This window comes from Bos indicus x Bos taurus, chromosome 3 (genome assembly GCF_003369695.1).
Source record: "Bos indicus x Bos taurus breed Angus x Brahman F1 hybrid chromosome 3, Bos_hybrid_MaternalHap_v2.0, whole genome shotgun sequence".
NCBI classification, from domain to species: domain Eukaryota; kingdom Metazoa; phylum Chordata; class Mammalia; order Artiodactyla; family Bovidae; genus Bos; species Bos indicus x Bos taurus.
This window is the reverse complement of record NC_040078.1, coordinates 43,708,560-43,852,738: the sequence shown is the minus strand read 5'-3', so window position 1 is coordinate 43,852,738 and position 144,179 is coordinate 43,708,560. Positions and strand designations below refer to the sequence as shown.

General features: G+C 38.8%; 1 protein-coding gene and 1 long non-coding RNA gene across 2 annotated transcripts; both read left to right on the top strand.

Annotated features, from left to right (window-relative positions):
* Window positions 1–15,265: 15,265 nt before the first annotated feature.
* Window positions 15,266–27,729, top strand: LOC113889574. The gene is made up of 2 exons (XR_003510291.1): window positions 15,266–15,475; window positions 27,184–27,729. It is a non-coding gene; the product is annotated as an uncharacterized LOC113889574 (long non-coding RNA).
* Window positions 27,730–78,609: 50,880 nt separating this feature from the next.
* Window positions 78,610–138,352, top strand: PALMD (palmdelphin). Its single transcript, XM_027536424.1, has 8 exons — window positions 78,610–78,928; window positions 104,597–104,677; window positions 110,261–110,385; window positions 130,442–130,556; window positions 130,695–130,728; window positions 130,847–130,960; window positions 132,730–133,824; window positions 137,992–138,352. The coding sequence occupies exons 1-8, from the start codon at window positions 78,884–78,886 to the stop codon at window positions 138,033–138,035; spliced, it is 1,653 nt and encodes a 550-aa protein (XP_027392225.1). The 5' UTR covers window positions 78,610–78,883; the 3' UTR covers window positions 138,036–138,352.
* The last annotated feature ends 5,827 nt before the right edge of the window (window positions 138,353–144,179 follow it).

Here is a 144,179-nt window from a genome sequence, read left to right as displayed (position 1 = left end):
AACTGAATGAAAATGAAAATATATCAATATTTGTGGGACACAATTAAAGCAGTGCTGAGTGAGAACTTTATAGCATGAAATGTATGCATTAGAAAAGATAAAAATGTTTCACATCAATAATTTAATCTCCCACTTCGAGAACCTAGAATAAGAGCAAACTGAAAGCAAGCAGAAGGAAAGAAATAATAGATATAAGAAAAGTAATCAACAAAATTAAGAAGAGGAAAACAAAGAGAAAAATCAATGAAACAGTTATTTTTCAATGATCGATAAAATTGACAAACCTCTAGAAAAACTAAAGTAAAAAGAGAAAAGATACAAACTGTAGATGCATGTAATGAAACATAAGACATCACTGTAGACCCTGCAAACACCAAAAAGAAAATGCAAAAATACTATGAATAAGTCTACATATGTAAATTTGTCAAAATAGATGAAGCAGGCCAATTCCTGAAGCTACAACAACTGAACTAATCTGAACTAGATAATTCCAATATCCCCATAACTAATCAGGAATTCAAATTCACAATTGGAAAACTCCCAAAAGAAATCTCAAGGTGCGTGTGGTTTCACTGGAGAGTTTTAACAAACTTAAAAAAAACAATTAATACTGATTCCATATAATCATTATAAAATTCCATATAATGGATTCCATATAATCCATTATAAAAAAGAAAAGAAAACTTAGACCAATATTCCTCATTAACATAGACACATATTCTTAACAAAATAGTATACAATAGAATTCAATCATATATAGAAAGAATTATACACTATGACCAAGTGAGGTTTATCCTAAGAATGCAAGTCTCATTAGATATTTAAAAATCACTCTATATAATCCACCATATTAATAGGCTAAAGAAGTAAAATTATTTGATCTTATCAATTGATGCAGAAAAGACATTGAGAAAAATCAATATTGTTTTCATGATAAAAGGAAACTAGGAATAGAAGGAAAATTCTTCAGTTTGATAAAGAACATCTATTTTTTTTAAAGTCTCTAGCTAATGATGAAAGATTAAATGTACACACTCCCACCATCACCACCAGAACCACCACCTAGATCAGGAACAAAGCAATAATGCCATCTCACCACTGTTCAACCTAGTTCTGGAAGTTCTAGCTAATAAGGAATTTTAAAAGGCATAGACATTGGAAAGGAGAAAAAAAAGTAAAACTGCTCATATTTTCAGATGACGTGACTGTCAATGTAGAAAACTTTAAAGAATCTTCAAAAGAACTTGTAGTAGGGACAGGGGAGCCTGGTGGGCTGCCATCTATGGGGTCGCACAGAGTCGGACACGACTGAAGCGACTTAGCAGCAGCAGCAATACTAATAAGTGGGGCTTCCCTGGTGGCTCAGACAGTAAAGCGTCTGCCTGCAATGTGGGAGACCTGGATTCGATCCCTGGGTAAGGAAGATCCCCTGGAGAAGGAAATGGCAACCCACTCCACTACTCTTGCCTGGAAAATTCCATGTACAGAGGAGCCTGGTAGGCTACAGTCCATGGAATCTCAAAGAGTTAGACACGACTGAGCAACTAAATGGGTTCAGCAAGAACACAAAAAATAAAATAAACATTAATTATATTTCTGTATGAACATACAGACACTGAAATTTAAAATGCAATGCCATTTATATTTGCTCCCCAAATTAAAATACTTAGATATAATTCTAACATCAAGCACAGGACTTATGTGCTGAAAATTATAAGATACTTTCGAAAGAAATGAAAGCTCTAATAAATGGAGAGACATACCATATTCCTAGATTGAAGTGTTCAGTCACTAAGTTGTGTCCAACTGTTTGCAACCCTATGGACTATAGCCCTCCAGGGCCCTCTGTCCATGGAATTCTCCAGGCATGAATACCAGAGTGGGTTGCCACTTCCTCCTCCAGGGGATCTTCATGACCCAGGGATAGAACCTGACACTCACTCCTGCATTTCCTGCACTGGCAGGCAAACTCTACCACTGAGCCAACTGGAAAGCCCATTAATAAGATTGGAAGACAGCATAAAATGGTGTCAGTTCTCCCCAAACTGAGATGTAAAGTTTAATACAATTCTCATCAAACATCCTCAAGATTTCTCATAAACATAGGCAAAATTGTTCTCAAATTTATACAGAAAGGCAAAGAAACTGAATAGCTAAAACAATTTTAAAAAAATTAAGTCTACCTGAAATCAAGACTTACAATATAGCTACAGTGATCAAGACTGTGATATTGTTAGAGGGATAAGCACATAGATCAACGGAACAAAAAGAAAACTCCAAATACGTCCAACTGATTGTTGACAAGGGCACAAAAACAGCTCAGTGCAGAAAAGAATGTCTTTTCAACAACTCCTGCTAACGTGATTGAATAGCCATAGGCAAAAAAAAAAAAAGAAGAAGGAAACAGAGAGAAGGAAGGAGAAAAAGAGGGAGAGATGGAAAGGAGGAGGAGGACAGGAACGAAGAGGAGGAGGAGGAGGAGAAAGAAACTTGACCAAAACCTTCAGTTCAGTTCAGTTCAGTTGCTCAGTCGTGTCCAACTCTTTGCGACCCCATGAACTGCAGCACGCCAGGCCTTCCTGTCCATCACCAACTCCCAGAGTTCACCCAGAGTTCACCCAGACTCACATCCATCGAGTCAGTGATGCCATCCAGCCATCTCATCTTCTGTCGTCCCCTTCTCCTGCCCCCAATCCTTCCCAGCATCAGAGTCTTTTCCAATGAGTCAACTCTTCGCATGAGGTGGCCAAAGTACTGGAGTTTCAGCCTTAGCATCATTCATTCCAAAGAAATGGCAGCCCACTCCAGTATTCTTGCCTGTTGAATACTGTGGATGGAGGAGCCTGGTGGGCTGCTGTCCATAGGGTCTCACAGAGTCAGGCACAACTGAGGCGACTTAGCATGCATGCATGCATTGGAGAAGGAAATGGCAACCCACTCCAGTATTCTTGCCTGGAGAATCCCAGGGACGGAGGAGCCTGGTGGGCTCCCGTCTATGGGGTCGCAAGGAGTTGAACACGACTGAAGCGACTTAGCAGCAGCAGCAGCAGTGCAAAAAAATTGCAAAAACTGTTCTTAAAAAGAAAACATAAAACTATAAAACTTTCAGAAGAGCACATATGAGAAAATCTTCAGAATCTAAGACTAGGCAGAAATATTAGTTCAGTTCAGTCCTTCAGTCGTGTCTGACTCTTTGTGACCCCATAGACTGCAGCACGCCAGACTTCCCTGTCTGTCATCAACTCCCGGAGCTTACTCAATTTCACGTCCATCGAGTCGGTGATGCCATCCAACCATCTCATCCTCTGTCGTCCCCTTCTCTTCCTGCCTTCAATCTTTCCCAGCATCAAGGTCCTCTCCAACGAATCAGTTCTTCCCATCAGGTGGCCAAAGTATTGGAGTTTCAGCTTCAGCATCTGTCCTTCCAATGAATATTCAGGACTGATTTCTTTTAAAATTAACTGGTTAGATCTCCTTGCAAGCCAAGGGACTCTCAAGAATCTTCTCCAACACCACAGTTTGAAAGCATCAGTTCTTCGGCGCTCAGCTTTCTTTATAGTCCAACTCTCACATCCATAACATGACTACTGGAAAAACCATAGATTTGACTAGATGGACCTTTGTTGGCAAAGTAATGTCTCTGCTTTTTAACATGCTGTCTAGTTTGGTCATAGCTTTTTTTTCAAGAAGCAAGCATCTTTTAAGTTCATGGCTGCAGTCACCATCTTCAGTGATTTTGGAACCCCCCAAAATAAAGTCTCTCATTGTTTCCATGTTTCCCCATCTATTTCCCATAAAATGATGGGACCAGATGCCATGATCTTAATTTTCTGAATGTTGAGTTTTAAGCCAATTTTTTCACTATCTTCTTTCACTTTCATCAAGAGGCTCTTTAGTTCCTCTTTGTTTCTGCCATAAGGGTGGTGTCATCTGCATATCTGAGGTTATTGATCTTTTTCCAAGCAATCTTGATTCCAGGTTGCGCTTCATCCAGCCCGGCATTCTGAATGATGTACTCTGCATATAAGTTAAATAATAGATTGACAATATACAGCCTTGATGTACTCCTTTCCCACTTTTGAACCAATTTGTTCTTCCATGTCCAGTTCTAACTATGGCTTCTTGACCTGCATACAGGTGTCTCAGGAGGCAGGTCAGGTGGTCTGGTATTCCCATCTCTTGAAGAATTTTCCACAGTTTGTTGTGATCCACATAGTCAAAGGTTTTAGCATAGTCAATGAAGCAAAAGTAGATGTTTTTCTGGAAATCTCTTGCTTTTTCTATGATCCAGCAGATGTTAGCAATTTGATCTCTGGTTCCTCTGCCTTTTCTAAATCCAGCTTGAACATCTGGAAGTTCTCAGTTCATGTACTGTTGAAGCCTAGCTTGGAGATTTTGAGCATTACTTTGCTAGCATGTGAAATGGGTGCAATTATGCAGTGGTTTGAATATTCTTTGGCACTGCCTTTCTTTGGGATTGGAATGAAAACTGACCTTCTCCAGTCCTGTGGCCCCTGCTGAGTTTTCCAAATTTGTTGACACATTGAGTGCAGCACTTTCACAGCATCATCTTTTAGGATTTGAAACAGCTCAATTGGAATTCCATCACCTTCACTAGCTTTGTTCATAGTGATACTTCAAAGTTCTTAGACTTGATACAAATTGAAAAATTGATAAATTGGGCTTTATTAAAATTTAAACTTTCATTATACTAAATATCTTGTTAATGACAAGCTACAGACTTGGACAAAACACTTGCAAACCACATAACCAATGAAGAACTGGTATCATGACTGACTGGTGTCCAGTAACTAGAATGTGTGAATAATTCTCAAAACTAAACAGAAAAAAAAAATCTAGTTAATAGGCAAAAGACATGAAGTGACATTTCACTGAAGAGGATATACAGATTGCAAAAAAGTGAAAGTCACTCAGTCGTGTCTGACTCTTTGCGACCCCATCGACTATACAGTCCATGGAATTCTCCATGCCAGAATACTGGAGTAGGTAGCCTATCCCATCTCCAGCAGATCTTCCCAACCCAGGAATTGAACTGGAGTTTCCTGCATTGCAGGTGGATTCTTTATCAACTGAGCTATCAGGGAAGCCCCACAGATTGCAAATAAGCACACAAAAAGATGTTTGACGTTATTAGCCATTAGAAAAATGCAAAATAGAAGCACAATGGCATACACTGACACACCTATGAGAATAACTAAAATTAACAACTGTGATAATTCCAGACTCTGATCAAAATACAGAGAAACTGGATCACTCGCACTTTGGTGATGGAAATGTAAATTGGCAAAACCACTCTAGAAAATACTTTATCAGTTTCTTCAAAACTAAAGCAACTAACACAGAGAAATTGCACTCTTAGGCATTTATCTCAGAGAAATGAAGACTTGCATTCACATTAAACCTGTGCATGAATATTTGTAACAGTTTTCTTTGTAACAGCCCAAAACTGGAAATAACACATGGCACTTTATCATTTTATATACTTTGGGCAATTTAGTTATTTATTCCATATCCTTCTCTCCAACTAAAAATTGACATGTTTGAGATTTGAGGTCTTATCCACCTGTGAGAGGTAGTACAGAGTATGAAAGAATGACAACTCTGGAGCCTGATCATGTGGGTCAGATCCTATGCGGCAGCTTACTGTACTTGACAAGTTATTTGATTTCTATGTGTCTTTATTTTCTCACCTATAATAATGATAATAATAAGGCACCTGCCTGCAAAGCACTTGGAACAGTTCCTGGCACATAGTAAGCTCTCACCACATACACTTAGCTTCTGGCACTTGGCTCAGAGCCTGGGAAAGAGTAAGTGCTTTAATAAATGTCTTTTTGACTGAATGAATGAATGATCATCTTCTTGAAATATTTTCTCCACAACTGTTTAAATTGTTGCCCTTTCACTATCACTAGAAATCTAATCAAGGCCCTTATCATGTCTTGTTATACTAATATAACTAATATAATCTAATAAATGAGATAATGTTTAACATATTTAGCCCAATGCCTGACACAAAATAAATACTCAGTAATTATAGCCATGATTAGATCACTACAGAATTGTGACTTCCTTCACAATTCGATTACAGGGAATCATTCTCTATTTATTCTAAGAATACAGTATAAAGTAAACCTATTAGCATAACATTTCAGGCCTTACAATATGACTTTAATCTAGTTTCATGTACCAAAAAGCTGCTCAACCAAATAATAGCTATAATTATATTTACTGTTTTTCTCACTAGATTCTTTTCAATATCCTGTATTCAAATTTCACCAAATTTCTATTTTCTGAAGAAGCCATGACTCTATCTGAAAAGTCTTTTCTCTCATCCTTACCTGACAAGTGTTTTCTTTTTAGTAAAGCTTCCAAACCATCATCGATCTCTATACACCCATCCATCTATCTACACCCCACCCATTGTCTAAAACTTCAAGCATTCATTTATTACTTATATTTATTTGTCCAGAGGCTCATTAACATTTCTTAAGTTGGATTAAGGAAGAGAGGGAAAGTGCTAAAGCCACAAGTTTTCAAAACTCCTGAAAGCTGCACTGGTTCGTTTGGAATGTAAGCATGATAACTGAATGCTATGTACTGCTGCTAAGTCGCTTCAGTCATGTCCGACTCTGTGCGACCCCGTAGACGGCAGCCCACTAGGCTCCTCTATCCCTGGGATTCTCCAGGCAAGAATACTGAAGTGGGTTGTCATTTCCTTCTCCAATGCATGAAAGTGAAAAGTGAAAGTGAAGTCGCTCAGTCGTGCCCGACTCAGCAACTCCATGGACTGCAGCCTACCAGGCTCCTCCGTCCGTGGGATTTTCCAGGCCAGAGTACAGGAGTGGGTTGCCATTGCCTTCTCCAATGAATGCTATGTACAATATATGTTAAAAATGCTTCAGTTTTTTTTTTAATTTTATTTTATTTTTAAACTTTACAATATTGTATTAGTTTTGCCAAATATTGAAATGAATCTGCCACAGGTATACCCGCGTTCCCCATCCTGAACCCTCCACCCTCCTCCCTCCCCTACCCTCCCTCTGGGTCGTCCCAGTGCACCAGCCCCAAGCATCCAGTACCGTGCATCGAACCTGGACTGGCGACTCGTTTCATACATGATATTATACATGTTTCAATGCTATTCTCCCAAATCCCCCCACCCTGTCCCTCTCCCACAGAGTCCATAAGACTGATCTATACATCGGTGTCTCTTTTGCTGTCTCGTACACAGGGTTATTGTTACCATCTTTCTAAATTCCATATATATGCGTTAGTATACTGTATTGGTGTTTTTCTTTCTGGCTTACTTCACTCTGTATAATAGGTTCATTATCAGAGAAATGCAAATCAAAACCACTATGAGGTACCATTTCACGCCAGTCAGAATGGCTGGGATCCATAAGTCTACAAGCAATAAATGCTGGAGAGGGTGTGGAGAAAAGAGAACCTTCTTACACTGTTGGTGGGAATGCAAACTAGTACAGCCACTATGGAGAACAGTGTGGAGATTCCTTAAAAAACTGGAAATAGAACTGCCTTATGATCCAGCAACCCCACTGCTGGGCATACACACTGAGGAAAACCAGAAGGGAAAGAGACACGTGTACCCCAATGTTCATCGCAGCGCTGTTTATAATAGCCAGGACATGGAAGCAACCTAGATGCCCATCAGCAGATGAATGAATAAGAAAGCAGTGGTACATATACACAATGGAGTATTACTCAGCCATTAAAAAGAATACATTTGAATCAGTTCTAATGAGGTGGATGAAACTGGAACCTATTATACAGAGTGAAGTAAGCCAGAAAGAAAAACACCAAGCTTCAGTTTTTAAGAAGTGGGATGCTTACTTTTAAGAGGTCATAAAAAGTTGCCACATGAATCTCCGAGGAAATCCTAACTGTGTGTCTCTAAGGAATGTGTCTAAGCTGAGTGTTACAATGGGTAGCACCATTCTGACCCCTTCTGTTCCTTATTCTCTGCCCCCCACCCATCCAGGAGCCATCCTCTACACCTGGGAGTGCTTGCTGTCCAAAGCTCCCAAACACACACATCTGGGTCCACATTGCCACTGTGTCCTTTCCACCTCTTTTAGCAAGCTTCACTCTTCTCCCCATCAAAAATTCCAATCCCAAGGGTCCTATTCTCATCTATTTTAATTATTAATACCTTGATGACTAACACAACTCACAGTTTTTTCTCTGCATATATCCCTGTCACATCATTTGACCCCTTGAGTATTTTGAGGTAAGTCCTGGTTTGACTTTATAAATTCCAGCCAGGAATTTTACCTCATCCTTCAAGTTACTGCCACCAAATAGACAGTGCCAATGATGAGAATATAAGCTTTAGAGAACACTGAGCCCAACTTTGTATAAACCTGACTTCATTTCGAAAAATAAAACACCAACCTAAAAAGGCATCAATTCATATTCATTACATAATTGAACCAAATAATTCTTAGAGTAAAAAATACCACTCCCAAGGTATATAAATCTACCAAGTATTTTTATTTACTTAATTTTCTGTGTGGTAAAATTTTCTGACAGGATTTTGGCAAATGTTTCTAAATGTTTTTTCCATTGCAATTTTTTCCACACCTTTAATGATCTAGTCCTTTTTTTAATTAAAGATTAGTCTCTGACCAAAATTGGTCAACAAAAGATTAGAATGCTCTTTCCTCAACTGATTTTAACCTTTAATTATTATTTCACATTGACTCCCTATTTTACTGAATCTTGATGTCCCCTTTATTCAGGAAGTTGAAACACAATTGGATTTTAAAATCTGTGTCTTTGTTTTCTCTGTCCTTATATGTTCAATGTTGTATCTGATTATACAAACATATTTTCCAGTTGCAACCTGAGTTAACTCCATAGATTCCCCCACTTCTTAACAAAGAACTTCCAGCCCCAGGCCAATTCCATGTTCCCAAACTCCCACCCTCCCAAGTGGCCCCAAGGCCACTGATCCACAGGTAACCAGGGCTTCTGAGGTGATCTATGGGAGCTCATAAGACAATGCCTCTCTTCTACTTGGGTTAATTTCTAAGGGTTGGAGTACTTAGAGTTGTTTCTCAGACTTCACTGTTTAGAGAAATAGATTTTTCTATTTTTACTTCTGCTCTTTCCTTGTCAAAAGAGAAACACTCCCCTTTTATATTCACAATCATTTTCCTCTTCAGTGTCTAAGCCTTTATGGCTCAACTAAGCATAGGATCTGACTCTTTTTGGTTTTTGAATGACGTTTCCACCCAAACCTGTTCAGCCTGGACAAACAGCTCTGTGAACTGCCCCAGGATCGCATCAGACATCCGCAGTGCCTGAGCCTTAGAAGGAGCAAAGCCCAGGTTCAAGTTAATTCTCCACTAGGGGAATTAAAACTAACTGAAGGAATAGGACAAAAATGGGTTGTATTAGACCCTCTTATAGATTCTTCCAGTTTAGAAGAGAACATCTGAAAATGATAATACCTTAACCCAAAGAAATAAATGCTTTAGAGCAAGACTTGCAACAAGAGGACAACAGGTGAGGAAATATTTTTAGAGATTTCTGTCAAATCTCAGTCTAAACAGGATCACAGAACAGAGGTAGTCTCCTCTCTTGCTCACGCACAGGTTGATTCTGGTTTTTTTGGCTGTGATGGGTCTTTGTTGCTGCACACAGGCCACTCTCTAGTTGTGGTGTGCAGGCTTCTCAATGCAGTGGCTTCTCCCGTTGTACAGCGTGGGCTCTAGAGCACCTGGGCTCAGTAGTCATGGCGCGCAGGTTTTGCTGCTCTGAGGCGTCTGGAATCTTCCTGGACCAGGGATCAAACCCGGGTCTCCTGCATTAGCAGGTGAATTCTTAACCACTGGCCCACCAGGGAAGTCCCCAAAAGATGGCTCTTGATGAGTACTACCAGCCTACCAAATAGCCTCAAGCTCTGAGTCCTGAGTAATCCACACAGTATCCTTTCCTGTCTCCAAGAAACTCAAATATCTGCACTCAGACCTGGCCAACTGCCACCCACAGAGAAAACCTTCACGCAGGTTTATTGTGGGAATTTTCATATCCAAAAACAACTTGACATTTAAGTTCTGCCACTAATTACTCTAACAATCAACCCACTGTTTCCCAGTACCACCTCGAGCTTCTTTCATTTCCATCCAAGCTTTTTTTTTTTTTGAAACAAAAATCTTTTCTCACTTGACTGCCTTTCCCTTCTATCTTCACAGACTTGTGAAAATATTTCCTCTGGATTTATTTTATTTTTGAAGCCAGCTAAGGCTGCTCTCTATCCTACTGTGAGAAGACATCTTCTCAAAGTGTATAGACCGTGGTTGGTCATGCCGCTGTTGCACTGAGCATTTGCTTGAAGTGGAGAGGGGAGAAATGGGGCCTTCGACAGTTACAGAGATTTATACTGGGTTCTTTACAGATGGGAAAGCCTCACAACTTTCTTCTAGGATGAATAGTAGTAACTTCATATTATAGATGGAGAAATAGAGGCACCAAGAGGCAAGTATTATGCTTAAGACCAAGTACAGCTCTTAAGGCACAGAGACTGAGTTTGAGCCCAGGTCTGTCAAACTGTAGCTCCTATTCCTCATTCCCAAAAGCCTCCCATGGATCAAAAAGAGAGTTCCACCAATGGTCCTCCCCACACCAGACAGGGTCCTGCCTTTAAGTTTAGCATTTCATTTCCCAACAGACCTTTTAATGGACATTTCCACATTCATTATGATAGAGGGTGCTTCCCTGGTGGCTCAGGGGTAAAGAATCTGCCTGCTAGTGCAGGACACACAGGTTCGATCCCTGGGTCGGTAAGTTTCCCTGGAGAAGGAAATGGCAAACCCATTCCAGTATTCTCACCTGGAAAATTCCATGGACTGGAGAGCCTGATGGGCTACAGTCTATGGGGTCGCAAAGAGTCGGACACAACTGAGCGACTAAACAACAACGACATGATAGAGGAATATTTCTGCCTTGTCTTTGTCTCTAAATAGATGTCTCCATTATTTGTTTCATTTGTGTGGTTTTTTTATATCACAGAGGTACATGTTATCCTACAAAATATTAATGCATACTTTCTTACAAAGTCCTAGCCTGTTAATGTACTCTGTCTCTCCTGTAGACTACCCATTTGGATGAAATTACTTAGGAATAGTTAGCCAAACTATGGCTGTTAGTAAGATATGAAATTAGACTGAAAGATTTAAATCTGCAGTCTCAAAAATCTTGCTTCTGGTTGATAGAGTTTTTACTTTCTTCAGTTAGTTGTAAAAGTTCCTTGATATAAGATGATTTTAGCATGATTGATTGGGGAAACAATGGTGAGCCTTAAAACCTATAACAGATTGATAAACTGCAATGAATTAGAAAATCAATGTTACTACAAATTGGTAAATACTAGACAGATTAGGTGAAGGTTACATAGAGTCAAATATTTATATAGAACATGCCTAGAATTCTGAGTATTTAACTTTCCTTTTAAAGAAAACTTCCCTGAATTTAGATTTGTGTGGGTAACTTTGCTAAAAAAATTCTACATAAAAATGCTTAACAAGTGAGATCAGCTTAGTCAAATATTTGTGAAAAAATGAAATGTGTATGCAAGAATATAAATCCTTGAGTCAATACCACCAAAAGAAAACACAGCAGCTATGTGTAGATGAATCTGGTTACAATAGTCGACACCACCATCCTGCATATAAAGTGCAAAGTGGCCAAGTTTCTTAATTTGGACAAAATGCATGTCTCCTGCCTTGGCTGGATCCTCATTTAAAAGGCTGAGTTCAAAAGGTAAATAAGATGATATAAATTCATCTTTTCCTTACATTCAGAGCAGATCTGTGGTTTATTAGCATACCCATTCTGTGTAAAAACACTCCAATTTTTTCAAAGTCCTGGTCTTTAGAAAATAGTCAGTCATGTTCACTATACAAAACACTATCTCCTTCTATTGGTATTATACTCATTAGCAGCGTCTTTCACTTGCCACTTATATTATCTTGTACTAATATTTATCTTTCACAACTGATTATTTGCATCTTGTTTTGTTGGTTGTTGTTGTTTAGTCACTAAGTCATGTCTGGCTCTTTGTGACCCTATGGACTGTAGCCTGCCAGGCTCCACTGTCCACGGGATTCTCCAGGCAAGAATACTGCAGTGGGTTGCCATTTCCTTCTCCAGGGGATCTTCCCGACCCAGGGATCCAAACTACATTTCCTGCATTGGCATGTGGATTCTTTACCACTGAGCAACCACAGAAACCCTAATTTGTATTTTCAGTTCAGTTCAGTTCAGTAACTCAGTCGTGTCCGACTCTTTGCGACCCCATGAATCACAGCACACCAGGCCTCCCTGTCCATCACCAACTCCCGGAGTTCATTCAGACTCACGTCCATCGAGTAGGTGATGCCATCCAGCCATCTCATCCTCTGTCGTCCCCTTCTCCTCCTGCCCCCAATCCCTCCGAGCATGAGTCTTTTCCAATGAGTCAGTTCTTTGCATGAGGTAGCCAAAGTACTGGAGTTTCATGTAGCCAATTAGTATGCCAATAATAGACTATATAGTTCTAGGAGCAAAGACTGACCATCTGTCTTTATAGTTTCTACACCTTGTAACATGCTATTATACACACAGTGGGTGTTCCCTGCAGAGCTGCCAACTTACATAGAACTGTAACCAGTGCTATCATCTTCAATAAACATGAAATATTTTCACTAAAATAATCTGCAAATGTGGACAGGTGAATCAGATAAAATTAATTTTTTAGTTCATGTATAGATATCTTTATCAAAATCTGTATGGACCTATAATTGGTGCTGAGAGAGTAATAATTACACAATAAAAATTACACAAAATCTAAGCATAAGTATTAAGAAGAGGTGGCAAGAATACACAAAAGAACTATACAAAAAAGATCCTAGTGACCCAGATAACCATGCTGGTGTAATCACTCACCTAGAGCCAGACATCTTGGATGTGAAGTCAAGTGAGCCTTAGGAAGCACCACTACTAACAAAGCTAGTGGAGGTGGTGGAATTCCAGCTGAGCTATTTGAAATCCTAAAAGATGATGCTGTGAAAGTGCTACACTCAATATGCCAACAAATTTGGAAAACTCAGCAGTGGCCACAGGACTGGAGAAGGTCAGTTTTCATTCCAATCCCAAAGAAAGGCAGTGCCAAAGAATATTCAAAACACTGCATAATTGCACCCATTTTACATGCTAGCAAAGTAATGCTCAAAATCTCCAAGCTAGGCTTCAACAGTACATGAATTGAGAACTTCCAGATGTTCAAGCTGGATTTAGAAAACGCAGAGGAACCAGAGATCAAATTGCTAACATCTGTTGGATCATAGAAAAGCAAAAGAATTCCAGAAAAACATCTACTTCTGCTTCATTGACTATGCTAAAGCTTTGACTGTATGGATTACAACAAACTGTGGAAAATTCTTAAAGAGATGGGAATACCAGACCATCTGACCTGCCTCTTCAGAAATCTGTATGCAGGTCAAGAAGGAACAGTTAGAACTGGACGTGAAACAACAGATTGGTTCAAAAGTGGGAAAGGAGTACATCAAGGCTGTATACTGTCAATCTATTATTTAACTTGTATGCAGAGTACATCATGTAAACGCCGGGCTGGATGAAGCACAACCTGGAATCAAGATTGCTGGAAGAAATATCAATAACCTCTAATATGCAGATGACACCACCATTATGGCAAAAACAAAGAAGAACTAAAGAGCCTCTTGATGAAGGTGAAAGAGGAGAGTGAAAAAGCTGACTTAAAACTCAACATTCAAGAAATGAAGATTATGGCTTCCAGGCCATCACTTCATGGGAAATAGATGGGGAAACAATGGAAACCATAACAGACTTTATTTTCTTGGCCTCCAAAATCACTGCAGATAGTGACTGCAGCCATCAATTAAAAGGCACTTGCTCCTTGAAAGAAAAGCTATGACAAACCTAGACAGCATATTAAAAAGCAGAGACATTACTTTGCAACAAGGGTCCATATAGTCAAACCTATGGTTTTCCAGTAGTCATGGATGGATGTGAGAGTTGAACTATAAAGAAGGCTGAGCACTGAAGAATTGATGCTTTTGAACTGTGATGTTTGAGAAGACTCTTGAGAGTCCCTTGGACTGCAAGGAGATCCAACCAGTTCATCCTAAAGTAAATCAATCCTGAATATTCATTGGAAGGACTGATGCTGAAGCTGAAACTCCAATACTTTGGCCACCTGATGCAAAGAACTGACTCATTGGGAAAGATCCCGATGCTGGGAAAGATTGAAGGCAGGAGGAGAAGGGGCAACAGAGAACGAGATGGTTGGATGGCATCGACTCAATGGACATGAATTTGAGCAAGCTCCAGGAAATGGTGAAGGACAGTGAAGCCTGGCATACTGCAGTCCATGGAGTCACTAAGAGTTGGACACAACTGAGCAACTGAAAAACAACAAAACATAAAATGCAAGAATTATTAAAAATAAAATACTAGAACATGCCTTGAGAGATTGTTAATCATCACTTTACATCAGCGTTAAATGATCTTTTAGCCGTGTTGTGTGTAAACGTAGTGTAAATGCTATAATGTCTACAATTGTTTTAAACTGTTTAATGTATTATACATGTCATTCCTCAGGAACTCTAGCATATTGTTTTAGTTGCAATATTTTGGTACATGTTTGCCCCTCCATAGTTGCCAGATAACTGCAATATAAACTTTTCTAAAGCTTTGAATCTTTCAGGTATTAGTTCATTTGCTACTTTGGCAGAGCTAACAAATGTTCTCTAATTTTATTATCCCATTTCCTTTTGAATGACCAATTCCTCTTATTTTTTTTATTTTTATATTTTGATATAGAAATTCACCTTGAAAAATCCATAAAACAAATATATGATGAGATTGACAAACATTCTGGACCTTACCATGAATTCTGACTTTGGAAGGCAGAGGAGAGGGATAAATACCATATGAGTACAAAAAAACCATGACAAATTAACTGATGATAGTGAAAATTTTCCAGTTTTTTTTTAATGTATCAATCTATAACAATGTAAGATTATAAAAAAAAAAAAAACTTCAAATAAAAGCTGAAAGCCTTCCCCTATCTGTGTCCATTATAAACTTGGACTATATCCAGTCTGGGGAACTTGACCTTTATGTTAACTCAAAGCATGATCTCTAGAGACCAATCCTAAAACAAACATGGTGGACTCCTAAAGACGAACAGGAAATCCAGCGTTTAACCTGGTGATCAAATCCCTGCCCAGGTCTCCAATATTCATTAACCTTGAGTTCAGGCACCACTGCACTAAGAGACATTAGGAAACTTCTGTCCTGCTGGAAATTCTGAGATAAGCCAGAACTGGAAAGAACATTGTGAGAGAACCTAACAGACAACTCTAAAGAAGAAAATCAGCTTTCACAATTGAACTACCAAGCCCAGGTAAGTTGAGATGAGTGACAGCTTTAGCAGAAGAGAAATATCAAGAGAAAATCCCAGTGAGGAGAGGAGTGTAGCATGAGATGGGAAGCAGGAAGTGGAAAAGGGGAGTAAGAAACTAAAAGGACAACAACAGTAACAAAGATCAAATCTGAGAACTTTGTAGGAAACAGGAGGGCAGAGAAACCCATCTCCCTACTTCCAGAAAGCCATTTCTCACCCCGGACTTTTTCACACACATGTGCACACAAACACACACCACACACTCTAAAAAGGTTAGATTACAAAAGAGGGTTGATTACAATAATTTACACTGAGATGCCACAGAAAAGTGGCAGGAAAATATCCTTGCCCTGCCTAGTGAAATGGGGTGGGTGATGGAGGTGGGGTGATCAAGACAAAAGAGGGAAACTCGGAAGGGGAGCTTGTATGTGTACAGGAACTCTGTCAGCATCTTCTTATCTAGCATCTGATTCCCTGACTGGTTGGAATAGTCCCAGAGCACAGTGGTTGCTCAACATCACTGTAAGAAGGAAAGCTGTTGGCTAGCAAGTGAAAATGTCTGTTTCCCACCCCTCCTCCAGTTTAGGTCAAGAGAGATAGACTAATGGATAGAGCTCTCTTTCTAAAGCCTTACTCAGACTTTTAAGCAAATCTTCCAAAGACATTAATGTTGCTACTTTTTGTAGCATAAAAATTAGAACTTATTCCCAATTTATCTTAAATTATTAAATTTTTATTTCAGCATCCTTCTATCTGAGAAACAATGACTCCCAAACTATAGTGTCAATAACCTCCCTCCAAGGAGAGGATGAGGTGTATGAAAAGAGTAAGATGGAAACTTACATTACCATATGTAGAATATAGATAACCAACAGGAATTTGTTGTATGACTCAGAGACCTAAAACAGGGCTCTGAATCAATCTAGAGAGGTGGGATGGTGAGGGAGGTTCAAGAGGGAAGGCACATATGTATACCTATGGCTGATTCATGTTGATGTTTGACAGAAAACAACAAAATTCTGCGAAGCAATTATCCTTGAATTAATAACCCTGTATACGAGACAGCAAAAGAGACACTGATGTATAGAACAGTCTTATGGACTCTGTGGGAGAGGGAGAGGGTGGGAAGATTTGGGAGAATGGCATTGAAACATGTGAAACGTCATGTATGAAACGAGATGCCAGTCCAGGTTCAATGCACGATGCTGGATGCTTGGGGCTGGTGCACTGGGACGACCCAGAGGGATGGTGTGGGGAGGGAGGAGGGAGGAGGGTTCAGGATGGGGAACACATGTATACTAATTAAATAATTTTCTATTAAAGAAAAAAAAAAAGAAAGAGAAAAGAAAAAGAATAGAAAAAGAAAAATAAATAAATAAATAATAAAAAATACTTTTTAAAGAGTAAAAAAATAAATAACCTCCCACCAAAAAAAAAAAAAAAAAAAGTTGATTTTAATCCAAATTAGGCAGAAACTTTCTTGGAGAGTGCAATTAAAGACAAAATACATTACTTTTCGTGAGACAGAGGCTTTCACAACTTCTTCACAGAATTCTGGGCCTTAATGATTATAGAAGATTCGTGAATCAGGCAGTTCATTAAAATCAAATATATGTGGTGTTTCTGTGTGTGTGTGTGTCTATGTATATGTCCAGAAAAAGAGAAATAAATATTGCAAAATGTTAGCAGTTATTGGATCTAGGTGGAAAACGTAAGGATCTTTAATATCCTTTCACCTTTTTGTATGCTTAAAAAATTTATAATGAAATGTTGAGAATTATGCAAACTTATGTGTATAACCTGAGCATTCCCATTCAAATTATCCTATTATACTATAAGTGTTTTTCTGGTACCTTTTTCCACCAAGTATATCATGGCTACTTCTCCATGGCAATAAAGGTATGTGTGCAATATTATTTTCAAAAGTAGTCCATGGCTTTGCTTTAACTTTTTAAGACTAATTCTCAATTACAGATGTTTAGATACTTTGCGTTTGTTGTTATGTTAAATTAATGCTATAGGCGTTTTGCATACACATCTTTACTTGTATGTGATTATTTCCATATACAATCCCTAAAAGTAGAAATACCAGGTCAAAGAATGCACATTTCTTTACATTTTGAGACACTTGCAAGATTACTCTTAATACAATTTGCAGTTATATATTCCCTTCCATGGGCGCCCCTGGTAGCTCAGCTGGTAAAGGACCTGCTGGCAATGCTGGAGACCTGGGTTCGACCCCTGGATTGGGAAGATCCCCTGGAGGAGGGCCTGGCAACCCACTCCAGTATTCTTGCCTGGAGAATCCCATGAACACCGGAGCCTGGCGGGCTACAGTCCGTGGTGTCACAAAGAGTCAGATAGCACAGCATTACCTTCCACAGTGCATGAGTGGGCCCATTTCCTCACAGTCTTGCTGAACATTGGTTACTAATTTTTAAAAGCATTTTCTATTGATAGGATGGTAAGCATTCTTTTAATTTGCTTTTATTTCATCATTGGTGATTTTAAATTTTATTTCATATGATTATTGGCCATTTGTAATTTGTCTTTTGCTTTTCTGCTGGAGTATTCACAATCCCCTTATTGATTTTATAAACCTCTTATATAATTCTCTTTTATAATAAAGCCATGTACTTTTTGTCTTTTAACTTTGTTTATAGTGCTTTCTATATCTCGTGGAGATATTTTTATATAACCAACCTGAATTTTTCTTTGGATTTTGGCTCTAAATGTCACTTTTAGGTAACATCCTTTTCCGTCCCTAGGTTATGAAAATCTTGCCTGTATTTTCTTCCACTATCATTACGCCTTTTTTACATTTAAATGCTAATCTATTTCAACTTTAAATTGACATTAAATAGCCATACTTTTTGTTTTGTTCTGGTTTTCCCCAAACCAAGTAGAATAAGTACTTTTTTTCCCCAACACCATAACTTTCCCAAGTGTCATTCATCAATAACCTCAGGATGATTAATTCTGCATCTTAATTCACTTTCTCTCTACTCCTAAATTGTTTGCCAATCATGGCCATTTGAATTCAGAAAGTACTACTAACACAAATATTCACACAATGATATTTCAGGACATTCATACACATTTCTGAAGTTCTGAAAAATCACTTCAGGGCCACACAAGTTCCCCCAAAGTATCAGCTTTCCTGCCCAGCCACCCCACCAAATCCCATCTTCCAGCCCCTCCACTGATAGGAAATGCACTAAGAGTCTCCACTCATTTAAGAAGTGAGTTAAGTGTTCTTACCCCGAGAATCCCCTGAACAGAGGAGCGTGGTGGGCTACAGTCCATGGGATAGCAAAGAGTCAGACATAACTGAGTGACTAAACATCAACAGCTAAGGAAAAGGTAATATTTTTAGCAGTCTTGAGAGTTTATCAAAGTCTTCAACTCACAGAGGGGCTTTCCTGGTAGCTCAATTAGTAAAGAATCTGCCTGCAGTGTAGGAGACCCAAATTTGACCCTTGGGTCAGGAAGATCCTCTGGAGAAGGAAATGGCAACCCACTTCAGTATTCTTGCCTGGGAAATCTCATGGACAGAGGAGCCTGACAGCCTACTGTCCATGGGATCGCAAAAGTCAAACACAACTTAGTAACTAAATCACCACCAGCTCACAGAGAAGGACGGAATTTTCTCCCAGGCCACTATTTCACTTGCTCTACACATGTGACAAGTCAGAGTGTAGCATTTCCTTAAAAAGACTTCTCAGGTATTCTCTGATCACAGATGTGGAAGACAGGGAAACCTGAACCCAATGGTAAAGGAAAAAAAATCTGTCCAACAGTTGTTATTCATGTTTGTCTATGAAGTTTTCTTCCTCATTGTGAGTGTGGAATCTATGTGTGTGTTTGGCAGAAATGAGATGAAAAGAGACATGTTTCTGTTTCTACAGAATAAAGTAGAAAGTCCTTTCTATTTTTTTCATAAAATGGTTAATGAAGTACTATAGAAAAACAGATTTCCATGAATCAGGCAGAATAAGCTTAACGTGTTTGCTACTTCCAAATCACGTCTCCACTTTCTCTGTCATCTGAAGCCAATAATCACAGCGTTTCACATCAATGAATTTGCTTTCTTTTAAAACCTAACCTTGTTAGGCCTAAGGTTAACACTCTGTGAGTGTTAATCACAACTTTATTTCATCTCTTCCAAGCAGGTCATAACCTGTCCCTCTAAGACTATCACCCTCCCCACCAATTTCTCCAGGGAAATGGGCATCATTCTTGCCTGTGTTGGTCTTTTGTTGTCTTTTTTGCCCAGCCACTGGAATAAGGATGAAGTCATCTAGTTAAACAGGTTCATTTCTTCCCAATCAAGAAAAACCAGCCCAATCCCTTCCATAAGATAGCACTGTAAGCTGTAGCCATTTAGAGATCTACTACTGAGTATGTGACCTATGAGACTGAACCAGAAGGCACTAGAAATGCAGCCCCATTTACTCACCTGTTATTCAATGATGCAAGCAAGTACTAACTTTGTGAAACTTAAGTGCTTACCTTCTACAGTCTATTTGCACTCATGAAGTTCACCATTGGAGGATAGAAAAATTAGCATAAAACAGGATATCTATGATTATTTTTGGAAGTCCACCACTGTGCACTTGAACGATTTTTCTCTCTTTGGTCTTTGCCTAAACAATGTCAATCAGTCCAGATTATACTGAAAGATTGGCAAGATACAGAAGATAGTTGGGAGGTACCATACCTTTTGAAAAGGTATGATTTAGCCATATAGAATCCACCCTGTTTCAGATAGGGAACTTTCAAGCTTTGGCATGTCTCCTTGTGCTGACCTGCCAACCTCCACACACTATGTTTTGAAAGCACTTCCTCCAACTGCCGCTGAATTGGCAGGGTGGACCTCCTGTGGATCAGTTTTTCCATTCTCTCAGTCCGACTTAAGCATGGTGATCTGTTGTCTGTCAACCTTCTATTCTAGACCAGGCCCTGCCCTTGGCCTGTTCAGAAATCTGGGAGCTGTTAGAAAAAAGACTCCTATTAATGGTGTGTACCATAAAGCCAGGCATCTAAGCCTTCCCCACCTCACCAGCCACATACCACTGGCTTTGAACCAGCCATAGGCAGGGGCAGAGCCCAGGATATGTAATCATTTGGTTTGTTTAAACCACATTCCTTTACTGAATGCTCCCTGGTCTCCTCACATATCCTGTGTGCATGTGTTGTGTGACCAGAAGCCCTTTAGTCTTCCTGAAGCCCAGGGGTCCTCTCTCTAGACTCAGCCCAGAGCTATCAGTGACATCTCATGACTTGACCTTTTGATCCATTCCAAAGAAGGAATTTTACTTTAATCACCTTTCAAATAGAAAGTGAAATCAACCATTGTTTACTGAGTACCATATCTTTGCCCAGCATTGTCTAGAACACTCCAAGACGGTACAAATGTGGTAAGTCATTATCCCTGACTTCAAGGTACTTAAAATTCTATTAAAGGGACAAGGCCACACCCAGAGCCATGTGAGAAGAACAAGTCGTGACAAAAGTAAGGTTTTGTCTAAGATGTGAGATGGAAAGGTCAGGGAAAACTTCATGAAGGAAGTTGACCTCAAAAGATGAACTGATAGTGTTTTGCATTGTAGAAAAAAATCAGAAAGTAGGAAAACAAGAGCATCATAATGAAAGACTTTTGATGTTTTCAAGGGATGATTGGATAGGAAATGACTTTTGCCAAAGAATACATCTTAATAATAGGAAGAGGTACCATTTAATGAGTGTGTGTGTAAGGTACACAATATACTGTCACATCTACATATATGAAACGGTATTTAATCTACACAATAAGTTCAGATTCTATTTTTCAGTTCAGTTCAGTCGCTCAGTCATGTCTGATTCTTTGTGACCCCGTGGACTGCAGCACACCAGGCTTCCCTGTCCATCACCAACTCCCAGGGCTTCCAATGAATATTCAGGACTGATTTACTTTATGATTGTCTTCTTTGATCTCCTGGCAGTCCAAGGGACTCTCAAGAGTCTTCTCCAACACCACAGTTCAAAACCATCAATTCTTCAGTGCTCAGCTTTCTTTGTGGTCCATGTCTCATATCCGTATTTGACTACTGGAAAAACCATAGCTCTGACTAGACAGACCTTTGTCAGCAAAGTGATATTTCTGCTTTTTAATTTGCTGTCTAGGTTGGTCATAGTTTTTCTTCCAAGGAGCAAGCATCTTTTAATTCATGGCTGCAGTCACCATCTGCAGTGATTTTGGAGCCCAAAAGAATAAAGTCTCTCACTGTTTTCGTCGTTTCCCCATCTAATTGCCATGAAGTGATGGGTAAGTCAGTTCAGTCACTCAGTCGTTTCTGACTCTTTGAGACCCCATGAACCGCAGCATGCCAGGCCTCCCTATCCATCAACAACTCCTGGAGTTTATCCAAACTCATGTCCATTGAGTCGGTGATGCCATCCAACCCATCTCATCCTCTGTCATCCCTTTATCCTCCTGCCCTCAATCTTTCCCAGTGTCAGGGTCTTTTCAAATGAGTCAGCTCTTTGCATCAGGTGGCCAAAGTATTGGAGTTTCAGCTTCAGTACCAGTCCTTCCAATGAACACCCAGGACTGATCTCCTTTAAGGATGGACTGGTTGGATCTCCTTGCAGTCCAAGAGACTCTCAAGAGTCTTCTCCAACACCACAGCTCAAAAGCATCAATTCTTCTGTGCTCAGCTTTCTTTATAGTCCAACTCACATCCATACATGACTACTGGAAAACCCATAGTCTTGACTAGATGGACCTTTGCTTACAAAGTTAAAGAATTAAAGAAGCAGGGTGACAATATACAGCCTTGACGTACTCCTTTTCCTATTTGGAACCAGTCTGTTGTTCCATGTACAATTCTAACTGTTGCTTCCATCACTGCATACAGGTTTCTCAAGAGGCAGGTCAGGTGGTCTGGTATTCCCATCTCTTTCAGTATTTTCCACAGTTTATTGTGATCCACACAGTCAAAGGCTTTGGCATAGTCAATAGAGCAGAAGTAGATCTTTTTCTGGAACTCTTTTGCTTTTTCCATGATCCAGCGGATGTTGGCAATTTGATCTCTGGTTCCTCTGCCTTTTCTAAAATCAGATTGAACATCTGGAAGTTCATGGTTCAAGTATTACTGAAGCCTGGCTTGGAGAATTTTGAGCATTACTTTGCTAGCGTGTGAGATGAGTACAATTGTGTGGTAGTTTGAGCATTCTTTGGCATTGCCTTTCTTTGGGATTGGAGTGAAAACTGATCTTTTCCAGCCTTGTGGCCACTGCTGAGTTTTCCAAATTTGCTAGCATACTGAGTGCAGCACTTTCACAGCATCATCTTTTAGGGTTTCAAATAGCTCAACTGGAATTCCATCACCTCCACTAGCTTTTTTCATAGTGATGCTTCCTAAGGCCCACTTGACTTCACATTCCAGGATGTCTGGCTCTAGGTGAGTGATCACACCATCATGATTATCTGGGTCATGAAGATCTTTTTTATACAGTTCTTCTGTGTATTCTTGCCACCTCTTCTTAATATCTTCTGCTTCTGTTAGGTCCATTTTTTTCCTTTATTGAGCCCATCTTTGCATGAAATATTCCCTTGGTATCACTAATTTTCTTGAAGAGATCTCTAGTTTTTCCCATTCTATTCTTTTCCTCTATTTTTTTGCACTGATTACTGGGGAAGCCTTTCTTAACTCTCCTTGCTATTCTTTGGAATCTGATAGACAGAGTGCCTGAGGAACTATGGGCAGAGGTTTGTGACATTGTACAAGAGACAGGGATCAAGACCATCCCCAAGAAAAAGAAATGCAAAAAAGCAAAATGGCTGTCTGAGGAGGCCTTTCAAATACCTGTGAAAAGAAGAGAAGCAAAAAACAAAGGAGAAAAGGAAAGATATACCCATTTGAATGCAGAGTTCCAAATATGTCAAATATGTTTTCAATATGTCAGCAAATTTGGAAAACTCAGCAGTGGCCACAGGACTGGAAAAGGTCAGTTTTCATTCCAATCCCAAAGTAAGACAATGCCAAAGAATGCTCGAACTACCACAAAGTTGCACTCATCTCACACGCTAGTAAAGTAATGCTCAAAATTCTCCAAGCCAGGCTTCAGCAATACGTGAAGTTTTGGGACTGGATGCCATGATAATCGTTTTTTGAATGTTGAGTTTTAAACCAACTTTTTCACTCTCCTCTTTCACTTTCATCAAGAGGCTCTTTAGTTCCTCTTTGCTTTCTGCCATAAGGGTGGTGTCATCTACATATCAGAGGTTATTGATATTTCTCCCTGCAATCTTGATTCCAGGTTGTGCTTCATCCAGCCCAATATTTCACATGATGTACTCTGCATATAAGTTAAATAAGCAGGGTGACAACATACAGTCTTGATGTACTTCTTTCCAAATTTTGAACCCATCTGTTGTTCCATGTCCAGTTCTAACTGCTTCTTCTTGACCTGCGTACAGATTCCCCAGGAGGAAGGTAAAGTGGTCTGATATGCCCATCTCTTTAAGAATTTCCCACAGTTTGTTGTGATCCTCTCAGTCAAAGGCTTTAGCACAGTCAATGAAGCAGAAGTAGATGATTTTCTGGAATTCTCTTGCTTTTTCGATGATCAGTGGATGTTGGCAATTTGATCTCTGTTTCCTTTGCCTTTTCTAAATCCAGCTTGAACATCTGGAAGTTCTCGATTCATGTACTGTTGAAGCCTGGTTTGGAGAATTTTGAGCATTACTTTGCTAACGTGTGAGATGAGTGCAATTGTGCGGTAGTTTCAACATTCTTTGACATTGTCTTACTACTGTTAGCCTCATTTAAAGATAACGAAACTAAAGTTTAAGGTGGCTAAGTAGTTTGCTCAAAATCACAGGTAGCAGTAGCGTTAAGATTTAAACACAGTTCTGTTGGACTCCAGAACCAAGGCCTTGGCCAGGTTCACCCAGACTTCTGATGTACTGTTATCACTCTAGGTGGCCACAAAATTCCCGGTCAGAGCCCATATGGCTCAAGATTCCTAGAACCTCCATCCTTGAGTGATATTAGTTTAAAAACCTGTGATAGCATCTGCCTAGGAAGAGCATCAAACTGTCTCTTCATGTGCTTTTATAATAAACAGACTGCAGTGCCCTGCTGGTGAAGAATGTGGATGCTCGAGCCTACAAGGTTATAATGCTGCTCATTATAGTCCAAAGTAATCCCAGAATTTATGACCTATCCTTACATAATTGGCAATCAAAAAATCCCCTGCTTTGTGTATGGATAACACTTCCAGCAGTCTCCCCTCACTCCAAGGATAGGTTTCAAAGCCCCAGTGGATGCCCCAAAGTGCAGGTGGTGCTAGACCCCAAATATACTGTTTTTTTCCTGTATATACATATTTAAGATAAAATTTAATTTATAAATTAAGTACTCTGAGATTAACAATAGTAGCTAATAATCAAATAGAACAACTATTTATTCTATAATAAAAGCTATGGAAATGTAATTTCTCTCTCTCAAAACATCATACTGTACAAATGCAATGCCTATTCCATCTTAACCAAGCATTTATCATGCACTGCAGCCATAATTTTTGCAGTTTGAGCTGTGACAGCAAAACTAGAGCAAATTTCTTTTTCCTTCTTCACAATTTCAAAGATAGAAGATTCATTCTTACTGTAAATCATAGCAACCTCAGAGTACAATTTTTTTCTTTCCTTGTTAAGTCAAGAACTTACACCTTTTCACTTAAAAGAAGTACTTTCTGGCTTCTCTATGGAATATCTGAATTGCCAACCTCCCTGCTCTTACATTTTGAGTCCATTTTTAAGTAAAATAAGTGTTACTTGAACACAAGTACTGCAATACTCCAACAGTAGATCTGATAACCAAGATGGCTACTAAGTGACCAGCAAGTGGGTAACTTACATGGCATGGATACACTGGACAAAGGAATGATTCAATTCTCAGGGAAGAAAGGAGTGAGACAACATGGGGCTGCATCACGCAACTTGGAATGGCATGCAATTTTTTATTTCTGAAATTTTTCACTTAATATATTCAGACAGTGGTTGACCATAGATAACTGAAACTATGCGAAGTAAACCTGCAAATAAATAGAGTAACTACTGCACTTAAAGCACCCCCCAACACACACTGGTCTTACAGATTCTTCAACCTGCCTCAGAATAGATGCAAATACTTCAGGTCCACCTAGTCATGTCTAGGCCCAATCTAGATCTCTCAACTCCTCCATTGCGGGGCAGAATTCCTGCACCATCTACTACCTAAACTGTCTTTTACATAAACTGCAATAATGCCCCACACAAATTCATGTGAGTCTTCTCCTAATGCTTAAGTCATCATTTAGCAATGTGTCCATTTATTCAGTGTATTCTTATTAAACGCTCACTAGACACTAGTCTCTGCTCTGCCACACAAAGAGTATCATAAAAGGATTTTTTTTTTCCTATTTCCCTTCTTGTTCTTCCCTATTTACTCCCTAGAGGTTAATTACCTAACCTAATAACATTAAAGTTATGCTATGAAGGGTTATCAGTATTAGTAAATGGGTTATTGGCTTGTAGGAGTTGCAATCTAATGATTACAAGCCTATATCTTAGTTTTTCTAGGACAGAACCAAAAATGGATTCTACTGGCCTTGAGTATATTTTGATGGGAATAGGATGGAGCCAGGAATGCTGTCAGAGGGATATAAAAGGAAGATGGGGAATTGTGGGGACAGATGGAAGAGGAGATTTCCAGGGTCCACCTGTTAAAGTTATCTGTTGCTACATAAAAAAATTACCCCAAAGTCCTTGTGACTTAATAATAAGTGGGCTTCTCTGTGGTTTCAGTGGCAAAGAATTCACCTGCCAATGCAGGAGAAAGGGGTCTGATCCCTAGTCCGGGAAGATCTCACAAGCCACGGAACAACTAAGCCCTTGCACCACAACTGTTGAGCCTGTGCTCTAGAGCCCAGGAACTACAAAGCCCATGCACCGAAACTAGAGAGTAGCCCCCACTCACCACCACTAGAGAAAAGCCCATGCAGCTACAAAGACACAGCAGGGCCAAAAATAAACAAAATCGTTTAAAAAATGATTATTATATCTCAGATCTTCTGTGGATAAGCAATGCACAGGGCACTGTGAGGAAATGGCTTGTTTCTGTTCATAGTCTGAACCTCAGCTGGGAGATGCAAAGGCCAGGGGATAGATCATCCTGTGGTTTTTCCACATAACCTTGGCTTCCTTACAACTGGTGGCTAGATTCCAAGAGCGAGTGTCCAGAGAGAGAGACAGGAGAGAGAGAAAAAAAGAAAAGCAGAAGTTGTATCCTTTGTATGACCTAGCCTCAGAAGTCACAAGGTATCACTTCTGCCATACTTAATCAGAACCTAGATTCATAGGATGGAGACCTAGGATCGACCACTTGGGAGCCCCACCTCTCAGCGGTGTAAGTCACACTATAAAGAGAGCACAGAGAATTGAATAAACCTAATTGTATGGCCATCTTTATAAAATACAATCTACAATGCCACTTAGAGGTAAATCTGAATGAACTCCTAGATGATACAATGTGTGTGGTAACTAGATGTTTTTGCAGTCTCCCCTATAGGATGTTGGGCATTTCTTGATGGTAGACTTTATTAACATACCTAATATTAATATTAACATTATTAAGCTGGAAGCCAAGGTCCTCAGTATCCCCTCCTTTATATTGTTCCAGGTCGCTGCTGCTGCTGCTAAGTCGCTTCAGTCCTGTCCGACTCTGTGCAACCCCAGAGATGGCAGCCCACCAGGTTAGGTTGGCCAAAAGAGAAATGAGTATGGGATTTGGTCGCCAGAAGTGAAGCAGTGGGCATTACTCCACGAAGACCATTGAGGAGAGATACAGTGAGAAACAGCTGCTCAGCAGGTCCTGGCTTATCTTTGCTCTCCTCCACCAGGTTTCCAGCTCTTCCTTGTCTGCCCATGCCCACCACCAGGCACTTGGCTGTGGACCTGTAGAGGTAGCAACTGTACAGATCATCAGCTTTTCATAGACCTTACATAACTTCCTGTTCTCATTCCTGCTTCAATGGCTGGAAATACCTTGATTCTCAGATTTTTCCCTATGACTCCAACTTATTCACCTGCATCAGTGCCTTGAGAAGATGAGTTAGCCACTTTCCTTATTCTCAAGTTCCCTCTTGTTGAAGTTCAATATCTCATCTCCTCCTACAGTTTTTTAAAGTCTAATTCCTCCAATAAATCTGTGATTTGATAACACTCATAGTGTCTCTGTTTCACTGTCTGGGCCCTGACTAACAGAATTCATATTGAAAAATCTTGGGAGTATCTGGATCAGTGATAGCAGCAAATCCACGTCCTTCCTGTTCAGACAATGTAAATGCTGGGGCATGGAAAGAGCCCAAGCCAAGAAGTCAAGAAGTGGAACTGACAGCAAACCCAATAAATAGTCCTCTGAACAAAGACATTAAGTTACTGTGCCTCTAGCTCTATGATGGCAACAGGTAGAGAGAGGTAGGTCTCATTTTTTGTTTTTGGGTTTTTTTTTTTCTATTAATAATGCCTGCATTCTGGAACCTGAGGCCCTATGAAGCTAGGAAATATATAGAATCATGAAGAGAGGAAGTGTTTCATGGCAACTGACTAATCTATAACAACATTGTCATTCATCAACCTGAAGTCCACAAAAGCCACGCCTTGGTTCACACGGTCATCTAATACCTGAGTAGAAGAACACCCTCCAGACCTTGAGGGAAGGACCTGCCTGACAAAAGAAGAACAGTGAGTGTCTGTTAGAAAGAGCTTCCTTTGTAATACCGAGAGAACAGAAACAGAAGGGCTTGTGTTTCAAGGCCAGTATCCCCTGGGGAGAGGACATGTTCCCCTTGGTTTTTCCATCTTCCCATCTGGCTTCACTTCTTCAGGCTAACCTCATTGAGCCCTGCCAGCAGGCATCAATTAAACTGCCACCTACCAGACACCTGCCTGAGCGCTCCGCACCATCATTCCTTCTTATGGGAAGGTAGCAAGTGTCTACCCCTCACTCCAACCTTAGTCTAGGACCAGAGGAGGTCATGTCTCAGCCCTTCACCAACAGGAGCAGAACTGCTCTTCTTTACTGCAAAATGTCATGTCAAAGCCAAGCCTCAGTCTTAAATTTCCTGAAAGAATGAGTAGAGCTCTCAGGAAGGGGCCAGGCCAGTGAGCCCCTAATGCACTACGTATGTTGCTTTTCTACCCCACTCAAGCTGGGAGAAGTAAAGAGTCTGTCACACAACAATGTCAGCCTCCATGTATTTTTCCCAAAGCCCTAGCTTGACAGAATCATCTATTAACAATGGGCTGGGTGTGGGTAGCAATTAGTAAATGACACTACTTGTGAAAGTAATATTGTATCTTAGATGCAGTTCTGTCAGAGGAATTAGACAAGAAAATGTCAAGGACAAAGGGCAAGTATTCAAGGCCACTATGCTTTTGTGCTTCTGCTGCCCTCCAGAACATTCTTCCAAGTCACCAAGATCTAAAACCAATTTAAAGCAAAATCAGACAATACCATCTTGAAACTCTTTTTAATTGAATGCATTGTAAATCCAGTGCTATAACAATATATACTCTAAAAAGGTAAGCTAAATTTAAAAAATCAGTTTACATTTTCTTCACATATGTAAAGCATCAAGTATTGATTTTATGTAACCAAGGATAAGAAGAAGAGAAATTCACAGACAAGAGCAGTAGTTCTCAACTAGGAGCGATCTTGACCCCAGGGTATATTTGACAAGATCTGAAGATATTTTTGGTCATCACAACTGAGAGGAAGGGGAGATGCTGCCCCTGACATTTAGCTGATAGAGGACAAGGGCGCTGCTAAACATTTTATGATGCACAAGACATCTCTTCTCACACTAATAAATAATTATCTGGCCCCAAATGTTAATGTCTTAGGTGGGAAAATCTTGGACTAGTGACACCAAAAAATGAACTTAAATTCTTTTCAGCAGTCATGAATTTTAAATAAAGTGTAACATTTATCATCTAAGTTCACACTTTGAACCCCCTTCATCCTCCTTAAGCCTGTGTTCCAATCATAGTACTGATAGATGACCTATGGAATGAGAATTTAAAAAACACCAAACTCTGCTTACAATCAAGATAAGCATCTCCATAGCACAGAACCAGACAGCCGTGTGAAATGGAGTGCCTTCCAGACTCTGGGTATAGGTGCAGTGGAAGCCATGAGTTTGGTTCCTGTGCACAATGGAGACATGGGAAAAGAAACCAAGTTTCACTGTATAAAAGCAGGTTTTAAGAATAAGTTGAGAAAAACTGCTACACAGAACTCTCTGAAGCAATGTCTTGCAGGAAGCTGAATGCCCAGGCAGGTAAAGTAAAAATACATAAATATTGACCAGTACCTGAGCCTAGCCACTCAGTGCCTGAATCTGTGATATCCTTAATGTCACAATGAGGCAGGGACTTGAATCACCAACATAAGAACTGCTTCTGGTCTTTGAGCCAAGGGGTCAGTGATGGTGACCACAACAGCACTAAACGGCAGAGAGGGTGAGAGAATAAATCTACACATCAAATTCCAAAATACACAAAGAAAATTAACACTCAAAAAAGTTACTTTAAAAAAATCAACAGAGCATAAATTTACTGTTAGTTTTTCAGTTGTTTCCAACTCTCTGTGACCCCATGGACTATAGCCCACCAGGCTCCTCTGTCCATGGACTTCTCCAGGCAAGAATACTGGAGTGAGTAGCCATTCCCTTCTTCAGGGGATCTTCCCAACTCAGGGATCAAACTTGGCTCTCCTGCATTGTAGGCAGATTCTTTACCACTGAGTCACCCAACCAAGAGAGATTTGGCAATAGCCGGTGACATTTTTGATCATCTTAACTGGCAGGGTTAAGTGTACTACTGGCATCTAGCAGGTAGAAGCACTGGAAAATTCATCAGAATTCAGAATAGCATGATGAAAAAATTATTTCTATATGAAATAGTAGTTAAAAGACAAAAGACAAATTGACTAACAGTAGTTCCAGGAAGTCGGACACGACTGAGCAACTTCACTTTCACTTTTCACTTTTATGCATTGGAGAAGGAAATGGCAACCCACTCCAGTGTTCTTGCTTGGAGAATCCCAGGGACAGGGGAGCCTGGTGGGCTGCCGTCTATGGGGTCGCACAGAGTCGGACACGACTGAAGTGACTTAGCAGCAGCAGCAGTTCCAGGAAGGGTATTAGAAGGAATGCAGTTGATACAATACTCAAAGATAAGGCAGATAAAATGGCTTAAAATATGAAGAAGTCTATGAGCACTATTAAAAGAGCACTCTAAGTACAAGCAGGATAAACAAAGATAAGTCTGCATCTAGACATCAGAGTAAATCAACAGACTATCAATATGTAAAGAGAAATTTTTTTAAAACTACCAGGGGAAAGGAGAGAACACCTAAAAGTAATGACAATAAACAAGTTTCTTAATGTTTTCACTATCAGTAGATTTCTCATCAGTAGCAATAGATGCCAGAAAATAACATAATGATATCTTCTAAAACCTTAGGGAAAGAATGCTTAACCTAAAATTCTATACTCAGCCACATTATCTTTCAAGAGTAGAAGCAAAATAAAAGTAATCTCAGACATAATAAAAATACCCATAGACTCTATGTAAACAAGGATCTTTTTGTGTAAATAGAGGCAAAGTTGTTATGTGTGTAACATACATGTAAAACTGTATATAATCACACATATTTGTATAAAACACATGTATACTGCATGTATATGTGTATACATGTTTATACAATTTTAGTTTCCACACCAAGAGAGGAACAAAAACAGGGAGTATGTCTAGAACTATCACAACAATAAAGAAAGAGAGAAAAAAAGAAAGAAAGAGGACGAAAGAAGGAAAGGAATGGAGAAAGAGAAGGAAGCGGGGAGAAGGGTAGGGACAAAGGGAAAGGATGATAACCAGAAAGCAGAGCTGAGATAGTAGAAGCAAATCCAGTAGTGCCAGTAGTCATAATAAATGCAAAAAGAGTAACCGAACTGTGTGAGCGTGCTCGGTGGTGTCTGACTCTGCGACTCCATGGACTGCAGCCCACCAGGCTCCTCTGACCATGGGATTTCCCAGGCAAGAATACTAGAGTAGGTTACCATGCCGTCCTCCAGGGGATCTTCCCAACCAAGGGATCAGTTCAGCCTGCATCGCCTGTATCTCCTACATTGACAAGTGGATTATTTACCACTGAGCCACCTGGGAAGCCCAAATAACAGAGATTATCAAGAAAGAAAAATATATAGTTTGCAAGAGACTTGTTAAAATGCATAGAAAGTTTGGAAATAAAGGTCTAGAAAAGATACATCTTGAAAATATTAATCAAAAGAACTCTCATGTTTCAAATATAAGTGTCAATTTCCTTCTCTGTAAAATAGTAATGATAGTGAGTCTTAATGCTAGTCTCTCAAGATTAGATGACATAATGTTCAAGTGTGTTACACAGGCCCAGTTCATAATAAATACTCAATCCCTGTTGGATTTAAATCTCTTACCCTGAAACAGTGTTCTAAGAGCCCCCATACCAGCTAAAGATTGTTCCTCCTCTTATAAACAGACAGCTTATCCTGGGAGTTAGCACCGCCTTTGTCTAAGTTGGTGGCATGAGCTTCCGGACCACTTTACTTTTTCCATGCTGAGAAACTGGCAGCTTAGATTCAGGAATAAAGAGTCTATATTAGGTATTAATGCCTTCCAGGGTAAGGTATTCAGGGAATTTCACAGGTGCATTACAAAGATATAGAGACTAAAATCAGAATTCCAACTTCCTGGGACTCTGGAGAGAAAGAAGTGTGTTTTATGTTCCATTCTCATCAGTGTTTAATATTCCTGGTAGATGAGTACACTAGGAGAAACAACTTCTAAGACTGAAAGAAGCTCTGAAAAGAAGTCTGGTCATACTGTTGTTTACCAAATGAGGTCAAATTCTAAAATCCTGCTGGATGAAAAAGTACAAAATGTAAAATGTTATTATAGCTTTTAGAATTTTCAAACAGCAATAGCTTAAATTCAAAACAGTGCCTTAAAATTTAGTCTGAGGGTTTCAGCTTATAATCTTCAGCATAGCATAATAGTCCTATGATAATAACATTTTCAGTTACACTTGGAAAGACAAAATTTGACCATAAATATAAGGTAGTTTGGTTTGACTTTAAATTATACAAAAGCTACACCTGCTTAGACATAAGGGGTGCCAGACCTTCTGATAGCTTTTTTTTTTCTTTCTTTTGAAAGGTTCCAAACCATGTACTTTCAATATCATATTTAGCAAGAAAATATTTTCAAGCACCGTATCCCAACCCAGTGTCTGAGAAGCTGCCACTCTGAATCAACATTGCCCTAAATTTTGGACCTAGTGTGCAGTGAAATGCCAATTCTCGCCAAACCTACATGAAATTTTTAACAAGATGTCCTCTACTTTTATTTGATGTAGCAAGAGAAAAAGACAACTTCCCTGCTAGGAACTGGGAGAAGTCAAAAAAATCAAAGGAAATATTTCCAAAGGAAGAAAAAGGAACACATCACATTTGTAATAACTTCTTTCTTGCTAACCATAAGCTCCATAAAGACAAAAAGTATGGCTAAACTGGTAATATTAATACCTTTGACAGTAAATAATGCCTTTTATATAAAATTAGCTATCATAGAGCATGATCCAATAAGTGCCAATTGACTAACTCAGATGGGATTCTCTTGGACCAACCCTTCCTTCTTGATTTTTGTAATTGTTCACTTTCTCACTCTGAGTCCCTCCCCCCCCCCCCCCCCCCCCCGCCCCACCATCCCTCTCCTTATTCCCTCATTCTGCCTTTAAAATGCCCAGTTACCTTTTTATAAATTGAAGTTGAATTCAGTTCTGGACTCTTTTCTTTATTACAGTTATATATCATTGATGAAAACCTGTCTTTACCACTTTGACTACCACCTGACTTTATCTTCAATAGTACTTGTATATTAAAATAAAATGACTTTTAAAACTACCAACTTTAGGAAATAGAACCATCCCAATTTTTAAGGACTGTTCAATAAAATCTATAAAGAAGGGGAAAAATGAAAACAAGAAGGAGATGATAAAGAAAGCCATAATGGTTATTTTGACTTTAAATTGACACGACTAAGGGAAATTTTGATGCTAATAAATATGAATCATTTTGAGCTCCTCTGGAATGGAGAACACTAACATTGTGTCAGAAATAAATACAGAGAACCACTGCAAGCCTTCCTTCCTTCATTTATCCTTTCAACAAATTATATTGAGCACCTAGTATATCAAGAACCAAGCAAGCAGGCAGAATAACCCGGCAGCCAAAAGCTATATGGAAATTAAAACTCAAGACTAACAAAACAAAAGGAAAAAACAAAACAAAGTCATGCATGCTGCTGCTGCTGCTGCTAAGTCGCTTCAGTTGTGTCTGACTCTATGCGACCCATAGACGGCAGCCCACCAGGCTCCCCTGTCCCTGGGATTCTCCAGCCAAGAACACTGGAGTGGGCTGCCATTTTCTTCCTCAATGCATGAAAGTGAAAAGTGAAAGTGAAGTCGCTCAGTCGTGTCCAACTCTTAGTGACCCCATGGACTGCAGCCCACCAGGCTCCTCTGTACGTGGGATTTTCCAGGCAAGAGTACTGGAGTGGGGTGCCATTGCCTTCTCCAAGAGTCATGCATAATTTATTATTTATTATCATTATATCTTATTAACATTTTAGAAACTAGTAAGTACCAGCACTGTGCCAACCACATACATATTTTTTTTGAACTTTTAAATTTTTATTTTTTTTTAACACCAAAAACGTCTTCTATTGGGGTATATCCAATTAACAATGTTGTGGTAGTTTCAGGTGAACAGCAAAGGGACTCAGCCATACACATACATGTATCCATTCTCCCCCAATAGAAAGACATGCCCAACCCCAGAACATTTTATCAAATGATCTGAGGATGGGCAGATCTGACCACTCAATTCTTACAGTCTTTCACATAGCTTCATACCCTATTGTTGCTCTCTTATCAATGAGAAAAAGAACACAGGTTGTTAAATTGTTCCCATTACTGTATATCAAGTCTTGTACCATTCTGATAAAACCTTATGTTAATCTAAATTTATCTGACCTGGGAAAGTCTTCTAATATTGTCATCAGATTCAAAAAATGAATAGCATGAACCCTCCATCCTCCACAGTTAGCTTTCTCCTGGCTATAATCTTCATTTTTCTTGCTGGACCATGCTCCTAGGAATGACACCATTGGTGCCAGTTTTCTGGAATGACCATCAGAGGCCAGGCAGCTCCACAACTCTCCTGTAGTTTCTAATGCCAGAGGGCCACACTGGGGCATGGATCAGCTTTGCCACAGAGGATCCTCCAGTCCCACAACGGAATCTCTGGCTGCCACACTGAGGACCAACATCTCTTCAAAATTACTTTTCTAATTGCCCCAGAAACTCTCTTCCCAATAGTGTTTCTTTATATTTTTTGAAAAACATTGATATGAGGGATAAAACTAGAGGACCACTTGCTCAAGTTCCTAGGGTCTTCCAAGTTGACTAAAGTTTTAAACCCAAATACTAGACTCTTAAATAAAATCTAGCACGGAGGTCATTGATCCTGCTGTCAGATCAGTAGTAACATGACACAGGCCACAAGAGAAAGCTTTGCAACATCACTACTTACTTGTCTAATGGGGAAGAAATCCTTTGGAAGTCTCTAACAACCCAATATCTGCATTAGTACCACCAAAATGAGGACCCTTAGCAATATTTAGTGGCTTGGAGAAATTTGATTTACCTGAAGAATAAAATTAAGCTTAAAAAAGAAGTTTTTGAATGAAAAGATATTAATAGTATCAGACAGCCAAGTCCTTGGAGACCAAGAGAAATATATTGAGGTTTGAGGTCTGAGAAAGAGAGGCCATTCATAGAAGAAATTCATGGGGATTGTAGAAAGCTGTAACCACAGAGAAAAAATCAATCCAGCCCTCAACTTCAAAGAGGACAGCAAACAAAGGGGAAGTCTGAGAAGGAAATATATAGAGGATTGAGAAACTTCACCATAAACATGACTGAATATGAAGATGTCAAGGGGAGGGGAAACAGATAAACTAACTCAAAAGAAACTGAGCTCTCTACACAGAGAAAGCACACAGTTTTTTGGAGAGGTCCAAAATTTCACAAGAAAAACGTTATTATTGTTGTTTGTTCTTTCCTATCGCAGCAGCCTAACTGGAAAGCAATAGAGTCAGCTAGAAAAACACAATGCCGGCTTCTGTTCTAGGGGAAATGGAAAAAAAAAAAGAGGTCCAAGGTTGCCTCCTTCTTACCCACTCTTGAGGCACATTTTTATACCATTGTTGGACTTTGCAGTGTTCCTCTGGTTGCCATGGCATCAGAGAGACAAATGCCCTGCTTCCATTTTAAAACTGAATTCCCTTACAAACAAAATTGTTTCCATTTGAGAATATTCTCACCCTCACACTCCATCAGAGCTGTTTTCAAAAGAATGTGTCTTAAAAACATGGAAGAAAATTCATTGCATTCTTCTAATTAGGGAAGAAATATATAGTTCTTTTTTAAGAACTAGAAAATACAGAAAAATATTTTCTAAATGAAATTAGATGAGTTAATGAGCTCTTCACCTACAGGTGACCAATGGCTCACATTTGGGCATATCTATTTCAGGTATTTTCTCTATGTAAATATATTTTTGTTTTATATATTACAAAACTGCAGCCCCATTATGTATACAGTTGTGCCTGCTTCCTTTTCATCACTTTATATCCTATAGATGTACTCTTCTAAAGCAGGGTTATAAAATTCAGAGGTGGTCTTTATAAAACTTTAGCATTTTTCTCATTTCCATCTTATATATTATCTAAGGAAGAATTTAATAAGATGGCAGTCTGGTCTTGGTGTCCCCATGAATCTAAATGTTTGAGAGAAGTTAGTAGCAGAAAAGGATGAGTTAACTGTGTTAGGAAATTCTTGGAAATTTTTGTTCACTTTCCATTACATCATGTCATTGAAAAGGGAGTAGGGATAGCATCAAATAAGGTTTGTTTGAACCAAAAAGATCTGAAAAAGTAACTATAAAATGTTATGGGTTTGTTTCAACAATACATGTTCTCCACAAGTACCAGAGAAATCTACAATTAACAATTCTTTAACCTATTCATTCTTGCAAAGCAGATCAAGATTACCAGGCTAGTCCCATAAACCAGGAAACTGGACTCAAGGATATAAAAACCCCAACAAAGAAGGTGTCGTAGTGGAAATTACATCAGTTTTGCTTCAAACAAACGTGGCTCAAATCTAAGCCCTGCAATTCAGTAGACGTGTGACCTAAAACATGTTGCTCTAATTCCCTAAATCTCAATTTCCTTATCTCTAATAATTTGGATTGAAAAACTACCCAGCCACAGCACTGCAATAAGAATTAAATGACATGAAATGGGGGAAATGCTTTAACATCATGCCTGACAGAGGGTAGGTGTCTGGTTCAAATTCATACCCTTCTTTCAATGGAAACCTGAAATAAACTTAAAACTCTACTTCAGAATTACACCATTTCCGTAAACAGTGGTGTTTATGTTGTTTGTTATGTGAGTGATTAGTGATTCCACATTGTTTTTCTTACATTAACATTCTTGTTAACACTGCCTCCATTCTCCTTTCAGTAGAAGTTATGTAATGCAAAAAGTTTTCTGCTGAAACTTTAGAGTCAGGAAGAAAAGGAATGTTCATATGTCCAACAAGTTTCTTTTTCTGAATTCCCAGCTCAGTAGAGGAAACAAGTTAATTTGTGTACTGTCAAAATCAAAAGAGAAAAAAAGACTTCCCCTGTTCACTGTTAAGAAATCTCCTTAACTATTCTACCAGGACTTCCAGAATCAAGATTAAAAAGAGAAGAAAAAAAATTATGTTTCCACAGGTTTCATATCAATAGGAGGATGTTGAAATTGTGCCGGTAAACAGAGTAAGGAAGCAAAAGCCTCGTTAGGATCTAATTATTTTATAATTAACCTACTGAAAGCAGATGCAATCCAGAGTTTGCTCAAGAGATTTTTGAAGATTAAAAGATTAAATTAAACCAGTTATTTACTAAACCTGAAAATATATGGCAGGCATCAAAAAAAAATTCTCATTTTTTAATATTCCTAGGGTGGCAACCCACTCCAGTGTTCTTGCCTGGAGAATCCCAGGGACGGGGAGCCTGGTGGGCTGCCCTCTATGGGGTCGCACAGAGTCGGACACGACTGAAGCGACTTAGCAGCAGCAGCAGGGTTAGTCTAAGTCCTAATAAAAAGTAAAAGTGTCACTATTTTTCTTTTGGATATTATCTTTATTTATTTAGCATGTTTAAAAATCACTTGTATAGGTAAATCAATGTAACATTGGAAACGAATAACTTATATCCCATATTTATAGTCACCCTAAGTACAAACTACTAATGCTAATACTAGAAGATTGAGGATTAGATAGATAGCAAAATACTACTTCTGAACCATTTTTTAAATTAGTACTTGGATATAAATCTGGCCTAGTCTGCTGAGATAGTCTATAAGTTTCTATATAAGTCAATGTCATTTTACAAATGAAAACAATACATAGAAAAGTTTTGTGATTTGGCTAATGATCTAAAGGCTTGAAAAAATACAAAAAATTTAAAAGCTATAAAGACTTGAAAACTAAAATCGACATGTTTGGATTTTTTCCTGGGACAGTGATGAGTTATTGAAAGTTTTTGACCATGAGGGTTACATCATCTCTAAATCATTCAGAAAACAGTTTGCAGAATAAACTTAAGGAGGGAGAAATTAGTGACAGGAAGTTTAAACAAAATTATTCGGCAAAAGGTTAATTTTAAAAAGAGACAAGTTTGCTTCAACTGTAAGTGGTTTTCTTTCAGTTTGCGTGTGGGGTTTTTTTGTCTCCCCTACCCCATTAGAAATTCCTTTTCTATTGTCTCCTTTTCTTTAGAGGAAATCTGGTCACTGTCCCACCCCCTTCCTTCCCCAGTGCATTCTTGGAAACTCCTCCCTTGTTACATCTTATTCTAGCTTTAGATTCCAGCCTCTGGTTGTAAAACTTCTCTGCTCCTGCTGCTGCTAAGTCGCTTCAGTTTAGTTCAGTTCCGTTCAGTTCAGTAGCTCAGTTGTGTCCGACTTTTTGCGACCCCATGAATCGCAGCATGCCAGGCCTCCCTGTCCATCACCAACTCCCGGAGTTCACTCAGACTCACGTCCATCGAGTCAGTGATGCCATCCAGCCATCTCATCTTCTGTCGTCCCCTTCTCCTCCTGCCCCCAATCCCTCACAGCATCAGAGTCTTTTCCAATGAGTCAACTCTTCGCATGAGGTGGCCAAAGTACTGGAGTTTCAGCTTTAGCATCATTCCTTCCAAAGAAATCCCAGGGCTGATCTCCTTCAGAATGCACTGGTTGGATTTCCTTGCAGTCCAAGGGACTCTCAAGAGTCTTCTCCAACACTATAGTTCAAAAGCATCAATTCTTCAATGCTCAGCCTTCTTCACAGTCCAACTGTCACATCCATACATGACCACAGGAAGAACCATAGCCTTGACTAGACGAACCTTTGTTGGCAAAGTAATGTCTCTGCTTTTGAATATGCTATCTAGGTTGGTCATAACTTCCCTTCCAAGGAGTAAGCGTCTTTTAATTTCATGGCTGCAGTCACCATCTGTAGTGATTTTGGAGCCCCCAAAAATAAAGTCTGACACTGTTTCCACTGTTTCCCCATCTATTTCCCATAAAGTGGTGGGACCGGATGCCATGATCTTCGTTTTCTGAATGTTGAGCTTTAAGCCAACTTTTTCACTCTCCACTTTCACTTTCATCAAGAGGCTTTTTGGTTCCTCTTCACTTTCTGCCATAAGGGTGGTGTCATCTGCATATCTGAAGTTATTGATATTTCTCCCGGCAGTCTTGATTCCAGCTTGTGCTTCTTCCAGTCCAGCGTTTCTTATGATGTACTCTGCATATAAGTTATATAAGCAGGGTGACAATATACAGCCTTGATGTACTCCTTTTCCTATTTGGAACCAGTCTGTTGTTCCATGTCCAGTTCTAACTGTTGCTTCCTGACCTGCATACAAATTTCTCATGAGACAGATCAGGTGGTCTGGTATTCCCATCTCTTGAAGAATTTTCCACAGTTTATTGTGATCCACACAGTCAAAGGCTTTGGCATAGTCAATAAGCAGAAATGCCGTGTCCAACTCCGTGCAACCCCACAGATGGCAGCCCACCAGGCTCTTCTGTCCACGGGATTCTCTAGGCAAGAATACTGGAGTGGGTTGCCATTTCCTTCTCCCAAAACTTCTCTATTTGTGGCTAAAGAAGCAGATTTCATGATTGGGCATCATGTTTCATGTTCACCACCCCCTGCCTTTCCCCCAGTACATATATTTGAGCCCCTCAGAGGAGCTGCCTTCATGCACAGCCATAGACTATAAGTCCTTTGGGGGATTACATCTCATCAAAAGAGTTACAGAGCATCTGTCATCCAGCATTCCCAAATAAGTCTTGACTTTGACCCCCACAAAATGTTTCAAACTGAGATGGATTTCTTTGCAGTGAGAAATCACAAATCCACCAAAAAAAAAAAAAAACAAAGTGTTTCTTTTTAAAATACCCATTCCTGAGGGTTTTGAGAACTAAGGTAAGCTGGCAAGGGTTGGCAAGAGCAGAGTCTGTGATTTAGGTGTTGCTTTCAAGGCCCAGCCTTCTTATGAAAGGAACGTGGTTTCTCGTTCTCATGCGGTATGCTGCCTACCTAAGGGAATATAGGGTGTTTTTTGTTTTTCTTTTTTGCTATGAGAATATCTTTCTTCTTTGGGATACATGTTTTTACTTGCAATAAACTGAAAAAATAGGAATTTTGATGATAAAAGGAAAATATAATGACGTTTATTTTTATGTGATCAATAAGTAAACCTTCATGAACTAGTTAACACTCAAGAAAATGCCACATATTTGACAAAGCTCATTGACTTTTAAATTAAAAGAAATACTTAAGAATGTATCCACTAACTCTTCATTTTGAATATGAAAAAAGGGAAACATTTCTCCACTTGGTAAGGGCATAATTCCTTGGTGAATGGAGTATAATAAAGAATATCCCAAAATTTATATAATAAAAAAGTCTTCTAAAATAGCTGGCAGGTCATTCCGTTTAGGGATTATCTCATATGAAAAATATTCAATAGGGATATTACTTTTGGACTAATAGGTTTTCTATGTTCCAGAGTCTAGTTAGCATACCATGCTTATTAACTTTAATAAAGGAGTTAAAAATACTTTTTCAACCTCTGGCACTTTCTCAGAGTGCTTATCAAATTACATTTGAACTTGCCTATTGTCTTTATCCACCACTAAGCTGTCAGCCTGGAGAGGACAGGGACAACATCTGACTTGTTCATCATTATTATCTCACTGACTAAAGATTGTAGGCTTCAGTAGCTCCTTGTTGAATAAAGTTAACACTTTTAACATCAGAGTTGCTTTTTAAATAAATGGCTTATTTTTAAAATAGTTTTGGGTTCACAGAAAAGTTGCAAAGATAGTACAAAGAATTCTGATAGGCCCTTATCCAGTTTCAGTTTGCCCTAATGTTATCATCTGACTGAGTATATGTCTCAAAACTAAAGAAACCAGCATCAGTGAATTACTCTGAAGTAAACTCCAGACTTTTTTCAGATCTCAATAAATTTTCCCATTAACATTCTTTTTCTATTCCAGAACCTGATGCAGGATACTACGTTGCATATAGTTGTCATTTCACGTTAGTGTGACAGTTTCTCAGTCTTTCCTTATTTTTCATGACTTTGAGAGTTTCAAGGAGTATTAGTTACACATTTTGTAAAGAATCTATAGAATTGGTTTTTTCTGATGTTTTTCTCATAATTAATCAAAGGTTATGGGTTTTGAAAAGAAAGCTGCAGAAGTGAAGCATCTTTCTCCTTATTTCATATAAAGGACACTTGATATGCATGTGACGACATTGGTGATGCTAACTTTGGCCATGTGGTAAAGACAGTGTTTGCCAGGTTTCTCCACAGTAAAGTTACTATTCTGCTCCTTCCTTACCCTACCCTTTGGAAGTGAGTCAGTAAGTCCCAACCACATTCAAAAAGTGGAGTAGGGAAGCCCCCACATAAATTATTAGGAATTCTTCTTTTGGAGATTTTTCTCTTTTTCCCCATTTACTTTTTTATTCAACCATTTATGTATGTCACTATTAATGTATTCATATTTTATATTATAATCCTATATTATGATCTATCTTGCTGTTCAGACTATTGACATGCTTCTTTGACATGCTCCATCCTTTAATTTTTGGAATATTTCCTTACTATTTAGTAGTAGAAGATGCTCCAGGCTTATCTTGTATTTTCCCTAACCAGGTCTAGAGTCAACCATTTTCTAAGGACCCCTAGGTGAGTTTATAGCAAAATGTTATTGAGAAATCAAGGTCTGTGCACTGAGAGTACATGTTTCTCCTGAGATGTTATTGCTTCTAGACTCTCCGTGGACTCTTGTCTCAGTGGACAGAGCTAGGTGATATATATATATGTATATGTATATATGAGTACTGGAGTGGAGTGCCATTGCCTTCTCCATATACATATGTGTGTGTGTGTGTGTGTATATATATATATATATATATATATATATATGTGTGTGTGTGTGTGTGTGTGAACCTAAATACACATTTAATTTTTTCTGTATTAATTCATCTCTCTGTATATTAAACCACATGTGAGTTCACGCTAATGTCTTTGACTCTAATCCAGTACCAGAGGGCTCATTCTAACATTCCCCTCGTGCTTGCCTGGAACCTTCCACTCCAACAGTGAGAAACATGGCTTCCATTCACTTATTTGTTCAGCCCCAGTGTATATGTAAAGCAGGTTTTAATTATTAACTCATACCTCTATAAGAAACAAATTTACCAACTAGAATACAGTGCTCACATATAGTTCTTTTTTGTCTTCAACCTTACAATTTCAGTCCAAATTCTGTTTTTCAACTCAGCTAGGTTTTTTTCCCCCTCCTACACTCTTTAATGCAGTCATGCTGTACATTTATACTATAGTTAGAATCACTGGCCAAAGTCCACATTTCATCTTGGGATCTCTAATATCTTCATTGGATACACTGAAGTTTCCCATATGTGATATACACTCTATACATTGTGACAAATGCAGGGTTATGCATCCACCATCCCAGTGCCATACAGAATAATTCTATGACCCTAAACTTTTCCTGTGCATCCCTTTTGTAGTCAACTACTTCTAGACCAACTCCTGGAAACCCCTGATATTTTTGTCTCTATACTTTTATTCTTCCAGAATGTCATATGAATGGAATGATGCAATATGTAGCCTTTGTGATCTAGCTTATTTCACTTAGTATAAAGCACTTAAGACTCATCATGTTGTTGGGTAAATCAATTACATATTCTTTTCTATTGCTGAAAAGTGTACCACTGAATGGATATACCACAATTTATGTATTTTTCAGATAAAAGACATTTTAGTTAAATCTAATTTTTTGTGAACATAAAGAAAGCTTCTATAAGCATTTATATACAGTTTGTGTTTAAATAGAGGTTTCAATTCAGTTGGAAAATACCTAGGAGTATGATTACAGAGTCATAGAGTAAATCTGTTTAACTTTATGAGAAATTCCCAAACTGTCTTACAGGGGCCTTTTAAAATGTTATGATATAGATGGCAGAATTCAAATCATTTTTAAACCAGTTCAGCTATAAAGTTAAATTGTAGCATTAATAGTTTATTGTTGGGAGAGGAGCCAAGATGATGAAATGGGAAAACCCTGAGCTCACCTCCTCCCATGGGAGCATATAGAGAGCAACTATGAACAAGAATTTACAGAGCAGCTATCGACAAAAACAATCTGAAGATTAGACTATTTCCAGAGCAACTATCAAAATTACAACTATTTACAGAGCAACTATCAACAAGAACAACCTGAAGATTAGCAGAACAGATATAAATAAGAAACTAAAATAAGATGGATAGGAGCAGCAGAGACACGGTATAATCAAGACACTCACACGTAGGCAACCCACAAAGGGAAGGAATATGACAATCACACAAGTCCTCCCCATGGAACAAGGGATCCAAGTTCCACAATGGGCTCCTCAGCCCAGGAGTCCTGAAGTTAAGCCCTAGAAGATCTATCTGGCTTTGAAGGCCAGCTGGCCTTGCTTTCAGGAGACCCAGAGGGTTGTAGGAAACAGACTCCATGCTTAAAGAGTGCACATAAAATCTCACACATTCCAAGACCCAGGATAGAAAGAGTCATTCCAAAGGAGTCTGACTTAGACCTACTTGCTAATCTTCAGGAGCCTACCAGAGAGGCAAGGAGCAAACAGGATTACCCAGGGATATAGATGATGATGCAGCTATTTGGAGGAGCTCATCCTACCACAAAGACATTAGGTAAGTGCCACTTCAGAGTCCTTGCTCTGACTTATTAGCACTGGGACCTGGCCCCACCCATGAGTCAGTCAGCACTTGTCCTGGGACAACCCTTCCCAAAGCCAAGCAGTCAGCCCTGTGGGGACAAAGGCCCACCACCCAAAGGCCCACCCAAAGACCCACCCATGGGTAGCTGTAGGCCCCCATTTAATCCCAGCCACCCCAGGACTTCCCTGGTGGCTCAGTTGGTAAAGAATTGACCTGCAATGCAGGACACAGAGGTTCGATCCCTGGGTTGGGAAGATCTCCTGGAGAAGGGAATGGCAACCTACTGCAGTATTCTTTTTTTTTTTAATAGTCCAGTTGTTTTTTGTTTTTTGCTGTTTTCAGACAGTTTTTTTTTCCTTTTCTTTTTTTTTTAACTTTAAATTTATTTATTTTAATTAGAGGCTAATTACTTTACAATATTGTATTGGTTTTGCCATACATCAACATGAATCCGCCACGGGTATACACATGTTCCCAATCCTGAACCCCCCTCCCTTCTCCCTCCCCATACCATCCCTCTGGGTCATCCCAGTGCACCAGCCCCAAGCTTCCTGTATCTTGCATGGAACCTGTACTGGTGATTCGTTTCATGGCAGTATTCTTACCTGGGAAATCCGATGGACAGAGGAGCCTGGAAGGCTATAGTCCATGGGGTCACAAAGAGTCAGACACAACTGAGTGACTAAACCACCACCACCACCACTACCCTAGGACTAAGTCCCACCTACCAGTAGATTAGCCCTATCCCAGCAGAAGGAAGCAAGCTTAGGATCCCCCTGGCTCCAGCTTCACGTGTCAGAGAGATATGGTGTATGTATACCATAGAATATTACTCCACCATCAAAAACAATGTTATTTTGCAATTGGCAACAATATGTAGAACTAGAGGGTATTATGCTAAATGAAATGTCAGACTGAGAAAGAAATACCATATCATTTCACTAATATGTGAAATCTAAAACACAAGACCCATGAAAAGACATAGCAAAACAGAGACAGAGTCACAGATGAAAAATCAAACAGGTGATTTCCAGAGGGGAGGAGGCTGGAGGGAAGAAAGAAATAGGTAAAGGAGATTAAGAGGTAAAAACATACAGTTAGAAAACAAATTAGTTATAGACATGAAATGGGCAGTGTGGAGAATATAGTCAATATGATGTAATATCTTTGTATGGTGACAAGTGGTAACTAGATTTACTGTGGTGCTTATTTCGAAATGCATAGAACTACTGATTCACTAAGATGTGCATCAGAAACTAATATAGTGTTATGGGTCAATTATACTCCAAAAAACACATACAGGGGAGAAGGATTTGGATGAAGGTGGTCAATGGGTACAACATCCAATTATAAGATAAATAAATCTGAGGCTGTAACATTCAACATGATAAATATAATTACTACTGTTAGATATTATGTATGAAAGTTGTGTTAAGAGAGTAAATCCTAAAAGTTCTCATTACAAGGAAAAAATATTTTTTCTATTTAATTTGGTATCTATACAAGATGATGGATCACTAAACTTATTGTGATAATCATTAACTTTAAAACTTAAACTTTAGAAACCATAGTTAAAAGCTCATCTAAGAAGATCTACAACCACTGGTGACTGGAGGATCTCAGGCCAATTATATGCAGTTAACATCATTTGTAAACAGTGTTATATTACTTATACACAGAATTATCGGGTTAAATGGTCTTTGTCCTGAGGATGTTTATAACCAAGTTGGTAATTCATAAAGACAACCTAATTTCAGATGAATAATGTGGTAATTCTCTAGAAAGCATATTAAAATTCTATAAATATTAATAAGCAGCCTGTTTGTCCTACTTTAAAGCATCATGCTTCTCAAAGATAAGGGCACTACATCATTAATTAAAAAAAAACTAAATAATGATTTCTCATAATTATCAATGAAGACTTCTTCTGTAGATTGTATATCTTACATAGCACTTTCAACTGACCTCCTGATTAAATTATTCCTAAAATATCTGCATGTTATTCTCATATCATCTTGAATCTTCTTTAAGTCTAACCACACACTTTAAGTGTTTTTCTAAATCTATTTGCTAAAATATAAACTAAATTGTCATTTCTTCGAAAGGCAAGACCATTTCTTCCATTTATTTACTTTACTGTACAGTGTCAGAAAGTCCAATGACAAATAAGCAGACATTTTCAAATACTCAGCTGTGTAATTTACATGCTGCCTATCTCTTTTGTTGTATCCTTCAAAGAGAGAAGATGAAAAAAATTGTAGATTATCAATAGAAATAAAAGGTATTGTCCTCCTCTGTTCATTAACTCACATGCAGTTTCTGAACAGCTGAGATAATAATGGACTTTAATTCTAAATGTATTTATTAAAATATATTTCTCCCACTTTTGTCTCCCCCCACCAAGAAAATACAAAACTGTAGACCTAACCATTCTAGAACTTGTCTGTGCCTATACATTTTACACAGACTAAAATTTTTAAATTTACAATGTGAACTATGCTCTTCACTTCACAACTTTATTAATGGGAATAATCTTTTAATCATTATATCAAGCTGGATCATTATATCAATGTGGATCAATCAAAACAACTGAGAGGTAATTTCTTCTCTGAAATCAGGATCCAGGACCCATTTCAGAGATGTGCAACCTCGCGCAGTCACAATGTCTCCAGAGTTACAGAGGCCCTGTGTTTGGTTTAACCCTCTGCTGTCTCTCTCTTGAAATTCTTAATAATTTTTGAATTATTCAGAGGGCCTTCGTTTTCATTTTGCACTGAACCCTGAAAATTATGTAACCAGTCCTGTTAAAATCATATTTTAATCAATAATCAAGGCATTGTAAAGGCATTCTGCACAACCATCCATACTTCTTCCTTCTACCAGATTCTATTTTTAGGATCATAGACTCATGAATCAGCCAACTTGGTTCTGCAAAGACTACAATTCTATAAATTTCTCTCTCCTTATTCGTCAGGGATGAGGGGAAGGGAGGGAAAAAAGAGAGGAGGGGCGTTATAGCCAAAACACTCCTTTGCAGTGTTTACATTTAGACTGGAACTTTCTAACGGCCCAGATTAATGAAGAGGCTACTGATTTAAGGGGCTATATCTGGCAATCTGTTCCCGGTCTTGAAATCAGAGGGAACAAGGTGCGATGGATGAGATTTGGCATTAGTAGATTTGGGTGTGAATCCTATATTCGCCATTCACCATAAGTTATTTAAACACTAAAGCTCAGGGTTTTGGTTTTTTAATTTTATTTTAATAGTAGAGATGATAACTCCCTGCAAATTTTTGTAAAATTACAAAAAAACATGGCTTATACTCTATATTATTTTGGAACTATTCTGTCTATAAAAATATACACTCTTGAGTGATTAAGACTTTAAATATTCCTTAAACCCTCCCTTTCTGGACCATTCTCACTGCAAGGTTCTTTTTGACTTTTCCATATTACCATCAAAATTCATCACATGTATTTATATCCTAGCTGAAAAACACAAAGGCATTGAGAATAGATTCCAGTACATAGGTTCTTTACACTTGGAAGACCTTTATTAAACTGCTTGGAGAACTTCCCCTGGTGGTACAGTGGATAAGAATCCACCTGCCAGTGCAGGGGACATGGGTTCTATCCCTGGTCTGGGAAGATTCCACATGCCTCGGACAACTAAAGCCATGTGCCACAACCTCTGATCCCCACTGCTCCAAGAACTGAAACCCATGTGCCTAGAGTCCATGATGTACAATAAGAGAAGCCACCACAATGAGAAGCCTGTGCATCACAACAAGGAAAAGCCCTCACTCATCGCAACCAGAGAAAGCTCATGCGTGGCAACCAAGACCCAGTATAACCAAAAATCAATAAATAAATAATTTAAATGAATAAGTTGCTTGGAAATGCATAAAAATAGATAGGCAAAGTGCACCAAAAACACGATTTTTCAAGAACTGACCTAACTACCTCACCAAAACCCTATAAATGTACATCTCTCCCTCTTGGACTGATTCTTCTGGCTTTCTCCTTCTGCTCACTATTTAAGACAGAAGAAGTAAAAAGAAGCTTTTTAAATCTAACTTTGCTTGTGAACCTTTACTCTCCTTGGTAAAAAAAAAAAAAAATTAGCTATATTTGAATTCATCATCATTCAAGGGGAATATTAAATTACATGGTTTACTCCATTTGAGAGTATGTGTGCGTGCTCAGTCATGTCCAGTTCTTTGCAACCCTATGGACGATAGCCCGCCAGGCTTCTCTGTCCATGGGATTCTTCAGGCACGAATACTGGAGAGGGTTGACATTTCTTCCTCCAGGGGATCTTACCAACCCAGGGGACAAACTTGCATTTCTTATGTCTTCTACATTGGCAGGCAGATTGCTTACCACTGAGCCACCTGGGAAGCCCCTTACTCCATTTAAAAATATGAATTTTCAATGAAGAAATCAGGTTAAAATATGTTTCATGCTGTTATCATCACCAAATGATGTAAGTAAATTCCAAAAGGATGCCATCACAGGGTACATTCAATGTCAAATGTGTCCGGAGCTATTTATAATTAGGTTTCAGTTGATGCAGGTTTTGAGTAAACAATCTAGATGCTTTATCAAATTCCACCATCAAAACTTACCCTGCCACAGTCACCTAAGCATTGAAACTTTGACTCAATGACTTTCATTGTGTGTGCCTGATTGTTGACATTGGCCCTTGAGAGGAAATGACATTAAACAAGAGACTGGTGTGCCAAGGTGCACAGCCTTAGAGCCAGCCCTCTCACCCTACCTCAAGAAGTTCAATTCACTTAAAACCAGTTAGAAGATTAGTTTGTCCTATAAGACTCAGATCAAGGTTCTGAAGCTTCAGTAGGTTATTCCAATCTACTTTGCAAATTTGTTCCTTTCTAACATGACTCTGTATTACTTCCCAGAATAATGACATCAATCCTGTTACTTGATGAACTGGTTTTCCATTAAAATCATCATTGGATTTTAGGCTTAGTACCTTTGGAATTATCTCATGCATCTCTTTTATTTTACAATCCAGAAAACTAATACCAGATTATCTAAATGACTTGCTCAAATGTTGCAACATGTTATTTGCAGATTTGGAGCTGAAACTTAGTGTTCTTTTCATTAGACAGTGTTCTTTTCATTAAACAGTGAAGCTTCTCTAAAGTTTATCATACCTGTCTGTGTCCTTCGCTAAAACCTACCCCTTACTTTCATCAGAATATACTATGTTAGAGAAGCAAGATGCTCAAATATGAACAACAATCTCAGATACAAAAAGAATATTCCTCTCCATATTTAGGTAAAGACTAGGAAAATAATATTTATTTAAAGAATGAAAATTCCCCCCAGGGATTTGCAGTACTTTGAGGACACCACATGTCTAAACACCAGCAGATTGCAAGGCCGGGGGTGGGGGTGGGTGGGGTGGGCACTCATATTAGCTGCCACAAACATGAAATACTGCACAGCAAAGTAATTTCCAGATGGCTACAATAAGATGGCAAAATGTGAATTTCTTTTCCTCATGTCTTCACCATTTCATTAAGGGTCTAGATATGCATTCATTCAAGTACATCTTATTTTTTGCCAAAACCAAAATACACATGGAATAATCTTCAGCTACTCTTAGAAACCCCATAGCTAATCCTAGCTATAGCAGGGTGTGTGACACTAGGGCCAAGGGAGCCTACCAAAAGTTTAAAACACATGCTCTTTCCTCAAATCTCACTACCATAGTACCATGCTTAGCCCATCCTGGTTCAATCTCTATCCCCCATCCCTAGTTCGTAAAGATCTTTGGAGTCTAGCATCCCATGAGAACTTGTTAGAAGTACAGTCTTAGGCTTCACCTAGACCTACTGGATCAGAAATATTGAGAGAGGGGGGGCCTAACTGTCTTAATAAGGCCTCCAGCAAAATCTCAACCACACTAAGGTTTGAAAACCACCAGCCTACCCTATATCCCTTCACCTTATTTTTCATCAGTAATAGGAGAGAGAAGTATGAGGCAATAATAGTGTTTGAAATATAATAAGGGTTTAGAAAAAGTCTAAGACAGCTGCTGTAATAAATTTACTGAGAGCTAAATGAGTTGAACAAGTGAAAAAAAACATGTCCTGTAATAATATTCAACTATCCAATGTGCAAAAATTGTGCATCTCATTTCAAATTTCCTGCAGTTAAAAAGAAATAAAGAATGTATGAGTGCATGCATGCATTCTCAGTTGTGTCTGACTCTTTGTGACCCCATGTATTGTAGTCTGCTAAGTTCCTCTCTATATGGAATTTTCCAGGGAAGCATACTGGAGCAGGTTGCCATTTCCTGCGCCAGGGGATCTTCCTGAACCCAGGGATTGAATCCTTGTCTTCTACATCTCCTGCATTGTGGGTTCGTTACCACTGGACACCTGGGAAGCCCCAAAGTGTGTATAGGGTGGGGAAGAGGTCAAGAGAGAGTGTATGGTCGAGAGGATCAGGTTTGCATTTTGTCACTTTAAGTAAATTTCCAAGAATTCCCTTCCTTAGGACAGGTGAGTTTGGAGCACAAAAGATAGTGCATGACATTTGGAAAAGTGAAAGAGAAAGAGCTGTCATCCTCCTTTTGTGCTGCAAAGGTCAAGGCCAAACAAGGCTTTGCTGCGGCACCTGGGCATGTCTTTCTTGTTGTTCCACTGATCGGCACAGGGCAGCAGCCAAGCACACTTCTCCTGCTTCAGCTTCTCCAAATCCTGGGACAGGTGCAGGTTTAGCTCTGTGACAGAAGTTACCAGCTTCTCTTGCAGGATACACCCATCACCCAAGTTAAAAGCTTAATGTCAGGAAGTCAGTGCAGATCTGTCTTTAGGACCATTTTGTATTTTCATCCCTTTCCAACTGCCCAACATGTAAATTTTCAATTCCTCTACCAGACAAAGAAACAGAAACCTCCTATAAATTGTGCATCAGCTCCCAAAATTGCATATGGTCAAATTCCTGAAGCAAATCCCTTTATAATGTGTGCTTATTTTTATATACTAAGAGATATAGAAATAGATATAGATTATATAGATGAGAGAGAGGTTTGTTCTTTGATCAAACTGATACAGATTTAAGAACCTGGAAATGGAATGCTACTGTGACAAAAATGTGAAACATGGGAGAGCGGCTTGAGATGGGATGACAGGCAGAAACTAGAAGGATCTTGAGAAGAATGCTGGTGAGAGCCTAAGGGACCTAGAAGACACTGATAATGAAATCCTGAGGGAGGATTTCAATGAGAGTTTAAAAGAAATCGAGCAAATGGATAAACTGTGGAACAGCCAGACAATGAAAATAAAAAAGTATACATTTTTCCACAGTTTAAAAAAAAAAATGAACTATTAAGCCATAGAAAGACATGGAGGGGCCTTAAAGGCATATTACTGAGTGGGAGAAGCCAATCCAAAAAAGCTATGTATGGTGTGATTCCAGGTGTATGATATTCTGGAAAAGGCAAAACTATGGAGACAGTAAAAAGATTAGTAGTTGCCAGAGGATAGAGGGGAAGGAGGGATGAATAGATAGAGCACAGAGGATTTCAGTTCAGTTGTTCAGTCGCTCAGTTGTGTCCAACTCTTTGTGACCGCATGGACTGCAGCACGCCCTCCACCAACTCCTGGAGTTTACTCAAACTCATGTCCATTGAGTCAGTGATGCCATCCAACCATCTCATCCTCTGTCATTTACGGACAGTGAAATCCTCTGCCTGATAGGATAACGGTGGATACCTGTTATCATACACTTGTCAAAAACCATAGAACATACAACACCAAGAGTGAATCCTAATATAAACTATGATCTTCGGTGATAAAGTGTCAGTGTAGGTTCCTCAGCTGTAACAAATGTCTCATTGTGGTAGGGGATGCCAACTGTGGGGAAGCTGTGTCTATGTGTGAGGACAGTGGGGTCATGGGAACTCTCAGTACTTTTCATACAATTCTTTGGTGATTCTAGCCCATTCCAGTATTCTTGCCTGAAGAATCCCATGAACAGGGGAGCCTGGTAGGACTCCATAGTCCATGGAGTCACAAAGAGTAGGCCGTAACTGAGCACACACACACACAATTGTTTTTTAAAAAATAAGGTCTAGTTTAAAGGGAAAAAGAAAAAAGAAAACGTGGGAAATGTTGTTGAGAGCTAGGGGAAAGAGTGTCCTTATAATGGAGTGGCAGGTAATTTAGGCGTCTGCTGCCTGCAGTGATGGGCAAAGTAGAAAGTGTACCTGATGAACTGAATAATCTAGCAAAGGAGATTTCTAGGCAGGGTGTGAAAAGTGCCACCTGGCTTCTTTGTGTCCCTCATAGTAAAATGTAACAGGAGAGATGAATGAAGAATATTTAACTGTAAAAAGAAGCTAAGACTTGCTGAGTTCAAAACTGAAATCTTATTCTCAGCACTTCCAAGCTTCTCAAATTAAGAAGAGACTTCAGAACAGAGATCAAATACAGTAAAAATATTATAAGATCCTTTTTTAAGAACTTAGAAAGATCTAAGACAGTACCTGGGAAAGTTATTCAGTCAGACAAAAGGTCCTCTAAGGTCTGAGACTAAGTCTCACAAATTCATTTCTTTTAAAAAATCCCTCTAAGACCCTGAAAGATGACGTCTCTTAGTATGCTCACAGGAAGCTCAAGGTGAAGAGAGTGCTATCTTGAAAAGAACTGTACATGTGCCTTTTGTCTAATAGAGTGGATTATAGTTGAGTCACTAAAAACTCACAAAATTTATAAAGAATTATGTCTTCTTGAATTTAAGGGACTGAGATGGTAAATGAGAGACCTTTGGATCCCTGAACTACTATGGTCAAGAAGCAGGTTGAGAAAACCACTCAAGTGCAAATACCAGGCATTTCTTATGGAAGAGGAAGGAAGGCTCAGAAGACAGAATCCAAAGCCCAGGTAGCAGAGGCAAGAGTCTTGGAGTATCCTTCCAAGGCAGTAGAGCTGAGCACTCATCAAAGAATTGTCAATGTGTGCCTACCTGGATGTGAAATTGCTATAGACCACTGACTCTGTGTGTTTCGTGTTTTTGCCCTTTTTGAAGAGTTTGAATTGCTATTATCCTGTGGCTGTCTAATGTCTGTTGGGTACTGGGCATTGTAGGGGACAGAAGACTTGTTCATAGGTTTTCAGATATAGAGGAACAGTGTGAGATATTGAAGGGGTTCAGAATCAGCCTCCCCAAAATATGCCACTTTGACAGGTAGACAATTTAGATAAGGACCTAGCCCAGAAAGAGAGCTGCAGTATTACCAGTTGCTGTTGTTCAGTCACTAAGTTGAGTCCAACTCTTTTGCTGTAGCCCACCAGGCTCCTCTGTCCATGGGGTTTCCCAGGCAAGAATACTGAAGCAGGTTGGCATTTCCTTCTCCAGGGGACAGTATCACCAGAGAGAACGTCTTATCCGAGTGACCTATCTGGGTGGCCAGACAAATACCCAATTACCAAATGTGCTTTTCTTACTGTCCTATGAATCACCCTCCTCCCTTTGAAGCCCCAGGCTCCTATCCCACTCCTTAGCTCAAGAGGATATATTAACCACAATGGCCAGACCTGCCCTTAGGTGTCAGTGTCTTTCTGGGTCCCTGCACATATGTAAATAATTTATTTTTGTCTTATTAATCTGTCTTATGTCAATTTTATTTTTAGAACAGCCAAAAAACCTAGACAGGTAGAGGAAGAATTTTTCTTTCTCCCCAACAATATACATGTTAATAAACTTCTATTTTTTTCTTGTTAATCTGTCTTCTGTTACAGGTGCCCCAGACTAGAATTTAGAAGCTGATAGATAGCACATCTCTGATATGGCTTAGAATTTAGAAGGGAAAAAAAAGATTTTCCTCCTGTACAGTGCCATGAGGAAACTCTGGTCCTGTGGAGAGGCCCATGTGGAGAGGTGCCCAGGCAGCAGTTATGCAACTAAACCATCTTAGAAGTGGATCTTCAGCCCCTGCTAAACCGTCAGATGACAGGAGCCACACTGACATCTGATTTGCAGTGTCATGATATGCTCCTCCTAAATTCCACAAAACAATGAGGGATAATAAGTGATTCTTAAGGCACCACATTTTGGAGTGATTTATTATGCAGCAATAGAGAACAAACACAGCAAAATTGAAAATGTAGGAGAACAGCAGGGGAAAGAACTTGAAGATGATAGATAGGACACCTCTGGTGTGACTAACTACAGGGGCCAGGCTGCTTAAGAAAACAAATGATGCTCAAAGGAAGGTCATGGTTTTCACTGGGAAGTTTAAAATGAAGACAAAGTATTCTAAGATATTCTGCTGTCCCTAATAAAGATATTGAAATGGCGTAAATTCTTGCAGTTAGAAAAGTATGGTTGGGGACTCCCCTGGTGGTCCAGCAGTTAAGACTACATGACCCCAGTGCAGGGGGCCCAGGTTTGATCCCTGGTCCAGGAACTAGATCCCACATGTTGCCACTAAGACTTGGAGCAGCCAAATTATTTAACTAAATAGAAAAAAAAAAAATGACTGCATAATAGTCATTCATTTTCAAAAGATTTTATGATCACACATTCTTAATAATTTACAAGTGCCTGGTTCTTGCACAGTTACTTTCAGATACCCTATTATGTTTCATCTTCAGAGTAACCCTGTCAAAGAGTGACTATTAAGTCCATTTTATAGATGAAGAAGCTGAGGCTTAAAAAAGTCACCTAAGCTCACAATAGGAAACTGGCAGAGGCATCGCTGAAATCCAGATCTTCTGGTTCAATGCATAGTTTTCCTCCCTCTGATCAAGTTGCCACTTGGAGAATATAAAAGAAATAATAGTTCTGTAGTCTTGTCCTCTCAGAATTTAAAGCTTTGTTAAAAAAAGAAAAGATAAAGGGCTCCCCTGATGGCTCAGTAGTAAAAGAATCCGCCTGCCAATGCAGGAAACAAGGGTTCCACCCTGTTTCTGGGAAGATCCCACAGGACTCCGAGCCACTAAGCCACAACTACTGATCCGGTGCTCCAGAGCCCAGGAGGCACAACTGCTGAAGCCTGAGTGCCCTAGAGCCCATGCTCTGTAACAAGTGAAGCTCCCAAGATGAGAAACCCTGGTAGCGCAACTGGAGAATAGTCCCCTCACACCCACCCCTACCCCCTCATCCAACTCCACCCCACCCTGCTCTCTGCAACCAGAGCAAAGCACGAGAAAAGACCCAGCACCGCCAAAAATTAAATAAATAAGTAAATAACAATTTTAAAAGAAAATATATAAATAAACAAAGTAGGTCATTAATGGTAGCTAGCACTTTATTCTCATGGAAACAAAGGACCAGTGTGGATAGTAAAGGCCGTAGAAATTTAGAGATGGAAGAGATTTGCTTGCAGTAGAGAAAAACTTCCCCAAGGACAGGGGGTTTTAGTGGAGGAGTTTAATCTGGATTATGAGAGAGGAGGAACTGTTCCTTTTGAAGATACAGAAAAAATCATGAGCAAAGTTTCAAGTCAGGAAGCACAGCATATTTTGGAAACAGAAGTGAGACTGTAGGACCTAACGGTGGTTCTACTTGACAACTTTTCAACTTTGTGATGGTGTAAAAGTTATACACATTCAGTAGAAACAACATTTCAAATTGTGAAATTTGCTGTTTTTCCACACTAGTGATATACAGTAGATGCCCCCTCCTGTTACTAGGCAGCGTCAGTGAGACACAGCTGTCAGTCAGCCCCACGATCATGCGAATAAATAACCAACACAGTTACCACCATTCTGCACCCAGACAACCATTCTGTTTCTCACTTTCAGTAGAGTAATTCAACAAATTTCATGAGACAGTCACATTTTACTAAAAATTGGCTTTCTGTTAGATGATCTTAGTGAAAAGTAGACTAATAAAAATATTCTGAGTACATTTAAGGTAGGCTCGGTTAAGCTATGATGTTTGGTAGGTTAGGGTATTAAATCCATTTTCAATTTACAATATTTTCTTTTGACCATGAGTTTATCATAACCCCATAATAGTGGAAGATCTGTGCTTGGATTCAACAGAATGTCCATACTGCATCCCAAAAGAGCAACTAGAGGCAAAGTACTCTGGGGGCTGGTGGGAGGAATTTAAGTTGGTACCATATGTAATGGAAGGTCATTGGAGATTTCTAGCCAAGGCATTGACCCATAGAAATGGATATTCATGAAGGAACATCCAGCCTCTGGCATAAATATAGTCAGACTTATTTTACCTTTCCAACTTGTTGACAGAAACTGTATCTGCCTTAGCAGGAAGTCTAGCATCTCTCTCCTAAAAACGGCATCCTATCCTAACCCTGAATTATCCAAGAATTCTAAGGGCTTTCACAGTTCAGTTCAGGGGGTCATTTGTTCTCCTAAATGCTAGCAGAAGGAGAGAATGGAAAGACCCATCAATCTACTAGGCCTATAACTGGGTTCACTGTCACAGAATCCCTGAACTCTCTAAAAGATGAGTATCAGGGACTTCCCTGGCAGGCCAGTGGTGAAGATTCTGACCTTCCAATGGAAGGGGTTTGGGTTTGATCCCTGGTCTGGGAACCAAGTTCCCACATGCTGTGTGGGGCAGCCAAGAAAATTAAAACAAATAAAATAAAAGACAAATATCAGTGCGGTGAGCATTTTATTTATTTTATTTTATTAATTAATTAATGTGGGATCAGTGACATCCACACTGGACCAAATTTCAGTCATGGCCACAGTGTTTCCCCACACTTGCATCTCAGTATTATACCTCTTTAATCCTCACATGCTTAGCCATTGTCCCAAGAACAGAACCTTGTTCCAGGGCAACTAGATCTGAAAAGGCATCCACCACCTGACATTCAGCATCAGTCTGCCCTCCTTTAACACTTGATCCATCTATTAAACCCAGAGCAATAGCCATTCAGCCCTTCCCTTGAGGTCTTTCTAATAAGACTTAGCTCACTGGGTTGTTCTGAAAATTAAGTGTGTCAACATATGTAAAGAATTTACACCATCTGGTGCAAAGCAAGTTCTCACTGAATGTTATTATCACTATTATTACATTCAAGACTACATCTCAAGAGGGTGGAAAACATCTTAGAGATACAAGCTAAGCATAATATTGTTTTCAAAATGATTTCTAGCTCTTATTAGCGCCTTAGAACCAAAATTTGGTCACTGTCCCTTTTCCATAGCAAAGACTGAGCGCTGCCAGTAGGCAAATATTCAGTCTAGGTAATCATTAAAAATGAGAATGGATGAGTCAGAATTTCCAATCCACACTAAGCAATATGTGTTATAAATAGGCTTTCTCTAATGGAGTGAGCAAGTCACAGCAAGGCAATTTTAGTTAAGAAAAAGATTTGTGTTTAAAAAAAAAAGTTGTAGAGTGAAGGATGGAATCACTTTATAAAGAATAAAACACAATTAATATACTATATGGATTTTCTGTGCTGATACTTGAACATATAAGTCCCTTTTCTTATCTTGTCTTCCAAACTTCACTCAAGTTCTGCACATTAGTGTACACCAGTGAAACTAAACTCCTCAAAGAATACACCAAGTATCCTGCCATTAAGAACCATGAACAGGACTCGGATAGGGCAAGTTTCCTCAAAGAAATCTTGATGGGTGGGCACTCAGGGATACCGTGCAGTGCTATACACTCTGCCTTTGAACCGGACCTTCATTATTTGTAAATTACCCTCTCACTCACAGCAGTGATGACCCAAGGAAGCTGCTTCCTGAGGATTAACCATTCGGAGGCGGGGAGGATTTTAGGAACTATTAGCCCTTTTTCTCCTCCTCCTCTTCAGGAAATGCCAGTCCCTTTAACAGGTATTACCTAAGTGAATACTGCCAGTCATTTAAGTTCTGGTTAACCTCAACTCCCCACTTTTATCCTTGCACTGAAACAATAGTTTAACTAAAACATTGTATTCCAAATCCTTTCCCCACTGCCTTCCAATTTCATGCTGTATCCCAAAGACAGCATTATCCAGTGTTAAGAAACCTTTATCTAAATCATCACCTCTCTTTTATTAAGAATTTATTTTCCTTCATTGGGGCTCTTTATTTTCTTTATAATATTTCACTGGGTTTCGGTAATAAAGCTGCCTTGGTAACGAAGAAAGTAATACTACAATCAAGCGAGACTGTGGGTGTCTGCCAGTCATACAGAAACAAAAGAAGAAAGCTCTGGAAAAGAACATGAAACTTAATGAGTTTGCTCGGCAGGTAGTTTGCCTGCATACCCCCAATCCCTCACTGTGACAGCACATTTCCGCCTGTGCCCTGGGTCCCAGCACCTGTTGCTCTTTCCTCTCCCCCTGAGGCTCCACAGGGCTCACTGTGGATTCATGTGTCTGAGACTGTATGTCTTTCCACCCTCTGGGGACAGCGACTGACCAGCTACAAAGCAGGGATGACTGACAAGAGATGGAAGGTCCCTGTTTCAGAAGGTGTTTTAAATTCCATAGGAATATCTGTGAGCTGGAAAGGAAATGCTGGGGGGCCCAGCATCTGATGAGCAGCTGATCACACTGGATGTCGTCATCATGGTGTGTCATCTAAGTAACAGGTTTGGAATAGCTAGACTCCCTGAAACCGGAGGAGCAGAACCAGGCAAAATTAGCTCAGCTTTTCATCGGGGTAATGACTATAATCTTTTGCACTCCCTAGAGTACTTTATATTCACAGATCTTAAGGGGAGTTTGCCGACAATTAATCTCAGCAGAGGCCTATGAGTTTCAGCACGGACAATGCTTCTCATTTACTTCTTTCTACTCCAGTACTCCTGCCTGGAAAAATCCCATGGACGGAGGAGCCTGGTAGGCTGTAGTCCATGGGGTGGCGAAGAGTTGGACACTACTGGGAGACTTCGCTTTCACTTTTCACTTTCCTTCATTGGAGAAGGAAATGGCAACCCACTCCAGTGTTCTTGCCTGGAGAATCAAAGGGATGGGGGAGCCTGGTGGGCTGCCGTCTATGGGGTCGCACAGAGTCGGACACGACTGAAGCGACTTAGCAGCAGTAGCAGCAGCATATGTGGGGAGAAGGCAATGACACCCTACTCCTGTACTCTTGTCTGGAGAATCTCAGGGGCGGGGGAGCCTGGTGGGCTGCCGTCTATGGGGTCACACAGAGTCGGACACGACTGAAGTGACTTAGCAGCAGCAGCAGTCTATGGTGTGCACTCACGTGAACTGCTTGCAGGAACCAAGCCTAGAAAACCATCATTAGTTCAGTTCAGTTGCTCAGTCGTGTCCTACTCTTTGCGATCCCATGAACCACAGCACGCCAGGCCTCCCTGTCCATCACCAACTCCCGGAGTTCACTCAGACTCATGTCCATCGAGTCAGAGGCGCCATCCAGCCATCTCATCCTCTGTCGTCCCCTTCTCCTCCTGCCCCCAATCCCTCCCAGCATCAGAGTCTTTTCCAATGAGTCAACTCTTCGCATGAGGTGGCCAAAGTACTGGAGTTTCAGCTTTAGCATCATTCCTTCCAAAGAAATCCCAGGGCTGATCTCCTTCAGAATGGACTGGTTGGATCTCCTTGCAGTCCAAGGGACTCTCAAGAGTCTTCTCCAACACCACAGTTCAAAAACATCAAGTCTTTGGTGCTCAGCTTTCTTCACAGTCCAACACTCACATCCATACATGACCACTGGAAAAACCATAGCCTTGACTAGACGGACCTTTGTTGGCAAAGTAATGTCTCTGCTTTTCAATATGCTATCTAGATTGTTCATAACTTTCCTTCCAAGGAGTAAGCCATCATAGTAGCAGCAATATTGCACCTTCTAATAAAAGATTCTATAGATCACTCAGTCGTCCATGCTAAGTCTAAAAATGGAGAAGCATATGCAGAGTGGCTTTAAATCAGAAACTTTACCAAGAGTGAGAAATGCACCAAACTGCCCAGCAGTCCCATTATGAGCTTGAAATCCAAACACCTAGAAACCAGGCCTGCGACTGACCAGTCTTCTATGAAATGTGCTATCAGCAGAATACTCTTTTAGATCCAAATAATATTCCTGAGACAGAGAGATCAACAAAACAAAAAGGATAATTTCACAAACATGGTGAAAATGGCAGTTTTCTCAGGAAAGTTTATTATCAGTAGTTTTCACTGTGAACGGAAAAGAAAGGATCACAGAGTCACAGGGTTTTAGAGCAGGAAGGGGTTTTGGTTAGCATCTAGACCAATTTCCTTATTTTACCAAAATAAAAATGTAGACTAACTCCCCATTCCCCGCCCCCCACCAACTATCAGCCCATTAAGAACACATTTCTGGACTTCCCTGGTGGTATACAGTAGATAGAAATCCTCCTGCCAGTGCAGCAAAAACAGGTTTGATCTCTTGTCTGGGAAGATTCTACGTCCCAGAGCAAGTAAAGCCCATGCTTGTAACGATTGAGCGTGTGTGCCTAGAGCCTGTGCTCTGCAACAGAGCAGCCACTGCAATGAGACACCCATGAACCACAGAGAAGAGCAGCCCCTGCTCATGGTAACTAGAGAAAGCCCGCTCCAGCAACGAAGACCCAGAGCAACCAAAAATGAAATACATTATTAAAAAAAGAAAGAAGAAGAAGAAAAGATTTCCACTGAAGGGGAAAGAGGCAAGTAGGACCAGGACACAAACATTTTCTGGGGAGAGCAGAGCTTTGTGGGATTCTCTCATGATGAAACTGGCCACAGGGATCAAGACGCTGAAAGAGAAAATAAGAACAGTGGAAGGGCAGATGGAAGGAAACCAAATCAGTATCATTTCATTTCCCAGATTCTGCCAGACATTCCTTGAATCTAGCCTGGAAGGTAACAAACAAAAATGAGGATCCCAGGTCTAAAGTGAATTCAACAAGCTATAATCCAATGTCAAACAAAATTGCCACATGCATTTCTGGGGAACCTCGAAGGTACTCCGTAAAATGTGGCAATAAGTATATGCCTTTTGCCAAATATAGATTTGGCCCTATGTTCCCTCATAATAATGTTCAATAAAATGTGAATGAATAGAGAATTAATAAAACTGGGAGGCAGGGTTCTACAAGCTTTTCACAAATTTCCTTACAAATTTAGGACTGTAAAATATAAAACTAAAAATATGTTCTATTTGACAATCAAAGTCTGCCATTTTCCAAACTCTTTGACAAGGCTACAGTCTCACACTGCTTCTAAAAATTCCTTTCACAGTTGCCTCTATAGAAGTTTATGCTCTGCACTATTCTTAGCTCTCAGCTAGGTCTCAGCAGTTGGAGAATTCCAGGGAGTCCTCAATGCCAAATTCCAGGACACAAAGCTAATACCACTGTTTTAAACTTCTCTTTTTAAAACAAATGCATGATTTTAGGTCTTAGTTATCAAACAAATGCTGCTTTTAAATATAATGTAAGTTAAAACAAATATTTTTCTATAGCAAACTGAAAACAGCAAACATTTCAATGAAAGCTTATGACAATGTAGTTGATAAATATAATATGTATATTTATATATATCTTTTAAAAATAAGCTTCAGATTTAATATGTAATTCTTGCACCAAACTTTCAAAGAAAAATTGATATTTCACATAATAGAGCAATTTGATCATTAAATTTAATAGGCTATACTAAATTTCTCAACTTCCCAGAGTAATTTATGATCAAATATTGATCCAATAGTAATTGAGCATCTAAATGCTTATGAATAAAGCAGTCAAAAATTCCAGACTTCATGGAGTTTACATGCTAGTAGAAAAAGACAGACAATTAAAAAAAAAACAACGACAACAACATTAAAAAACAACCATTTGAGGACTTCCCTGCCAATCCACTGTTAAGACTCCATGCTCCCAATGCAGGGGGCACAGTCTCAATCCCTAGGTGGGAAACTAAGATCCTGAGTGCTACACACAACACAGACAAAAATAATAATTAAAAGTGTTTAAAATCAAGTAATTAAATTAAAGACAGTGAGATGATATAATATATAGAAGTATATAGTATATTAGAAGGTGGCAAACACTATGTAAAAATAGAACAGGGTGAGACAGTCTGGGTGGAGATGCTTTACAATTTTAAATAGAGGAATTTAGGTGTACATAATTGAGAAAGTGATGTTTGAAAGGCTCCCAGAAGTGAAAGAGCTGGCCATGTGGATTTCTAGAGAAAGAGAATTCCAGGCAGAGGCCTGTATAAAGGCCCTGAAGTAGAGCACATCAGCTGTGTAAGTGGGAGGGAAAAAGGAGAAGATGAGGTCAGAGATTATTAGAGGCTCAATTCATGTAGGGCTGTGTAGGCTGTTGTTAGTATTTTGGCTTTTACACTGAAGGTTATATGCAGAAAAGTGATGATTTGCCTTATGCTTTACAAGGATCAATCCTTGTCGGAACAAATGGTAAGAAGCAAGGATGGAAATGGGGAGACCAATGCGGGGAGAGAGACAACAGAGGGCTTGTACTGGGGTGCCAATGATAGAGATGATGACAATTGATCAGATAAAGCATAAAGATTAAACATAGGGCAAACGAGATTTTCCAACTGACTGGATATAGGGCAAGAGAGAAAAAGATCAAGGGTATGAGAGGCAAGAGAGAAAAGGCAAGAGAGAAAGGGCAAGAGAGAAAAAGATCAACTTGGTTCTGAGCAGTTAAAACAGTGATGTTTCCATCGACTGAGAAGGAGACAAATGGAAAAGAAGTATTGCAGGAGTGAAGACCAGATACTCAATTTTGGATATACTGTTTGTGATATTGATTAGCTCTTTGAGTGGAGATTTCAAGAAGGCAGCAAATAGAGGCAACTATTTCAAAGAGTTTTGCTGCAAAAGAAACCAAAGAAATGGAGTGGTAACTAGCAAGAAGAGCGGACTGAGTAGAAAGCTTTGGTTTTCATTATTTGTTTTAAGATACAAAATATAATAAATAGTATATTTGTATATTGGTAACAATGTTCTAAGAAAGTGGAAAACTGAGGAAGCAGAGAGAGGGAAGAATTGTTGGGACTATGATCTTTGGCGTGCTGCAGTCCATGGGGTCTCAAAGAGTCGGACATGAATTGGTGACTGAACAACAATAACAAAATGATCTTTGGCCGGAAAAAAAGATCCATCACATTGTGGGATCCATCACACAAGTGGGAAGACTAGCTTTCTGTCTAAGGAGAAACAATAGAAACACATGTATAGGTCAAGCTAAAGGATGCAGATGCTGCAGACAGATATACTGGGGGTTAGAGGCTGGAGAACTTTCCTTCGGATGTGACTGAGGATGATGGGGGAGGTATTTGAGGTTTGAGGAGAGATATGAAAAAAAAATTAGCTAGAAAACTGGGAAAGCCAGTAGACTAGGAAAACCATTTCCAGGAATCATTCCATTTCCAGGAAATATCAAGCATCAGAGGCCCACGTGAAGTAGTCAATTTGCAGTGGGACAAATCAGTGCAAATTATATAGGGAGACAAGGTATTTTTTTCTCCTCTTGTCCTGTTGATTCATTGGTGTAAGTATGTAGGAGACAAATGGATTTAGAGGCTTTTATGAGGAAGAACACTGAAGTCAAAACAGGCAGGGAAATATACACAGGTGTGATATCCTGTTTGCAAATGGAATTCAAGCTTGATCAAGAGTGAAGAGAGATCATAGAGAGGGTGACAGTGAAAAGGTAAGTGACATCCATGGATTGCAGGTCTAGGTAAAATCAAATTGCTGGAATCACAGTTCCAGAAGAAGGGAGGTCGACGATAGGAAGTAATGGTCATAGAGGGGGAAGAGATGATGAAAACATTACAATTATGGGTAATGATCAGATTCAGAATAATAATCTTTTTATTCACCCAGAAAAAATTACTATAGAGAAGAAAATTAGGATGTGACCAGAAGAAAATAAGAAAGGATAAAACACAGAACTGTTGAAAGAATCTGCAGCTTTTCAGAAATGACTGCTAAACTGCTTTGGAAATTTTGTGGGTGAGGAGAGAACAGTGACAGGTGGCAGACACTGTGAGAAAGGGGCACTAGGAAGGTTTCATTTCTCAAAAAGAACTATCTGCACCTACCTCTTTAATTCAAAATTTACTTGAGTCATAAATGCTCCTCTTTTAAAATGCATCTAGTGCCTCAGTTATCTACCCCTGAGTATGCATTGTAATTGTTAGACTATTCTCATGCTTTCCTATCTCTGGACTTAGATATGAGGAAGAAGCAGCTCTGGGTAGAAAAATGGAAAGATGGAGTAGAAATTTTGAGAGATATTCACACCAGCATTATTTTTAATAACCAAAAGTGGAAACAACTGAAATATCCATCAACTGATGAATAAATAAAATATGATGTGTTCACACAATGGAATATTATTTGGCCACAAAAATATATGAAGTCCTGATAGATGCTACAACATGAATAAACTTAAAAACATTTTTCTAAATAAAAGTCAGAAACAAAAGGCCATATATTTCATACTTCCATTTATAGGAAATGTCCAGAACAGGCAAATCTATAGAGACAGAAATCGTATCAGTGCTACACATACAAGAAGACTGAGGGTGATGGATAAAGGGCATGGGTTTCTTTTTGAAGTAATAAATATGTTCTAAAATTGATTGTGGTGATGGATAAACAAAGGTGAATATACTAAAAATTCTCTTTAATGGGTAAATTATATGATATGTGACATATCTCCATAAAGTCATTTTAGAAAAAAAGAAATTTAAAATAAGTTTTGGTGGGCTTTGCAACCCCCTGGACTACATGTAGCCTGCCAGGCTTCTCTATCCATGAAATTTTCCAGGCAAGAATACTAAAGTAGGTTGCCATTTCATTCTCCAGGGGATCTTTCCAATCCAGGAATGGAACCCGAGTTTCTGGGCCTCCTGCATTGGCAGGCAGATTCTTTAGCACTGCACCAGCTGGGAAGCCTGTCATACACAAGGCTGCTGCTGCTGCTAAGTCGCCTCAGTCATGTCCGACTCTGTGCGACCCCAGAGACGGCAGCCCACCAGGCTCCCTGTCCCTGGGACTCTCCAGGCAATAACACTGGAGTGGGTTGCCATGTCCTTCTCCAATGCATGAAAGTGTAAAGTGAAAGTGAAGTCGCCCAGTCGTGTCCGACCCGTAGCGACCCCATATACTGCAGCCCACCAGGCTCCTCCATCCATGGGATTTTCCAGGCAAGAGTGCTGGAGTGGCGTGCCATTGCCTTCTCTGTCATACACCATGGAGCTCTCTTAAATCAGCTCTGTCTCCACCTTGGGGCCCCCCAGCAGAGACATGGACTGAATAATCAAATGCAGGCTATTTTGACATGGGACTCCCTTGACCCAGGAACTCCCCATCAGCCTATGCAAGACTCTTTCAAAATTGTAGTGAGCTCTGAAGTCTTTCTACACAATCCTTTCCTTGCCCATCTCCTTTCACAGGTGGCAGACCTGTATCACAATCTGTTCCCCCTGCCTACTCAGGCTCCCTCTCTATAAATATCTGGGAAAGAATGAGTCATAATTGAGCCATACAATTATACACCTGTGTCTCATTCAAATACTATCTTTTATAAACTTTTCAAAGTGTTTCTAAAATTGTGTTTTAGACCTATATTTTTATTTTATTCATTAAGGAGAAGGGTCAGAACTGGGTGACCTCCAGAGCAAGCCTCTAGTGGAAATAAACTCATAGCTTATCCCTAATGGATGTCTTCTGAAACATCATAGGAAGGACCTTGAGGATAGCAGTTGACCTGCCAACAAGGTAAGGCATCATTGATCCAGAACTATGAGGAGAGGGATCTAATTCAAAAAGATCCCTGAGTTTTCAACTTAAGACAATTTAAATATTATCTTCTCAGAGAGGCCTTGCTTGACAGCTCGGTCTAAATTAGATAAATACCCTATGACTTCGCCTTAAGAACCTGCTTGCCAATGCAGGAGGCACGAGAGAGGGGTTCGATCCTTGGGTTGGGAAGATCCCCTGGAGAAGGAACTGGCAACCCACTCCAGTATGCTTACCTGGGAAAGCTCATGGACAGAGGAACCTTGGGGGCTACAGGCCGTGGGACCTCAAAGTCAGATACACCTACCATTGCTGCTAACCCCAACCAGGAACTTCACCAAAAGCCCTGCGCTGTTTTCTCTATAGCACTTGCCACAATCTAAAACTGTGCTTTTAGATAAAAGTAAAGTGTGTTGACTTTTCTCATGTCTGTTTTCACCACTGAAATGTAAGGCTCAAGAGAGCAGAGATGGCGTCAGTGCTACTTAGAACCCTCTTGCCAGCCACATGTACAGTGCCCAAGTCATGGCAAATACACAACGAATGCTGGCTGAGTACACGAATTTAACCATGCCACAACAGTCATTTCCCCAAGGTGCATAGCACTGAAAAGGTTCACACTTGAACAGACTTTTAAAACTCAAAAGGTTTTTAGTCATCATTTGATTTCCATCAACATGTTTGAACCAAGATTTTATTTGTCATTCCAAGTGATTCATCTTTCCAGCTCACCACAGAGGCACTGATACAACACCAGCTGACACACACAGGTGATATGCAGGCTGTAATTCACACAAAGGTCCTACTGATGTCCAGCGAGTTTCTTAGGGGAAGGATTACTTCTTTCTGTACATGAGTTGAGCACTCAGTAAAACATGAATGCTTAAGCTCTCATTCCTTTTAGACTATGGGAAGTGTTTTCATCCCTAAATACATCATTCAGATTGACCTAAACACTACCTAGGCCCATTTAGTTATGTTTTACCTATGAATAACAATGCTATGGTTAAAAGGGAGAAAGGAGAAAGAGAGAGGGACAGATGGACTTTGAGTAGTGAGGATACAGGTAGTAATCAAGAGTTCTGTGCCCACTTGGATGAGAGAGAGAAAGTAATTCTGGCCACGCTGTGAGATTAATTCCACATGCTGCTTGAATCACAATGTTGGCTATAAGCTTCAAATGAGCTAGCACTGGTTTGGTGGAATGAACCAAGAGCTATTGACAGAAGCAGAAATAAAAGCTGCAGTAAAAGTGTTGTGAGAAGCAAGGATTCTCAACTAGTATTGTAATACCTTATCAAAGTGACTTTGGAAAAATCCTAGCCTCTTTTCAAAAATGTTTTTTCTGTAGAGTGTTGAATTTACATTTTAATACTGGAGTAACCATTGTGTGCTAAAAGATCTTCCCCAGGCCACATCTGTCCTAGAGAGCCAGGGCGACTATCAAGGATATAGTATGCATTGCAATGATTTTTGACACTGGAACTTCCAGCCTGTGATGTCACTCCACTCCCAAAAGTCAAAATCCTTCTCATCCTCTTGGATCCCTGAAATACGAAACACAAAACTGAAAAGAAAGAAAAGAAGGAAGGAAGGGAGAGAGAGAGAAAGAAAAGAAAAAGAAGAAGGGAAGGAAAGAAGGGAGGGAGGGAGGGATGGAAGGAGAGAGAGAGGAAGGAAGGAAGGAAATGTAGTGGTTTGGGCTGCAGTCCATTCTGAAGGAGATCAGCCCTGGGATTTCTTTGGAAGGAATGATACTAAAGCTGAAACTCCAGTACTTTGGCCACCTCATGCAAAGAGTTGACTCATTGGAAAAGACTCTGCTGCTGGGAGGGATTGGGGGCAGGAGGAGAAGGGGACAACAGAGGATGAGATGGCTGGATGGCATCACTGACTCGATGGACGTGAGTCTCAGTGAACTCCGGGAGTTGGTGATGGACAGGGAGGCCTGGCGTGCTGGGATTCATGGGCTCGCAAAGAGTCGGACACGACTTAGCAACTGATCTGATCTGATCTGATCTGGGCTGCGGTAAGTATAAAAACAAAACTAACTGTGAATCAGCTAAACATTCAGGACTTTTCTATAGGAGTCAAATATTTCTCCCAAATAGAGAAATTAGTGGGCTGCAACATGATATCTATTCAATCAGCGAGAACATTTTGCTTTTTAGTATAATGAAACTTTTAAATAAAGCTAAGCTCTGGATTAGTTCCCAAAGGGAAGATCATGCAATTTGCTTTGGTGGAATGTCAAGACGTAAGGGGAAAAAGTGATCATCAGTAAACAAATGCACAGAACTGAATCACCACATTCTTTTTTGTGGACAAGCCCGTCTTTATTTTGAGCCCTATGTTAGGAAGTCAATAACTTGCCACTGGGGGCTACTATTTGTAACTCCCTTAGTGCTTCTCTGTACCTCTCACCCACTGTGTACCCATGGCATACCATTTCTCTGCATTCCATTCATCAGCATGTGCATTTGCACTTGGGAGATTTGTGGGAAGAGAGAGAAGACCAGCAATCACCCAAAGCTTGACACAAAATTGAAAGTGTTTACATCTCACAGTTGGAAGTGAGCTGACTACTAGCTCCAGGAAACACAATACTTATTTCATTAAACCATCATAAAATGCATTTCTGTCTTCTTCACACACGGAGATTTGGTAAATTCAAACAAAGGAAAATGGCTCTGCCCCATACCCCAAAAGGATGTGATTTTTACTTCATTTATATCCATTTCCAAAAAAGATATGGAAATAAAAGAGGCAGATAAGAATATAACTTGATAAAAAATCAAATGTCAAATGGGCAAACCATAGTAAGTTAATAAAGCCTTGGACAAAGTTAACTAGAGATAGTCATCTGGCTTGACCTTTCTTTCCCAACTGAATTACTATTCTTCCCCTATTCAGGGGCTGCCTTCAGAGGGCTGGTTGCTATTGTGGTACCATAATGGCTTAGAGTTTCATTTTTAAGAATTCCAGTCTCAGGAACAGAGTGAACTGCTCTTTGGGACTTCACTTTGAAGGAAAATTTTTATGTAATTTGTTTTTAAATTTCTCTTCTGAAAATAATTTTTATAGAATAAGATTAAAACTAAATGATATATATTGTTGTCAACTACACTTCAATCAAATACATTTTAAAATAAAATCAGATATATACAGAGGGATATTTTTGTTGCTTAGATCTTTTAAAAAAAAAAAAAGTGGCTGTTGGACAACTGGTGTAGGTATAACGTGGCAGCTATCTCTGTCACTATTTGGACTAGATTCTTAGAACTTCAAATTTCATAGGAAATAAGGATTCTAATTAACCAGCTCTAAGGGAGGTCCTACAAATCTGTTTGTGGCAACTATATTTCTTGGAACCTAATGTTCTCTTAAATTCTCACCCCACCCACACCACTGCATGACTGCATACCGCAATTCTTTCAGTCTTTGCCCTGGGCGGGCATTAAGCAATCTAACTCCTACAGTTAGAATCTCACCAGAGAGAAGTCGAGAGAGGGAAAGAGGAGAAGGGAGATGAGAGGAGAAAATCTAATGATAACAGGTCTAATCACAAAACAGCGATTCTTCATACTGTGCTAAAATAGAGTAAACCTCCTAAATGAAAAGGTTTGGGGATTTTTTGGTTTGGTTTTGTTCAGGTTCTTTTTTAAAGGCCTGTCTAAAGCATGCAGTAATCACTGGCCCTTACATAACATCCATCTCTCCAAAGAGAGACCCATTAAATATTTTAGAAGTAAACTTTCAGTTGGCATCTTTCAAAACATTTATTTCCAAAAATCTTCAGGCTAGAATTACCATTGTCTGGAATCCAATATGTCAGTAAAAACCTCAGAGCCTTCACTCTTAATAGCAAAATGGGCTGATGGGTAAACACATTGACAGCTGGCTCCTTTCTTGCTTTGCCATGCAAATCCTCTTTAACATAACTGGCTTGCACCCTAGCTTTCAAAGTGATGGCTCTGCCTAGTAGCCAATCTAATTGGATAAGCTTATAGCATATTTCCATTATAACAAAGAATCAGACCAAGACCTCCAAGATTTCCATAGACAGTCTAATGGAAAGACTATTGGACAGATAGTGCTACCATTTAGTGAACTGGCTCCCTGCTCAAATTAGTCAGTCCATCTAAGCCTCAGTTTCCCCATGTTAGAAATGAACCCATCTGATAGCTTCTTGGCTCACAGAGAAGGATGAGTCTCTGGTCTTTCTCCTGAGAAAGTCAATCACAGTGTTAGGTTATGTGTTGAGAAAGATGCAGTTATGTGAAAGCACTGAAAGAAATAATACGGTGCCTGTAAGATTTAAAAACCTTTCTAAGAAACTGACTTGAACAATAAGAAATTAAGACTAACAGTTGCCATTTGTTAAACAACTATTATGCTCCATGATTAACTAAATATTCATTTAACCTTGATAAAAAAATTTATGAGAACTATTATTACCATCAGGAATAGACTCTCTGAGATAGTGATTTTTCCAGGTTCACTCATCTAGTAAGTAGAAAAGTTGGAAAATAAGCCCAAGTCTCTCTGATTCCTAAACCACCTACATTAACTTTCTAATGAGGATATCAAGAGTTTGATGTATATGAATTAGTTAAGGATCATTAATATTTATAATGAAAGTGAAAGTGTTAGTCAAACCGTTGAGTCTGACTCTTTGTGACCCCATGGACTGTAGCCTGCCCAGGCTCCTCTGTCATGGAATTCTCCAGGCAAGAATATTGGGAGTGGGTAGCCATTCCCTTCTCCAGGGGATCTTGCCAACCCAGGGACTGAATCCAGGTCTCCTGCATTGCTGGCAAATTCTTTACCATCTGAGCTACCAGGGAAGCCCTAATATTTATAATATGTGTGTATCTATGTAAACAAACATATTTATAATATGTGTATAAATATGCATAGCCTTTGAATACCACATACCTTACATAATAAACTGGGGTCTTATAAGCCTGTATGTGGACAATTTGGGAAGTAAGTCATTCCATCATCTGCTAAGGAATCTATATCTGGGGAGAATATTCAGTTTGTCTATGATGATCTAGAAAATCAAGGACTGTTTACTGTACAACTTCCCTTTTGCCTTCCCACCCTCCAACCTGACACATTCTCTTGATTAATTAATTCCTAATTGTCCAAATCTAAAAGATTCAAACATTTGGCTCAGCTCTCACTTTTGCTAGGACGACTTGGCTGAACTCTGGTCTCCCCTCTGTCCAGTGTCTGACTTTGGTGACCTAGCACTTTTCACACAGTGTTTTCTTGTCTTTTGTTTACCTCCTGTCTTCTCCACTGAAAAGAGTTCATTGTCTTATTCATCTCTGACTCTAGCAAATAGCATGAAGTTAGTTACATAGTCAGTAGATGTTTAACCAATGTGTGATGTATGGAGAGGAGAATGAACAAATGATCAGAACTCAGGGTACTTGGGCTTCCATGTAGCAGTGACACCCCTTTACAATTTCATATCCAGTTCCATAACCGATTCCTGTGACAGCCAAACTGATCTTTGAAACTTTTAGGGAATACAGGTATTTAAGATTTAAATATGAAAACCAGGAATTCCAGTGTCTGAATTCAACAGTCTAGCAGAATGATGGAATCAGTGACTACTTTATGGGGAAGATAGTTCCTCAATGATCAATTTCAATTTCTCCATTTGTCATTATGATCCTAATATAGATATAAGGCTATTCATTTTGCTTTACCAACAAAACCTGAGATTCAAACTTAAAGAGAAAGTAAGAAGATAATACAAAAATTCTGGGGCCAGATGATAGCTTCCCTGGTGGCTCAGATGGTGAAGAATCTGCCTGCAGTGCAGGAGACCAGGGTTTAGTACTTGGATCAGGAAGATCCCTTGGAGAAGAGAATGGCTACCCACTCCTTTAAAGGGCCCCCACTCAATATTTCTTTGTGCAAATCTAGAACAAAAACTTCCAACTACACAAATGTTAAAACTTGCAATCACTCTCTAAACTAAAATCACAAATTTGAGGAAAAAATACAAAATAATTTTTCAAAACAAAAAAAGTTCAAACTTTTCAAGTTTAAAGAGCAGCTAAGTCCACACAGAGGCAAACCAGACAGTTTCAGTACCCAGTTCAGTTTGTGTAGTATCACGTATTGTGAACACCATTCAAAATACTTATGACTTCAAGAACATTCTTGATCCAAATATTTTAAATATTGTCTTGCATTGACTGACTGAAAATAAAAGCCTCAAGCGAAGGTATCACAGTGGAACAGCACTTTTGAAAACACCCAAACCCGAAAACAATGCCAAGGGAAGGGCAGCTTCCTTACACTGCTAACAAAGGCAGGAAAATGAATAAGGTGAACGTCCTCACCAAAAGCTCTGACTCAAAACAATACACTTCGAGTTCAACTCAGATGGTCCTTTTATCCTCTCTATGGTGCACAGTGTACACGATTATGAAAGCCACGAGGTCTGGATGTGCGAGTGGCGAATTGAATTTATTTTGTTGAGACACCGATAGCCCTTGATCATGGTGGAACAGTAATTGTAGACTCTAGACTTTTGCTTTTCTATGATTTAAATCACTGCTAACACTTTTTTACCATGCTAATTATATTCATGTCTATTTGTAAACTGAGTCAAAGGAAACTAAAATATAAGATTATAAATGTGTTAAATATTAACTTCTCATTTTATGTGCACATGAGAAAAGAAATGATGGGAAACTCGAATTTTGTTTGATGGGTGCTTGGGGAATTATTTTGCTATGTATGTTTCATTTGTTAATAGATTTGTTTGTTTTCCTGTGGCTATTTTGGACAGGCTATTAGATAACTGAAGCTGAGCTCAGAAAATGGATGTTTTCTTCATCTCCAAAAAGTCCAACAATTATTCTAAATATTCTTTCTCACTAAATTAAGTAGCTATTTTAATTCTAAGAAACTCAGCGTGAAAGAACTTTAAGTTGTTCAAAGATAAAACAGAATGCTTAACTACACACACTCTTCGAATATCCACTAGTAGAATTTTGGGACTAGTATACTTCTGGCGTGCTTCGATTCATGGGGTCACAAAGAGTCGGACATGACTGAGCGACTGAACTGAACTGATACCTCTGAATACTTCACTTACAAAAAAGTTGTAATCTTTAAACAAATTCCTAAGGAAAAATAGTTATAGATTGTGAGCAGTTTTAAAAACTCAGTTCCACAGATTACCAAAATGATTGACTTGGCTTGTCATGCATAGTATGCTATTCTAGGCATGTATTAATATATGTAGTTAAACGTGGTGTCGCGGTGTCTCATTACAACTGAGGGAAAATAGAGGTAGGATGATGTAATGGGCTGGGGTGGAACTTTGGGTCTAGACAAGCCCAAATTTAAATCCTGGTCTCACTGTGCACTGAATATGTGATTCCCTGATAGGTTACTGAATCTTTTCAAGTGTTGATGTCCAAATACAGACAAAACCCTTCACTATGTAGGAGTTGCACCTCTTGTGAAAGAAGACAATAATCCAACCAAGCAACAGTCAAAAAGAGTGCATTATATAGTATTGTAAAAATGATAAGGGTTATGGCAAAAAAAATCCTAGAGAAGGAAATGGCAATCCATTCCAGTATTCATGCCTAGATCCCATGGACAGAGAGGCCTAGAGGACAACAGTCCATGGAGTCACAAAGAGTTGAACACGACTGAGCAACAAATACATGGCAAAAAATAGAGCAAGGTGAGGGGGACTGCTAGAATGAGAGAGAGAGAGGTTTATGGTTTTCTATAGTGTGGTCAGGGGAGACCTCATGGAGAAGGTGATATCTTGGCAAAGACTTAAAAGAAGGTGAGAGAATGAGCCATACAGGTATTTGGAGTAAGTGAGTTCCTAAGAGCCTAGGGCAGAAGGGGAGAGTCTAAGCTGTAGATACAAATAAATGCATGCATGCATGCTCAGTCACTTTAGTCATGTCTGACTCTTTGTGACCCTATGGACTGTAGCCCATTAGGCTCCTCTAGGTGTCCATGGGATTCTCCAGGCGGAACACTGGAGTAGATGGCCATGCCCTCCTCCAGGGGCTCTTTCCAACCCAGGGATGGAACTTGCATCTCCTGTGTCTCCTGCATTGGCAGGCAGATTCTTTACCCACTGAGCCACCTGGGAAGCCCAATAAATAAATGCAGTCTTGGCGTATAAATGGCATTAGAATGAGATGAAATGAGATCCCTAGGGAGTGAGTAGAGAATAATAGAAAAGGAAAAAGCACCAACAACAGAACCCTGGTGTTCAGGTTGGGGAAAAGAGAAGAAGAAATCAGCAAAGAAGGCTAGGAAGGAGAGACTAGTAAGGTAGGAGTAAAATCAAGAGGGCGCATATCCTGGAGCCCCAGTGAAGAAAGACAGAAAGAGGAATCAACTCTGCCCAATGCAGTGAATAGTTCAGGTAAGATGAACATCTACCCTTTAGATGGTCTTAAAGCCTATTGTATTTCCCTCACTCAGCCTCTAAATCATAAAGCTCAAATTACCTAACAAAGAAATAGGCATATTGTCAAGTCAACTATATAGAAAATCCTAGCATGACTATAAAGCAGTATCCGGAATCTCTTGGAATTTATGTGATCACCCCATTTATTAACACATGTGTGTGCTAAGTCATTTCTGTAGTGTCCGACTCTTTGTGGTCCCATGGACTGTGGCCCACTAGGCTTCTCTGAACATGGGATTCTCCAGGCAAGAATACTGGAGTGGGTTGCCATTCCCTCCTCCAGGAGATCTTCCTGACCCAGGGATCAAATCACATCTCTTACATCTTCTGCATTGGCAGGCAGGTTCTTTACCACTAGCACCACTTGGGAAGCCCTTATTAATACATACCTGCTTCTTACTTGTGTATAGCAGTTAAATCCCACCCCATACTAGAGACCAAAAGGATGTGAAAATACTCACATGGTCCAGAGATACGGGAGAGTAAGAGTCAAGAGCAAGAATAGAAATGGACTGGTCCATGGGGTCACAAAGAGTCGGACACAACTGAGCAACTGAACTGAACTGAACTGAACTGATCACATAATAAATCTGAGGGCCAAGATGCTCTTAATGATTCTATCAGAAATAAAGAGTTTTCAAACAGCAGTTTGGAGATCAGTCCAGTTCAGTTGATCAGTTGTGTCCAACTCTTTGCAACCCCATGGACTGCAGCAGGCCAGGCTTTCCTGTCCATCACCAACTTCCAGAGTGTACTCAAATGCATGGAATCAAGTCAGTGATTCCATCCAATGATCTCATCTTCTGTCATCCCCTTCTCCTCCCACCTTCAATCTTTGTCCATGTCGGGGTCTTTTCCAATGAGTCAGTTCTTTGCATCAGGTGGCCAAAGTATTGGAGTTTCAGCTTCAGCATCAGTCCTTCCTTCAGGACTGATTTCCTTTATGATGGACTGGTTGGATCTCCTTGCAGTCCAAGGGATTCTCAAGAGTCTTCTCCAACACCACAGTTCAAAAGCATCAATTCTTTGGTGCTCAGCTTTCTTTATAGTCCAACTCTCACATCCATACATGACTACTGGAAAAACCAGAGCTTTGACTAGACAGACTCTTGTTGGCAAAGTAATGTCACTACTTTTTAATACGCTGTCTAGGTTGGTCTTAGCTTTTCTTCCAAGGAGAAAGTGTCTTCTAATTTCAAGGCTGCAGTCACCATCTGCAGTGATTTTGGAGCCCCCAAAAATAAAGTCTGACACTGTTTCCATTGTTTCTCATCTATTTGCCATGAAGTGATGGGACCGGATGCCATGACCTTAGTTTTCTGAATGCTGAGTTTTATGTCAACTTTTTCACTCTCCTCTTTCACTTTCATCAAAAGCCTCTTTAGTTCTTCTTCACTTTCTTCCATAAGGATGGTGTCATCTGCATATCTGAGGTTATTGATATTTCTCCCAGCAATCTTGATTCCAGCTTGTCCTTCATCCAGCCTGGCATTTCACATGATATACTCTGCATAGAAGTTAAATAAGCAGGGTGACAATATACAGCCTTGACGTACTCCTTTCCCTATTTGGAACCAGTCTGTTGTTCCATGTCCAGTTCTAACTCTTGCTTCTTGATCTGCATACAGATTTCTCAGGAGACAGGTCAGGTGGTCTGGTATTCCCATCTCTTTCAGAATTTTCCACAGTTTGTTGTGATCCACACAGTCAAAGGATTTGGTGTCAGCCTTTAGAGATCTTTATTCTCCTCTTTTGCTCTATTTGCTTTCCACAGCATTTATCACAGTGGCTATCATGAGAATGTGCCTCTCAGACATCCAACTATTGGAAAATAATTGACCACAGGGTCCCAGCTGTTGTACTCTGAAATCCATCCCTGTATTTGCTCTAAGACCATGCCTCTTATGGAGAAGGAAATGGCAACCCACTCCAGTACTCTTGCCTGGAAAATTCCATGGATGGAGGAGCCTAGTGGGCTACAGTCCATGGGGTCGCAAAGAGTTGGACACGACTGAACGACATCACTTCATGCCTCTTAAGAGTTACTCCCAGCCGTTGATTGAATCTAGCAAGAATGCTAAAGTAGGCTTATTCCTGGGAGACACAGGACATCTTGGTGGCTGACTTTGGCTCCAGTGCTCTCTGATAGACTTGCCAATCTTCCTTGAACTGCACAATAAATTGGGCTGTTTCCACCCGATTTTCCTTCACTCTAGTCAGATTTGCACCATGTTCTGACCACTCTCCCAGACCTCCCCATCTCCAGCCTTTGCTGTCTACCTCTCCATTCTCTCTCACACTGTCAGTCTCCTAATAAAATCAAACATATTTAATCCATCTTGGACTCAGACCAACATAGTCATCTTCTCACATCCTGTGTTTTGCTTGTTTATTATATTTTATGTTTTACTGCCCATTAGAATGTAAGTTCCAGCAGAGCAGGAATTTTGTTTATCCATGTATGTCAAACATCTAGTAGAATGCCTAGTACATTGTTGGTGCTCAACAAATTTGTGCAGAATAAATGGACAGCAAAGGCTTACAATTAGCAAATTAGCAAATTCATATTATCAATGAAATAACTGAATAAACACATGATGATCCCAATCCGTTATCACAGCTTTGCTGCCTCCTCAGTTCCCTGATTCTCTTATCTAATCTAGCCCTTCCCTTACACTAGAAAATACTTGGGTTTCCCCATTACAGAAATGAGATTTGAGAGGTAAATTGTTTTTAGGAAAAGATCCAGGTTAATAATTGGATGACTGCCATCTGTTCTGGGCAGCCAATATGCAATTTTGACTGAGATATTTCTCACTATCATTCTCTTGTCTTTAATTTCAGCCAGGATCTGCAGATAAACAAAACTGAAATTTTTGATGGTTAAATATTCATCCAATAGCAATCAAACTTGGTCCATACCTGATCAATTCTCCCATTCTCTAGTCTCCCTAAATGTCTCTTGAGGATGGACGAGTAAGGACAAACTATTCTCAAATATAACTTCAGATTCTGGAAACAGGGTTCTATGGTGGGATGGCTTTAAATGACAGTATGGGGAAGTCTTTTCTCACTGGGGCCACTAAGCTTACTTAAGGAGATTCCTACAGGGTTCCAACTAAGGGGTTTAAGCCCAGCTCTAAGTGTTCTGGAAGCTAGATGGAGGAGGAAGCTGGGGGCCCAACTCTTTCTCACAAAGGTGGATGTAATCTTCAGCCTATCTTGGGCAGACCTGATGAATGACTGTTAGAAAATCCAGGTTCCAGTCCTGGCTTTGCTGTTTATTATCTGTATGGCAAATGACCTCTCTGATCCTCAGCTCCCTCATTTTTAAAATAGGGCTAAAATCTTCCAGCCTCTTGTAAGATAAATCTAACGTAAAGAATTTGCCTTTAGAGGGTACTCAAGAAATATTAGCCATTATTATTACTGATATTGATAATGCAAAGGAAAGTAAACCATTTGTTCGATGTTTGGGTTATCCTTTTAACTTCTTTAGCTGAATATTGATATGAAAGTGCTTGACAGCATCTACACATATAACAATGAGGTAGATGGTAATTAGGATTTATTGCATCAAAATTTAATTAAAGAAAGGGTAGGGGAAAGAAAACAGACAAAGTCAATCATAAAGCTTCCAAGACTGCTTCGAGCTAAGAGTTTCACTGGGCTTGACTTCTTTTTGCCAAAGGGCCAAGGAATTCTCACATGGTGTCAGACTACATGAGTTACAGAATGTCTCATCACACTTTCAAAGTCTCCACACTCCTTTCTCCTGTGTAACTGGTGAGGTCAAAATGGCCACCTTCCTGAGTGTCATTGCTGAACAAGGTGCAAGAAAGAAATCCATCCCACAGAAGTCCAAGACAGAAATAACAGAGAGTGGTCTTGACATTTAAACTGCACTGAACACGGCTGATGGACCAAGTTCTTAACAGAGTCACGTCACTGTCTTTAATTTCTCCATGACCTAAAGATTCCAAACTTTGAAACACACTGCTGGAATAGGAGGAGAAGGAAGAGGTGAGGACAGCCTGATGTAAATTTACCACTAGATTAAATTCTAAAGTTGCTCCAGAATTTTGTATTAGTATCTGAAAGCAATCAAAGGAAGAAAAGCAAGCAAGTGACTTGGCCCAGTCAAGGTAAGGCTCCGTCTGGTAGAGAGAGAGTAGGGGTCACCAACTTTGTACAAACCCACACATGCAGAGGTCTGGTTGTGTGTGGCTAGAGCAGAGGCTGATGAAACACACAGCGTGGGCTCCTGGTGCTACTCCTAGAGAAGAATGAATTGGGAAAGGAACAGTTAATAAGAAACTGTGCCTTGCTCACTGTGCACGTTGCAACAAAGAGCTGGCAGCTCCTGAAGGAAAAGGGCTTGTGCCGCTGCCGTTCAAACTTGTCAGTCAGCCTGTGCCAGCAGCCTCAGCGTCTGCCTCCCCGGCACACCCTCATTACATGTGTCTGTCTGGGCTGATCTGTACATCTGCTCAGAGGCGCTCCTGCCGAGTCGGGGATTTCTGCTTTTCTCCACCAGTGCAGGAGTGGGTCTCTCCTGGCTTCTCTTCTGTCACCTCCACTCCTCTCCCCAAGGAGGCTCCTGCTTTATGGTAGCTTTGGACTTCCCTCACTGGCTGCCTGTCCCCGACTTCTAGAATGGAAGAAGCTGAGCTGGTGAAGGAGAGACTCCAGGCCATCACAGTAAGTCTGCCTAGTTATAACTCACAGAGGCGCTTGCTTACAGGGACGACAGACACGTTGCTTGCTGCCCCTGCTGCTGAGCCCCATTAGTGAAAAAACAGAACTGTCACCTTTCACGGGCAAGTCTCTGCCGCTCTCTTAACCCTGATGACCCTCTGTAACTCTTGGGCTTCCGAACCTAAGTAGAGAGCAAATGTTCTTGATTTTCACAAAAACCGTACCTATGTTTTAAATAGCAGTCAGAAGCTTTTAAGGCACTTTGGCTACACTATCGTGTACCTGAAAAACAGATTTTCCTTACATTTATATTTGACAAATACTAGATCAAGAAACTGATCTTCAACTTGGAAACTTTTTAGAACAATTAATTCACCAAAAAGTGAAAATCTTTTAAAAGGAGAAGAAAAAAGAAATTAAGAAAACAACTTGATGCTTTTTATTTGTAGTTGTGGTGGTATGTTCCACAAAGCCTCACAGAATTCAAACGAATGTAGTTGTACTTTAGCTAAGGATTAAACAAGAGAAAAGTAGGTAAAAGCATGTATCAGATTAATTCTAAGATATCAGTTTCCAGCAGAGTCACAAACTGAATAAAATCCTGATAAAGGAATGTAATGCATGCAATGCAATGGATTTGGAAAATATTTTGTTAATACCAGGAAGGAGAATAGTGAGTGCATTTTTTATGTTTGTTCTGGGAAAGAGTCAAAGTATGAAATGAATTACTTTCCTTAAGTGATCCAGCTTTTTTTCAATTTTACAAAGTCTTCTATTTGGCAGTCACCTGCAAATCTCTGGCACAATCATTTATCATTGGCTACAATTTATTATATAATTTTTTTAAAGAAAAAACACTTTAGAAATCAACATTCCATTTTTTCAGCATTTTCTGACACTGAAATTAGCTGTCAGAGTACTGTTCAAAAACTGATGCATAATATCACAGATGTGGGTTTATTAATTTAAATGTATATTGGACATTACTATCTATAAAAATAACTCTTTCCTGTCTTGTGAAAAGAAAACTGATGCAAAATTAGAGTGAATAGAAAGGTATTATTCTTTGCTCTTCAAATTCTCATAGCATAAATTATTATTATGCTAAGCCCAATTTAGAATTTTTATTAAACAGATACAAAGTTTCAGTTCCCCTCAGAAAGCATTCAGTAACTTGAAATATTTTCTCAGCCAATGGTTTAGGAACCAAAAGTCCACAGATAAAGTTGGCACTTTTCCATAAGGCAGTGCTCTCGAAATGTCCAACTCCTAATTAGTTCATTTTCCTTTCTTCAGAAAACCTTGGTTTGGATTATTGTTTGTTTTGCTTTGTTCTTTTTGTTGTTAAACTCAGCCACTGTTTCAGCTGTCTTGCTTTAAGGGACAGGAACTGGGCCCTGCTCTGTTGTTTTTGGCGTGGGCCTTTTACATTACAGCTGTTGTCTAAAGGTTACTTTATCAGACTGTGTGAGTTGTGTGGGCACAAGCTCTGCTTTTCCTGACCCTTCTATCTTCTAATTAACTAAATTAAATCATATATCCGATGAAATCCACCCGTAGCTCCTTCTTCCACATTTTCCTTTTTGAATCTCAGCCTACCCTTACTTCAGCCCTTATTACTCCCGCTGCACTTTACAACTCCTACTGAAGCAGCGCATGTTCTAAGGTTAAGACCGCACTCAGGAAAACTAGGAATTTTCACGGAGGGTTCCAACTTCAAATAAAACTAGGACAAAAGTCATAATGCTTTAAATATCTTACAAGCAGACCAGAGAGTAAATAGATTCCTGAATATACTGGTGTGTACTTTTATGATGATTAAAAAACAATAATAATAACAACTAGTTTTTGGATTATTTCGTTAGCTTAACCATATCCCATTAGAAAGAATAAGCATATCTAGAAAGCAAAATTACAAAATAATTATATTTTGGAAGTAAAACACTTGTATAAAATTGTAGAGAAAAAATTGAGAAAAGTTTATGGGGACAAATTTCCCCTAGTCTATACCTCACTGGACCAAGTCCAGTCACATAGGTCAGCAACTGAAGATGAACAAATGGAGCACTGGTGTGTCCATGGAAACAACACATCCACTCATCTCCCTCCCGGACGCCCTGGGAAATGCCAGCTCTCTCCACCCTTGCCTTACCCAGGAAGCCACCTCAGCTATTCCCCTTCCCCCTAGGGAAATGAAAACACAGTGTCCAGAGAGTTTTCAGGGATTGTCTCGCTTTTAGAAGCACTTAAAATCTTCAGACTCTCAGACCTAGACTAAAATTCAGAGACAATAATCTCATCTTAACTGTTTTAATTCTATTTCCCTACACTGAAATACATTTTATATTTTAAGAACAAAATTTTATACTTTAAGAACAAAATCAAAAGACAGTTGCCCAATGGAACCAAACACAGCAATTCAGACTTCACTTTATCAGAAAACAAAATTTTCAACATTCTAAGATCTATTTGATTTTCATACTAAAATTTAGTCCTCTAATTCTTAGCTGAGAAATGAAATAATTTTCACTGCAATATTTATTCCACGTGATTTTGAGGGTCCAAAAAGTCATTATTTCTGCTGTAAGAAATTTAAAAAATAAATGTATATGCCTGAAACTTGATAGAATCAAGTGCCAGTCTTCTTGTTCCTCTTTTGAAAAGAAACAGATTGAACACAGCAAGTATGTGGAATGTGACATCAGGCTTTCAAATTGAAAACTAAATCACTGTGATGGTGCCTTTATTTCTCATACCAGTAAGTTGAATTTTAGATTGTTTAGAAGGCTTCCCAAGGCTTAAAGGGAATAAAAGAAAAAATTATGAAAGTACACAGAAACAATTGCTTACACAGGGTACTTTATTTGGTTGGAGAAGGAAAGAGCAACCCAGTCCAGTATTTTTTCTAGAAAATTTCATGGACAGAGAAGCTTGGAGAGCTAAAGTCCGGGGAGGTCACAAAAAATCAGACACAACTGAGCAACTGAACATGCATTTCATTTGGGTATACCAAGTATGGATTCTATTTTGTATACTCACTCTCATGTTTCTCCTTCATTACCTTATCCAGGTACAGGCATACCTCGGAGATACTGCAGATTTGGTTCTAGATCACTTTGATAAAGCAAATATCACAATAAAGTGAGTCACATGAATTTTTCAGTTCCCAGTGCAGACAAAAGTTATGTTTCAACTATGTAACATAACACAATATTACTATGTCTAAAAAATAACACACATGCGTGAGTGCTAAGTTTATTCCGTTGTGTCCGACTCTCCTCTACGACGCTTAACTCCAGGCTCCTCTGTCCACAGGATTCTCCAGGCAAGAATACTGGAGTGGATTGCCATCCCCTCCTCTAGGAGATCTTCCTGACCCAGGGATAGAATCCACATCTCTTAAGCTTCCTGCATTGGGAGGCAGGTTCCTTACCACTAGCGCCAGCTGGGAAGTCCTCAATTTAAAAAACACTGCTAAAAAATGCTAACCATCATCTGAGTCTTCTGAGAGTTGTAATCTTTTTGCAGTAGTAGCATCAAAGATCACTGATTACAAAGACAAACAGTGTATGTTTTCACTTATATGTGAAACCTAAAAAAATAAAGCAAATGAACAATTATAACAAAGCAGAAGCGGATTCACAGATACAGAGAAAAAACTAGTGGTTTCCAGAATAGGGAAAGGGGTTGGGTAGGGGCAAAGTGGGTAACGGGGATTGAAGGTACAAACTATTAGCTAAAAAATAAATGTTATAAGGACATAATGTACAACACAAGGAAATAGTCAATATTTTATATACCTTTGTATGAGTACAATCTATAAAAATATTGAATTGCTAGGTTGTACACCTGAAACTAATATAATATTGTAGGCTAACTATGTTGTTGTTGTTTAGTCATTAATCCATATCCAACTCTTTTGTGACCCATTGACCTAGCCCACCAGGCTTCTCTATCCATGGGATTTCCCAGGCAAGAACACTGGAGTGGATTGCCATTTCCTTCTCCAGGATATCTTCCCAGATCAGGGATTGAAAATGCGTCTCCTGCATTATCAGGCAGAATTCTTTATCACTGAGCGACCAGGACAGCCCTCAAGTCACTATGCTGCTCCTGCTGCTGCTGCTAAGTCTCTTCAGTCATGTCCAACTCTGTGTGACCCCATAGACAGCAGCCCACAAGGCTCCCCCGTCCCTGGGATTCTCCAGGCAAGAACACTGGAGTGGGTTGCCATTTCCTTCTCCAATGCAGGGAAATGAAAAGTGAAAGTGAAGTCGCTCAGCTGTGTCTGACTCCTAGCGACCCCATGGACTGCAGCCCACCAGGCTCCTCCATCCATGGAATTTTCCAGGCAAGAGTACTAGAGTGGGGTGCCATTGCCTTTCCTCAATTAAAAAAAAAAAAAGACTGCTCACAAAGGGAAAAAAACAAGAACAAAGATCACTTATCATACATCACCATAACAAATATAATAATGAAAAAGTTTGAAATATGGCAAGAATTACCAAAATGTAAAAGTGATCAAAAGCTGTTAAAAAAAAATGGTGCCAATAGACACTCTCTACAGAGTTGTCACAAACTTTCAAACTGTTTTTAAAAAGCAGTATCTATGGAAATAAATACTATATATCTAGCGAAATAAAAGTGAAGCACAATAAAACGGGGTACATCTGTGCCAACTTTTAACTTACTAAATTAATAAATTAATTAATCTCTAAGTATCTCTTAGCCAAAGAGTTTAAGTTTTCAATTATAAATGTAAAACAGAATACTTCAAACTAAGTAAATATTATATTGATTAAAAAGTCTCTTGAGGCTTAAGTTAGAAGACAGTATTTTAACAAATAGCTGATTTTTATACTAAAGGAGAACTATTAAAGAAGGCTAGAAAGTAGACATGCACTTTAAATATTATCAGAACTGAGGCTACCAATGTCTCCAGTGTTCTCTGAAAGAATGACATGAAGGACTGAGTTATCTCTTCAGAGTTCCTCTCTGGAAGTAGACATGGTACACCTCGAAGAATGATGAAATGGCCCAAGTGGAATTTCCCACAAAAACAGAAATATCTTCTGATAATCAGTAATATCCTATATACTGTTCCTACGCTCCTTCCCAAGCAACACATTTTCTTATTTCCATTCCCATGGTGGCATTAGGAAAATATTGTTACTAAATAACAGGGGATACTCAGGCTGGAAAACTCATAGATCTTAAACTGCAGGAGATCATAGAAGTGCACAAAAGTAGTACTTTGGGGCCGGGGTTAGGGGACAGTTAGTGAGCTCAAAAAAATCCTGAGAACTAGAATCAATATATAGAGAACAAACCCAGCTGAGGAGAAAATGGGTAAGAATAAAGCTGACATTTTTACTTCATTCAGGTTTAACTTTTAGCTGTTAGAAATGCACATTATCCACTCATTCTCTCATTCCGTCTTTCAATTAAAGGTTATTGAGCATTTACCAAGTGCCAAACCTCATTCATTTTTCACTTCAACAATATATGTACTCAGTCTCTTAGCCATGTCTGACTCTTTGCAACCCCATGAACTGGAGCCCGCCAGACTCCTCCATCTGTGGGATTATCTCAGCATGAATATTTCATCTTCCAGGGGATCTTCCCAACCCATTTATCAAACCTACATCTCTTGTGGCTCTTGCATTGGCAGGCGGGATTCTTTACCACTGAGCCACCTGGAAAACCCTCAACAACACACAATATTTATTTACATCTCATGTTTTTAAATGAAAAGAAGTGAAATAAGAGGAATTAGGAGTGTCAGAGGGGCTTCCCTGATAGCTGAGTTGGTAAAGAATCCCCCTGCAATGCAGGAGACCCCGGTTCGATTCCTGGGTCAGGAAGCTCCCCTGTAGAAGGGAAAGGCTACGCACTCCAGTATTCTGGCCTGGAGAATTCCATGGAGTGTATAGTCCATGGGGTCACAAAAACTTGGACACGAATGAGCAATTTGCACTTTCACTTTCAGGAGTGTAAGAAGTGGGATGGGATAGGTTGCAATTTGTAGTAAAATGGTCAGGAAGGGCCTCAAGGAAAGGGTGACATTTGAACATGGATGAAGGAGGTGAGCTTGTCAAAAGTTAGACAATGGCAGTAATCACAAGAACAAGCACCTGCCTAGGACTGACTCCATTTGGTAATGAGCCATATAAAGCCCTGACACTGGAATTTGAGCAACAGAGCCAGATTTGCCAGCCAAAGCTGCTCATGATGCAAAATAATCAAGAGTTCTACATTTCCCCAGATCCACTCCCTATTTGGTTCCACTCCCAAGGAATTTTTTCTAGACTTGTAAACATAGGAATGTAGGAGGCAGAAAGTTCTTTGAATAAAACAGAAATCTAGTCAATACAAGTGAAAGTGAAGTCGCTCAGTCATGTCCGACTCTTTGTGACCCCATGGACACCAGGCTCCTCCGTCCATGGGATTTTCTAGGCAAGAGTATTGGAGTGGGTTGCCATTTCCTTCTCCAAGAGTCAATACAAAGACCACTATTAAAACAGTAAGATAAATACACATAGATCCTAGTTACTTCTCTTTTTTAATTCATTAATTCTGTTTCTGGCTGTGCTGGGTCTTCGTTGCTACCTTCGGACTTTCTCTAGTTGCAGCACGTGGGCTTAGTGTTCAGGCTCTTGACTATAGAGCTTAGGCTCAGTAGTTGTGGCACACGGGCTTAGTTAGTCCTTGGCATGTGGGATCCTTCCAGCTCGGGGATCAAGCCTGTGTCCCCTGCATGGCAGGCAGATTCTTAACCACTGGACCACCAGGGAAGTCCCTCTAGTTACTTCTTTAGCACATGCCTCCTCTCACTGGACACTCCACCTCATCTCATTCACCTTTTTCCCAATACCCGGTATTTTCTAACAGTTCATATGACAGTTAATGACCTCAAAGCAGGATCTGCTACATAATATGTGAGGCCCAGTACAAAATGAACATGTGGGGACCCTTGTTCAAAAAGTATTCAGAATTTCAAGGTGGTAACAGCAAAAGTTTAAAAACATTCAAATGAAGCTCTGGGCCCCTCTGAGAGTGGTGCTGCCATGTATGACTTCCCAGGTCATATGTCCAAGAAGCCCAGTCCATCTCTTTCCTATTCATTCCTTCTGTACAACTGAGAGCATGAAAACAAGTGCAAACCAGCCTGTATGTCAACAGAAGTCAGACCCTAACATGTATTTGGATCATTGTGTTGTTTAGAATTCTAAGGACACCTTAAAATAATAATGACTAAAAGGAAGCATAGTGAACCATTGTTTCACTGCACCTCATGGTTAAGACAGTTATGTAAAGAACTCCCAATTTGTCATGACCGTCCCAAGACATCCACAGAAAGATGGTACGTGGAGATGTAGGAATCTCCTAAGCAAAGATGTCCTGTGCCAGTATACTCAAACAATAAAGCCTCTGCACAATTTTCCACAATGCTATGCTAAGATTACAGGTTTCTTCCAGAGAGGGAAAGGTTTCTTAAAACAAAAGTGCTATGCCACATTTCTTTGCCAAACATAATAGCCCACCCACAAAGGAGACCATGTGATGAGGTACAATAATTTTGATGCCTTGTTAAGGAAACTACTTTTTGATAATCAGGGATGGTTTTTCCAGTGTGCTATGGAGTGATAATGCTACTCTGCCAAGCCCTCTACTGACAAGGATCCCCATGAACTTCCTCAACATTACTAGATGGTGAAAAGGAAAAGCTGCTTCTTTAGAAAACTGTGATTAAAACAAGCCAGAGACTAAGTGACTAAATCTAACAACAGTCTAAACAATACAGTGTAGTTCAGGCTAGAACCAAAGCAGAGTTTCCACTTCCTAATCTACAGACTGAAACTACCTAGCTTCTCTAAAAATATGATCAGAATATTTTAATTTATTCAACTTATTTAAATGGCAGTGGTGTCATTCTGGGAAACTCAAGAAGCTTTCTCACCAGGAGCCCTGTGACATGTCAACTTTCCTAAAACACCATAGGAATAATTTGAGTGAGATCCATACTTACAGTTTTTATGTAAAACCCCAGTGACTGAGTGAGATTCACTCAAACCATTTTAGACATACAGCCAGGCAATTTTCTGAACCTCTAGCTTCTGTCTTAAGCATGAAGTTTTCAATGTGTAACTGCATCAATAATTAACATGGAGTGATACAACATGTTAAACGGAGACATAACAGCTACTCAAAATTTATCTATACTACCAAATCTAGACATAAAGACATCTCAAGGACAAGAATTCTGCAATTAAAAATAATAACACCAAACTCCGAGTCCATCTCTTCTCTACCCCACCCCTCTTGGCAACCACAAGTCTGTTTTCTTTTATCTCTGTGAGCCTATTTCTGTTTTGTAGATGGGTTCACTTCTGTCATATTTTAGATTCTGCAAATAAGTGGTACCATATGGTATTTGTCTTTCTCTTTCTGACTTACTTCACTTAGTATGATAATCTCTAGGTATATCCATGTTGCTGCAAAGGGCATTATTTCATTCTTTTTACAGCTAAGTATCTGTATATACCACATTTCTTTATCCTTTCATCTGTCAATGGACGTTTAGGTTGCTTCCATGTCTTGGCTATTGTGAATAGTGGTGCTCTGAACATGGGCTTTTCTGGTGGCTCAGTGGTAAATAATCCACCTGCCAATGCAGGAGACGCTGGTTCAATTCCTGGGTCAGGAAGATCCCCTGGAGAAGGAAATGGCAACCCACTCCAGTATTCTTGCCTGGGGAAATCTCATGGACAGAGGTGCCTGGAAGGCTACAATCCATAATGGGTCATAAAAGAGAGTCAGAATGACATTGACTAAACAACAATGAACATGGGGTGCATGTATCTTTTTATTTTTTTATCTTCTGGATTATATAGTTTGGGGAGTTTGGGGTTAGTAGATGAAAACAATTACATATAGAGTGGATAAGCAACAAGGTCTTACTGTATAGCACAGAGTATTGTATTCAATATCCTGAGATACTGATATTCTCAGGATATTCAATATCCTGAGATATTGATATTCAATTCCTGAGATATTGATATTGAGATATTGATATTCAATATCCTGAGATATTGATATTGATATTCTCAGGATATTCAATATCCTGAGATAGAAAAGAATATTTATAAAATGTATACATGTATGTATAACTGAATCTCTTTGCTGTACATCAGAAATTAACACAACTGCACAGCAAAGAGATTCAGTTATATGTACATTATACATTTTAAAAATATTCTTTCGATATTTGGCAAAACCAATACAATATTGTAAAGTTTAAAAATAAAATAAAATTTAAAAATAAATAAATAAAATAAAATTCACTAAAAGAAAAAAAAAGAATTCTGATACAAAAAGAAGTAAAAAGATAGAGCAAGTGCATCCATACAAGGTTGGAGAAAGCCCTAGATTAAAGTAGAACCAAAGAAGATTATGTCCCATCAGAAAAAAAAAAAAAAAGAAATTAACACAACTTTGCAAATCAACTATACTTCAATTTTTTTTAAAAATAGAAAAAATAATAACTTTGGGGATTAATATATGCATACTACTATATCACTTCATGGCAAATAGATGGGGAGACAGTGGAAACAGTGTCAGACTTTATTTTTTAGGGCTCCAAAATCACTGCAGATGGTGACTGCAGCCATGAAATTAAAAGACACTTACTCCTTGGAAGGAAAGTTATGATCAACCTAGATAGCATATTTTTACCAACAAAGGTCCGTCTAGTCAAGGTTATGGTTTTTCCAGTGGTCATGTATGGATGTGAGAGTTGGACTGTGAAGAAAACTGAGCACCGAAGAATTGATGCTTTTGAACTGTGATGTTGGAGAAGACTCTTGAGAGTCCCTTGGACTGCAAGGAGGTCCAACCAGTCCATTCTAAAGGAGATCAGCCCTGGGTGTTCTTTGGAAGGAATGATGCTAAAGCTGAAACTCCAGTACTTTGGCCACCTCATGCGAAGAGTTGACTCATTGAAAAAGACTCTGATGCTGGGAGGGATTGGGGGCAGGAGGAAAAGGGGACGACAGAGGATGAGATGGCTGGATGGCATTACCAATGCAATGGACATGAGTTTGAATGAACTCCAGGAGTTGGTGATGGACAGGGAGGCCTGGCGTGCTGCAACTCATGGGGTCTCAAAGAGTCGGACACGACTGAGCAACTGAACTGAACTACTATATATAAAATAGATAAACAACAAAGACCTACTGTATAGCACAAAGAACTATACTCCATACCTTGTAATAACCTATAATGGGAAAGGATATGAAAAAATATATATATATACATATACATATATATGTATATATATAACTTTATATGTATAACACATATATGTATATAATTGAATCACTTTGCTGTATACTTGAAACTAACACAGCATTGTTAATTAACTATACTTAAATTTTAAAAAGATAAAATAACAATAGCAGCACCTATTCTTGGCATACCATTTAGGCTTAAAAAATAAAAATAAAACATTCATATTCATTATCTTATTTGTCCAAACAGTCCTATGAGTGTTTTCAAAAGTAGATGTTACCATTTCCATTTTATAGTTGAAGAATCTAAGATCGAGGAAAGGAATTAGTTAAATAGTGGAAGATAGCAGTCTCTGCTCATAACATCACAATAAATTCTAAAAAACACTAAAACTACAATCTTCACCCTTGTTCAGAACTTCCTCTGTTTTTCACTCTTAATAAAAGTTTGAAATGGAACAAAGAGAAGAATCTTTGGAGGTTCTTCTTCATTCAATCACATTTTCTAACCCAAACTTTCTTCACTTAATCACATTTTTTAACCCAATCCTACAGTCTCTTATCCTCATCCCCAAACTGTTAGAAGTAGAAGTGGGAAAGGAAAGAATGTAATGCCATTTCAGAAGCATTTGTTATCACTTGAAGAACCACTTTTCAGAGTACCTCATATTCTAAGCCTCTGTTACTTTCTCCCCACCCCACTGTTGTGACATAGTTTCTTCCCTTCCAACCAGGATTTCTTAAGGCAAAGACACTGTTGCATCTCTCATAGCCCCTCAACACTAGTTGAATCACAAAAAACCATCATGAATGCATAAGTGAGTGAATAAAGATTGTCAAGCTGAAAGCGGGGGAGAAACCTAATGATTGCTTGCCCAGCTAACACATTTTTTTTATTGAAGACATGGTCACAGCTTAGCATCACCCTTTGATTATTCAGGGGCTTATTTTGTGTTTGTTGTGTATTCTTATTTTATTTTGTCACTATTCATTAGAACAAACAGGAAAAGATAGACAAAGGAATAAAAGAGTAGAACTTTAACTGGATTCTATTTAGAGATCTGTCAAAATTTGTTGTAAAGCCAGGAAACAAGAATAAGATTACTAAATAAAATGAGGTTTAGAAATTTTGTGCTTTTTAACTCACCACATAAGTAGTAATGATAACTACATCCAAATCCCATGGCTAACATAAGAATTAGGGTTTTTCAAAGGTAAATTCAGAAATAATCACAGGACCAGGAGAAGACTTGGGGATTTCTTGGTCCACATTCCCATCCCCATTACAACAGGCTCAAGAGATGCTCATCCAGCTTCTCCTTGAGCACTTCCAAAATCAGGTGGATTAATATCTCTCAAAATACCCTATTCCACTTAAGAAAAACTCTCTGTGCTGTGTTCTGACATAATGTGCCAGAATCCAGTTTCCTTTAACTTCTTCCCAGTCATCTTGACTCTAGTCACTGAAGCTGTATACCTTCATTTTCTTGATTTCAATCATTCCTCATATTACAGGCTCATTCTAGAAAATGAAAGTGAATGTTGCTCAGTCGTGTCCAGCTCTTTGCGACCCCATGGTCTGTATAGTCCATGGAATTCTCCAGGCCAGAATACTGGAGTGGGAGAGCTTTTCCCTTCTCCAGGGGATCTTCCCAACCCAGGGATCAAACCCAATTCCCCCACATTGCAGGCAGATTCTTTACCAGCTTTTAATGTCCATGTCACTCTTAAAATTTGGTGCTGAGAGTTGAATAGAACACTGACCTGTACAAAGTGTTTAATGCTGTATATAATCTCCCTTGTTTGGCGAATTGAATTTCTACAGATATATTTGGGGAGTGATACGGGGTGGTATAAAAAGCATTATCTTTGGAATTTATAGAAAATTAGGCTCGATACCAATTCCAACACTAGACCAACCTTATGATTTGGGGATGCTGATAAACTCTCTGGTCCTCACATCAGTGTCTCTAAAACTAATAGCAATTAAATTGAAAACTCAATATTCAAATATACAGTGAATATACAAAAATCAAAAGCTTCCTGAAAAACAACAGTCAGAAATTGTAATGTAAAAAAGTGAGACATGACCAACCATGCATGATGTAATGTGAAAGTAATCCATTCCTGATAGCTACATTTAGGAAAAAAAAAAAAAACAGTTAAAGCCTAAAAATAATTTTATTTAGGAAATGTGAAGAATTTATATGAAGAAATCTTTATGTTTTATACCTACTAAGGAATTGCACAGGATATATATAATGAAATTTTACTAAGTGATATATATGTCTAGAGAGACACACTGTTTCTTGAGGTAAAGTCTGAAGACAAAAAATGTTCTTACATATTTTCAAATGCAATTCCAATCAAAATCTCTAAGGAAGCATTCTTATTCACTTCTGGTGGCACAATGAAATTGTTAAAACAGGATAATTCTGCAATCAGTACAAGAAAACTCAGAAACTGTTTTACCATTTGACCAAGAATGTTATTAACAAGTAAACAAATACTAAACAAAAATAAGAGATGCATACAAGATGTATTCTTAAGACGTTCATAAGATAGCAAAATCATTTCTCAGAGTTTTTAGTAAAAAGCGGAATCCAATTCAATGTCCAAAAGTAGGGATTAGCTGAATAAATACAGTGCACATATACAGGTTTGTAAATATACTTGCAAATATGTACATATATATATATATAATGGAATAATAAGTTTCCATTAAAAATAATTTAGAAGACTAACGACGTGGTATATCATCATTTCATGATATATTAAGAGAAATAAGATTACAAAATGTGTAACAAACAATTCCAGCTTTATATGAGGTATAACATATCATGCAGATTTAAATCATATATAACAGTATCAATCTCTGATTATCTCTGGATAGTGATAATTATTATTAGGAGTAACTTTTAAAATTCTACCAGTGTACGTGAGTTTTTATCTGCTTCTTTGGCTGTTTGTTTGGTTGGCTGGTTTGTTGGTTGGTAATTTTGGTTTAGTAGACAGTGATGAAGCATAAGGAACAGGCTGAATTTTCCATTTAGTTTCTATCGGAATTAAATAAAATGATTGCAAAATTCAATGGGAAAAATAAAGTACTGCTGCTAATCAAGATATTTTAGAGGAAAGCAACGAAGGAAAACTTGCCCAATAAAATGTCAATTTATCTCATTGGTGGTACATAGTATTAGTACAAAAATCTATAACTAAAGACACACACAGATAAACTGGAGCCAGACCCTAGTGTACAATTTTTAAATGTAAATGATAAAATTAGTAAATAAAAAAAGTAAACCAATAAGAAAGAATTGTTTGATCAAGTTTCAAATGTAGTTAAAATTTGGGGGGAAATAATTAGACCCTCAGCATTTACCATAAGTCAAAATTAAGACCCTCAGCATTTACCATAAGTCAAAATTAATTCAGCTGGATTTAAGAGTGTTTAAAAAACTCTTTAGAAAACTAGAAGAAAATATAGATGAATAATTACTGTATCTCAAAAAGTAAAAGATACTAAAAATATAAAAGCAAAAAAAAAGGGGGGGAGCTTCCCAGGTGGCACTACTGATAAAGTACCCGCCTGCCAATGAAGGACACACAGGGACAAGGGTTCATCCCTGGCTCAGGAAGATCCCTTGGAGAGGGGCATGGCAACACACTCCAGTATTCTTGCCTGGAGAATCCCCATGGACAGAGGAGCCTGGCAGGCTACAGTGCATAGGGTCACAAAGAGTCGGACAGGACTGAAATGACTTAGCACAGCACAGCACATAGGAAAAATAACTTTCAGCGCTTCTAGAAACAACATAGATTTTTTAAAAATTAAAGGAAACTAGGTGACATTATTTACAACCAAGTATGGCAAACAAAGGAGGCTTCCCAGGTGGTACCAGTGGTAAAGAATCTGCTTGCCAATGCAGGAGAGCCAAGAGATGGCAAACAAAAGGCTGCTATTCTTAATTCAAAGAACCCATGTATGTGTGCTTGTGTGTGTATATGTGTGTGTTCAGTCACTTCAGACTCTTTGTGATGCTATGGACTGTAGCCTGCTAAGCTCCTCTGTCCATAGGATTCTCCAGGCAAGAATATTGGGTTGGGTTGCCTTTTCCTTCTTCCAAAGAACTCTTTCAAATTGTTAATTAAAAAATTAATAGGCTTTACAAAAAAAAAAAAAAATGGACTTTCCTAGTAGCTCAGCTGGTAGAGAACCCGCTTCCAATGTAGGAGACTCCAGTTAGATTCCTGGGTCAGGAAGATCCCTGGAGAAGTATTCTTGGGCTTCCCTGGTGGCTTAGTTGGTAAAGAATCCGCCTGCAATGTGGGACACCTAGGTTCGATCCCTGGGTTGGGAAGATCTCCTGGAGAAGGGAATGGCTATCCACTCCAGTACTCTGGCTTGGAGAATCCCATGGACTATCCATGGGGTTGCAAAGAGTCCGACACAACTGAGTGACTTTCACTTTCACTTTACCAAAAAATAGGTGGACATCACTGCTTCCCTGGCGGAAAGAATCAGCCTGCAATGTGAGAAATGTGGGTTTGATCCCTGGGTCAAAATGATCCCCTGGAGAAGGAAACGGCAATCCACTCCAGTATTCTTCCTTAGGATATCCCTCAGACAGAGGAACCTCGTGGGCTATAGTCCCTGGGGCTGCAAAAGAGTCAGATATGACTTAGCAACTAAACCATCACCGTCAGATAGTCATCACAAAAAGTTTTTACATAATTAATACAAATAGCCAAGAAAATTATACACAATATAATATTTGACCACAGTAATCTTATAAATCTCATTAAGAGATCAAAATTAGACTAATTTTGCTCTATTTATACTGCTTAAGGATCTTTCACATATAATATTCCTACTTAATAAGAGTGAGGTAATATACACTGCTTTGCAGAAATGTAAGTTAAAATAACTTGTCACTGAAGCTTTTTACCAATCTGGAAACATCCATGCCCCTTGACTAGGTAACTACATTCTAGGGACCTATTCTGAGGAAATAACTAGACAAAACTTGTTGAAATTTTATAAACAAGGAATTTCATCATACAGCTACTTATAACAGCAAAAGATTAAAAACAACCTAATGGGCGGAAAAAGGAAAACTGATTAAGCAAGTTATGCTCTTCTGAAAAAGTTGAGTTATTTTATTGATAAAATTCAATTACATGACAAATGTTCATGACACAGAATTAGGTGCAAAAGGTAAAAAAAAAAAAAACTGCATAGGGGCCTCTTGTGTGGTTTGTGCATGTGTTTTTATAAACATAATTATCTGTTTTAAACATTTTGAAAAAATATTGGAATAAAATGTATGAAAACGTAGATAATAGTTATTTCTAAAGTAGTGGGATTATGGGAGATTTTTATATTTTTCTTTAAAGTTGTCTAGATTTTTCAAACATTCAAACATGCAATTAACATCCTATAAGTTTCATAGTTCACCCTTATTAATAATAAAATTAATCATTAATTTGGATTCCTCGTTCCTAACAGACAAGATGTTTGAAATCTTGCCTTGGTCATCTTTTATTTCATTGCTTCCCAAACCTGGCTGTTCATTAAAGTCATCTGGAGCAGTTTTTAGCAACAAGTCATCCAGTGCACCCCGACTTCACCCTTGAAATCTCTGGCTCAAAGAATTAGCTCAACACGTTTATGTTTACTTGCTTATTGGGCTTGGTTTTGTTTTTCTATCTCTATAGTTTAAAAAAAATGTTAGGACAATCACTTTCAAATAAGTATTCCTCTCTGTTCACATTTACGCAATTTTAGCAAAGAAAAAAATAAGAAATTTTGTCAAAAATCATGCTGAAACCAAGATATACTTATAAATTCTCATGATCTAGATACCTATGCTCCTCAGTTGCTTTACCTGCATAACAGGAATAAACATGATCCCTACTTCCTGGCAACTTGGGGAAAATTAAGTAATTGATATATTTAAGTTCATTAAGTATTCCCAACGCATAAAGCACTCAATCAGTTCAGTTCAGTTCAGTCACTCAGTTGTGTCCGACTCTTTGCAACCCCATGAACCGCAGGACACCAGGCCTCCCTGTGCATCATCCCCTTTTCCTCCTGCCCTCAATCTTTCTCAGCATCAGAGTCTTTTCAAATGAGTCACCTCTTCGCATCAAGTGGGCAAAGTATTGGAGTTTCAGCTTCAACATCAGTCCTTTCAATGAACACCCAGGACTGATCTCCTTTAGGATGGACTGGTTAGATCTCCTTGCAGTCCAAGGAACTCTCAAGAATCTTCTCCAACACCACAGTTCAAAAGCATCAATTCTTCAGCACTCAGCTTTCTTCACAGTCCAACTCTCCCATCCATACGTGACCACTGGAAAAACCATAGCCTTAACTAGGTAGACCTTTGTTGACAAAGTAATCTCTCTGCTTTTCAATATATTGTCTAGGTTGGTCATAACTTTCCTTCCAAGGAGTAAGCGTCTTTTAATTTCATGGCTGCAATCACCATCTGCAGTGATTTTGGAGTCCACCAAAATAAAGTCAGCCACTGTTTCCACTGTTTCCCCATGTATTGGCATGAAGTGATGGGACTGGATGCCATGATCTTAGCTTTCTGAATGTTGAACTTTAAGACAACTTTTTCACTCTCCTCTTTCACTTTCATCAAGAAGCTCTTTAGTTCTTCTTCACTTTCTGTCACCCTGCTTATTTAACTTATATGCACAGTACATCATGACAAACGCTGAGCTGGAGGAAGCACAAGCTGGAATCAAGATTGCTGGGAGAAATATCAATAACCTCTGATATGCAGATGACACCACCCTTATGGCAGAAAATGAGGAAGAACTAAAGAGCCTCCTGATGAAAGTGAAAGAGGAGAGTGAAAAAGCTGGCTTAAAGCTCAATAAACAGCTAATCATCATCATCTGCAGATCTTAAAAATTTAAACTAAAGAAATACTTTTAAATTTTTTTCATAATCAAATATTATCTTTTAGATGTTCCTTGTCTAAAAACAAGACTGTTTAATAATTCATTCTACAACTTTGAAAAAGGATTAATCAATACATTTAACAGTCTTTAAATATTCCTAATTCACCTTTGTCTCTGTTCAAAAAACTGAGTTATGTATACCTATGACTAACTCATGTTGATGTATGGCAGAAGCCAGCATAATATTGTGATGCAATTTTCCTTCAATTAAAAGTAAATAAGTTTGGGGGAAAAAATAGGTCATACGCCACCTTCAGCCTTCTGATGTCTCTTCACTTCACCTAAGATTCCAAGACTATTTGACATTTTCCTGTTGTGTCTATAAATGTTTCTGCTCCCTGAATTGAAACCCATCAGAGTCTGAGCAGCTGTGTCTTCAGTGGTTTATTTCCTCTTGGGCTTTGAGTTTCCTTTAAGCATATTTATTCTACAATTTCCAGGATTAAAGTTATTCTCCTTAGTCAAAAAAAAAAATTGTAGTAAAATAGGAGTGAAGGCAATGGCACCCCACTCCAGTACTCTTGCCTGGAAAATCCCATGGACAGAGGAGCCTGGTAGGCTGCAGTCCACCGGGTCGCAAAGAGTCGGACACGACTGAGCGACTTCACTTTCACTTTTCCCTTTCATGCATTGGAGAAGGAAATGGCAACCCACTCCAGTGTTCTTGCCTGGAGAATCCCAGGGACGGGGGAGCCTGGTGGGCTGCTGTCTATAGGGTCACACAGAGTCGGACACGACTGAAGAGACTTAGCAACAGCAACAGGAGTGAAGTTGTTCTAGTTTATCTCCATCTTGCTAATATTACACTGTGTATCTCAGCAGTAGTCTTTTTGCTCTCAACATAACTTTTTATATAATTCATTTTTACACGCATGCTTTTTGTACCCTTAGTGTTTCCTACATGCTTCACATCTTCTCATCGCCCTGCATCTGTACCTTATTTACACTGTTACAAATGGGTAACCACCTGTTCCTCTGTATTCTTGGTTTCATGAACTTTGGGGAAGCTCCCAGTAAAAAAAGTATTTAGTTTGGTTTTGTTTAGTTTTCTTTTTACTTGAGATCATTTTTAATTGTGTATCAATATTTCCATTTGTAAATTGCCTATGCTTCATGATCTATGGTCCCTCCTGAAATGTTTGACTCTTTTTCAACAAATCTTTACAACAATTTTTCAAGAATTTTTTTCAAGAATTTTAAAAATCTACTTTCACTGAAGTGTAGTAAACCTGTAACTATGCTCAGTATTCTTTTCTGTGAATATTGGGTTAGGGCATCCCTTTCCTTCAAGGTTACTATTATCTGCACTTCACCAGTAAGTTCTGCATTGTTGATAGTATTCAAATCCAAACAATTAGCTTCTATTATTGTTCTTTTGAGACCTTAAATAATGAAAATATCAGCAAAGATAGTCATGATTATAAGATACTGCTACCAGAATGAATCTGAAACCATTTGCCTAACTGAATTGGCCCCAATTCACCAAGTTCTATTATCAATAATATCTCATTGGTCCCCAAATAAACTTCCATATGGATTCCATTCCTCCAATACCCCTAAATGTAGATGCTTCATAAGGTTCTGTCTTTAGCTGTCCCTTACTTTTCATAAATACATCTCTTGTCATGCTTTGACATAGTCTCCTGGTCTCAGCTATCCCTTCCAAAACTCTGGCATATTTATCTCTATTTCTCACTTCTGATCTCTCTCCATCTAATATTTCAACTACCAGCCAGATTACCCCATCTGGTTTTCCCAAAGACACCTCAAACTTGCTGTGAATCACCATCTTTCCTCCCAAACTCTTTTCCTGAAGTACCTATTTCAATGAATGATTCTGCTCTCCTCTCAGTTACCTGGGCATCAAAGACTTGTACTCCAATTTGACCTCTTCCTCTCCTGCATCCATACATTGTCAGTTGCCAAGTCCTGCTAATTTTAACTCCTTGGTATTTCTGAAATCCACACCTCCTGTTAGCTCTTGTTTCAGGTCTCTTGATTTTATGTATGAGTTGTAAATGATCATCCCCTTCAAGTTGTCCTCCTTCAATATCTACACAATCAAGCTAATTTTAAACTTCTTAAAATGTGATTTAAACTCTATTATTCCTCTCCCTCTGAAAACCTTTCATTACTCTCTATCTCAACATGTAAATTAATTCTAAACTTCATGCCCTGCCTTTCAGTATTTTCTATTGAGGATTTAGCCTCATTTCATTTTCTTATTTTATTTCCCACTACTCTCTTTTTAGCAATTTAGATTCCAGACTTTTTATTCCGAATAATGTCCCAATTTTCTACATCAGGCCTTTGCTCACAATGAGCTTGAATGCCTTTTCTCCCCGCCCTCCAGTCCCTAGCAACTACCCAAAGTATTATTTTATTTGGATGCTTCTTCAAAGCCTCTCCTAACCATATCATGATCAAGATATCATCACTTCTTGTCTCACCTCAACTCTCGCCATACCTCACTTGTGCCTTAGTGATGACATTTATCACTTTATATCTTATAGGTCCCTGCACAAATGATTTTCCTCCTTTAAGACATGTAACTTCCTTGGTGAAAGTATTTACTTCTGAGTAATCTTCAAACATTGAACAGCTCAGTGTTGCCTTGACAAAAGCATTTGTACAGAAGTCACTAACTATTGATTAAAAAAAATTAAAAATTAAATAACTCAGGACCAATCCTGCCATCTTGACAGATTCAAGCATTTTAGAATATTAGCTAATTGTTAATCAGTAATACATCTGAAATACTCATACTCTTATGTATCAGGATACTTTTATTAAGTGTGTGATTGCAATAATATCAATGATCATAGACAGTTGCAACAGCTGTGTAGCCGTACAAGCTAAATAAATTTTCAAAACAGTTAAGATGTAGGTTTTTACAGAATTGAAATTTGTGGGTGTCAGCTGCTAAAATATTCCAATTTAGACAGCTGAACATCTAGGCAATTCATTGAACAAATGTCTTTATTAGTTGAACACTGGAGAAGAAAACAGTAATTTATTCATATTGGTTAACATGAATAAATATCTGATGTGTTGGATTATGATAGGTGTATATAGAGATGCTTCAGTTTCTGAGGAAATTCTTGGAAGCAGATGGCATTTCACGTCTATTAATATTTGTTCCATGATAATCTGAGAAGCAATTAGTTGACTGTAGTAACTTTTGGTATACTAACAATAAAACTACATGACATCTTAAGCTTAACTTATAGTTTCAGTTCAGTTCAGTTCAGTCACTCAGTCGTGTCCAACTCTGTATAACCCCACGAATCGCAGCACGCCAGGCCTCCCTGTCCATCATCTCCCGGAGTTCACTCAAACTCATGCCCATCAAGTCGGTGATGCCATCCAGCCATCTTATCCTCTGTCGTCCCCTTCTCCTCCTGCCCTCAATCTTTCCCAGCATCAGGGTCTTTCCAAATGAGTCACCTATTCACATGAAGTGGCCAAAGTACTGGAGTTTCAGCTTTAGCATCAGTCCTTCCAATGAACACCCAGGACTGTTCTCCTTTAGGATGGACTGGTTGGATCTCCTTGCAGTCCAAGGGACTCTCAAGAGTCTTCTCCAACACCACAGTTCAAAAGCATCAATTCTTCTGCACTCAGCTTTCTTCATAGTCCAACTCTCACATCCATACATGACTACTGGAAAAACCATAGCCTTGACTAGATGGACCTTTGTTGGTAAAGTAATGTCTCTGATTTTTAATATGCTGTCTAGGTTGGTTATAACTTTCCTTCCAAGGAGTATGCATCTTTTAATTTCATGGCTGCAGTCACCATCTGCAGTGATTTGCGAGCCCCAAAAAATAAAGTCAGCCACTGTTTCCACTGTTTCCCCTTCTATTTCCCATGAAGTGATGGGACCAGACGCCATGACCTTCATTTTCTGAATGTTGACGTTTAAGCCAACTTTTTCACTCTCCTCTTTTACTTTCATCAAGAGGCTCTTTAGTTCCTCTTCACTTTCTGCCATAAGGATGGTGTCATCTGCATATCTGAGGTTATTGATATTTCTCCTGGCAATCTTGATTCTAGTTGTGCTTCATCCAGCCCAGCATTTCATGATGTACTCTGCATATAAGTCAAATAACAGATTGACAATATACAGCCTTAATGTACTCCTTTTCCTATTTGAAACCAGTCGGTTGTTCCATGTCCAGTTCTAACTGTTGCTTCCTGACTTGCATACAGGTTTCTCAAGAGGCAGGTCAGGTGGTCTGGTATTATAGTTCACCCTGCCATAATGAAACTAAACTGTTGCCATATTAGTTTTCAGTAATGCTTATAGATCTTCATGAAATCTGGCAAAAGGACAACAATTTGCAGTTGATGAATATCTTATGAAGAAAATGTACTCATATCTTAAAAGAGTCATGCCTATAATATTAGAAAATTACCTTCTTAACTACTACACTGACATGAGAAAGGCATTACATTACCTTTGAGTGACAAAACATTGGGATTCCTTAGCAACCCTTCTCAGAGAAGGCAATGGCAACCCACTCCAGTACTCTTGCCTCGAAAATCCCATGGACAGAGGAGCCTGGTAGGCTGCAGTCCATGGGGTCGCTAAGAGTTGGACACGACTGAGCAACTTCACTTTCACTTTTCACTTTCATGCATTGGAGAAGGAAATGGCACCCCACTCCAGTACTCTTGCCTGGAGAATCCCAGGGACCAAGGAGCCTAGTGGGCTGCCGTCTATGGGGTCGCACAGAGTCTGACACGACTGAAGCAACTTAGCAGCAGCAGCAGTAACCCTTCTATAAGCATCCTGTGCAACCCTTCTATAAGCATCCTGTTGCCAAAACACTTCAGATGCCCTGCCTCTACACACAGCTTTCATTATGTTATTACTAACCCAGGATGAAACGACCAGCACAAACTGGCTACCAGCAGGGTGGGCAATCATTGCTGGGTTCAGCAGTCATGGCCACACGTACATAATGTGCTCTTCTCTAGGGCTGTCCATGGAGAGAGGTGGACAGCTCCACACCAGCACACAGGGAACTGAAAGTGTGTGTATGCCTTTCTAATGAGAAGCCCCTCCAGGACTGGCTGTCGTGGCACTGCCAACACACCTCAGTGGTTCACAATAGACAGAACAACTGGGGAAGCTAATTTCCCACTCAGGGAAATAATGTAGTGAATTAGCTAAGAGGCTGAACTCTATTTGCCTGGGTTCAAATCCTGGCTCTGCCACGGTGGTGTTTTTAGTCATTAAGTCATGTCCAGCTCTTTGTGATGGCACGGACTGTAGCTTGCCAGTTTCCTCTGTGGAAGGGATTTCCCAGCAAAAATACTGTAGTAGGTTGCCATTTCCTTCTCCAGGGGATCTTCCCCACCCAGGGATCAAACCTGCATCTCCTGCATTGGCAGACGGATTCTTTACCACTGAGCCACCAGGCACCAGCTGTGAGAACTTGGATTGGTTAATTAATCTCTGGAAACTTCCATTTCCTCTTCTATAAAATGAAAATTATTACACTATGTCTTTGTTATCATAACTACTAAGTGTAATATTATTATATCTCTGTTATTATGACTATTAAGTGAAATAGTGCCTGAAAAATACTTACCCAAATGTTTGGCACAATAAGTTTAAAATATTACTAAGATTTGCTCAATAACAGTTTCAAGATATAGTGAAGAATTGACTCAAAGAGATCTTCACAGTTTTTACTCCTAAACAACCAGATTTCATCCAAATAAACAAGTGAATCTGAAAACCCAGGCTTGTTGCCAAGCTCTTTTTTCCCTCCAAAAGAACTGCTCATGAAGCTTAAAAAAAAAAAAAAAAACACTGATAAGGTCATATACGCTTCTTACACACAAAGAGAAACATGGCATATATTTGGACAGCAATGTACATTCAAATGATTTCTGTTACATTCAATAAATGTACCTGAATTTATACATCAAAAATGAGTTTTTATCTTCAAAGGAGTTACACCAGGAAGCCATGCACTTGTTTCCATATTGCTGCCAAATATTTTTGGAGCTCTTCTTTCTAAATTACCTTCTCAGCCTGTTTCACATTCCTTTAGAGGTCTTTATTGGCAACAAATGTTTACCTTTGGGAGTTTTCCATTTTGAAAGCAGATTTAGCACCAATTTTTATAAGTAAGATGGAGAATAATGTCACCTCTGGTCAAAAAAGAAGGAAATAAGGGCCTTTTTGCATAGCTTGTAAAATGTCTCAAACAATTCCAGACAGGAAAGTTCTAAAGCATTTCATATCAGTGCAACCACTATCAGAGTTAATGTGTTGCTTCTGTGTGATTAATAGGTTATGTGTTTATTTACTTAATTTTATTAAACAAATACTTATGGAACACTATGTGTCAAGCATTGTTCTCAGAGCTTTTGCATATATTCGCTCCATTAAGGCTCATATCTTATGATGTAGGTACCCTCACTACCTCCATTTTACAGATAAAGGTAATGAGACACTAAGTTAAGGGTTTTTGTCCCAGGATGCATAGCTAGTAAATGGCAGAGCCGGAAACTGAAACCAGGCTTTCTACTTAGTATGCAGTCTATAGCTCTTAAAAAGTACAACTTCTGTGTATCAACAGTTTTGCTCTCTGGGATTTTAAGGTATTGTAGTTTAAACTTGTGATTTGCATTTCTCTAATAATTAGAGATGTTGAGCATCTTTTCATGTGCTTTTTAACCATCTGTGTGGCTTCTTTGGAGAAATATCTATTTAGATCTGCCCATTTTTCAGTTGGGTTATTTGTTTTTTTGATGTTGCATGAGCTGTTTTGTATATTTTGGAGATTAATTCCTTGTTGGTTGCTTTGTTTGCAAATAGTTTCTCCAGTTCTGAGGGTTGTCTATTTGTTTTATTTACTTCCTTTGCTGTGCAAAAGCTTTTAAGTTTAATTAGGTCCTGTTGTTTGGTTTTATTTGTATTACTTTAGGAGGTGGATCAAAAAAGATCATGCTGCGATTTATACAGAGTTCTACCTATGCTTTCCTCTAGTAGTTTTTATGGTCTTACCTTTAGGTCTTTAATCCATTTTGAGTTTATTTTGTGTATGATGTTAGGGTATGTTCTAAACTGGTACAGCCACCATACACCAAAACAGTATGGAGGTTCCTTAAAAAACTAAAAATAGAGCTACCATATGACCCAGCAATGTCATTCCTGGGCATGTGTCTGGAGAAAATCATAATTTAAAAAGATACATGCACCCAATGTTCATTGCAGCACCGTTTACAATAGCAAGGATACAGAAGCAACCTAAATGTCCATCAACAGAGAAATGGATAAAGAAGATGTGGTACATACATACAAAGGAATATTACTCAGCTAGAAAAGGAACATTATAATGCCATTTGCTGCAACATGGGTGGATCTAGAAATTGTTATACTGAGTGAAGTAAGAGAAATAAAAATACGATAGTGCTTGTATGTGGAGTCTAAAATGAGCCTACAGATGAACTTATCTACAAAACACAAATAGAGGTACAGATATAGAAAATAATCTTATGGTTACCACGTGTAAGGGAGTAGGGACACACTCTCCTTTGGGATTGGGATTGACACATACACACAACTATACATAAAACAGATACCTACTAAGGACCTACTGTGTAGCACAGGAAACTGTTGAATACTCTGTAATGATCTACATAGGAAAAGAATCTAAAAATCAAAAGAGTGGGTATATATATATATATAAAACAGATTCACTTTGCTGTACACATGAAACTAACACAACACTGTAAATCAATTATACCCAATAAAATTAAAAATAATAAATGTGGTGAAAGATACTATATCTCTTCATGAATTTTTTTAACCTCTGCTAGAAGTCCTCTTAGTGTTAACATGCATTATCTGATCTTTTTTTCTCTCTCTCTTCCCATAGCAACATTTATAGGAGGAAACGGTCACATTTTCTAGCTCCCTAGTGTTCTAATGCTCTGTAGGCTATCCTGTTTTCACACATAAGCAGCCCTTTTACCCAGCAGCTTCTTCAGTCTTGCGCCAAGAACAATCTCTCTCCTCACAATATTTCCTCATGCTTATTTCAAAACTCCCACCTTAAAATTCACAGTTTCCATTGCATCATTCAGTAGCTCAATCTTGCTAGACTCAATGGGGAAGATAGAAAAGATGAGGGGGGAAGGAAAGTCATTAAAATATTTTTAAATTCTCTTTGAATAAGCTCTTTATATCATTTTCCGTCAGTAAGATGCTTTGCATATCCCACTTCACTCTCTTTTGCTTTGAAATAAGGGTTTCCAAAGCAGCTTCATACCAATGCCAAGAGCATACCACTAGCCAGCCATTCAATAATGACAACATCCCCAGGAAACATACGTAAGCAAATTAAAAAAACTGATCATGCTGGAATATTTTTTATTTCAGGATAAAAGAAAAATACAAGAAGAAATCTCACAGAAGCGTCTGAAAATAGAGGAAGAAAAATTAAAGCACCAGCATTTGAAGGTAATTAATGACTTTAACTTCATTTCAGTGATTCTGATTCAAATATTTTAATTGTGCTCAAATTTCAATAGTAAAGATGCTTTAAGGAAGGAAAAAAAAATCCCAACAGACTTATACTAACACCATAAAAACCATAGGGGAAAACAACAAGCTAGTATTATTTGCATAGGAGACTAATACCTCTGGCAAACATGGAAAATTGAAAATATGGTTTTATTACTTTTATCCTTTATTACTGCATTTCCTCATTTTCTTGGTAACCTTAAGAATTCAGTCTTAACACTTTGGCCCTAAGTACAGTCTTGCTTATTATCCATTGGGAGTGGATCCAGCTGGGAAGTTCCTTTTGAAATCAATGAAATGCCAGCCTTTACCCAGGGGGTGTAAAGAACAACTGTCTGGCCTGCTCAAGGATGTTCACATTTAAGACTTCAGTGCAGAGGACTCAGTGTTGTCTGAGTGTGGTTCAAGGTAATATTTATTTTGTTTTGACAAAACATGAGATCATAACCAAAAATAAACCTCCATTTTTAAAATCAGACCTTACATCTTTCATGGGTGTGGTCATTTTGTAATAAAAGCACATTGAGTCTCAACATTTTATTATGTAGCTTAGTCACAGGATGCAACCCAATAACAAACAGGAGCTCCTTGTGAACAGGCCTAAGCAGGAAACTATTTATCTGGCAGGACTTCTATCAGTGGACATAATAAGTCCCTCAGTGAAACAGTGCCACATATTCATGGGGTCTACAGTCTTTTGCTAAACTTGTTGAATTCTGCTAAATCCATCTTTCTGATGGATCAAGTAATCACCTCTTGAGAGAAGAGATACAATTTAAGATTCCAGCTAGCTTCGTTTCTCTGGATTCTATTTGCTTCGTCAGTCCTATACAATTGACATTTCCAATGTTTGATGAATAATTTCAAAGTATAGTCAGCCTGCTATCCTTACAGTATATCACACTGAATTTACCTGAGTAGGAAATATAGTCAAGAAATGCAATGTGTACTCTCAGAAAAATCAATGAAGTAACAGATTTTACCAAGTTATCTTGGTACAAGTCAAAAATATATATACAAAAAATTTTTAGATAGGCAATTTCTAATTGCAAAATCTTTTTCCTCTCTCTCTCTCCCTCTTTCTTTCTCTCTCTCTCTCTCTCTCTCTCTCACACACACACACACACACGCACACAGACACACATATTTTGGATCTCACAGTGAACTAATTACTGTTTCTGAGTAATTTCTATCCTTGCAGAATGGGTAGCCAAACATCAGAAGAGTTCACATTAGGAGAAAAGGTTAATATATCTCCTCTGTTCTTGTAGGAAGTAAATTTCACACAGGAAAACTCTAACATACTGAGAAGTCCATTTCTGAGCTGATGCTTCATCTCAATACTTAACCAAAAAAAAAAAAAAAGTCTGAAAAGTAATATATAATCTTCTCTATAGGTTTGCCTTCTGGAACCCAGGAGATCTCCTCTAATATAATTCAGTCATCAAAGCATGTTTTATGCTTTGGACTGCAGTACACAGCTGTGCAGATTGTATACTGTGTAAAGATACCTGAGAGAGAGGGGTGCTGAAATCCTGTCCATACTACATTGGAACTGTGCACCCTAGCATAGGGCTGCTTCTGTCTGGACGAAGTTTCTCTTTGCACAAAAGTGCAGTCCACCATCCCAAGCTGTGCACTGACCTGGCCGGGTAGGAGCGGGGAGCTCTCCTGGTTTGCATATTAATTTCCTAATTTGCATATTAATGCCTTAGAGAATATTAGTGGCCCTGAGAGTTTCAGCCCTTCTGCTTGCAACTTAGTGGGAAATTCAAGGTTAAATAAATAATTAGGACAAGATAATTATGTTTTTTTTTTAAATTTAAACATAAGTATAAACAACAATTTTTTAATCTGGGGTGGTCAAAAAATGTTCTGTTAAAGGTGTGGGATTTAACCTGAGTCTTAACAGATAAATAGAAAGTCTTTTGGTCAATAAGCATTTATTAAATAAGCACTTATTATTACATGCAAAGCACTAAGATGAGCATTAAGAATATAAAATATGTTTGATCTGTACCCTTAAAATGGTAACAGACACCTGAACTGATAATGACATTTATAATTTATACTGTGATGAACACTATATTTGAGGCATCAACTGCAAAGGGAACATAGAGTGGCTGTTCCAGTAATCATATTCTTCCAAGTTCTGCAGAAAATGGTTGGCTATTCCAAACAGCAACTAGGCATAATTCCACAACAGGATTCAAAAATGTGCAGAAGTATTTAAAAAATCGATTCTAAAATATGTTCACCAAGTCAAAAAAGTTCTGTTGGCTTCAGCAATTACCAGTCTTTCATTTTCTTCTTCATCTACTTGTCTCCATTCCCGTGACCATCCTCAGCACTTTCCTGGTTGCAAATTATTTCATTAGAGTTCAGCAACCCATTTTAAAAAACACAAATGTAAATATTTTCAAAGTGCTCCTTCTGTATCAACAGCACACACACACTTCAAAATAGTTGCGGAAATTCACTCTAATATCCTATAGGTCAGGAACTTGACATTCATACCAATGACATTCTTGGAAAGGACTTTCCAGGGCCATTATCAGCATTCTCACATTCAAACACTCCTGAGGCTTGTCCACTGTGTATCATCTTTCTTAGTATCATGATCACAATCTCATGCCACCTAGAAACACACTAACCTAAGCATACTTAACCTAGAAAACTTTTCTTATCTGGAAGTCTATTTAAATCATGGTATAAAAAACTAATTTATTCCTAAAGTCTCTGTAACTGCTATGTAGAATATAGAAGTGCTGGGGAAAAGTTGCCAAAAGATCTACTACATGCATGTCACTTATATTTTCATTTAGTTACTATAGATTTTGATCCTGAATGTCATTGCTGTGAAATAGATTTTATTCTATTCATCATCCTCACAGACTGAAATGTAAGTCTAAATTGTGACATAAAAGCAAAATAACTGTTGTGATTTCTACAGTTTGTACCATATCATGTTGATTGCCCATCCAAATTACATATTTTATATTTAGATGCAAAAAATTCTCTGCCAGAGTTAAATGATAATTCCTGAATTATGAATGAAGTTTTTAAGGGTAAAATTAAAATTACTTTTAGTCCTAACCAGACTGAGAACCATGAATGTAGCCCAAGATAACCTAATTATGTCACAGGAACCATTCACCACCCTCTGTAACTTGGCATCATGAGACCATCCCATCTGAGTATTTCTTATAGTGATGTGGAGGTAATTGACTGAAACTATCCCTGTAGGTAGTTTGTAAGAACTGTAATTTGCTTTGATGGTTGTCATCTATCTTCTTTGCTGTGCATTAGCTATCATCATATTTCATCAAATAAAAATAAACTAAAATCAAGGTAAATTCTTAAGTGCTTATATACTCAGATTTTCTTCACATATTATCAGGTGATAAATCTTGACTTTATTAATAATATTTACTGTGTCTGTGGGAACATATTTTTATAAACAACTAAACAACTATAATTAAGGGAAAAGATAACATTGGGAGAAAGAATCTGGCTACAAATTGCAATAATACAAACTGCTCTTACAGGGTGTGTTGTCCACATGCAATTGCTTGAAACTTTGAAAAAGCCAACACAAATATGATGATCTGGGGTGAGGTTATTATTGACTTAATAATAGGCTCTATAGGCTATTATAACCTCTATAGGTTTCCAGGCCCTCTCACTGTTTCAACTAGAACAGACCACATTTCATCTACTCTATAAGTTGTAATTCCAAATAATATGTATTTGTAATCAGTGTAATTTTTTAATGTCCTTTGGTAACTATCTAACCCAATCGACTTGTTTAAATTTCTTTTAAATTCAGAGATATTTGTAATCCAGTTGTATTAATTCTAGCATTTTTTTAAAAAAAGACAAAAATTCTTCTTACTTGCTTTCATTCTAATAGTGGTGTTAGATAAAGAAGTCTCAAAATAATAAGGAAAATTCTCATTCTTCTCTCCTCACCATTTTAGACACAGTATGTTCCCAGGGAACAATCATTGAACAAATAATTTTAAAGTGGATTAGATATATAGTGACAGCACTTTTCTTCAGGGAGAAAAAGAGAAATTGAAACTCTTTGAAAATAATATTTAACAGTTTTTGCTTGACACATGGACAAGAAGCTAACTAAAACTTCTCTGAAATGTATAGGTCTTCTTCATTTGCTTTGTCTTCTGAAGCTCAAGTCAAGGAATGTAATTCTTCCATGCAAATTCAAGGAGACTTTTTGCCATCTGATGAAACATAAATCTTTTTTGTTTTGTTCAAGTTGACAGGAGTTCAACTCACTAATATTTAAACAGATTGATGAATTTTGTGGATTATATTATTGGGACAAGTAGGGGGGGTGCTGGGTAGGTAAAACAATAAATGTCAACCACAGACTCTATCACTGAATTAGTTTAAGATACAATAAAGGAAAGGAAAGTGAAATCACTCAGTCGTGTCTGACTGTTTGCCACCCCGTGGACTGTAGCCTACCAGGCTCCTCAATCCATGGAATTTTCCAGGCAAGAGTACTGGAGTGGGTTGCCATTTCCTTCTCCAGGAGATCTTCCCAACCCAGGGATTGAACCCAGGTCTCCTGCATTGCAGGCAGATGCTTTACCATTTGAGCCACCAGGGGAGCCCTTTTAAGACACAAAGCCATCTCTTGTTTTGCCCACCAATTCAATTAATTCCACAAAAGTTTTTTTTGTTTTTTTTGTTTTTTTTGAGCAGCCACTGTGTATTGTCACTGGGATACATAGCAAATGGCTTCAAGGAACTTGTTACTTTGACATCAGATATGCATCTATCAACCCAACAAATAATATTAAGGCACTACCATGATAAGTTTCCTATATAATGTTAAACACATAGTAAGCATATAGTAGATGTAAATATTGGAGAAGGCAATGGCACCCCACTCCAGTACTCTTGCCTGGAAAATCCCATGGACGGAGGAGCCTGGTGGGCTGCAGTCCATGGGGTCACTAAGAGTTGGACACGACTGAGCAACTTCACTTTCACTTTTCACTTTCCTGCATTGGAGAAGGAAATGGCAACCTACTCCAGTGTTCTTGCCTGGAGAATCCCAGGGACAGTGGAGCCTGGTGGGCTGCCGTCTATGGGGTAGCACAGAGTCGGACACGACTGAAGCGACTTAGCAGCAGCAGCAGCAGCAGCGTGTGACTCTGAAGAAAGATTTCTCTGAGGGTGAAGTGGGTTTGTCAGAGGTGGAGGGATGCAGGGGTAGGAAAGAGATCTCCATAAAGAAATAGGACCTGAGCTAGACCTTAGAATATACATAGGACTTAGATACATAAACACTGGCTTTATAAGAGGGTCAAGAAGGGTGCAAGGTAGGAAACTATCAGATTTATTCAGGCAAGGCAGTGAGAGAAAAAAATTCTCTTTAATATTTCCACTCTTAAAAATAATAAGTTTGAAAGCATTTAGAATTTGCTTTTGGAGATTTTGGAATGTTTGATTGATATAAGAACATTTCTGTATGTTTCCTGATAACAGAAAAAGGCTTTGAGGGAGAAATGGCTTCTAGATGGAATCAGCAGTGGAAAAGAGCAGGAAGAGATGAAGAAGCAAAATCAACAAGACCAGCACCAGATCCAGGTTCTAGAACAAAGTATCCTCAGGTATGGCCCTCTCTGAGATTCTCCACAAATACATTTATCTTGACTTTGTCCCAGATTGAATGCATAAAAGCCATTTTCTTTTTTAGGCTCATACTCATATCTTCCATTTGAAATTCTGATAAAGACTATGAAAACACACCACAAAGAAACAGCATATATTTTGCTGTAAATGTCCCCAACACATAGCACCATGAAACTTATTTTTAAAATACATATGGGTGACTTACTCATAGCTCTCAGCCCGTTTTGTCATCTACAAAATGGTGTTAATGACATCCATCTTTCAGAATTATTGAACAGATGAAAAATGCATATGCTAAACTATTAGCAGCTACCTGAACTTGGCAGGAGATCAAAAAACAATTCTTCACAGCCTCAACCTTCTCTCTCACCTTAGGATAGGTGATGGTTATAAGGGTGTGTGCACACACGCTTCCCCTTATCACCTCTTCCCAGGCCCTCCCCAGTCACAACCATGCTACTTTGGAAGAGAAGAGACTACAGGACTACTTCACTACCGTTTTCCCTCTTCTACTTCCCTGGTTGGTCATGGGGGTTGACTTCACTTCTCAATGTCCTTCCCTGCCCATAATTTATAATTATCAATAGTAAAGCATCAGCAACTTCTGATATAGCAAATAAAATTGGCATGGTTTAAAATGAGGTGTTGGACATGAAAAAAACTAGAGAGCTCAAATATAAGATGGGATTATTAATATTATTACAAAATATAAATAAGATAGAAGAAAGATGTGAGAAATGTCAAAAATCATTTTTTAACCCACACATAGAAAAAAGATGGAATTTTTTGTGGTATAATAATGACAATAATTTAAAGCCTAGACGTCTTTCAAAACCTTACTCACTACAAATTTGTTATCTTTAGTGAGGACCATAGGAAAGATCTAGAAAATAAAAATATCCAGTTGTTGTGCTATAACCAATTTTTGTCCAAACATACCACACTGTGCAATCAGACTGCATTAGGCCTAAAATTGAAAACATGGAAAAAAACTTTTTTTTCTCAACGGAGTTTTATTTTACTAGCTTAATTTCATACACTTGTGTATTTAATAGCTAAAATCATTTACTGTTCATTCTTATTCAGATGTTTTTTAAATTACAAATTCTTTTAAAGTTATATTTTGTCACTGAAATGTTTATAAACCTCTTAGCTGTTTGTTCAAAGATACATCTGCTTCTGAATGACAGATAGACTATACTTCAAAAAGTAATTCAATAAATGAATTCTACAGTTTGGAAAACTTGATTATTCGTAAAGCATCTCTTAGCAAAAGCTTTCTAACATAGTCTGGTTTCGCTGATGATTGCTTTCCTCATTCCTCCATACACAATCCTTATCTCTGAAGGAACCCTGAATTTAATCCCTGTAAACCCTCATCCTGCACAGATAGTTCCTTGCTTTCCCTCAGAGCCCCTTCTTTGAAGTCTTTCCACATACTGAACACCTCCAACTTTCTCTGCATCTGATGATAGTTGAAGTGGCTACATATACTCCAACTCCATTAACAAGTTTGGCTGCTTCTGAGTAATCCCAGAGAATTTACTAGGACTCTCCTGATTGCTTTCAGGCCTTGCCTGAATGCTCTGAGAAGCACATAAGCTTCTAGTAGTTTTGGTAGTGACTTGCCTAGTTACAGCTCCTATGTGACCAAATAAGGAAGGAAGGAAGTGGAGAGAAGGGAGAAGAGGGAGGAAGGACGGAAAGAATAAGAAAAAGAAGGAAGAGGGAGAGAAGTGAGAGGCATGAGAAGGAAAATGTATTTGCCGAGTCGTATTATGCACCAGGCCCTTTGCGTATATCATCCCATTTAATTCTCATAACCCTGTAAGGCAGGTGTTATAATCTTCACTTTTTAAAAAGAGAATAAAGAACTCACACTGTTAGGAAGTGGCAAAATAAGAAACCATCCAGTGCTGCCTATAAGATAATGGCACACAGCAACCTCTGTGAACTGAAAAGGCGTGATCTTATTGGAAGTTTTTGCAGCATGTAATGTCCCTTGGTTCTCCTTTCTCTACAAAGCCTTTACAACACTCGGGACCTTCTTCTGCACCCAGTTAATGCTTTTGTTAAATTACCAATTAAATGTCTGTTTATTATCCGATTTCTGGCATCTCATCGAGCCTTTATTTTAGATCTTTAGAATGTCATTAAACCATCACCAGATGATTTTAATCCTCAAGTATAAATAATAATAGCAGTAATTGTTGGTTCTTAAATAGCCTTGTGCAATTTATAAAGCACTTGGACTTCCATTAAGTCATTTAATATCCACAACAATCCTAGAATGAAAGCATCAACACCTCCATATCATAGATGAGGAAATAGGCTCAGAGAGGATTAGGGACTTCTTTAAGATCACAGAGCCAGTAGAGGATAGATTTGGGTCTCAAAACAAGTCGGGTTCAATGCTCTCCAGCTGCAAAATTAATAGGGAGCTATAGGAATAAATGCTCAGAAAGCAGTGCAACACCTCAGAGCAGACTGCATTGTTTAAGGAATAGGCTTAAAAAGATGTATTTGCAAAGATCTAGTAAAGAATTTACATCATTGTGACCCATAAAGGCATGTCTATCTTATTTAAAATCTTCAGGGAACAGAACGTTCTAAGGCAACATACAGAGACAAAAAATACCTATCTGTGCTTTGACAGTATTAAGCAGCCTCCGCTACTGCCCAGCATTATAGAAACCACGTTCCAAAGCAGCTTTACCTGGTAACTGAACAATTTCTTCACAGATATTTCTAAAGCTGCTAAATAATTAGGTGCATGTTTTAAAATTCATTCTTTTTCAGAAACAACCACCCACAGTACTTAAGGAGCTTTTATTACTGCTAAATACAGTACATTTTCCTGTAAGCTCTGAATGGCAACCAACTGATGAGGCTGAACTAGGCAGAGCCGTCTTCTTTCCCTAAGCAGAGGAGGTATCTTCATCCCTGGATGTGATTTATCACTAACTTAGGTGCCTGCTTAAGGGTAACATTTGCCATCTGCCAGGTCTCTCGGCTACAGGATAAGATTTTAATAGGAACATCAAAATAGAAATGTTGCTATTACCTCAGAGTCTGTAGCAAAGCCAAGCTACCCATGAAGTGTGCATTTCTTTTACTTCCATGGTTTCATGAGATCGACTGAAAGAGCATGGTCTTTGACATTCAAATCCCTGTTCTACCAACCATAGTTCATAAGCCTCGCCATGTTCTTTCATCCTTCCGGGCCTCAGTTTCCTTGTCTGTAATAGCAGACCATCATAAGCCACTTCACAGGGCTGGGATGAGTGAAGCAACTTCAAGAGTGCCTGATACATGGTAGGCGTGCAAAAAACATTAGATACTATTTCTTACTAGGAATCAAAAATAATTTAAATAAGGACAGTGCCTGGAGCTTTGGAGATTTTCATCTTATGGCCAAGACTTATTTCTTTGCACTTCACTGGTGGCCCAGTGCAATGCAGGAGACTTGGGTTCAATCCCTGGGTCAGGAAGATCCCCTGGAGAAGGAAATGGCAACCCACGCCTTTCTTTATGCTAAGACAAAGAATCTTTCTCTTTGAGTAGTCTAAGGTTATCCCCCAACTATGATTCTTTCCATTTGGAAAATGATTGGTTTTCTTTATGGTTTGAAGACTAAAACGTTAATAATATCAGATAATTTTTACAGAACATTTGTTGTAGACTAGGCACTGGACTCTGCACTTCATTTATATTATTTCATGAATTCTCCCAACCATCTTATGAGATAGATAACATTTAACAGATGAGATTTATAGAGGCTAGCTTGCCCCATGTCATACAGCTAAAAATTTAAGAGCCAGAATATAAAATCAAATTAAGAGTCCTAATCATAAAAACAAATTGTGTTCAGGATGAACAGCGAAATTTTCCAAAAGTTAAATCCTGTAAAAGCTATTCTCTATAGTATTTTTGGGCTTCTCAGGTGACGCTAGTAGTAGTAAAGAGCCTGCCTGCCAATGCAGGAAACCTAATGAGACACGGGTTCAATCCCTAGGTCAGGAAGATCCCCTGGAGAAGGGCACAGCAACCCACTCCAGTATTACTGCCTGGAGAATCCCATGGACAAGGAGCCTGGCAGGCTACAGTCCACAAGGTTGCAAAGAATAAGACATGACTGAAGCAATTTAGTATGCATGCACAGAATTTTTAATTTCCAATCCATGCTATGACTTCACTTGTATATGCATCATTTTATAGAGAGATTTTTTGACTCTTTATCATATTAAAAACACTCATAGGTTCCCTGACTCACACATAACCTTTAAGTAGAGTATGTCTGCACATTTATCCTCTTGTTTTTCCTTTCAGAGAGAGGCAACATTTCAGAAACTAAGTGGGTTTCCATGGTTTTTGTTTCTGAGTCACACTTCAGCTCTGGAACAATATTCATGAGCATTCTGCCTGGTGCCCTGATTAATACCTCAGGAGGAAATGTTCCCAGGAGAAAAACTATATTGAACATCTTCTGAATCACTTTGTTCAAATTAGGGTTTCAATTTGCCTCCCAAATGAGCCCTTGGGTGACCACTGAACCATTTACTTCCTGATTGTAGGCACAGGTGCAAGTCCGGCACTGACTTCTCATCCAAACATCTGTGTGCACAGATTATTGGTGGCTTAGAAATCCTGTTCTGTCACTTCTGTTGCTTTCCTCCATAAAATACTTAGAGCCAAAAGACACCACAAGCACTAAAAAAGAGTCCAAAGGAACTATGTCATTCACTTGCCAGGTTCTTCTTTGCTATCCAGCTACCCTGAGGTTCTCCATGACTCCCTCTGCCAAACTGCCTTGCACCAAGCTCCCTACCAGACACTAGCTATTTTCTGAACTGTGTCCAAAGACTCCTGACTTCAACTGGAGCACACAGAGTGCCTGACAGAAATGTCATAAGCATAAAATGCAAAAGGTTAACTGTCAAGGAAAATGATACAAATACATTGCATTCCCTTTAAGAAATATTATCTACTTGTGATTAAATGTTCCCAAGTAAGAATTTTTGTTTTGATATTGCAAAGTACTCTTCTGACCTTCTGCTTTTCCTTAATGCACTTTCATTTGTCTCCAAAGAGGTAGAAACTGCCTTCCATGTATAGTACTGATAGGAAGGTGCATGTGAAGCATTGGATTTCTATGGGATTGTATATCATGAGAAAACCTGGAAAGCAGGCTGTTACAGTAGCTATAGGCATCCCACATCACTTAAGGAAAATTCTTCCACAAGTGGAGACAGAATAGTAGAAAATGCATTCTGCTCAACAGTATATAAAGCAATAATCTACTCAGTTAACTCAAAAGATAGCAGGCGAGATTCAGTTTCAGAAAGGAACCCAAGCATTAATGCAGTTACTGGTTCAATTCAGTTCAGTTCAGTCACTCAGTTGTGTCCGACTTTTTGCGATCCCATGGATTGCAGCTCGCCAGGCCTCCTTGTCCATCACCAACTCACCAAGTTTACTCAAACTCATGTTCACTGAGTCGGTGATGCCATCCAACCATCTCATCCTCTGCCGTCCCCTTCTCCTCCTGCCTTCAACCTCTCCCAGCATTGGGGTCTTTTCCAAAGAGTCAGTTCTTCACATCTGACTCAAAGTATTGGAGTGGCCAAAGTATTGGAGTTTCAGCCTCAGCATCAGTCTTTCCAATGAATATTCAGGACTGATTCCCTTTAGGATGGACTGGTTGGATCTCCTTGGAGTCCAAGGGACTCTTGAGAGTCTTCTCCAACACTACAGTTCAAAAGCATCAATTCTTCGGCGCTCTGCTTTCTTTATGGTCCAATTCTCACATCCATACATGACTACTGGAAAAACCATAACTTTGACTAGATGGACCTTTGATGGCAAAGTAATGTCTCTGCTTTTGAATATGCTGTCTAGGTTGGTCATAACTTTTCTTCCAAGGAACAAGCGTCTTTTCATTTCATGGCTGCAGTCACCATTTGCAGTGATTTGGGAGCCCCCAAAAATAAAGTCTGTCACTGTTTCCATTGTTTCCCCATCTATTTACCATGAAGTGATGGGACCAGATGCCATGATCTTAGTTTTCTGAATGTTGAGCTTTAAGCCAACTTTTTCACTCTCCTCTTTCACTTTCATCAAGAAGCTTGTTAGTTCTTCTTCACTTTCTGCCATAAGGCTGGTATCATCTGCACATCTGAGGTTATTGATATTTCTCCCGGCGATCTTGATTCCAGCTTGTGCTTCTTCCAGCCCAGCGTTTCTCATGATGTACTCTGCATAGAAGTTAAATAAGCAGGGTGACAATATATAGCCTTGACATACTTCTTTCCCGATTTAGAACCAGTCTATTGTTCCATGTCCAGTTCTAACTGTTGCTTCCTGACCCGTATACAGATTTCTCAAGAGGCAGGTCAGGTGGTCTGGTATTTCCGTCTCTTTCAGAATTTTCCACAGTTTGTTGTGGTCCACACAGTCAGAGGCTTTGACATAGTCAATAAAGCAGAAATAGATGTTTTTCTGGAACTCTTGCTTTTTCAATGATCCAGCAGATGTTGGCAATTTGATCTCTGGTTCCTCTGCCTTTTCTAAAACCAGCTTGAACATCTGGGAGTTCATAGTTCACGTACTGTTGAAGCCTGGCTTGGAGAATTTTGAGCATTACTTTACTAGTGTGTGAGATGAGTGCAAATGTTGCTGGTTATGGTTTATCAAAGCTTAGCTCATTATTCCCACTCCAGTACTCTTGCCTGGAAAATCCCATGGACGGAGGAGCCTGGAAGGCTGCTGTCCAAGGGGGTCACTGAGGGTTGGACACGACTGAGCAATTTCACTTTCACTTTTTACTTTTCACTTTCCTGCATTGGAGAAGGAAATGGCAACCCACTCCAGTGTTCTTGCCTGGAGAATCCCAGGGATGGCGGAGCCTGGTGGGCTGCCATCTATGGGATCACACAGAGTTGGACACAATGAAGTGATTTAGCAGCAGCAGCAGCAGCAGCTCATTATTATTTCTATCCAAATTTAACCCCTACCTAATGCTCTTGTCTCCCTCTGCAAACCAGTTACCCCTTAATGAAATGAATGTCTCATCAACACAGTGATACATGCTACATGGAATATATTGCCTGCTAAATATCTCTGCCTTCCTGCTCTGACCCAGCCAGCCACATCTAACATCACATTGCAGGGAGACAGACAAGCCGCTCTTCTGTGACAACATAAGAGCAAAGATAAAGAGAAAAAAATGGCAAAAAGGGAGGAAAAAATTCCCCACCATTTGTTTCTTCTCAAATTTGCTGTAGGCTGGAAACACTCAAGAAATTATTCTGAGGCAAATATTTCAGTTGAAATCATTCCAAGCATGTTTTTCATTCCGCATATTTGACTAACTGGTTTACAGATTTGTAATAGTTCATCTGTTGTTGTTTTTAATTTCCCAGATATTCTGATTATTTTTAACTCAGAAGCTTTTTAAATTTAACAAAAGGAGTGATTAACCAAATTTTCAGCAAAAAAAAAAAAAAGGTAAAAAATCTATCTCCCCCACAGAAAAGTACAACTCCTAGCACATAATAAGAATATCTATGAATACATAGCTTAATGAATGAATGATGGATGACGGATGGATGGATGGACTTGAAAATACTACATATATGAGAAGGCCATCTCAAGATTAGACAATAACTTGTACATCAGTAAACTAAAAAGGAAAGCTTTGAATTTAAAAAAAATCCATATCTCGAGTTAAGGGCAAAGTTATGTGGCTGTAGTGTCCTTGGATTTGAGACCCTTGTTGATGGCATGTTTTACCATCTTGTCATCATTTCACCTTCTTACCTTTCCCCCTTTTTAATGTGCCTTTTTATTTTCTTATATTCACTTCCCAGCATTCTCTTTTGCTCATACCTGCCAATCTCATTTATATGTTAGTAGAAATAAGAATTTAAATGTTCACCTAAAATAAACACTCCCCCACAACAATGGTAGGCTGAAAGGCAGATTACAGTCACCTCTGAGAGTGCTCCCATCACCCGATTGCAATTCAATAACAACTATCCTTTATGGAGTACATATTACATAATAAGCATTATTTTGAGAATGACAATTCTTTGAGGGAAATCTAATTAGGCTTGTTTTACACATAAGCTCACTAAAGCACAGAAAGCCATGAACCTTTTAACAGATGACCTAGAAGTCACACACAGATCTTTCTGACTCCAGACCTTGTCCATCATGTTTCACGCTGTTTATTTCTTATTTAACAAATAACGAGCATTTATTAAAAACCTGCCACATATGTCTTTATTCTTTCAGAAGCAATTCAAGAATCATAAACTCCTCAAAGCAAATTTTTATTTGTGTTTACCTCTCTTTACATTCTTTAACTTTTCAAAGAACTTTGACATTAATTATCCCATTCAAAATAATATTCAGTAACTTGAGACACAAATTTAAGGCTATTATCAGGGATGTCATAGAAGTATGAATGTGAGTAAAGAAAGAACAAAGAAACAACTGAACAATCCAGCAAGTGGGAAGGGCATTTGTTTCAGTTCTCCATCTTCCAGGTAGTGGGCATGAGGAAAGAAGGTTCAGAAGCAGAGGCTCATGTGAGAGAAAGGCGGCTCTATGTTATCATGGGGCCTAGGCCTCCCCATTCCCCAGGAGAGTCCCCAGAGACAATTTACAGCTCGGAAAACTTCCACACCACCCCCTTGCAATGCCTCTTTTGTCTGACATAAAGCAAATGTCACTTAGTTCATTTAGACCACCCAAGGCTAACTGCTCTTTGTTGGTTATTCTGTGTTATATTGAGGTTGGGATTTATATTTTTGGTGTTCCAATAATAAGAGTCCTGTTCTTGGCATCAAGTATGAAAAATTAACACTAGGAGCAAAGTAAAAATGAAGTGAGTAGAAGTGAAAAATACAGTGCCTTCTCTATAATACTTTTAGAGATAAATGTTAAGGGCTACAAGACACAAAGCCAGTAATTATTTCTGAATGGAGACAGTCACTGGCTGTATATATCATTGAATATGTTTTGTTATTTTATAATAAACAAGTAGCATATTTACTAAAATATTTTTCCCTTATGACTTATTTTTTTAAGGAAAAAAACTTTCCAAAATCATGAATAAGTGTATCTGCAGTTAACTTCCCATGACCTAGCTACAACAGTATTTGAAGGTCACTCAGGAAATTCATGCCACCTATGTAGAGGTCAATTTGAATTATTATTACAGTTATTCAGCTCTTAATAAGTGTTTGGCATGTCCTGCAAGGTTCTCTCCAGGCTCTAATTAAAACCACACACCCTGCTTCTGTCTGGCAGAACATTTGAGAAGCTCAAAAGTAACCAATTTGCTGTATCACACCAACCTCCAGGGTGTGGGTTTATTCGCGTTCATTTGAAAATTACATTTGTAACTTGGACATAAAAGCACCTGATTCTCTGAAAACCAGTTTGGTGTCTTATTTTTCATGGCACTTGCAACCCTTAATTTACAATATATTCTGAGTAAGAGGGTTTGCTTTTCTGCTAAGTCATTCTCTTTTGACATTACCTGCCCAGCAGGCAGTTTCAAATCATGGGAGTATTGTCTGCCCATAAGATGATTGTTAATATTTATAGAGCTATATTAGGAGATGATATTCACCCATGCATAAACTGCTCCCATGTAAGTATGAATTATTCAGTTTTTCTAAATATCTACTCTGTTCCCAATTATCAGAGCAAACTGACACTTGTTTCAATGTCACTGTCAGGCCCGCTCTCCGCTTGGAGTTATCTTGAAGCTACTGTGCTGTATTTGCTCGTCCTGTTCTTCAGTGCTCAGGATTAGAGGCAGTAGATCTGGCTTGGGGAAAACAGTGTTTGCTGTATGCCAAATGCCCTTTAATTCTCTGGCAGACTTACCCATGGCATGTGATTATTTGCACTGGTGGGTTAGAGCTTTCTTATTATACCCATGCTCTTCAGCAGGGGCTGATTGTAAGGCAATTCTTCTCCTATGTCCATGCAGAGGGATAATCTCCACCTTTTTCGATTTATTTTTGTTTCAGCTTGGTGAATAAAATGTGCCTGACATTTAAAAGTTTGTTAAATATTTGAAGAAATTTATTGAACCTCAACTTTAAAAATTAAACAGCCTATATTCATCTGGATTACATACCTTTAATTTTATTGAGAAAATACAGCTTGACATTCTCATTGGCCACATTATCTATAAAGATAAAATATCTATAATCTCTGACCCATTATAACAATGTAGCTGCCCATGACATGTGATCAACATACTATAGTCAAGAATATCTGACTGAAGTCATCAGCTATATATACTCAACCGTATCCATTGCAATTTGAGCTATTTTTAGATCAGTTATGACTAAAAGATAAAATAAAATAAGATTTCCTTTTTTCATTGCAAACCTTAGCCTTTCAGTATTAACTAGTTATTGCCAACACAAACCACGTCAGATTTGATGTGTCATTTAGAAACATGTAAATTCTTTACTACTAGGAGCAAAAACTGATTTATTTTCTATTTTCACTGGCGAACTACCTAAAGTGTAATATACTAATGACTAATTCTGCAAATCAACAAAAAAGTTATGAAAAAAATTCATAAAATTTGTCACATCAAGATTCATCCTCCATAAGGTTATGTAATAATTTGCATACTGGTTTTATTGCCTTAAAAGACTCTAGAAGAACAGTGGCTTAAACAATATTAGAAAGGTTCATTTTCCTCCTACACATACCTATCCTAGCTGGGAGAAATTCAAGGGAAGGGAGCAGCAACGTTATGTAACATGATCAAGAAACCCTGTTTCTTTCTGTCTTGTTGCTTTGCTACCCTCTAAGAGATGCCCTTGGTCAAGATCAAAGGAAGCTGACCTCACCACGTCTGCATTTCAGCTTAGGAAGGGGAAGATAAATGGAGGGCAAACAGCTCTATTTTAAGGATATGACCTGAAAATTGCAGAGGTCACTCCTGCTAGTATCTTATTGGCCAGAATTTAGTCACATGATATCATTTAAATGCAAAGAATGGGAAATATAATCTGCAGCAGGGCAGCAGAAAGACAAATAAAACTCAGGGAGTTCTATTACTAAAAAGAACAGAAGGAATGGACTTGGGGTGAGGGTACGGAATCAGCAGGTTGTCAAGGCAGACTAGCACATTCTTTCATAAATTAGACATCATTTATTAAACAGACACTATTCCCATAAATATCATGAATATTCTAATAATGCTGGAGCACTGTTATTGTTTTCTGACTAGAACCGTATTTTCAAGAATGGATATGTCCCTGAAGCTATAGTAGCACAATGCTTGCTCTAAAATCATTGATATTAAGGTTGAAGATCAAATCTAAAAATGGACCTTGTAGATTTTCTTCTTCACTAGATTTGTCAGAGATGGCCCTCCTCTTCTTAGAAAACTGAGGAGGAGAGAGGGGTAACTAACCCTTATTGAGGAATTCCTCTATGTCAAACCTATGCTGCTGCTGCTGCTGTTGCTAAGTCACTTCAGTCATGTCTGACTCTTCGAGAACCTATGGACCATTTCCCGCCTGGCTCTTCTGTCTGTGGGATCCTCCAGACAAGAGTTCTGAAGTAGGTTGCCATGCCTTCTTCCAGGGGCTCTTCCCCACCCAGGGATCAATCCTGCATCTTTTGCATCTCCTGCATTTGTAGGCAGGTTCTTTACCACAAGCACCATCTGGGAGGCCCTATGGATGAATTTCTCTATGCCAAGCCCTGTGCTAAAAACTTACAAACATTATCTCATTTACCTCCTCAAGACAACCCTTTGTGAATACTATTCAGTTCAGTTCAGTCACTCAGTCATGTCCGACTCTTTGCAACCCCATGAACAACAGCTCGCCAGGCCTCCCTGTCCATCACAAACTCCCGGAGTTCACTCAGACTCACATCCATCGAGTCAGTGATGCCATCCAGCCATCTCATACTCTGTCATCCCTTTCTCCTCCTGCCCCCAATCCCTCACAGCATCAGAGTCTTTTCCAATGAGTCAACTCTTCGCATGAGGTGGCCAAAGTACTGGAGTTTCAGCTTTAGCATCATTCCTTCCAAAGAAATCCCAGGGCTGATCTCCTTCAGAATGGACTGGTTGGATCTCCTTGAAGTCCAAGGGACTTTCAAGAGTCTTCTCCAACACCACAGTTCGAAAGCATCAATTCTTCGGCGCTCAGCCTTCTTCATAGTCCATGCATGACCACTATTATTATTCCCCAAATGAAGAAACTGAAGCTTGAAGGGGTTTAATATTTAAGCCAAGTGTGTTGGTTTTGATAAGAGCTCACTTTCTATTTCCATGAGTAGGGCTGGAAGAGAAAAAGTGGACTTTCACACACAAAAAACTCCAAAGCATAGATAAACCAGCAGCCACCTCCTGTTCTCCCAAGATGCAGTGCGGAGGAAAGGAAAGAACCTATGGGGGAAGAGTCAATGGGTAAAATTGCTCACCATTCCTCATTGAATTCAATACCTTGTTGGAGGCAAACTTCTCTGAGAGCCTGTGAGCCCCAAAAGAAACTGGATTCTTCCTTATCCAGTTTGGGGTGGGGTTGGAGAGGTGGTCCTAGCACCTCTACCAACTATTCTCAGAGGTAAATCAGTAGCGGCCTGGCCTGGATCTAAGACCTGCTGGCTCAGGCCGTCCCAGAGAAGTGTCAGTTGGGACCTCTCTTTGGGCATAGTCCTACCTTTAATAATAGAGCTTGTGATACCAAGACACAGGTAATTCCTCAGTCCTTTCAAAGTAAATAGCTAAAACCAGTCATAAATTTAATTTCAAACGTAGCATTGGTGATTACATTCAAACTGTGGTATTATAATCAAATTGCATAACCAGTTTTATATTTAAGAGCTAAAGCTTCCATTACTTTGAACAATAATCTTATGACCAAGCAAATAAAGTGTCTCTATAAAGTAGCACTAGTTTATAAAACCTCAGACTCTTTGAAAAAGTATATTCTAAGCACTCCTACCAAAAACCAAACTCAAGCAACCAAAGAGAAAAATGATGAAGCCTGGACTTTAATCCTGGTCATACTGACTGGACCACTAAGCAGAGACATTCTCAGCACAGCAAAATCATTCTAATGAAGATCAGGAAAGAAATATTACCTTTAGAGTTAATGAGTCAACATTGTTACATGTTGGTAGACTCCAGCTAGCATTTCAATCCTCACTTTATTATTATGGAAAGTAAAAAATCCTTTCATACTGATTAGCAAATGAATGTTGTTTGTAAGTTCGTAAGAATCCATTTTTAAAAAAGTTTTGTTCCCACAGTGGCTAATTAGCAAGGAGTTAAGAGCTCAGGCTCTATTGGCAGAGACTTGATTTCAAATTCCATCCTGCCACAGGCTGTCTAAAAAAATCAGTTGCCTTTCTAGAGGCTCAGCTTGCTCATCTGTCAAATGGAACTAATAACAGGACTCATGGGGGCTGTTATGAGGACTAAGTAGGCCAGTGCCTAGTAAAGTGTAAATACTCAATACATATTAAATGTTATTATAATTGCTAACAAGTGAAGTGCTGTAAGGTAGGGCATAGATTCTTAAAATTTTTTTTTCTCTGAATTCTCCTTTGGCCCCTAATAGCAAACTCTATCAGGTTGTTGCTGCTGCTGCTAAGTCGCTTCAGTCGTGTCCGACTCTGTGTGACCCCATAGACAGCAGCCTACCAGGCTCCCCCTTCCCTGGGATTCTCCAGGCAAGAACACTGAAGTGGGTTGCATTTCCTTCTCCAATGCAGGAAAGTGAAAAGTAAAAAGTGAAAGTGAAGTCGCTCAGTCGTGTCCAACTCTTAGCAACCCCATGTACTGCAGCCTACCAGACTCCTCCATCCATGGGATTTTCCAGGCAAGAGTACTGGAGTGGTTGTTAGTCCTTGCTAATGCCACCAAAAACTGAAAGAGATAAATGGACTCCTCAGCAGCAGAAAAAAATTGCCCTCTGAAATAACCCTTTCTTGGCGCATCTAGCATTTCTGTGCTGTCCTTTTTCTAAGACAAAAAAATTGCACATTGGAATTGGACTGGGGACATTATCTCACGATGATTAAGGGAAGTTATTACTAGAACAGTGCATGAAATGAAAGCTACCTGCTTTCACCTAGGGAGCTCTTGAAAATAACCCTATTTTTCTCCAACAAATAAGGAGAGGAAAAATTCCAATAATGGAAAGCATTACAAATCCTTTTTCGGGTAGTTTGCTTATCTAAACTGGCATGTGATACCTGCTTAACATCTCTCAGAAACTGAGGGAGAAAGGTACTAACTCATCCATCAGGCCCCACCTAACAGCCCAGGAGGCACCAGGAAGGACATTTCTCTTTTTCTGCTGCCTGTTTCTCACCAAACTGAATCAGCATTTCTAGGAACTCAGTTCCCATTGAGAAAAGTAATACCTTCTAAACATGGGAATGGCAGGCACTTATGGAAATTCTAGCCCATCAGCTGAAAGAAAAGCAAGTGAAGGTTAGAGAATTATCCCCTGTGATCTACCCAAAGCTTTCCAAGTTAAAAAAAATTAGTTTTACATATACATGTGTATACACCATAGATTTATATTTACATGTAAAACTAAAATGTTATGCACACATAAAAAATAGATGTACACATAAATGTGCATATACAAATGTACTATACACACATACAGATATAGACATATATATTACTCCACTTCTTCACTTATACTTGTTAAATTTTCTCTCCACCAAAATCTTTGGAAAAGTATTAGATATGAGGCCCTAATGTAAGCCCTGCATTTTTGGAGCTTCAAATCAGAGTTAAGTATCCACTTAATTATGAATAGTCACTGAGTCAGGAAATAAATAAATATATATTTACATGTACATAAATTTTTATATATATATATGGAGTAGGAAATGCCAACCCACTCCAGTATTCTTGCCTGGAAAATTCCATGGACAGAGCAGCCTAGAGGGCAGAGGAGCCTGGCAGGCTACAGTCTGTGGGGCTGCAAAAAGTCAGACACGACTGAGCACACACACAGACTGATTTATATATATAGACAGAAAGAGACTTGAAAAGCAAGTTAACCCAATTAATAATTTTAAATAAAAATAGGATGATCAAATTCTTTTCAACAAGTAATAAATTTGGATCCTATGTTATGGCTAAGTGGAAGAGAAAAATAATGAGGAAAAAGTAAAAATATCCCAAAGACAAATACTTAAACATCCGTTATAAAGCATGTGTCAAGTGCCTATACTAGACTAGGCAGTGTATTAGGTGTCGCGGGCTTGTCTACCTCAACACTACTGACAATCGGAATGAGATAAGTCCTGTTGTGGGGCCTGTGCCCTGCATTATAGGATGTTCAGCAGCATCCCCAGCCTCTACTCACTGGATGCCAGTAGCACTTCTTAAGTTGTTAGAACCAAAAATATCTCCAGACATTGCCAAATGACCTCAGGGAAGAAATCGCCCTCAGTTGAGACCCACTGTACTGGCTATACAAAATAGCACCTACCTACCAGTTGTAATTTATATATTCCTTTAAAATCCTCATTCCTCAAGAGCTTGATCCATTATCTGCTATAGAGCTTGTGAGACCTCCTCTTCTACTGCTGGGCTACTGCAGCACCTGCCCCTCAGAGCTCTGCTCTTGTGAGAAGAACCACGGGAGAGACGCCAATTCCCTACCCTGGGCCTCCCATTACTCCCACTGACATCCTAATCTTCTAGAAAGCTTTTTCAAAAGAAAAAAAAAAAAACTCTAACATTTATCCCTTAATTATATTTATGTTGTCCACAAATAATATACAGAAGTATCACATCAACATATCAAAATAAAATATTAAAGTGAGAATTTTAAGAAATTTTCTGTAAAAGTAAGCATCTACAGAATTTTGCAATTCCAAGAATTAGCACCAAGGTGCTTCCTTATTATTCTATTTTACAGAGAGTTGGTTGTAACTAAGTGATAAAGGAGAGAAAAGTGTGTGTGTTTGCATCTACTTTGTTTTCACGCATGCATCATGATGTGTCATTTGACAGCAGCCTCATATTAAAGCAGTTTTTACCAAAGACTTGAAAACCTCCAGAAACATTCATTAGCAGCTCTTCTGATGATGCTGACAGGCTTTCAACCTCATATTCTTACTGTATTAATCTAAAGATATTCATGAGGACTACCTGACATTACATTATCCATGGGCCTCTTTACAGAGGAAAGCAACTACAAACACCAGTGCATTCCATACTTCCCTGAGATGGAACTGCACAGGCAGACCAAGAGCTCTGTCTCTGTACCCCAGGAATAGAAAGGAACAGAGACAGGAGAAAACCAGCATTAGCCAAGTGTTCACTATTTCTTTTATTCCTTATTAAACCCTACAGATCTGCCTGCACTGCAGGAGATCCAGGTTCAATCCCTGGGTTGGGAGGATCCCCTAGAAAAAGACATGGCAACCCACTCTAATACTCTTGCCCAGAGAATCCCATGGACAGAAGAGTCTGGTAGGCTACAGTCCATGGGGTCACAAAGAGTCGGACACGACTGAGTGACTAACACACACACACACAAACCCTACGAAGTACTTTGCCCAGATTGCTAAATGTTTAATTGCCCCAGGATTCAGTCTTTGGAATCCCTGACTTTCTAGAAAATTTTATCCATTCCTATGGCTATAAATACCAACTCCTAAATTTATATCTTCAAACCCAGGCTTAGTTAAGCTCCCAACTTTTATATCTGTCTTCTCCATGTCACCATATGACTGTCTCAAATTTAACACATCCCCCACCAATCTCCTTCCTTCTCCTTCCCAGATTACTATTTGACTACTTGCATTCACAGTTTTCTAATTGTTTAGATCACAAACATTCAAATCACTCTGGACATTTCTCTTTTTTCACATCTCACATGTAATCTATCAACATATCCTGGCGTTTCTTTCTTTGAAATATTTCCAGAATCCAATTACTTTTCACTCGTCAACCAGCAAGGACCCTGAATTAAGCCATCTTTATCTGAATTATTACAACTGAGACCTCCGTGTTTGCTTGTTCCCGTTTATTCTCCACACAGCAGCCAATGTAATTGTTTAAATTTCAAGTCCTAGCAGGTTTGAATTCTTCTCAGAATTCCCAAAGGCATTACCATGCAGAAGGCCCTGTATGATCTGGCGGCCACCCCATTTCTGATTTCATTTCTCATCATTTGCCTCCTTAATCCCTCAGCTATTATTTCAAGTTTTGAAGTTATTTTTCCTCCCTGTGAAGTATACTCCCCTTAACACTCCTGTGTGTCTCTCCCTCATTTCCTTTATGTCTCTGCTCAAATGACACCTTGTCAGAGATTCTCCATCACCACACTATCTAAAATAGAACACCCTTCCTAGGCACCCTCTGTCTCCTCTATTCTTCTGTTTATAACCCTTAGCTTCTTTTTTCAAGGAAATATTTTTCTTTATAAATAAATGTATGTATGTATATATACACATTTGTTTATTATGTATATATATGTGTATATGTGTAGTTATAAGTAAATATATGAGGGGTGTGTGTGTGTGTGTAAAGTTCAGGGCTAGATTTGATCCTGGACCATACATATATATATATATAAAATATATACATATTTTAATGAGTTGGCAAATTTGGCCATGGCCAACTTTTTGTATAGCTATGAGCTAGAAATGGTTTTTACACTATTAAAATATTGTAAAAATTTTTAAAAATAATGATGAATAAGCAACATAAACCATATGTGGCCTGCAAAACCTAAGGTATTTACTATCTGGCCTTTATAGGAAAAGGTTGCCAGCTCCTGTATTCGTACACTATCCACTAGAATGTAGTCCTGGAGGGCAGGAACTGCTGCGTTCACCATTACATCTCAGCATGCAGGATAGTGCCTGGTACAAAGTAAATGCTAAACAAACATTTTTAAATGAATGAAAACAATGAGCCTTAGTGAGGTCTTGTGACTTGTCCAGAGTCACCCAGAAACTTGATAGATGAACCAGGATTCAAGCCCAGGTCCACTTGATTCCACAGCTGGATCCTGAGAGCTTTATGCAGCAATGACTTGAGCCTTCTTGTTTTCTACCCAAAGGCTCCCCATTAGATTATCTCTAACATGCTATCTGAGCGACTGAACTGAACTGAACTGAACATGCTATCAGGTAAAGGAACCTGCAGAATAAGACAATGGAAGAGAGACATGATGTATTGCAGAAAACCTTTGATAATTACACCAAAATAACATTTACATCTGATATCAATTATATTTACTTTTGAATATTTATTTGCCTGTGGGACTTCACTGCGACATGCGGGATCTTCCATCTTTATTATGGCATGCCAGAGCTTTAGTTGCGGCATGCAGGATATAGTTCCCTGAGCAGGGATTGAACTCCAGACTGGAGCACAGAGTCTTAGCCACTGGACCATCAGGGAAGTCCCTCAACTATGTTTAATGTGCTTTCAAAGACATCACCTCTTCTTAGCTTTACCAAGTTTCTGCATCAAGTAAGGTGTATACTACATCCTCATTTTATCTATTACAAAACTGAGTTTCAGGAAAGTTTAAAGAATTGGCTTTTACAAGTAGTGAGTAGCAGAAACAGAACAGTCCAGATCTACCCCTTTTAGTATTCAACTTTCCATTCTACCAACCAACATATAGCCCCACAACTCTACCGAAGGGCAACTATAGTACTGTGGATATGGAGGGATTTTAAGAGATTGGCATCACACATTACTAACTTCTAAGAAACCAGAAGTACTGCATTTTACTTGGAGTTTTATGATGTGCAAGAGCACCTCAGCTATAAACAGCCAACTACCAACAGTTATAGGCAGCAGGCAAGTCAGAACTTTGAAATGAAAGCAATAAGTAGAATGATCTGCTTGACCATATCTTGGACTTTTATTGGTGTGACAATAGCACAGGGATTTTGAGCTGCCAGATGCATGATCATCTTAAAGAAAGAAGTCAAGAAAACTGACAATTATCTCAGCTGACACTAATACCCACAGCTGTCATCTCCTGAACTGGCTGCTATGTCTAAGCAGCCATCCATTGAGGCAGCTGATTTTAGAGCTCAGAGTATTTGCCTGAGAAATTATGTGTGTTTCATGGATGCCAAGGGCCAGCTTTTCTAACTTTGTGAATGCCAGTGGTGGTGTGCTTTTATTCAGGATAGAGGTCATGATGCCACACCCTGGAATTAACTTGAATCTGACACACAGCTCTAAACTAGTCAAGATACCAGCTCAGGATGTGACAATCCAATTTCAAATGTCTGTTTCTGTTCCTATGAGTTCCCTTACACTTTGTTAGACCATGTGATAATTTTTTTTTTTAATCTAGGAAACGTAGCCTCTATAAACAACAGCAACTGAGGCCACTGTACTAGATTTTGTCCATTTCTCACCTCTTCACTCACTGTAATAGAACACTACTCACTATAATATAGCAACTTTTAGAAAACTAAAATGAAAATGAAGTGTCATTTTCAGTGTTGGGATATGCAGGGGTTTTAAGAGTTAAATAGTTATGATTTTTAAGTCAAATATGATAATTATATTATAAAGTATTGCTTGGCTAGAAAATAAAATTACAATATTTCTCCAAGTAATTTCTATGAAAACTTGGGTAAGAAAAATTGGCAATCTACAGTATTAATGACAGATGGACCATTTCTTTTGGTCCAACTTTAAACTTATGCCTCTTTGTAAGAGAAATCTCTCAGTTTCATTTGGAAGTAACATTAGTAGTTGTAATGAAGAAAATGGGACCAAGGGTCAAATATTTTACCTGAGAATCCCCCTTGTCAAAAACACACAACTTGAAAAGTAAGTCAAAGTCAGGTATTGGGTATCTCCTATGTACTTACTGTAATGTTTGGTGTGATGCTAAGTTCTTATATGGTATCTGGATACTTACATGCAGTATTCCAAGTAAAGCTGGTATATGGGAACTGTATCGGTGAGGGCTCTGTATTTGTATTGTTTTAAACAATATAACATATATCTTTGTTCAGACTTGAGAAAGAGATCCAAGATCTTGAAAAGGCTGAACTGCAAATCTCAACCAATGAAGAAGCAATTTTAAAGAAACTGAAATCAGTTGAGAGGACAACAGAAGACATAATAAGGGTGAGCATTAGCCGATTTGAAAATTATGACTCCCTCCCAAAATGATTCCACAAATAGTATATAATTCTTCAAAGTATATTCACATTTAGAATTTATTTTTAAACTGTATTAATCATGGAGAATTCTTTTCTCTTATAGTCTGTGAAGGTGGAAAAGGAAGAAACATCAGGAGGTATGTCTTGAGCAGTCTATGTTATGTCGAGCTAAGATATTTTTTGATTAGCCTGCTGAAATTTTTCTCTATTGTAAGTATATTCTAAATGTATTTTGAATTAATATGAATTTTACAGAGTCAGTTGAAGACATCTATGCTAATATCCCCGACCTTCCAAAATCCTACATACCTTCCAGGTTAAGGAAGGAAAGAAATGAAGGAATAGAAGATGACGAACAAAATAGAAAAGGTATATGAAAACTTTGTCTTCAGTGGTAGGTTCTCAAATTCATATTTTACAATATCATATATTAGCAACTTGCTGTAACATCCTATCCTTCCAGGTTAAGTACTGGTCCATTTTACAAAGTTCCATGAGGTAAGTCACTTGTATAAGTAGCAACAATGGGGTTACAGTATTTCTTTCATGCATTTTATTCCTCAGCAAACTAGGTAAGGACAGGGAAGATAAAGACCTAAAGGAGACAAGAAGCTCTTGAAACAAAGCTCCCTTGCTCAAAAATATCTCTCCCAACATATTCTGTATAGTAGACATTAGAATAAGATTAAATGAATGAACAAAAGTATTCTCCCTGAGGTCAGGCATTTGCCCCTATGTGAGAATGGTTGCATGAAACTAATGTCAATGGCCTAGGGAAAATTAAGGCTTGTATAGGGGCAGAGAGGGAACCTTTGAATTTTAGAGTGAAAGAGAAGTGATGCTTTACCTTCAGGGAGCAATCATTCATTCATTCAACAAATACTCAATGCCAAGCTCAATGCCAAGCTCAGTTTTCACACTAGGAACACAGTAGTGAATAAAACAGCAAAAATCTCTGCCCTCATTCTAAGAGAGAATAAAAGCTGACATTCTAAGGGAGACAATAGATTAAAAATTAGGTAAATAAATGAAATATATTAGGAAGCAAAAATGCTAAAGGGAAGACTAATGCAGAGAAGGTGGAAAGGGCACATGTGGGTGAGTGTATTACAATTTTAGTTGGGTAGCCAGGGAAGGCCAAGAACCACCGGGCTGTGAGGGAAAGATGAAATGCAAGATGTCTCCAAAGAGGAAGATGGGGGACACAAAAACAGTCAGTGCCACATTGTTATGCTGCCCAGGATCCCGTTAGCTTTACTCTGCCAGTCACGATCCTGGCCATTAGGATCTTCCCTGAAGGAGGAAATGGCAACCCGCTCTAGTAATCTTGCCTGGATAATCCCATGGAAAAGGAGCCTGGTGGGCTACAGTCCATGGAGTCACTGAAAGTCAGCACGACTGAGCGACTGAGCATGCATACATGCATCGAGATCTTGCCGGGGTCATGAAACAGATTTCAGCTTCCCCCAAATCAACCATTTCCGTTCCGTTGTTTTAATACAGCTGATACTGCTCTATTTTTAGCCCTTCTTCTTAAAAGTGGGAGTGAAAATGAAAAGAAACATAAGGGAAAATGAGAAGCATGTGATTCTAGCCTTCTTCCTCCCTCTTCGATACCAGTTCAATATTTAACCACCTCTTAGCTATGAAAACTTTAGAACACACCTCTCTAATTTCAACACGTTGCAGGGCTGTGCAACAAGGGTGTAGCATAATAAAATATACCTTGCTCAGCCTTTACCAACAGTAATGCACAGAGTAACATATTCTTCCTTATTAAAAAGAAAACTCTGATTCTTCCTACTGAGCAATATAAAAGAATGTAAATCTGTTGTGTCAGATTTTCTCATTAGAAAGGGAACATCTTTTGGTCTCCTAGTGAAAATCCTTACCATTTGGAACAATCAGCTTCCCTTCTTCAGTCTTTCCCATTTTTTAGTAATTTCATACATCCTTGCACAAAATCCCATGTCATTAAAGTTTTAGTCTTTATATATTTAATGAATAAATCAGAAATTTTAAAAAGATTTCTCATAAAAGAATGTCAACAGGTATACTGGACATAAACACTATGAAAGCAAGTTACTTTACAACAGGAAAAACTGACTAAATCGGAGATCAAATTTGTCTCTCAACAGCTTTGTATGCCATGGAAATCAAAGTTGAAAAAGACTTGAAGACCGGAGAAAGTACAGTCCTGTCTTCAATACCTCTCCCATCAGATGACTTTAAAGGTACAGGGATAAAAGTTTATGATGACGGGCAAAAGTCGGTCTATGCAGTAAGCTCTAATCACAGTGCAGCATACAATGGCACCGATGGCCTGGCACCAGTTGAAGTGGAGGAACTTTTAAGACAGGCTTCAGAGAGAAATTCTAAATCCCCAACAGAGTACCACGAACCTGTATATGCCAATCCATTTTGCAGACCTACAACTCCACAGAGAGAGAAGGTAACTCCTGGACCAAACTTTCAAGAAAGGGTAAAAATTAAAGCTAATGGACTGGGTAACGATGTGAATGGATCCATACACAACATGGACAATGGACTTGCAGAGGAGAGAGGTAACAGTGTCAATCACATCAGCCCAGCTCGGCCGATACCTCATCCCCGATCAATGATTCAGCAAGCAGAGGAGATGCCCCACATCCAACAAAAGAGGCTGATGACTCCTTGGGAAGAACCAAATGTAATGCAGGACAAATATACTCCCTCTCCAAAGTCAGGACTGAGTCCCAGCAGAGCACTAGTTGAGAAGTCAGAACGCCAGAGTTCTTCACCCCCTTGCCAGGAGGATGAGAAAGACATTAGATATAATATTGTTCATTCCCTGCCTTCTGACCTGGATGAGAAAGAGCCCGTGACAATGATATTCATGGGGTATCAGCAGGCAGAAGACAATGAGGAAGAAAAGAAGCTTCTGACTGGGTATGATGGGATCATCCATGCTGAGCTGGTTGTGATTGACGACGAGGAGGAGGGTGAAGGGGAAGCTGAGAAACCAGCCTACCATCCCATAGCTCCCCACAGTCAGGTTTTCCAGCCTGCCAAGCCAACACCGCTCCCGAGAAAGAGAGCAGAAGTCAATCCCCATGAAAACACAAACCATAAATCTCCCCATAAAAACTCCATATCCCTGAAGGAACAAGAAGAAAGCTTAGGGAGCCCCATCCACCATTCTCCACTGGACGTTCAGATAGCAGGCGACGGGACTGAGGATCCATCCTTAACAGGTAACAGACATGACAAGGCTTGTCACTGCTGTTTAGTCATGTGACAATCTTCTCTTTGCGTTGTTACCAAGCCTTTTTGCTCTCAGCTTTTTCTGACGCTTCAGAGACTAACTGATGCTGATTGTTTTATTAATGTTGATATGAGTTATTATTATCATAATCGAAGTGATTAAGTCACTTCAAAAGAGAAAGTGAAACAAAAATTTGTTGCCTTATTTAGGCATTGCATTGATTGACCTTAGTAACTTGAAATTCGTTTTCTACCATGGTATGGTACTGTGTATGGATGCGTTTGAATCACTATCACATTGTCATCAATATTAGATCTTTTCCCAGAAGAAATGAAGCCAGCCCTTTTTTTGTGCCTCTTTGTGGTTTAGATTTCCTACTTAAGTTAACAAATTGCCTTAATTTTGCAAGAAAAAAACACAAAACAAATTTTATTTTTAGTGTGATATTTTATTACTTTGCTATATCTTGTTTCTCTACACTTTTATAATTTTATTAACTTTATGTCCTTCATTTTTCTACATTTTACAAAAGGTATCAGTTTATTCTACATTATAATATTTATGTCACATAATCTTCCCTAACTTAGACATTTTATTTTTTTATTTTCTAAATATTTGCATTCCATACATTCTCATTCCCTTAAAGTTTTATAGCTATCTAGCTTTTTTAGTATTGAATAGAAAATAACACTTTTTCTACAAGTGATAGCTCATCAATTTTAGATTCTTTATTATCACTTGAATATTGTATTCTACTTATTTATGAACAATAAATAAAAATATGATCAAACTAAATATAATAGCTGTACTTACAATTCCTAAAGACATAAATTATCCAGACATAAGTACTGGATCTGTGAAAGGGATAGTAATTTTAAATGTTCTAATGAGAGAATTCTCATTAAAAAGCAGTAACTATTAAGTCCCAGCTTATCCAGCAATCAAAGAACCTGATAATCTTGTAGAACTGTGGTAGGAACTAATTGGCAGGACAATTCAGGAAGGATTTTTCCTCTGTAACCCAGCAACCTAGTCTTAGGTTGCCAATGATACAATAAAATGGACCTCTTCCCTTTTTATTAAGTAGTTCAATTAGGCATACCAACTGTAAATTTGATTATCTGAAGAATTTCTAACCTATTAGTAACTGTACACTTACATTATCTACCTAAATCAGAGTTTAATGGTGTGTCCCCACAAAAGAAACTTACTAAAACTAAAAGTTCTTCTGTTTTGAGAATGAGCTTTGTTTATTGATCTCATTTTGCATCTTAAATCCATTTTTTAAAGAACAACATAGAAAACTTAGAAAAGAGGAACACACCCTTTATGGTCAAGAGCAGTGACATTACCCACTATAAAACCTCCTATTTTTTAACTTGGATGTTAGCCAACTCCTCCTGAACTCCCTTATTCCTTCTCCCCTACTCGTATCAACACATTTACCACAGAGAAAAATATAGGAAGTGACTAATGTTTCCAGACAACACTAATCATGCCATTGAGCTAAAATAATGAAAACAGGAAGACTTTTCCAGACAAAGTAACAATACAAAGTTATGTTCTATCAATCAAAGCATCTTATAAACAGAATCCTCCAAATTCCTTGCTTTCTATCATAATACTGTTTTACATTCTTGTTTTCCAATTCAGCATGTGGATTACAGAACTGATATTTTTAAATGTGTGTTAAAAATAAGCATATCATATTGACCTCAGGGTCATCCATATACATAGAATTTATAGCCATCCATGCATTTTAATTTCACAAGCACCAAGTAGGTTAAGCTTCTCTCTATCCCCCTTCCCCCAAAATGCATATTGATACTTGGAAATCTACCATTTAATTCAATTCCTTTATTTATGGTATAGATACCCTACTAAATATAAACATTCCTAGTAGGCACAGTAATAGTTAAGAACTATAAGTCTCTTTTCATTTGTGCAAATGTTATTATCAAAGTCTTATCTAAGAGCAATTTTTAACTTGGAAAAGAGCATGAAGGAGAAAGAAAGATGGAGAAAAGTGGAACCTGGGGATCCTAAAGACCAGATTTAGTTAAAACTTTGAACAGGATGAGATATGACAAGAAAATTTAGGCAAAGTTACATCCATTTGCTAAAGTAAGTATAACACAGGGTCATGTTTAAAATATCTGGTTCAATGCCAAATACATCCACCAATGAGTGGCCATGTAATGTTTTACTGGGACTTTATTACTATCCCCACCAACTGAACAATTGGCTCCCTTTGGTAATCCTCACCTACCTACTTTTGTACTTCTAGCTCTGTTCTCCCCTCTTATAGATGTCAGTGGTATTTCAGAATAAATAGGTAGAGAACCTCAGCTCCAGGGGATTCACAAGCTACTGGTGCCAGAATTGCCAACCTGTGGCAACCATTAGAAGCCAAGGGATACTGAAAGTAAGGAAGCAAGCTCTCTTCTGTCAAGTTAAAAACAATCAAAACTGTGTCTGGATTGCCATACGGAGAGGAAATAGAGCTCAGAGAAGAATAGAAAGGAAAAGGAAAAAGAGAGGTGATAAGTCAGGTTTTTTTAGCTGCTATACCAAGGGGCTTTCTCATTGCCTGTCCCCACACAGCTACTTGGAACTCACTTACCATAAGCCTAAAGAAAGAAATAGCAGAGTCTAACAATCTAGAATTCTTTTTTTTTTTACCTTAAGAAATGGGACCATGAGCTACTGGATTGCCTCACTGCTGAGGATGCATACATCCAGGATGTCCTGTAACAACTCATTGACGGTCTATAGCAACTGGGTAGGCCTGCTTCACTGAATCTAAGTTGAGGAGTAGTTGTAGGGAGGAGACTTTGCCCTTGCCTTAAAAGAGACCTTCAAAAAGTCCCTTAAAATGGACTTTGCCCCTGCTCTTATTTTGGTACGGGAAAGGTAATGGTCCAAAGACTCAGAGTAAAAACTATAAAGACTTGCTTTCTGCCTTCAGTTGGCTTCTTGATGTGGAGGTACACTCCCGTCATTAGGTTTCACCATCTAACATCTCCCAGCAATTGGGACCCTCTTCCTGGCTACAGAGCAAAGGAAAATTATCTCAGCTGGTCCTAAATTCAAGGAAATATTCTTGATCTTGCCACTGAAAATAATCATTTCCCTTAAAGTTTCCAGGCAAATAAAGCTCTTTGGTTTCATTTAAATGACAACATTTCATATAAGTATAGTGACAACATAATTGACCATGGTCTTGTTATAGTGTTGGATCCCAAACTTTCCCGTATTGTGAAAAAGAGCTTCTTAGAAATAGGGTCACTTCATTTTTCAATACATAACTAATATATAACTGTGAAATGAGAGAATATGATTTCCTTTTTGCTTTTTTTTTATTAAGCAAAATTTTTCAAACAGCTAAATAGCTGGTGCTTGGGCAATATTACACGTAAATGCAATGACTGGTGCCTTGAAAGCATCTCTCGACTTTTAGAACATGACTGAGGCAGCTATAATCAGGTCTTAACTATTAAGAGCATGATACCAGTGTTATGAATTTTAAATCAAATTTTAAAAATGGTTTCTATACCTAATACATCATTAAGAGTGAAATATTCTCAAAAAGATAAATTTGCCATTTGAAAGTACTTCTATCTTGACAAAGACATTTCATAATGACTCCAACTCCTAATTACTAGTTCACATTGTTTCATTATTTAAAAAATGTGTTCTTGCCATTCTATACCTAAGGATGAAGCCCCTTTCGACAACTAGATTTGATGAGTTAAAAAATAACCCAACCATTATGAATTAGGGCTTATATCAATGCCTTTTTCTTTTTGTAGAACATAGCTCAGAAATATGCACAAAACACAGTTGTTGACCCATAGCTATTTATCTATGGCTAATACTGTTAATGTGCACTAGTCCTGTATTTACTCAACTTATGCTGTGTTTGCTTTATTAATATTTGTAGAAATAGGTTCCTTCTAGTTCTGAACCTGCTTCTTCCCTAAGTTAACCATAGCTTATTATTTCTACTATCTTTTTATGCTACTAAAACAATGCTCACATTGTTGGATAAAATCATCTGAGGTATGTTTCAAACTTTCCTGCAATCTATGAAATGGTCATTTAGAGTGAAAATTAAAGCTTTTTATAACTCTCTATTTTTTTCTTTATTTTACAGCATTAAGGATGAGAATGGCAAAGCTGGGAAAAAAGGTTATCTGAGAGGTGTACCATCTACATAAACATCCATTGAAGAAGAAACTAAGAAACATTTGCAGATTTCTCTTCTGGATATTTTGTTTCTTTTCCCTAAGATACAAAAAAATTATAATTATAGCCATATTATGCCATGTGGATAAGCAGTAGTCATTATTTGAAAAAATTCCAAAAAATGCTGGGGAGAACAAATGCTTAACTTTTCCAGTTACTTGATATAATTCAGTGGAGGGGAAACCAACATATTTTTATTGTATTGATACCAAAGCATTTCTAATAAGAGCTTGTTAAATTTACAAATAAAGGTATTTAAAATAGCCCAACTATATTTTATTAACTGACATTGTAATTTTGCTAACACAAAGACTGAGAGATTATAGGAAGTCACTGTGCCTTATCACAGAAATATTCATCTTCAACTCTGACGAGTAAATGTGCCATCCCAAGGCAACAAGGACTCAGGCAACTACATCCCCTGTCAAGGAACAATTCAATTGAGACTTAAAGCTCTTTGCATACATTTCAAAGGTGCATGCAATAATTATCCTCTTATTTGGGGACTGGATTTAGATTATTAGTGTACATGACTTTAAAGTTGATAACCAATATGTTCGTTCTTCTTGAAATATCTTCTTTCATTCATTTCAATGTGAATTCCAGGGTACAGAGACTGATTATGGCCCAAGGCTGTTGGATGGAGGACTTCTCAAATTTCAACACAAATCTGGTCTAATGTTCGACCAGTTCTTACAAATAAGTCATAATCCTAATGCTAAAACTTACTAATAAAGTGTACCACACTTAATTCCTAAGTATTTTTTGCCAAGATGTTAAATCATGATTTGAAGGATACTCCCATAACAGTTCTCTCCTACTCAACCTTCTTATTCTGTCTTCTATCCAACAAGCCTCCAAAATCCACTCAAACACATCTTTCCTTGGATCCCCAGTGCAAATTACCTAGGCCCTGCCAAGTCTTTGAGTGAATAGTCTGTTTTTCTCTCTCAGGGAAAACACTGAATTTCCCTGGTAAGTCCATGATGAAATTATCTTAGCTACTGATGTGGAGGTAATGAGCAGTAAAAGAAGCAGATCCTGATGAGGACAAGAATTTACCTGGGGAGCATCAACCTCAGATGATTTGTTTGCAAAGGGCAGTTTTTCTCTAAGAGGAAAGAACTCCTCAGCTGGCCTGAAATGTTCTGGGAAACCTGAAGGGTCAAATTTCAGAAGCACTTTCACAGAAACACCCCTATCCCAGGTCCAAGGGTACCATTCCTTCCCTTCATGCCTTTGGCTTTAGCATAAATGACATGTCAAATCTGCACATTCTTTTGTAGCTCTGTCATGCTTGTGAATAAATCACTGGGTTTTGCTTTTGTACACAAAAATTTACTAGAACACTGCTTAGCACCAAGGAAGTGGTCAACAAACAAATGAATACAGTAAACAGTTCAGAAGGGGGAAGATGTAATCTACAAGGGGAGGCTTTGTAACACCAGTTGGTCTTAGGCAACATGAGCCAGAATCTGACTGGCAGATCATCTAGCCACTAACCATGAGTCATGGACCAGGGCTTGTATGTAGAAGTGGCCCAGCATAGCCAGAAGGTGTGGGAGGCAGGAGCTGCCTTTTGCCTGGGGATGAAGCTGGAGTTGCTGTGAAACTGGCTCTCAGGTAGGCAGGATGGGGCTTGAGTGCAAAGCTGGAGCGGGTCAGTCAGAGCTGCTGGGGTGAGACTGGGCCATCCACACACCCATCCACTGGTCCCTGTACTCAGTGAAAAGGAGGGAAAACTGGAAAATGGAAGTGAGGTGCTTCCTTGCCCTTGCAGCATCCCTCTAGTACTCTCTATTGACAAAGTGTAACATGGGCTGCCCTGGTGGCTCAGACAACAAAGAATCTGCCTGCAATGCAGGAGACTCAAGTTCAATCCCTAGGTTGGGAAGATCCCCTGGGGAAGGGAATGGCAACCTACTCCACTGCTCTTGCCTAGAGAATCCCTTGGACAGAAGGGCCTGGAGGGCTACAGTCCATAGGGTAGCAACGCGTCAGACACGACTAAGCGACTAACACTTTCACACCTTCTACAATTGCTTCAGCTGGCAAAGGAGAAATGCTTACATAACAAAACAGGACAAAGAAGGTGGATATGGAGATGAGGCATTAAATGATGAAGATAAAGATGAGGCATTAAACTGGCACCGTCCAGCCATTTTTCTACTCAGCTTCCATATTTATCCTTCTACATATATTCAACTATTCAAGCAACTAAAAAGACAACTGTTTTCATCTAATAAGAGACAGTTATCCTTTATACAAAGAACTCACCTTCTCCCCGAGATGAGGAGACACATGCTCCAGAGTTGTTTTATCTACAGTCAACTATATTCAACATTATTTCAAAGAACAGCTTTAGATTAAGAGAAAAATTCAGAGGATAATATAAAGTTCCCATATGCTCCTCACCCAGTTTCCCCTATTATTAACATCCTACATTCGTATGGTACATTTGTTATAATTAATGAATCAAAAATGATACATTATTATTAATTAAGGTCTCATAGTTTATTCCGGAGGAGGCAATGGCACCCCACTCCAGTACTCTTGCCTGGAAAATCGCATGGACGGAGGAGCCTGGTAGACTGCAGTCCATGGGGTCACTAAGAGTCAGACACGACTGAGCGACTTCACTTTCACTTTCCACTTTCCTGCATTGGAGAAGGAAATGGCAACCCACTCCAGGACCTGGAGAATCCCAGGGATGGGGGAGCCTGGTGGGCTTCCATCTATGGGGTCGCACAGAGTCGGACACGACTGAAGCGACTTAGCAGGAGCAGCAGCAGCATAGTTTATTCAGATTTCCATAGTTTTTACCTAATGTACTTCTCAATTCCAAGATCGTATAAGGAAAACCACATTACTTTTAGTTGTCATGTCTCCTTAGGCTCCACTTGGCTATGACTGTTTTTCAGACTTTCCTTTTTTTTGATAAGTTTGACAATTTTGAAAATTACCATCCATGTATTGTGTAAGATGTCTCTCTACTGCAAATTGTCTGATATTACTTTCCTGATTAAGCTGAGGTCATAAGTTTGTGAAAGGAAGACTAAAGAGGTAAAGTGCCATTTTTATCAGATCATGTCAATGATACATACTTTCAACATGATTTATCACTGTTAATGTTGACCTTGATAAACTGGCTGATATAATTTAGTCAGATTACTTCACTGTAAAATCATTCCTTTTTGCTGTCTGCATTGGCAGGAAGTCACTACGCACAGCCCACACTTAAGTAATAGGAAGTTAGGCTCACTTTCCTTGAGGACAGAGTATCTGTATCAATTATTTCAAATTCTTCTATACAGATTTGTCTATTATCCTTCATTTGTTGATTTATTCAATCATTAATTTAAATCAGTATGGGCTCATGGATGTTTACACTACTCTTGAGTTACTTACTGAGTTCTCAATATATTAATGCTATAATCAATTAAGAAGAGTCTATCTCAAAAAATAAAAAGTAGAGTCTATCTCTGATGATACTCTTTGGCTGGAAACAGACATTTTTCCTTCTCAAGCTTATTATTTCATGCTATGCTTTTTTCCATTTATTTACTTTCAACCTATCCGTCCCTTTATATTTTAATAAATCATATCATGGGTTTTACTTTTTTATCCATCTGACCTTCTCTGCTTTTAATTGGAGTTTTTAGCCCATTAACATTTAATGTAATTATTAATGTGGTTGAATTTTGGCCTACAATATTATTACTTGTTCTCTCTTTATCCCCACTGTGTTTTTTTGTTTTGTTTTGTTTTTGTTTTTTTGCTCCTGTATTTTTCTTTTCTAGCCTTTAAATTAAATTATCTTATGGAGAAGGAAATGGCAATCCACTCCAGTACTCTTGACTGGAAAAGCCCATGGACGGAGGAACCTGGTGGGCTGCAGTCCATGGGGTCACGAAGAGTCGGACACAACTGAGGGACTTCACTTTCACTTTTCACTCTCATGCATTGGAGAAGGAAATGGCAACCCACTCCAGTGTTCTTGCCTGGAGAATCCCAGGGACGGAGGAGCCTGGTAGGCTACCATCTCTGGGGTTGCACATAGTCAGACAAGACTGAAGTGACTTAGCAGCAGCAAATAATTTTGAGATTTTATATCATTTTTTCCGCTGGCTTCTTATATATGTCTTATTTTTTATTTCTGTAAGAATTACAATATACATCTTGAACTTTTCACTTAGAACTAACATTGTATAACTTCATATAAAATGCAGACACCTTTCAACTGTATGAGTCCATTATCTCTTGCCATCCCTTATGCTAACTTGTTATATGCATTATATCTGCATACATTATAAACCCCACAAAAAAATGTAGACTGTTTTTTGCTTTAATCAGGCATATTTGTTATAAAGAACTTAGGTCATAAAAGTCCAAAAGGGATTTTTTATTTACTAATTGTTTATCATTTTGAGTTTTCTTCATGTCTTTCCCAGGGTCCAGCTGTCATTTCTCTTCAGTCTGAAGAACCTTTTGCATTTTGTAGTGCATACGTGCTAACAAATTCTCTTAAATGTCCTCTCATTTCTGTTTCGTTCTTGAAGGATATTTCTTCTGCAACTAGAATTCTTATTGACTTTTTTTCTTTTTTGGATGTGATTCCACTCTGTCTGGGCTCCATAAGATCCCTGTGCTGTGCTTGTGCTCAGTTGCTCAGTTGTGTCCAGCTCTTTGTGACCCCACGGACTGTAGCCCACCAGGCATTTCTGTCCATGGATTCTCCAGGCAAGAATACTTGAGTGGGATGCCAGGCTCTCCTCCAGGGGATCTTCCCAACCCAGGGATTGAGCCCCGGTCTCCTGCACTGCAGGAAGATTCTTTACCGTCTGAGCACCAGGGAAGTCAAATGTTAACCAAATCATTGTTCCCCTGTCTGGAATGCTTAATTTTTCTCTTTCTGCTTTCAAGACTTGCTCTGTAATTTTTGCTTTCAAGAGTTTGACAATGATTTGTATAAGCATGACTGTCGACATTCTCCTGCTTGAGTTGTTTTCCTGCATCATAAATCAGTAAAGTTAGGCCTTTAGTAAATTTGGGGATTTTCCAGTCATTATTAACTTAGTTCCTCCTCTCCTGAGATAATACTGAAGATGCTATCATTAACAGGCCTTGGGATTCTGGTCATTTCTCTTTCCGAAATTTTTCCTTATTCTTTTAGATAGCTGCTTTTTGAAGTTTATCCTAGTTTTCTGAAGGAAAGTCTATTTTGCAGGATCTTAGCCATTACTGGCAGTAGAAATCACATATTTAGAATGTGTGGGTTCAGGAAATTCTTATTCCCAGAACCTGATTACTATGTCTTAGCATCTGACTGGGAATCAAAAAATTTCTTTAGGTTCTTGCAAGAAATCCAGTTCAGTTCAGTTCAGTTGCTCAGTCGTGTCCGACTCTTTGCGACCCCATGGACTGCAGCCCACCAGGCCTCCCTGTCCATCACCAACTCAGAAACCCAGAGTACAGTACAATTTCTTTTATATGTGAATAAGAAGACATATTAATGTGAATTCTTTTACATGTGAATGTAATATGAATTTATTTTACATGTGAATAAGAATATCATATGAAGACAATATACTTCTAAAGATATGTTCTAGGAACTACCTCTCCTTTAAACTAAAGCTACATAACCAGGCACAATATAAAATTACATTAACTTATTTGATAATGAAATAAGAAATTAAGCTGATAACAAATTTAAGGCCAGCAAAAGGTATAATCCAAGAGTTGTAATTAGATAAATTATTTGTTTTACTAGGGAGAAATTCACAAAAGATAGAGTAAGCATTTTAAAGTAGCATTTCTTATATTCACAATGTTGTATGACCACCACCTCTATCTATCTCCAAAACATTTTCCTCACCCCAAAATTAAACCTTATATCCACTAGGCATTTACTCTCACTCCCTCCTCTATTCCCTCCCCTCAAGGCCCTGGCAATCACTACTCTGCTGTCTCCATGCATTTACCTATTTTGGATATTTCATAATCATCATATGTGACATTTTGTGTCTGATTCACTTAGCATAATAGTTTTTTGTTGTTTGTTTGTTGTTCCTCTTATTCTAGTCCTTCAATGTCTCT

What these genes read in the sequence shown, in the direction of transcription:
- PALMD (XM_027536424.1), top strand. Translation starts at nt 78,884, where the DNA reads ATGGAAGAAGCTGAGCTGGTGAAGGAGAGACTCCAGGCCATCACA. An exon ending in CTAGAACAAAGTATCCTCAG is followed by an intron (nt 110,386 to 130,441) that starts GTATGGCCCTCT and finishes ATCTTTGTTCAG; the next exon opens with ACTTGAGAAAGAGATCCAAG. An exon ending in AAAGGAAGAAACATCAGGAG is followed by an intron (nt 130,729 to 130,846) that starts GTATGTCTTGAG and finishes TGAATTTTACAG; the next exon opens with AGTCAGTTGAAGACATCTAT.